The sequence below is a fragment of the Populus alba genome, chromosome 19 (assembly GCF_005239225.2).
Source record: "Populus alba chromosome 19, ASM523922v2, whole genome shotgun sequence".
In the NCBI taxonomy this organism is placed as follows: domain Eukaryota; kingdom Viridiplantae; phylum Streptophyta; class Magnoliopsida; order Malpighiales; family Salicaceae; genus Populus; species Populus alba.
Genome location: NC_133302.1, coordinates 18408146 through 18549983, shown reverse-complemented (window position 1 = coordinate 18549983; position 141838 = coordinate 18408146). Strand labels below are relative to the sequence as shown.

At 33.4% G+C, this 141838-nt stretch overlaps 15 protein-coding genes and 1 long non-coding RNA gene across 19 annotated transcripts in view; 9 read left to right on the top strand and 7 right to left on the bottom strand.

Moving 5' to 3' along the window:
* LOC118056513 (probable magnesium transporter NIPA3) overlaps positions 1-6275 on the top strand; it is a 6490-nt gene extending 215 nt beyond the window's left edge. Inside the window, exons 1-9 of the mRNA XM_035068739.2 lie at positions 1-855; positions 3163-3219; positions 3680-3770; positions 3843-4003; positions 4157-4284; positions 4428-4565; positions 4813-4905; positions 5653-5758; positions 5841-6275. The exon at positions 1-855 is cut by the window's left edge and continues 215 nt beyond it. Coding sequence (XP_034924630.1) covers positions 714-855; positions 3163-3219; positions 3680-3770; positions 3843-4003; positions 4157-4284; positions 4428-4565; positions 4813-4905; positions 5653-5758; positions 5841-5950 — 1026 coding nt within the window. The 5' untranslated portion in view covers positions 1-713 and the 3' untranslated portion in view covers positions 5951-6275. The remainder of the gene's footprint in view (positions 856-3162; positions 3220-3679; positions 3771-3842; positions 4004-4156; positions 4285-4427; positions 4566-4812; positions 4906-5652; positions 5759-5840) is intronic.
* A 16503-nt stretch (positions 6276-22778) lies between these two features.
* LOC118056511 (uncharacterized) lies at positions 22779-30663 on the bottom strand. The gene is made up of 7 exons (XM_035068735.2): positions 30130-30663; positions 28749-29618; positions 27461-27810; positions 24874-25085; positions 23870-24126; positions 23602-23780; positions 22779-23418 (listed from the first exon to the last, which is right to left on the bottom strand). Exons 1-7 carry the CDS (start codon positions 30377-30379, stop codon positions 23332-23334), a joined length of 2205 nt encoding a protein of 734 aa, XP_034924626.1. The 5' UTR covers positions 30380-30663; the 3' UTR covers positions 22779-23331.
* A 3534-nt stretch (positions 30664-34197) lies between these two features.
* LOC118056510 (uncharacterized) lies at positions 34198-36256 on the top strand. Its single transcript, XR_004688817.2, has 2 exons — positions 34198-34810; positions 35563-36256. It is a non-coding gene; the product is annotated as an uncharacterized lncRNA (long non-coding RNA).
* Positions 36257-39840: 3584 nt separating this feature from the next.
* On the bottom strand, positions 39841-41602 carry LOC118056508 (gibberellin-regulated protein 9). The gene is made up of 4 exons (XM_035068734.2): positions 40992-41602; positions 40865-40915; positions 40715-40772; positions 39841-40226 (listed from the first exon to the last, which is right to left on the bottom strand). Exons 1-4 carry the CDS (start codon positions 41031-41033, stop codon positions 40045-40047), a joined length of 333 nt encoding a protein of 110 aa, XP_034924625.1. The 5' UTR covers positions 41034-41602; the 3' UTR covers positions 39841-40044.
* Positions 41603-43613: 2011 nt separating this feature from the next.
* On the bottom strand, positions 43614-46441 carry LOC118056507 (ubiquitin-conjugating enzyme E2 30). The gene is made up of 5 exons (XM_035068733.2): positions 46293-46441; positions 45025-45106; positions 44753-44880; positions 44030-44134; positions 43614-43891 (listed from the first exon to the last, which is right to left on the bottom strand). Exons 2-5 carry the CDS (start codon positions 45092-45094, stop codon positions 43748-43750), a joined length of 447 nt encoding a protein of 148 aa, XP_034924624.1. The 5' UTR covers positions 45095-45106; positions 46293-46441; the 3' UTR covers positions 43614-43747.
* Positions 46442-51717: 5276 nt separating this feature from the next.
* Positions 51718-59619, top strand: LOC118056506 (uncharacterized). Its single transcript, XM_035068732.2, has 11 exons — positions 51718-52148; positions 52513-52847; positions 53373-53450; positions 53653-53755; positions 55283-55371; positions 56028-56139; positions 56548-56601; positions 56686-56734; positions 58023-58123; positions 58811-58926; positions 59012-59619. Exons 1-11 carry the CDS (start codon positions 51765-51767, stop codon positions 59349-59351), a joined length of 1761 nt encoding a protein of 586 aa, XP_034924623.1. The 5' UTR covers positions 51718-51764; the 3' UTR covers positions 59352-59619.
* Positions 59620-67724: 8105 nt separating this feature from the next.
* On the top strand, positions 67725-71561 carry LOC118056505 (NAC domain-containing protein 30-like). The gene is made up of 4 exons (XM_035068731.2): positions 67725-68037; positions 69255-69434; positions 70015-70286; positions 70816-71561. Exons 2-4 carry the CDS (start codon positions 69275-69277, stop codon positions 71350-71352), a joined length of 969 nt encoding a protein of 322 aa, XP_034924622.1. The 5' UTR covers positions 67725-68037; positions 69255-69274; the 3' UTR covers positions 71353-71561.
* A 4395-nt stretch (positions 71562-75956) lies between these two features.
* Positions 75957-79275, top strand: LOC118056504 (uncharacterized membrane protein At4g09580). The gene is made up of 4 exons (XM_035068730.2): positions 75957-76599; positions 77536-77806; positions 77914-78084; positions 78738-79275. The coding sequence occupies exons 1-4, from the start codon at positions 76316-76318 to the stop codon at positions 78867-78869; spliced, it is 858 nt and encodes a 285-aa protein (XP_034924621.1). The 5' UTR covers positions 75957-76315; the 3' UTR covers positions 78870-79275.
* Positions 79276-81385: 2110 nt separating this feature from the next.
* LOC118056503 (large ribosomal subunit protein bL21c) lies at positions 81386-84708 on the bottom strand. Its single transcript, XM_035068729.2, has 5 exons — positions 84284-84708; positions 83837-83917; positions 82392-82493; positions 82199-82273; positions 81386-81611 (listed from the first exon to the last, which is right to left on the bottom strand). The coding sequence occupies exons 1-5, from the start codon at positions 84629-84631 to the stop codon at positions 81540-81542; spliced, it is 678 nt and encodes a 225-aa protein (XP_034924620.1). The 5' UTR covers positions 84632-84708; the 3' UTR covers positions 81386-81539.
* A 1644-nt stretch (positions 84709-86352) lies between these two features.
* Positions 86353-87895, top strand: LOC118056502 (subtilisin-like protease SBT3.6). 2 transcript variants are annotated; one of them, XM_035068727.2, is made up of 4 exons: positions 86353-86504; positions 86675-86806; positions 86903-87000; positions 87704-87895. In XM_035068727.2, the coding sequence occupies exons 2-4, from the start codon at positions 86676-86678 to the stop codon at positions 87781-87783; spliced, it is 309 nt and encodes a 102-aa protein (XP_034924618.1). In that variant the 5' UTR covers positions 86353-86504; position 86675; the 3' UTR covers positions 87784-87895. The 2 variants fall into 2 exon arrangements, with proteins under 2 accessions (XP_034924618.1, XP_034924616.1); XM_035068725.2 differs by lacking the exon at positions 86353-86504 and having other exon boundaries at positions 86511-86806.
* Positions 87896-88894: 999 nt separating this feature from the next.
* On the top strand, positions 88895-93266 carry LOC118056500 (calcium-dependent protein kinase 11). Its single transcript, XM_035068724.2, has 7 exons — positions 88895-89501; positions 89853-89996; positions 90083-90235; positions 90375-90490; positions 91607-91774; positions 91936-92160; positions 92811-93266. The coding sequence occupies exons 1-7, from the start codon at positions 88895-88897 to the stop codon at positions 92952-92954; spliced, it is 1557 nt and encodes a 518-aa protein (XP_034924615.1). The 3' UTR covers positions 92955-93266.
* Positions 93267-94737: 1471 nt separating this feature from the next.
* On the bottom strand, positions 94738-101878 carry LOC118056498 (uncharacterized). Of its 2 annotated transcripts, none has more exons than XM_035068722.2 (9): positions 101409-101878; positions 101194-101318; positions 100203-100410; positions 99596-100127; positions 99269-99520; positions 98964-99155; positions 98795-98869; positions 96123-98648; positions 94738-95440 (listed from the first exon to the last, which is right to left on the bottom strand). In XM_035068722.2, the coding sequence occupies exons 1-9, from the start codon at positions 101612-101614 to the stop codon at positions 95135-95137; spliced, it is 4422 nt and encodes a 1473-aa protein (XP_034924613.1). In that variant the 5' UTR covers positions 101615-101878; the 3' UTR covers positions 94738-95134. The 2 variants fall into 2 exon arrangements, with proteins under 2 accessions (XP_034924613.1, XP_034924612.1); XM_035068721.2 differs by having other exon boundaries at positions 101194-101324; positions 101409-101877.
* A 453-nt stretch (positions 101879-102331) lies between these two features.
* Positions 102332-108893, bottom strand: LOC118056497 (ABC transporter G family member 25). Its single transcript, XM_035068720.2, has 3 exons — positions 108563-108893; positions 107613-108438; positions 102332-103443 (listed from the first exon to the last, which is right to left on the bottom strand). Exons 1-3 carry the CDS (start codon positions 108707-108709, stop codon positions 102419-102421), a joined length of 1998 nt encoding a protein of 665 aa, XP_034924611.1. The 5' UTR covers positions 108710-108893; the 3' UTR covers positions 102332-102418.
* Positions 108894-115815: 6922 nt separating this feature from the next.
* On the top strand, positions 115816-116742 carry LOC118056496 (uncharacterized). The gene has a single exon (XM_035068719.2). The coding sequence runs from the start codon at positions 115909-115911 to the stop codon at positions 116536-116538; it is 630 nt and encodes a 209-aa protein (XP_034924610.1). The 5' UTR covers positions 115816-115908; the 3' UTR covers positions 116539-116742.
* Positions 116743-131205: 14463 nt separating this feature from the next.
* Positions 131206-137502, top strand: LOC118056495 (receptor homology region, transmembrane domain- and RING domain-containing protein 2). 2 transcript variants are annotated; one of them, XM_035068717.2, is made up of 4 exons: positions 131206-131718; positions 132129-132356; positions 134694-135098; positions 136555-137502. In XM_035068717.2, the coding sequence occupies exons 1-4, from the start codon at positions 131598-131600 to the stop codon at positions 137112-137114; spliced, it is 1314 nt and encodes a 437-aa protein (XP_034924608.1). In that variant the 5' UTR covers positions 131206-131597; the 3' UTR covers positions 137115-137502. The 2 variants fall into 2 exon arrangements, with proteins under 2 accessions (XP_034924608.1, XP_034924609.1); XM_035068718.2 differs by having other exon boundaries at positions 134682-135098.
* A 929-nt stretch (positions 137503-138431) lies between these two features.
* On the bottom strand, positions 138432-141570 carry LOC118056494 (protein disulfide-isomerase 5-2). Its single transcript, XM_035068716.2, has 5 exons — positions 141221-141570; positions 140823-140926; positions 140320-140690; positions 139147-139454; positions 138432-138976 (listed from the first exon to the last, which is right to left on the bottom strand). Exons 1-5 carry the CDS (start codon positions 141452-141454, stop codon positions 138671-138673), a joined length of 1323 nt encoding a protein of 440 aa, XP_034924607.1. The 5' UTR covers positions 141455-141570; the 3' UTR covers positions 138432-138670.
* Positions 141571-141838: the final 268 nt, after the last annotated feature.

The window sequence follows — 141838 nt, the reverse complement described above, 5'->3', positions numbered from 1 at the left end:
AATATTTTTTTAAAATATTTTTAAATAATATGATATGTTGATGTAAAAAAATAAAAATAAAAGAACTGAAACGGAAACAAAAAAAAAAATCTGAAAGAAATATCGAAGCCACTCTTTAGACGATCACTGAGATTCATTTCGATCGATTCTTCCCTAAAATCTTCCTCTTTTTGAGTTTTTACACGTTCTCTGGTAATATGTGAATTTTGCTTTCCCTCTCCCGTTGAATGAACTAACTACGGGGCTGCACTCGTCTCCCGAGCCAGAGAGCAAGACAAAATTAGAGGCCTGAAAAAAGATCTCCGTAGTCCAGAAGTTGTTCCTGGGCTACTACCCATCTCTCAGTCTCGCTAAAGGAAGCGTGCACTGGTGGTCGATAGAAGCTGAAAAAAAGATTCGAAAGGGAAAAAGAAAACTAAGTTCAGCTTTTGTCTCTTGTCCAACAAGAACAATACCTATCAGATCGATCTAAATCGTACAAAGAAATAAAAAACATCTTAACTACGTTAAACTCACAAATCCCAATACTCTTTGCTGTTCCTTTCTCTCTCTCATTCTTCATGCACATTTGCGTTATACAATCCGATTTGGATAAGATTAATATAAAGAAGACCACTTGATGAATGATGTGGAATGGAAACAGTGAGTTTTGAGGTGAGACATTGTCGTCGTCGTCGTCGTTTTGGTGTTGGTGGTGAAGGGATTGTAAAGTTATGGCAGAAACAGAGATAGGAATGTCAACGGATAACATAAAGGGATTGGTGTTGGCATTGTCTTCGAGTTTATTTATAGGAGCCAGTTTTATTGTTAAGAAAAAAGGGTTGAAGAAAGCTGGTGCTTCTGGTCTTAGGGCAGGTAAAGTTTCCATCTTTTTATTGTTTATTCAACTGGGTTTTTGTTTTTGGCCTTGGAATGGGTTGCATTTTTGTGGGGTTTCATTGTTTATTTGTTGGCTTTGGTGGGTTTTGTTTTAATTGTGATTTTGTGTTGGGATTGGTGCTAATTTGTTGGTTTGGATTGCCCTTTTTTAATTTATGTTTGGGTGTGAAATGGGTTGATTTTTGGTGGTCCGTTATGGATTTATTCGAATGGGATTTTGTCTTGAGTGGAAGTTGTTTTGTGTGCATCATTGCAAGAATTATAAGCATAGTGATAGGAAATGGTTGAATTCACGTGGCTTGAGGATTTCATTTGTGGGTCAAACTTAGGAGTGGGTTAAATTTTTGTTTACTGTTGTATTCCAAGTTCTAGATAGAATTCTTGATGATATTTTAATGGAATTTGTTTCTGTTTGGTTACATATATTGTTAGAATCACTGAATTGAAACGTTGCGCGAGTAAAAATGATGGTTAGTCAGTTTATCATAGTTCACCACCAGGCACCAGGTTGCTGGCATGGGATCTAGTTTCACTATTTGGGGTTTCTTAGCTGATGCCTGGAAAATTGCCTTTTAGATTCTTTTTAGTTGGAAGATTAAGCTCCAGCAAGTGAAGACACCGGGTTAATTGGAGTTTGGTGCTGTTATTCCTTTTGATGTCTATATGGGGAGAGATGGATTTTGGAGGGTTTGTTCCACGCAATTATTCATTACACCTTTGTATGATTTTAGAACTGCAAAGTTTCGGTTTCAAGTTCTTTTCAGCATGTTGTTCAGATTCTATGTTGGCTTGCTACTCTTGTATGCGTCATGTGTACTAAGTTGGCAAAGACATCTTGCTTTGTCCATTTTCTTGAACTTTTTGATCTGACTATTGCTAAAACCAAAGTTTATCCCTTATCCTGGTGATATTTTTTGGGGATTTTGAAAAAGCTTCGATGGATTTATGGTAGTGGATTAATTGGTTGAGGCCCATTGGACTTTACATTCGATGCATTACACTTATCATCTCAGGTGTAGGATAGTATATCTGAAGGGGTAGCTTTTGTAATAGGTGGAAGATATCTGAAGGGGTTGCTTTTGTAATAGGTGGGAAGATAGTGATAGATTTCATAGGACAAAGCTGTGGAATAGCTTTGCAAGAGAAAGACGTATATCCTTTAACTTTGTTGCTTTACATATTGGAAAAGGTAGCTGGATTCTTGTGCGGTGCATGGTGTGTGCAAAAGCATGAGCAACTGTTCTTCTTTTCTGAGAAAAAAGGTGGTAGCAATTGAGGGCTTGAAAGAAGGGGCCAAGGTAACTGTGCTTAGGCCCCAAGTTTTATAAGGGTAGTGAAAGATTGGGATTGGACTTTGCAGCAGTTTTATTGATGTCCTATATTTTTTTTGAGTGTGTTGAGGGGTGACGATATACTAATTATTGGATATTTGTAGGACATTCGGAGTCTGCTCTTTTCTAGAAGGTTGAGGGAATGTGAGAGTATCTGGAAGGTTAAAGTGGCTCTCCGAAGCTATATCTTTCTTTTGATAGATCAACTTTATGGATTGTTTAGATATTTTCAATTTGTATATTTTGTAGGTTTTTAAGTAGTACATTTGAGTGCTCTTTACAGAACTATCTTGATGATAGTAAACCATTGGTCTGGTTCTTTTATGCTATTTACGTCCAAAGAGAGTAATGCTATACGAGCTTACAAATCTTAACTAATACTTCATATAACTTATGCAAGAGTTTCTTTATCATGTTTGATCAATCTTTTAGTGTTTCCAGGACCATACATCACACCACCAATCATTTTCTGCGCCAGTTTGTATGAAGTTTGTGTGAGATTTATTTGTTTCTTTGTAGACCATCTTGGTTCCAGATAATGGTTTGGTGTCATATGGCTTAACAAAATAGCTTCACAATTATTTATTTAGGCTTGCAGAATACCATTCAGCTTCCATTGCCTAGTCCATGGATGATTTGCAGTCATTATGGTGTTCTTTAGGAATATGCTTTCTAATTAAGTGATGGAATGATTTATCATCATAGAAGAAGAATAAATACAATTTAAAATCTAACTTTTTAACAATTTATAATTTATGTGATTGCATTAATGGCTTGATGAGTATAGAAGTTGGAGCAGGACATGTGGAATTATTGAGTTTAATACTCAGCATTTGCTTAATTTGTTAACATTTTTTTTTTTTTTGTGATTGCATTAATGGCTTGATTTATGTATGATAATAGAGTTTTATGGTTTTACTTTATCTTAATTTTACGGACCTTTTGTTTGCAGGTGCTGGGGGTTATACTTACCTGTGTGAACCACTTTGGTGGATTGGCATGATAACAAGTAAGTGCCCTTATTTTCTATGGCTGTTAATTTGTTGAAATTAAAGAAATTACTTTTATACCATTGCCTATACATTGTGTGGTATAAAATAAATAGTCTATATATATTTTGATAATTTAAATAAATAGTCCATATTCTTTTACAGCATAATAAATAGTCTATATAAATGCAATAAGTTATTTTGATTAGCTAAAAACTCTCCATATGTGCCAAAAGTGCAGTCTTTCACAGATCCTTCAAAGAGTTGTGTTAACCTTTCATTTCATATGTCTTGCACTATTTCTTTTGTTGCTTGTCCATTTAGATGGTTTGGATCTCCATGTTTTTGTTTTATGATGTTTACCTTTTCTCTTTATATATGTAAGTTACTCCTGTTGGTTTAACGTTATGAAGTGCATTGGAAGTTTGAGTGCAGATCACATTGTATGCATTCTAAGATGGATAATTGTCATTGTGGCAGTGATTGCCGGGGAAATTGCTAATTTTGCAGCCTATGCATTTGCACCAGCTATTCTAGTCACTCCTCTTGGTGCACTCAGTATCATTATCAGGCAAGAGAAAATTTACTTATGTCTTTCATATATCAGATTATATTATGATGCTAACTTCCATTTGTCTTGCAGTGCTGCTCTTGCACATGCTATTTTACAGGAAAAGTTGCACATTTTTGGGATTCTTGGCTGCGCTCTTTGTGTTGTGGGTTCAACGACAATTGTTTTGCATGCACCTCAAGAACGTGAGATTGAGTCCGTGAAGGAAGTGTGGGACCTTGCAACAGAGCCAGGTATATATTTCTCCTAGGAATAAAAAAAAGTAGCGAAATGGCTTCCAAGTCCTTGATGCTATACGAAAAACATACATGATATTTATTATCATGGTCTTATATTTTTTGCTCAGTGTCTCATAATGCTGTAATTCACTGTGATATCCACTGCAGCTTTTCTCTTGTATGCTGCTATTGTCATAACAGCTGCTGTTGTGATTATCATCCGTGTTATACCCCATTATGGGCAGACTCATGTTATGGTCTATATTTCAATTTGTTCACTCATGGGCTCACTATCGGTATGTCAGTTATCCTCTTCTTGAATCTGAACTTCTTATGAACTTCGCTATATATACCTATTCGTTTATTATTCACTGTGTGCACATCTTTACTAGCGTAAATCCACTATTGTTAAAATTATGTTTCTGAATGCTCATAACAGGTTATGAGTGTCAAAGCACTTGGAATCGCTTTGAAGCTGACTTTCTCGGGAATGAATCAGTTACTATACCCCCAAACATGGGCTTTTACCTTGATTGTACTTGCCTGTGTAATCACTCAAATCAATTACTTAAACAAGGTAATGCATTTCTTAGGAGCTCCCATATAATTTTTTTAAAATAAATGTATGCTACCTTGAAATGCTGATTGCGTGAAAATTAATGTAGAAACTAGATCTTTTATTATGATGATGATGTAAATTTCTCAAGGCAATATTTCAAGTTTTCTGCATAGGACTTGCTTCAGTGGGAGGATAACTGGGCAATGGCTTGTGGTTATGAATGGCTTTTGGAATATAAATTTATTTGTTACTCTTTAAATTGCAGGCTCTTGATACATTCAATGCAGCTGTTGTGTCTCCCATATACTATGTGATGTTTACTTCATTAACAATTTTGGCAAGCGTAATCATGTTTAAGGTAACCTACTTTTTAACCAGTGGCATTTGTTGACTTACAGGCATGCATGAATGTGTCTGTGTGATAGATGGAATTTAGGAGAACTAATCCTTGGATTTCATGTTAGCTTCACTTTAAGTGATGATGACTGTAGAAACTGGAACATTTTTTTAAAATGAAAACGAAGCATTGCTACAAATAGGTTGTGCTGATGTATTCAAAATACAATCAAAACAATTTGTTTTCCATCTATTTTGAGTTGATTTATGGTGAATGGCTGCAGTATAATTATGAAATTTCTTATGCTATCCTTTCCAGCGGAGGACTTTAAAAATTACTGCTCTTACATAAATTATGAGTTTCTTTTTTCTTTTTTTTTGTTCTTTTTCTTTTTGAAACCCTCCTCTCTTTTATGGAAAAGAGATGTAGAGCTGAAAGAAAACTAGATGGTTATTTTCTGAAGATTTTTTGTTATTCTCTCCAGCTAAGGAGTTTAAAAACTGTTGTTACTCAATGATGAGTTCTTTTTTTCATTGTTTTCTTTTAGGAACTCTCCTTCTCTCGATCTCTTAGACAGAAAATAATAATCTATGGAAAAGAGATGTAGTGGTGAAATAAAACTAGATAGATGCTCTCTGAAGATTTTAGTTCTTACATGCAGTCTTCAGTCCCTATAAGTATTGCTATAGTAACTGAAGTATTAAACTTTAAGAATTTTTATGATGTTTGTTGCCCTGTATGCTGATTATATACCTTTTTTAAATTCAGGATTGGGATGGAAAGAACGCATCTCAAATTGTCACTGAAATATGTGGATTTGTAACGATCCTTTCCGGGACTTTTCTTCTTCATGAAACGAAGGACATGGTTGCAGGTGGGTTTCCAGTGTTTCCTCCATTGTTTAATCTTCTCTAGTTCAAGATTGTAGCTTCACATAAACAGTACTTCATTTATAGGGTCATCACAATCTTCATCATTACGCCTTCCTAAGCATGAAGAAGAAGATGAAGGACTTGATCCCGAAGGAATCCCTCTACGACAAGTAGACACTCTGAGATCAAAATAGTTGTATTCTTTGATTCTTTTGGTTACTGTCATTCAAGATCTTGGGTGCTGATTTGGAGCAGAAAGGGAATTCCAGCCACAGACCTGTGTATTATCAACACACTAGGCGGGTTCTTTATTTTCTTTAAGTAAACAATGGGCGAAGATGGCAAGACTTCTTTCTCAGATTAAAAAAGGAGATGGTCTCTTTCAGCTGCCGCCATGTATAGACATTTAACTCCCCCCTTTCCTTCTTCCCCTCCTTGGGGGTTTGTAATTTTGAGCATTTGTTCTTCATATTGAATATTAGCTTCAAGTTATGAAGAAATGCAGTTTACTTCTTCCTCTCCTGATCCTTGCAATGACTGTTCCATTACATTGTTTTGTATGTGATTTATGCTAGATAGTGACCTTCAAGTTGACCTCAAGTGTGGGTAATGAGCATCTCAACAAAGAATTGAAGGTTATGCTTAATATATGCAGGATACAGAGTGTTTGTATTAGATAGTTCCATGTTTCACATAAATTAGTGTCCAAGTTGCTTTATATTAACTCATGATTCAACTTTCAATTGCTATCATGCAACCACTAAAGGAGTGGACTTAGACTTGCTCATTTTAAGACTTCTAGGATTCTTATTTTTGTATAGCTTGCTGTGTCAGGTGAGCTCTTTATATGGCTGGTGAGTTTGTTTGGTAGTATGGTTGTGATTGTTTTTTAAATAATTTTTTTGTGCTAAAATATATATTAATAATATTTTTTTTATTTTTTAAAAATTATTTTTGATATCAGTATATTAAAATATTTTTTAAATACAGAAACAAATAGAAACAAATATAGTAAACAAATTTAAAATGTAAATTTACCAACCAGAGAATGTTGCCATGCAATCTCTTTCATAACTCTCGAGGCAGCACCACAAACGCTGCCAAATGGGCTTTGAAGAAGCCAATTCCTGCTACCAAGCCGGCGGTATCCCAAGATAAAAAAAAGATAAATATAAAAGAAGAAGAAAACATGTTTAATAAAAGAGATAAAGATATAAAAATAAGTTTATTTTTTAGATTTTTGGATTTAATTTTTATATATAAAAAAATATGTCACTATGTAATGATCTTTCTCAAATTTAACAATACTTTAAAAGGCTTGAGAGATTCACTTTATAAAATTACGTTGTGATTTTACAAAATATTATAGACTCACTGTTTATAATTTTTTTTTTTAATTTCATCTTTTTGAACTTAATTGAGGGACAATTTAAGTAAGATTGTTAAGGAAGGACAAAATTAAATATTATAGGACCAAATTAAAAAAGACAGATGGATTCAAAGTTTACAAAAAGAGTTAACGTTGGTTCTCCTACTTTTACAACAATACATTTTTTGGTCCTGTGAATTTTTTAAATTCAAATTTTGTATGAAACTTCATTTTTTATATTTTTCAATTTTTATGTGGATTTTTTTGATATTGTAAAATTAATTTTTTTAATATTTTCAATTATTTTAATGTATTGATCTCAAAAATAATTTTTAAAATATAAAAAATATTATTTAAATATAAAAAAAAACTCTCAAATATCATCTAAGTTGAGTGGGACCTAGACCCTTGATCCACAAAGCAAAGAGACGTTACCTTGTTGAAGCAGTTGAACTAAGATGTCCAGAAAACCCCCACCTATACCAAACTCCCAATCCCCAACTCCCACTCTCCAATACCATTTTCCATTCCACCCAAGTCACCAGCCTAGCTATGGCCACTGAAGACTTCACCTTCCCCATCTCCACAGACCCTGTCTCTTGCAGCATCGATTCCCCACCTCTATGGTGCTTATCTCCCGATCCTTACCATGAAGAAACATCAAAAGAAAGCAGCACGGAAGGAGAAGAGAGAGATCAAGACGAACAAGTCTTTAAACATAGTTTTCCAACGGAACCGATCAAGCACTTGACGCAAGGGAAGAGCTTTTCAAGAAGAGAGGAGCTGGGCTCCGCCGCAATATCTGAGCTGGTGAGAATAAGAAACGGTGGTCTAAATGATAAGGAGGAGAAGATGGACATGTTATGGGAGGATTTCAACACTGAAGAAACATCGACAAGAAGCCATAGTAGCTCGGGATTGGATTCTGAAGCAGTTCACACGGGTTGCGTTAAAGCCTTGAGACTGTCCAAACCAGGCTTGGTGGTGTTCATGAAAGTGTTGAAGAGTCTTTTCTTGATTCACAATTCTCATAGGTCAGTTATGCATCACAGTTCTTACAGACCATCAGTTAGAGGTCACTGGTCACATAAACCTGTGAAAATTGGCTCATGGTACTGATCATGGGAGTCTTTGTTTGGTTTATTCGTTTGATTTATATATACAACTTGTCAATGGCGATGGAGCCCAATCGAAGAACAAGAGATCTTGATTTCAAATCCTGTGTGGCAGTCTAGAAGACGCCCTTGCTTCTGTTCCCTAGCTAATTTGCCTTATAATATCTTGCTGCATAAATCATGAAAATATATTACAGTCCAAATATAGGGATTGAAAAGAAGCTGAAGCTATAGTTAATTTTATCTTCTTTCGTTGTAAAAGAGAGCTTCAAACTAGTTGAGTTACAGCAAATTAACAATGATAAATTTTATTATAACTATCTAAGATTATGAGAAGCGTTCAGCAAAAAAGTTTTATTGAAAGCTTTTGTTTTGTTAGTACTGCGATAATAATATATTAAAAATTTTTAAAATTTTATTTTTAATATTAACATGTGAAAAAAATTTGAAAATAAAAAAATAATTTAAAATAAAAAAATTCAAATCTTTTATATAGAAAAGATCTTGAAAATGAAAACTACACACAAGTAAGTTTGTCATTTTCCTAATTATTTCTCATATTAACTTTGTCTGACCTTGTCATGCTTACAAGTTTATTATCAGAGGATACTTTAACCCTAACCATTTTTTAATGTTGTCATATGGGATGTTTTTGAAACACGACAACCAGTTCAGCATCTTCAGAATTAGCGATGCCAAATCCGTCAATCATTGGGTCGCCATTCTTGAGTCCTTGAAGCTCGACCATTCTGGATTTCATCAGGACAGAACGATATATATATATATATATATATATATATAGACACCTCAGATACAACTGGGCAAAACCACAGTACAGCTTATGAAATACGAACACCCGTGACTTCTTGGCATAATTAAGCAAGGGAATCACTTCTAACATATATTCTGCCTAATTAAGAAGCAGTTAGTACTTTGCCAACTACTAATTAATTAAATTAATCACTCATGCAACAAATGATTGATATGCATAATTTAAAAATAAATCAAATTAATATTTTTTATTTTTTAATAATATTAATACATCAAAATCATTGAAAAACACTTGAAAAATTAATTTAATATTTCTCCAAACAAGAAATAATTTAAAAACAAGTTATAATACAAGAACAAACACTCACGAATTTCTTTCTTTCTATTTGTTTTTTTTTTTCTATGTGATAACATTACATCTATGAACTTGTCGATCGACTCTATAATGGTAAGTAATAAATTGTTTGTAGCAGGTATGGAAAGAGACGCTCAAATTGCAATGTCGGCTAAGGATGTCACAACTCAAATAACTACATGCATGCATAACCTTGCCCTAGTTGGTGTCTTTCTACAATTTCTTTAATTATAGCATAATTTATCGAAGGTGTACAATTATATATATAACAATATGCTTGTCTTTCTTTTAGGAAAAATCAGACTAATTAACCCTTGTATTGACTTAATTTGGTGAATATATATATAAAAGACATTTATACTAATGGAAATCCTAAGAGTTGGAAATCTTATTTTTGAAATTCTTGATAAACCTTGCGGATTGAATTTAATATACCTAGAGTTCCAATTATTGGAATGAAATAATATAATTATTAATGCATAGTTATAAATTTTGTATAACTTAACATGTCAACTCGATGATCTGGTGACCTGAAATTTGATTCAGGTCTCATTTTACTTCAAATTAATTTTTTTTTATTGAAACAATATCTTTTTATGTTTTTCAAAAAATTATAGTTTGGGTTAACTAGCTAATCCATTGATCAACTTGTTCAACTCACATTAAGACATTAATTATATTAATAACCTGTCAACTCCTATTAAAAATGTTGTAGCATACATTAATTTCTTATTAGAAATCTTGCATGTTCCTGCATATGACATGGGAGCGGCCCCTCATTGAAACCCTAGTTATAAAATTTGGGTTAGATTGACAGCTTAACTTAGGTTTTAGATCGGTCCAAATTTAAGAAAATAAAATGAATGATCCTGTCAGACTTAGTAAAAAACACATGTCAATCTGTGACTTAGGGTATAACTTTATCAAAACCCAGCCCTTAGCTTGTTGACTTTCTTTGAAAAAAAAAAAATATTTTTGGATAAAACAACATCGTTTAAATCCTTTAAAAAAACAAATTTTAAATCAACATGGGTTGGCTCTCCTAACTAGTGATCTAAGTCTTATGTCACGACTTGAATCTTTAGTTCACAATCGGCAATGCAAGAGCAGTGCTGTGAGGACATCACACCTACGCTAAACCTCAAAACATATATATATTATAAAACAAATTACATAAAAATTTCACAGCATTTCATAATCTTTCAAAATATTATATTCTTCAAAACCAATAAAATCAAATAACACTTCAAAAATTATCATCATCAAATAAAGCAAAACAAATAATCTATAATACTTATTACATTTGTCAAAATCCGAATTTAATTAAAATAATATAATGGTGGAGTGTCTAAGACATTAAATAAAAAACTAAAAGGAAAGCTTTGCAGAACAAGCAAGACATACTGACCAAAATTAAAAAACTAGGAACACTTAACAAAATTCATTTGCGTGCTATCAAAAACTAAAAACCTGAAATAATATTAAAAAGAAGGGATAAGTTCAACTAACCCAGTGAGAGAATAACATTTATCATACATCTTAGATATTAATAATTTGCAAGTTGATATGCCTTGATACAAACACATTTAATTCATTTTATTGTCTATGCAATATCTCTAATATAATTGAATTCAATTATAATGTTCAATTTAAATTTAATTGATAAATAAAATAAATTCACATGTGAAAGAGATATTCTATTACCAAATTTAATTCATTTTATTGTCTATATCACCAAATTCACATGTGCCCCATGTTGGTCTTCATGCATATATGATACCAATGGCAATCCCTCCATTTTCTTTTCTATATATAGCCTGTTGGCACCAAAATGGGTGGAGCGATCCATGCGTACCGTATTATTCCGTATCATACAACATGAACAGATGTCGAAACCTATCAATAATGAGTTATAAATTCCGTTTCACTCACAGTATATTTCAATTATACGATTTCAAGGAATAATTTACTCATCAGATCACGTCCGTGGATCATTGAATGCTAACTGATTTACATGAACAGAGGTAGCATTCACATTGTTGGTGTATGAATTATTAAATTGCTTCAAGGGGTTCTACGATCGTGTAGCAATATCATCATCCTTTCCCTTGAATATTGTCATAGATCCTCCGCCTGCATATTGTTTTCTGATGATTCATATGAATGCCTTTCTTTTCTTCCTTTGATGCTTGAAATTTGTAGTGTAAAAAACACTCTTCACATAATTCAAAAGAACTTTCAGTAGTTCTAATCACCTCAACAACTAGGTCAAGTTGGCTTCCAATCCTTGTTCTTGCTTGCTGCTGCAGGTACGCAAAATGGTCTGGATTTTAGAACTGTGTCCATATCATTCCAAATTGTTGGTCAACTGTCCTATAATGGTATGTATCTACATGAGCACCATATGCCTAAGACGCCATTTTTCTTTTAATGAATATGTCAATGAGAACATTATGTTTCCCATCTCACAAATTAAGTCCTAATCTCGTCTTCTGATATAATAAGATTCGAAGTCAAAATTTCCATGTTGGAAATGACTCATTGGTGATTAATATAGTGTCATTTTTAGATTGTATAATTGTTTTTCTTCTGTGACTGTTTGGTTTCTAAGCGGGAACATTGAGTCCTCGATAACTTTGAAGGCATTGTCTTTGACCATGGCCCTCGACAAATTCTGTAAAAAAAAAAAAAAAAAAAACATTTTAGAAACCTTAGACATGGTAGCAAGAAACAAATGGAGTCCAAAGAACAATTCGTAAGGCCTTTTCAAACCACTTGGGTTGATTAAGTGCCCATTTGGCGCTGTGGTTCAACCTGTTTTTTAAAAAATTTCAATTTTCTTTTTTGTTAAAATTGAGTACGGTTTGTACTTTCTGGATTGTTTTGATGTGCTGATATCAAAAATGATTTTTAAAAAATAAAAAAAAACATTATTGGCATGCTTTTCGGCATGAAAAACTATTTAAAAAGCAACCGCTACCACATTCACAAATACCCTCTAAAGCTGCAAGTTAGAATCATGTTTACCTTTTGGGGTGTGTTTGGCCAAAATGTTTGTTTAAAATTTTTTTAAAAAAATTAAAATTATTTTTTTAGTGTTTTTGAATCGTTTTAATATGCTAATATTAAATATAAATAAAAATAATAAAATAAAATTATCTTGATATAAAAACATCTTAAAACACAATCTTTATCACACTCTCATATTTCAATTTATATTTATTTTATTTAGGGCAAGCAAGGAGCTGTTAGTTCAAAGGATAAGTTGGTGTGTTCTTTATGTTACCTATCATCTTAGGTTAAAATCAAAAAAAGAATATTTTCATGAATTTACAAGTACGGATGTGTGATGGCAGTGCATAAAACTTGTTCAAGGAAGGACATGTCACTTTAACTTGTATAAAAAAATTCGAGATCTATTGTATGGAAAGTGTGAAATCGGGAAATATATATAGATTGCTTTCTCGTGAAGAACTTCAGCTAGGCACTCGTATTCTTTTCCACTTGAGAGAAAGGTTGCTTATTGTTTATATGGCCAAGCTAAAAATTTGCACTGAAGGGCTTGGTTATAATCTACTTTCCAACTCAAGGTGATGATGCAGCAATGGAGAATCAGTAAAAAAAACATTAGAAAATCTAAGGCAGATATTAGGAAATTTAATTTCAATATTTTTCTTCTGTAGCTAAATGTAGATGCCGTATGAGTAAAATAATTTCTTCTTTTTTTTTTTAAAGAAATAATAATGATTAAAAGTCTGTGCTATTTGATTAATGAGTAAAATAGATTTTTATGAAGATATTCATTCTGTTTTAATCCTACATAGCCTTTGTATTAAGTCAGCTTCTTGAAAAATACAGCTCTGAACTGTTATATCCTTCTCTCCATTTATTTCTTTGATTCTTTGGTCTCTGAAATCTTCCTTCAGAAGTGATTAGAACTTGTATAACGATTTTTTTTTTTTAATATAAAACTCTCTTCAAATAACGAGAAGGGTTCTGTTTCTTACATGTTTTCCTCCATTTTTTCTCAGATAAAAGTCGTCTTCTATCCACATTGATGAAGCAATGAATACCTTTTCCTCTCTTCTTATAGATATCAAGAACCTTGAATCTTCACTAGCCAAAAACTCCTTGTCTCTTCAATGGTGTTTAGAAGCCACAAATCTCCTCAAGAAGATGCACTTTCAGTTTCTTGAAATATTTCAGAAGTCTGAGGTACCCATGTTCGGGGATGGGGGAAACTATTTGGATGAGTACATGGAAGAGTCTTTGAACATCCTGGATTTTTGTAACGCGCTGAGATCAGCCATTTCTACAATGGATAGGTACCGTTTAATAGTTGATGTTGTAGTTAGAAGATTTTCTGATGAAGGGTATTCAGGTTCTGCCATGAATATGACTGAAATTGAGAAATTAGAAAGAGAATTGCAGAAGCTTTACGGCTTCGAGAACTGGAAAATTGTGAATCTATACAAGACCGGCAGACCGAAAACAAAGACCAAGGATGATGAGTTTTGTGCATCATATGCTGTAAGAAGAACGATGAATATTGTCTCTTCGCTCCTGTTTTCTGCAATATTCTATCCAGCTCCATTAGAAAAGGATGAGGAGGTTTATAGAGATTTCTCTCAACTGAAGTTATTCTCATCATCACTGAGGAATCTTGTTTGTTGCTTTTCTGAGGAGCGAAGAGGTTTGAATGATAACTCAAGGCCAGTTTTAGCTGAGACTAAAATGGTAGGGAGTGCAGTTGAGGATTTTAAAGTTCAGATTCTGAAGGGTGTGGCTCTAAATAAAGAGGAGTTGGGGAAAAGCATTGATTCACTGCAGAACAGTTCCCTGGCTTTGAAGGAAGGTCTAGAAATGTTTGATTCTGTAGTTGATGAGCTGTTTCAAGAGGTGGTGAAAGGAAGGAATGAGATCCTAGGTATGGTTGCATCAAGCTAGAAAAATCGTGGAAAGAATTTTTTTTTATCATAGTTTTATATAATATAGATGCAAATTACACTAATACAGGAAAAAAGCTACCTTGTACTTGCAGGCTTTTAATTTCGTGGAGAAATATTATGTAGCAGAACATAAAGCAAATCTTGAATTGAATCCCTGTCTAAAATGCTGAAGTATGGGCACGATGCAGATTACCTCTGATAGATTACTCCAGTGCATCATTTGTATTTGTAGTGGGTTAATAACAATTTTTTTTTAATTATAAAAAAAAATATGAAAGTATAGAAAATATATTAAGTGTTTTGGGTATAGAATATAGCTTAATGTTATTGGATCCTACTAGAGACAGGACCTAACATTGTTGGCTCATGCTGGGCAGTACAACCTAGAGCCAGACCCGATCTTCTTAGATCTAGCTGGGCAGCCTAACTCAATATTTTTTAATCTAGCGGTCAAGGCAAACCTAATATTATTGGGTGGGTTTATCTATTCAATTAGACTTAATAGTATTGAATTTGGTTGCGAGCAGCAATTTTTAACTATAATACAAAAAAAAAACAACGCTTTTGATGGTGCTATATCTATAATACAAACACTCTATATCTACAATATAATAATATGGTAAACAATATAGTGAGTTTATATCTATAGTACATGCTCGGTATTTTTCCAATGTCAAATTATAGTATAATTTGTAGAATTCAATGACTTCCCAAATATCATAAGGTGAGAAGCCACTTCAAACTTGGAAAACCCAAATCCTCTACGCAACGCTTCCAGTTCTTTCAATGTTCCCTGAAACTTGCATTAGGATGATGTGGTCAACACCAGCAACATACCTAGATAACTTTTCCATTGTCAGGGAGCACTTCATGGCAGTTTTTTCATAGCTTTAGGCACAGTTTATAGCTCCTGCAATAAATTAACAAGTGCAATGCTCATCAATTAGTACAGGCTTTACTCTTCAAATCCAGAACTCCCCTTTCGGAACACTTGAAAACATATCCCCTCCAACATGCTGAATACTCTCATTCGTTTCTTGGAAAGGAAAACAATGTGTAGCAGGATAAGAAGGTGCACTTTGTACCACATGAGGCAAGTCATAGTTAATTCCCTCAATGGAAGAATAACTGGAGATGATTCTATTAAGACTTTTCATATGGCCACACTTATGACATCTTGCATCTGGCCTTCACCAGCACTTTTTCTGCAGATGATTGGTTTTCTTACAGTGGGGACAAGGTGGAAAGACCTGGCTATTTTCAGAGTCATGATTCTGGTAAAAATGGTGGAGGATAAGACAGTTGCAAACAAGCTTGCTCTTGCCTTTGATTATCTTTGCTTTCTCTCCTTATGATTTTTTTTTTTTTTTTAAGATTAACGTGGGTGTTTGGGCCAGCTTGCGCGCACCTCGACTAATCCCACGGGCCCTACAGTTAACGACCATATAAGCCTCCAGTGACCATCATATAAGCAACCTAAAGTTTGAACCTGAGACCATAAAAAGAACAAACCTCTTGGTCCCAAGCTTTTATTACTGGGTTACCACCTAGATGGTTCCTTATGATTTTTTATTTGTGCGGGTGTTGGAGTGTTTGGTAGAGATGGAACTTTATACTCATGTTCTATAGCTTCCCACGTATCATTAGCATCAAGGCAGGCTCCCATCTTGACAACTAATACTTTTATTCTATAAAACACTGAGGTGAAATCGCATTGAATGAAACTTTTGAATTGTTGTAGGTTTTTTGTTTTTGTGCAGTGATAGGTGATAAATATTTAAACGTGTTTTTAACTCTCTTAATCTCATATATCCTTCAAGAAAATCACTTTGATACCAATATATCGATGTTTTATTTAAATATTGAAGACAACTAAAGACTATTTCAATTGTTTCCTTAAACCATAGAAAACGTGATAAGTAGTGTTATTCTATTAAATTTATTGGGACATGCATTGAAAAAAGAGAGATATGGAGGGGAAAGAAAATAAAACTTATAGCTATAAAAAATTAATATGAATATTTCCATCTAGAATTTTTCTCTTATTCTTTTATATATTATTTTTTAGATGGGTACATCGAATAACTAATAGGACATTTTCATCTAAAGAGTGACAAAAAGTATACAAAAAAAAAATATTAGTTGATAAAAATATATAAACGTGAAAAATTCTTAAAAGAATATGTCCGGCAAGATATACCTACCAAAACTAAAAAACCAGGAACACTTAACAAAATTCATTTGCGCACTATCAAAAACTAAAAACCTGAAATAATATTAAAAAGGAGGGATGAGTTCAACTAACCCAGTTAGAGAATAACATTTAACATACATCTTAGATATTAATAATTTGCAAGTTGATATGTCTTGATACACACACATTTAATTCATTTTATTGTCTATGCAATATCTCTAATGTAATTGAATTCAATTATAATTTTTAATTTAAATTTAATTGATAAATAAACTAAATTCACATGTGAAAGAGATATTCTATTACCAAATTTAATTCATTTTATTGTCTATATCACCAAATTCACATGTGCCCCATGTTGGTCTTCATGCATAAGTTATCAATGGTAATCCCTCCATTTTCTTTTCTATATATAGCCTGTTGGTACCAAAATGGGTGGAGCGATCCATGCGTACCGTATTATTTCGTATCATACAACATGAACAGATGTCGAAACCTATCAATAATGAGTTATAAATTCCGTTGCACTCACAGTATATATATTTCAATTATACGATTTCAAGGAATAATTTACTCATCAGATCACGTCCGTGGATCATTGAATGCTAAATGATTTACATGAACAGAGGTAGCATTCACATTGTTGGTGTATAAATTAGTAAATTGCTTCAGGGGGTTCTATGATCGTTTAGCAATATGATCATCCTTTCCCTTGAATATTGTCATAGATCCTCCGCCTGCATATTGTTTTCTGATGATTCATATGAATGCCTTTCTTTTCTTCCTTTGATGCTTGAAATTTGTAGTGTAAAAAACACTCTTCACATAATTCAAAACAACTTTCAGTAGTTCTATTCACCTCAACAACTAGGTCAAGTTGGCTTCCAATCCTTGTTCTTGCTTGCTGCTGCAGGTACGCAAAATGGTCTGGATTTTAGAACTGTGTCCATATCATACCAAATTGTTGGTCAACTGTCCTATAAATGGTATGTATCTACATGAGCACCATATGCCTAAGACGCCATTTTTCTTTTAATGAATATGTCAATGAGAACATTATGTTTCCCATCTTACAAATTGAGTCCTAATCTCGTCTTCTGATATAATAAGATTTGAAGTCAAAATTTCCATGTTGGAAATGACTCATTGGTGATTAATATAGTGTCATTTTTAGATTGTATAATTGTTTTTCTTCTGTGACTGTTTGGTTTCTAAGCGGGTACAATGAGTCCTAGATAACTTTGAAGTCATTGTCTTTGACCTTTGCCCTCCACAAATTCTGGTTTATGTTGGTCGATTCTGGGAAACAAAACATTTTAGAAACCTTAGTCATGGTAGCAAGAAACAAATGGAGTCCAAAGAACAATTGGTAAGGCCTTTTCAAACCACTTGGGTTGATTAAAGCTGCAAGTTAGGATCACGATTACCTTTTCAGGTGTGTTTGGCCAAAACGCTGTTTATTAAAAAAAATTACTTAAAATTAATTTTTTTAGTGTTTTTAAATCATTTTAACACGCTGATATCAAATATAAATTTTTTTAAAATAAAATAAAATTACCTCAATAAAAAAAACATTTTAAAACACAACTTCTATTAATTACACTATCGTATTTCAAGTCATATTTATTTAGGACAAGCAAGTAACTGTTAGTTCAAAGGATAAGTTGGTGGTGTGTTCTTTATGTTACCTATCATCTTAGGTTAAAATCCAAAAAATAATATTTTCATGAATTTACAATTAAGTACGAATGTGTGATAGCAGTGCATAAAACTTGTTCAAGGAAGGACATGTCACTTTAACTTGTATAAAAAAATTCGAGATCTATTGTATGGAAAATGTGAAGAACTTCAGCTAGGCTCTCTTATTCTTTTCCACTTGAGAGAAAGATTGCTTATTGTTTATATGGCCAAGCTAAAAATTTGCACTGAAAGGGCTTGGTTATAATCTACTTTCCAACTCAAGGTGATGATGCAGCAATGGAGAATCAGTAAAAAAAACATTAGAAAATCTAAGGCAGATATTAGGAAATTTAATTCCTTTTCCTTCTGTAGCTAAATGTAGATGCCGTATGAGTAAAATAATTTCTTCTTCTTCTTTTTTTAAGAAAAAATAAGGATTAAAAGTCTGTTATTTGATTAATGAGTAAAATAGATTTTTATGAAGATATTCATTCTGTTTTAATCCTACATGGCCTTTGTATTAAGTCAGCTTCTTGAAAAATACAGTTGTGAACTGTTTTATCCTTCTCTCCATTTATTTCTTTGATTCTTTCGTCTCTGAAATCTTCCTTCAGAAGTGATTAGAACTTGTATAACGATTTTTTTTTTATAAAACTCTCTTCAAATAACGAGAAGGGTTCTGTTTCTTACATGTTTTCCTCCATTTTTTCTCAGACAAAAGTTGTCTTCTATCCACATTGATGAAGCAATGAATACCTTTTCCTCTCTTCTTATAGATATCAAGAACCTTGAATCTTCACTAGCCAAAAACTCCTTGTCTCTTCAATGGTGTTTAGAAGCCACAAATCTCCTCAAGAAGATGCACTTTCAGTTTCTTGAAATATTTCAGAAGTCTGAGGTACCCATGTTCGGGGATGGGGGAAACTATTTGGATGAGTACATGGAAGAGTCTTTGAACATCCTGGATTTTTGTAACGCGCTGAGATCAGCCATTTCTACAATGGATAGGTACCGTTTAATAGTTGATGTTGTAGTTAGAAGATTTTCTGATGAAGGGTATTCAGGTTCTGCCATGAATATGACTGAAACTGAGAAATTAGAAAGAGAATGGCAGAATCTTTACGGCTTCGAGAACTGGAAAATTGTGAATCTATACAAGACCGGCAGACCGAAAACAAAGACCAAGGATGATGAGTTTTGTGCATCATATGCTGTAAGAAGAACGATGAATATTGTCTGTTCGCTCCTGTTTTCTGCAATATTCTATCCAGCTCCATTAGAAAAGGATGAGGAGGTTTATAGAGATTTCTCTCAACTGAAGTTATTCTCATCATCACTGAGGAAGCTTGTTTGTTGCTTTTCTGAGGAGCGAAGAGGTTTGAATGATAACTCAAGGCCAGTTTTAGCTGAGACTAAAATGGTAGGGAGTGCAGTTGAGGATTTTAAAGTTCAGATTCTGAAGGGTGTGGCTCTGAATAAAGAGGAGTTGGGGAAAAGCATTGATTCACTGCAGAACAGTTCCCTGGCTTTGAAGGAAGGTCTAGAAATGTTTGATTCTGTAGTTGATGAGCTGTTTCAAGAGGTGGTGAAAGGAAGGAATGAGATCCTATGTATGGTTGCATCAAGCTAGAAAAATCGTGGAAAGAATTTTTTTTTATCATAGTTTTATATAATATAGATGCAAATTACACTAATACAGAAAAAACCTACCTTGTACTTGCAGGCTTTTAATTTCGTGGAGAAATATTATGTAGCAGAACATAAAGCAAATCTTGAATTGAATCCCTGTCTAAAATGCTGAAGTATGGGCACGATGCAGATTACCTCTGATAGATTACTCCAGTGCATCATTTGTATTTGTAGTGGGTTAATAACAATTTTTTTTTAATTATAAAAAAAAATATGAAAGTATAGAAAATATATTAAGTGTTTTGGGTTATAGAGAATATAGCTTAATGTTATTGGATCCTACTAGAGACAGGACCTAACATTGTTGGCTCATGCTGGGGCAGTACAACCTAGAGCCAGACCCGATCTTCTTAGATCTAGCTGGGCAGCCTAACTCAATATTTTTTAATCTAGCGGTCAAGGCAAACCTAATATTATTGGGTGGGGTTTATTCTATTCAATTAGACTTAATAGTATTGAATTTGGTTGCGAGCAGCAATTTTAACTATAATACAAAAAAAAAACAACGCTTTTGATGTGCTATATCTATAATACAAACACTCTATATCTACAATATGATAATATGGTAAACAATATAGTGAGTTTATATCTATAGTACATGCTCGGTATTTTTCCAATGTCAAATTATAGTATAATTTGTAGAATTCAATGACTTCCCAAATATCATAAGGTGAAGAAGCCACTTCAAACTTGGAAAACCCAAATCCTCTACGCAACGCTTCCAGTTCTTTCAATGTTCCCTGAAACTTGCATTAGGATGATGTGGTCAACACCAGCAACATACCTAGATAACTTTTCCATTGTCAGGGAGCACTTCATGGCAGTTTTTTCATAGCTTTAGGCACAGTTTATAGCTTCCTGCAATAAATTAAACAAGTGCAATGCTCATCAATTAGTACAGGCTTTACTCTTCAAATCCAGAACTCCCCTTTCGGAACACTTGAAAACATATCCCCTCCAACATGCTGAAATACTCTCATTTCGTTTCTTGGAAAGGAAAAACAATGTGTAGCAGGATAAGAAGGTGCACTTTGTACCACATGAGGCAGTCATAGTTAATTCCCTCAATGGAAGAATAACTGGAGATGATTCTATTAAGACTTTTCATATGGCCACACTTATGACATCTTGCATCTGGCCTTCACCAGCACTTTTTCTGCAGATGATTGGTTTTCTTACAGTGGGGACAAGGTGGAAAGACCTGGCTATTTTCAGAGTCATGATTCTGGTAAAAATGGTGGAGGATAAGACAGTTGCAAACAAGCTTGCTCTTGCCTTTGATTATCTTTGCTTTCTCTCCTTATGATTTTTTTTTTTTTTTAAGATTAACGTGGGTGTTTGGGCCAGCTTGCGCGCACCTCGACTAATCCCACGGGCCCTACAGTTAACGACCATATAAGCCTCCAGTGACCATCATATAAGCAACCTAGGGTTTGAACCTGAGACCATAAAAGGAGCAAACCTCTTGGTCCCAAGCTTTTATTATTGGGTTACCACCTAGATGGTTCCTTATGATTTTTTATTTGTGCGGGTGTTGGAGTGTTTGGTAGAGATGGAACTTTATACTCATGTTCTATAGCTTCCCACGTATCATTAGCGTCAAGGCAGGCTCCCATCTTGACAACTAATACTTTTATTCTATAAAACACTGAGGTGAAATCGCATTGAATGAAACTTTTGAATTGTTGTAGGTTTTTTGTTTTTGTGTAGTGATAGGTGATAAATATTTAAACGTGTTTTTAGCTCTCTTAATCTCATAGATCCTTCAAGAAAATCACTTTGATACCAATATATCGATGTTTTATTTAAATATTGAAGACAACTAAAGACTATTTCAATTGTTTCCTTAAACCATAGAAAACGTGATAAGTAGTGTTATTCTATTAAATTTATTGGGACATGCATTGAAAAAAGAGAGATATGGAGGGGAAAGAAAATAAAACTTATAGCTATAAAAAATTAATATGAATATTTCCATCTAGAATTTTTCTCTTATTCTTTTATATATTATTTTTTAGATGGGTACATCGAATAACTAATAGGACATTTTCATCTAAAGAGTGACAAAAAAGTATACAAAAAAAAAAAATATTAGTTGATAAAAATATATAGACGTGAAAAATTCTTAAAAGAATATGTCCGGTAGATGAATCAATTATCCCCCATCATATTTTATTTGGAATGGGAGAATGGGTTTTTGACTTTAACAAATTCACCTGTCCAGATATGGAAATTGCTTTTCAAAGAACACTCTATACCCAACAAAAAAATCAAATACATATTCAACAATTACTGAGGTATTGGTGTTGTAGAAGTAGTTTTTAAAGTATTTTTGTCTATAAATACATTAAAAATATATTTTTTTATTTTTTTTAAAATTTATTTTTGATATTAATATATCGAGATTTAAAAATATTTAAAAAATTAATTTAAAATAATAAAAAAAAATTGAACAAAAAAAAAAACAAATTGAACCTTAATACCAAATGATCATGAGCTATTAAGAAGGCAATGTTAACCAAAGTCTAGGGAATAATAATGCATGAATAATTCAATCATAGTTCGCTTAGCAAAATTCAATCTAACTTGTACATCAAAAATTCAAGACATTCATAAATCATAACTCTCCCAACCAGATAGACTATTTCCTCATAACTTGATCAGCACTAACAATTAATAGCATGGGGCATTCTTCTTGGACAAAAGTTTTGTTGGAAGTAATGCAATATATGCATGTTTTCTACAATAATTACGGATTCAATCCTTCCCTACAAGAACTTCTAGTCTCTTCGTAATAAAAAAAAAAAAAAAGGAAAACAAAAACAGTAATAACAGTGGAGAATCGAAGCAGTAATTCAAGCATGATTCACATTTTGGGCAAGGAATGCAGAATAAGTAAATGAGTTCTCAAACTGCAATTTCTATAAAAGAACATTATATCGTACAAACCTCATTATACATAAAAAATTGTTACAAACAACAGCCAATTTTGATACCCAATAATGTAGGGAAAATCAAATAGTTTATCAAATAGTTTTTCTAAAACAATAAAAGATAAAGTGTAGTTCTAGTGGAAGCAATAGTGCACAAGGCACTGTGACATTACTGGCCTAGAGATGAAGCAATAAATGGTGAATTGAATCGGTACAATAAGACATAGTAGATCACAAATTTCTTTTCCACAGGTATTTAATTCATGTCAGAGAGAGACAGCAGCAATATTACCTCATCCCAACAAATTTCGCCAATAAGACTTCTCTTCTTCTATGGACTTTCCTCACATCTTAATTGCAGATCCAGAACAAAATGGTCCACAACCATCACTTTTACTGTAATATTGGGGCATTAGAAGGACGCATACCACTGTCAGGCTCTCAAACTTGGTGGACTGGGTGTAGCAAAAAATAATGTACAGACACGGTCATCCAATGAAAAAGATAACTTGAATGTGTTTCATTCTACTGCTTCTTGACGAGGAGTACTTCGCTTCTCCTCCGACTTGTGACGAAATAACTTCGCTATGGCCCTTCTCTCACAATCCTGCAACATAGAAAAAATCATGATAAAAACTGTAGGTTATAGATTTCTTTACAACTGTTAATAGGTTGGGGATGGGGAGAAAATTAACTTCTGACAACTAGTTTTCTTTAGAACATTTGCTGCTATTAAGGACTTCATTCACTTTAGTTGAGATAAATCTGAAAAAAAGTTAAGCTTCTTCACCTTGAACATATTAAGATAAAATGGTTTGCCAGGGTTCATCCTTCTCAATTTCTGGTATGTAAAAGCAAAACTCAGCTGATCACGAGGAGTAAAGCGATCGACCTCATTGAACCAGAGACAGGAAAATAGGTTTGACATTGGAGTGTGCGCTCTCACAATTAAAGACCCTTCAGGCACATCTGTAAGCAGTACAAAACGTCTTGTCAAACTAAAAACAGCAAAAGTGCAGCAGAGAATGTATAACCTGAAAACCGTGAGAGAATATTACTGCTGGGAAGGAGCTTGTTTGGATCAGAGACATTGAATCTTTTCAGCCCATCAGCCTGGTAAGAAGCAAATTGCTGGTCTATGACAGTGTGATTATACTTGTTCAGTCTCTTATTTTGAGCAACCTCTTCCCATACACAACGGCGATCATAGTGCTTAGAAATGGCAAATTCATAACCTTTTCTCCACAAAAAGTACTCAAGAACCAGAAGAGGATCAACTTGAAAACGTAATTTGCTATCCAACCAAATTGAATACCTGGAAAATATTTATATGCAGAATGTTAGACACAATTGTCAGATCTTGTTTTGAAATAATTCCCACCAAGTAAGAAAATTATTAGTTCATATGATGTTCCTTCCACTGTCACAACTATTTAAGCAGAGGTCACCTAAATGATGAACCAAAATCTATGAGCATCCTGGACAGTTTTGTGGTGTGAACCATTTAAATAACAAGTTAGATCATTTGAACGTGATGATTTAAATATATCAAAATAAGAGTTCCTTGAAGACAATATTGCTTCTGCTGGTACCAGTGCTGGAACCCTGGTTGCTAGAGTTTCCTCGAAGACAATACTGGATACATTTCTAAAGCAAGAAATGAATGGCCTTGTGTATCTTCTAGTTCGCTGCTTGTTTTGTCAGCTTGGGTTTCTCAATACAATTTATATGATTTATAAATAAGTAAATGGTCTGATACAAAACTCAAGACCATTTAACTATAAACCCCTCCATCATATCTACTAAGGTTAATCCCCATGAGAAGGGATCCAGCATAACTTTAGTTTGTGATCAAATGAGCAATCAGTTTCTCACAAATTGTAGCTCGTTTTTTAAAGGAACCAGTACAGTACTACTCCAAGTTCTATGTTCTTCTTCTTCTTTCCCTTAATGATCAGACATCATATTCACTCCACACAGACTCCACAGCACAAAACAGCAATCACAGGGCATTTAAAAATTAATTGCAGTACAAAACCAACAGTTCAATTTTGATTCTCACCTTGCAGAAGGGAAAAGCCTGTGTGGCAACAATTTTGGCACTTTACCCACTCTTCGCATATCATTATATGGTAGATTCTTCACCACCACAATCTTCCACAAACCTATAAAACCAGCTGTATCTGGAATGTGGCCTTCTGAAGAAAGCGTTTGGAAAGTAATCTCATCCATGAACATTACAAAGCAGACATTTTTCCTTGATAAATGAGTGACCTGAAAGAGGGATGAGAATTTATGATCAGAATAGGATTCCACAACACATATTACAAGTTAGTGATGAAATTGGTGTCCAGCTGATAGAAAGTATCAGCCATGATGATTCAACTTTGCAAGCTCGTCGGAGCAGAGGAAAAGGTGCATAGAAGGTGATGTGTGACCTAAGAGGCTCATCAAGAGCAAGATTGAATATTCAAGAATTTCCAAATTCAGCTCTAAACTCAACATTTGGGGACTCTTCCAGCACTGATTACAATTTTAGTAAATTTCTAATTTCATCCGCAAGAGACCCCTAAGAGGTACAAGATTATTATAATCTGAACCACTCATGTTTTTATTCATATTCTGTGATCCCAAGTGGTTACCTGGTCCTAAGGGTCTTAAATTCACATTACAAGCCAAGTTCACATAGGATAAGGGTATAAGAAGTCCATAAATGTATAAGCTTCTAATGCTCTATTTTGAGAATAAATGTTATTTTACAGAATTTCAATCTCTGAAGCTGTCAATCAGGTTGTGAATTTGAGATATCTAAAAATTCAATTTCATAAAGCTGAAATTTGGCTGACTTGAGATTATAGAGTTGTGTATTGAGCAATAAAGAAGCAGGTCCACCAAGTGAGGAAGTTAAAATGGATGGGTGAAAATAAGCAGATAAAATAAATAAATACATAATAATAATAATAATTGGGTAAGACATGAGTGCATCTGTGGGAAGGCTAAGCTGTCAATGCAGGGGGTAAATTAAGCAAGAATTACGTGAAAAGGTCTGATTGCATCCAATGCCAAAGCTACTAGGGTATTTTCAAGGAAGAACCAGAAGTACTGAGAAAGAGAGTGGAGAGATAGACCAAGAATGACATTGCTAAAGTAGTCAAAAGTAATTACCATCACAACAGGTTGCAGAAACTTTAGACCAAAGCAAAATTGAATGGATGAGATCAATAATCTTAACCACCTGAACAAGCTTGGATTGAGACATTTGGGAGTTGAGATGATTTTAGTTGACGAGATCTTTAAGATTGCAGGATGCAAGTCTAACCTCAGGTTTTGTATCAATGGCACCTTTTGGGAAGTTCTAGGAACTCTTGGTTTGAAGATCTTCTACCATCAGTTTCGAGGAGATTCATTATATATATATATATTTCCTCCATACCTCAAGGATCCTAATTTCAACACCCTGAATAAAGTTTGCACCAATTAATCCTAACATATAACAAAATCCTAGCAGATATAGTTAGTAATTACTATTAGCAGGTACTACATCTGCGCTAGACCACACCTCAAATCATTTATACCTTGCTTGACATCACGCCATCCCAAATCACCAAGTATTGTGATCCACTTGCCCTTTTTAATCACATAACTTTCTACCCTTCTTACATCACATAAAATAGCACTATAAGAAATAATTCCTTCGTGGAAACAAACAAGAAGTCCTAAATCAGCACAGCACATAGGATAGGATGTTGCTTAGAAATCCAAAGAATATAACGTCCTAACAGATTCCCATCATCCATATCATTTGCAATAAATATAGAAATTATATAAAGGTTCACATGTATAAAATGCTTGATGGGAGATAAGAAAATATCCAGGAAACAACAAACAAAAAGCTGCACAGAATTTTAGGTGCTGCAGTGTACAAAGAAACACCAAGGAAACTTGACACAAACTTGCAGGCAGAAATATACCATATACATCATAACAAAGCTTCAATATATCAGGAAACTCCAAGTGAGAAACAGAATGAAATGAGGAAAAAGTTCGGTTTTACCTTCAGTAAATTGGGAAGATTATTCTATAAACACATTAGTTAGAATCAAATGCTCCAACCAGATAATCCAAAAAATGGCAGAAACAAACTGCTATCTAACCCTGACCTACTTTCCCTTCAACAACAGCACGTCATGAAGCCAGCAAGTTATTTACAAAAGCATAGAAAAAAACATATCTCATGAGCTGTAGGGTAACTAATCATATGCATGATCCACCGGAGCTATGTCTTTCACATTTAAAACATAAACTAAAGCCTGCCTCTGATAAATTTCAACCACAATAGCTTTCCTCCAAGCCACAGTTCATCAGAACAGGAAGGGGGGGTCTTAGTTGAATATTCATCCACATTCATTCCATGGTAAACAAGGAGACTGAAAGAGTGAAGTTTAAAAGGTAGAAAACAGTTGAGCTCCGATACACATCAATTATCAATGTCAATATATTCCCCAATAGCAAGCTTAACAGATGATAACGCAGAAACTGATTTGGGATCAGAGATGCACCAAAAACAGATGATAATGCAGAAACTGATTTGGAATTAGAGATGCACCAAAATATTTCCATATAACTTAACTTTTATAAAAGCCCCATACCATTTTATGTACTGGTGATCTTAAACGATCTGAATTCCCAAAGATGCAGGAGATCACAGCAATATGGCATCTACTTATATAACTCGCATCATCTTCTGCCAAATCAAATCCTGTACTTGAAGATCCTTCAGGACCTTTGACAAAACCACAGTTTATTTTTTGATCATGAGCCAAAAAAGATTCTTCCCGTTCATGCAAGCTCTGATGCCCAGCAAATCTGGGCTCCCATTGCTCTTGTCCCTCAGGCTTCTCCTCAATTTCAGTATACTGCAAGGAAAATCTTGCAAACTTCCTACTTTCAAAAGGCTCCACAAGCCTTGTAGTGGAATTTAGAAATTTCATCCCACAACCTGAATAATTCAAGCAAGACATGTCAAGTATGAAAAGGAAATATTCGCTAGTCCTCTACGCAGAACCAGATGTTTAAAATGTTCAAACCATAAACCAGTCACTGCAACCTTAAATTTTATATCCTTTACCATTTGCTTCAAAATTGTTCCAATCAAAACTAGTCCAAATTGTCATTCAAGCAAAGACAAATGAAAAAAATCCATCAGACAGTCCAATCAACAAAGGGCTTAGACAGCACGGGTTCATTAAACCACCTGGCTTTAGTCAATCAAAGAGCATAGTTAAGGTTTTTGTAACAGAGAAAAAGAAAAGAAAAGAAATTTCCTATACTAGAATCTGATCTCAAGATACCACTTTTTTGCGGTTCTTGACATTCTAATTGGATTTCGATCTTGATATTGGTCCAATCAATCATCAGTGGGCTTCATATGCAAAACACATAAATAAACAGTAGGAAAAACACACACATAGAAGAACATATATTGTGCACATATATTCAAGCTAACATGTCAAAAGTCTGTTTTGATGAATAATTTATGAACACTTTCAAAAATTGTGCTGATTCTGTATTACCTATTGCCTGGCCCATGGAGCACCAGAAGAAGGGCACAGACATGCCTGAACAGGTCATGCACATAGACAAAGAACTGGACTTGTTATCAATCACAAACCATGTCTCCAAAAACAATTATAACATTATACAGACAGTAGGGGAGGTTAACATGTAAAATGAGGGTAAACATTCTGGAAAACATATGTAAAGAATGCATTTATATATCAATCTTTCCCTTTTTAAGATTTGAATCACAATCCAGATACAAGGTACATGAAGCAAAATGTACAAGGCAATATTAAAACTTCCCTTGAAATTAAGGTTTCAATGCATGACACTTACAACTTTGCATGCAAACATTAAAAAATAAAATTTTAAAATTACCAGAATATTTGTGACGCTTTGATTTTTTCTTTGAATCTGACCGGGATTTACTTGTAGAACGACCACCAATGTTATCGGCATGTCGAGAATCAGTGCTACCATCATCCGAGTTTTGAGAATTCAAAGAACCCTTCTCTAACAAACTCGAGGAATCTTCCTGATTGTCCTTTGCACTATTTTGATCCTTGGTTTTAGCATCAAGAAAACTACTATTTTGATCCTTGGTTTTACCATCAAGAAAACTACTATTTTGATCCTTGGTTTTAGCATCAAGAAATCTAGATGGCTCTCTATTATCTTTGACATGTACTGTTGTTTCACTGGAGTTTTCCTCTTTGTCATGTTCAGAATCACCACCATATTCCTCCGTACGAGGATCATGAAAATCTATACCATCATCATAGTCATTCTCACTATCAGCAGCTCCATTCTGTTCCCCGTTTTCCTCATCATCAAGCAACAAATTTTTTATATCACTTTTGTTTCCCAAATTTACCGTGCTCTTCAAAGAAGCCTCATACTCTTTTTCATACATCTTCAACTCTTTGCGTCCATCTTCATTATACAACCCAACCCCCTTTCTATCTTCAACTCTCTTCACCTTCTCCTTGTAATTCTTCACTTTCACCAAATTATGAACCTTCTCACTAGATTCACCATCCCTATGAACCTTGCTATCATGCTCAACATCATCCTCATTGTAATCTTCATCCCTTCTCCTATCATCCCTATCCCAATACCTAGAATCCCGTCCATGTCCCACCGAACCTTGCCCAAACCCAAGAACTTTAATAGTATCAGTACGTGTAACATTTGTAAGAAAATCATCATTTTTCATCTCATCATCCTCAACATGATTATCATTTACACCTGCACCAAAGACATTTACTAAAATTACATCTTTAAAAAAATGCAATTGTTAAGGATCCAAATAACAATTAAAAACGAAAAATAGTTTTCAACCTTTCTTTCTTTTTTCTTCAATCTTTATGACTAATTACAGATCAAATACTAATTAAACAACACTAATAGATATTAAAAAAATAAATTGAGCTCCACTAAACGCTTTTAACTACAATGTACCTACAGTAAATAAAAACCAGCTCTCGGTTTACTGCATAATTACTCACTGTGCTTCCCAATTTTCACTTTCAATCATTTTTTCACACTTTCTCAGCAACCAAACAAACAAATCTAATAACAAAAATAAAATGAAAATGATTAACCACACTAAATCTCTCTCTTCTGACTAGCATCTGGCTAACTAAATAACAACAATGTAACTGAATTAAAACAAAACGGAAGCTCTGATTTCACTTTCTCTCATTTTCTCACACTTTCTCAGCAACCAAACAAAAACAAATAAAAAAACAAAACAAACCTTTGTCATTAGTGGTATTCTCGGTAGAGAGGAAATAGTAAGCTAAAACGGTAACAACAAGGGCAAGGCACAAGAACACAATGACCGCACCGATCAATGACAACCCGCCTCGACTGCTCTTATCGGATCGGTAACCTAATCTTCTAACCCGACCCGACTTCTGCTGTTGCGAGCTAGACGACGACGACGCACGAATCCCGATGGAAACGTGATCCGACGTGCCGTTCGTGTAATGCCTGTGCTGCGCCATTTTTCAAAACATTTGGAAATTACTAACACAAAATAACAACAATTCGAGAGAAAGGGATTTCAGGGGGTATGGTTGGGTAAATCCGAGAGAGAGTGAAGGAGATTTTGGGAATTTAAATGTATCTATGAGAGTGAGATAGTGTAGTGTTGCAGATTTGTGTTTGATATTTGATGGTTTTGATTATTACTTTTATTATTAAAAAAATATATTATGAAGGAGGGAGGAGAGGTGGAGCGTCACCGGCGAGGGAGTGCCAGTTGATGGAGATTAAGACAAGAGAGGCCAAAGTAGAATATTTCTTAATTTATAGGACTAGAAGAAGTTTACAGTAATGGCCTTAAACCCGATTAGGAAACTTTAAGACGAGAGAGATTTTGGGGGCAGTGTATGTAATTAGTGTTTTGATTAAATTATTAATGGTTGCAGTTATTTTTTAAAATAATTTTTATTTATAATTATATTAAAATAATATTTATTTTATTTTTAAAAAAATATTTTTAATACTAATAAAATAATATTTTTAAAACACAAAAATAAATAAAAACTTGATGATGCTTTAGTTTTCATTAATTGGATCGTAAGTAGTAATCTAATCAAATAAATAAAGCATAAACCCCTAATTTAATGACATTTTTTATTTATTTTCTAGCAACTTGTTTATTGTCTCTTGTCTTTGGTAACATTTCTTGTCACTGAATTAATTTGTTGGCCAATAAGATTTGATACACAAGTTAAAATCATGACGGTGGGCTCCGTCGTCGACGCTAACGCTCATGAATCAACGAAGTAATTATAATTTAGTCCCTGTATCTTTTATGTTTTTGTATGCTAGTCCTTTTAGTCTTGAAGATTTTATGTGAGTCCTTTTACCAAAGCTCACAATCATTTCGTTTTGAAATTACTAATTATCCCTTTTAAACTCATTTTTAATTGATTGTAGTTGTTGAAACAGGAAACACATGATTATAAACGAAAACTGTATTAGGAAAGCAATGATTAAATTGTAATAAAAAAATAATTAACAAAAAAATACTAAAAAATTTTATTGTACAGCTCAGAGCTTTTTATTTAAAATAAAATATTTTTCTTTTTTTATCTTTTTCTTTTTCTTTTTTTTTAGTTCAGCTATCAAGTTTTTTTGTTTTTTTATTTTTGTTATTTAACAGGATTGATTAATAATTTGTTTTATATTGTTTCTATTGATTATTACAACCTTAAAAAAATACCATAATTTCAGATTGGTTATCAATTTTGTAAAATATAATTTAATTTTGTTGTTAAATGACAACCCTATCTATTTTTTATAAAAATGATCTTAGCACCTTTAAGGTTTAATATTTTATTCAAAATCATTCTCGATCCCTTTCATTTATGAATTATACACTTTAGTTTAAGATTTTATTTTATTTATATTTATAATTTTTTTAAAATATCATATGATTCAATTTTTGAAAAAGAAATCAACCCGAGGCAACTATTCCAAGTGTTTTATTCTAATTTTATTTCTATCATGCAAAAGCAAGGAGGGGATGACCTATGATTAAACTCTTCTTTCAGGGATTTGAAAAACAAAAAAAGAAAAAAAATAAAACAAAATTGAGTCATCAATCATTGGATATTACATTTTAACAAATAAATCCCATAATGGATGCATGACTACTAAGCATTGATTTCATGATTTAAAGACCAAACTTGTTTTTCACTAGCTTTCTTTTCCCCGATCGACTAGAACCACCATCTGCAGAGAGCTTGCTTAGGATTACACTCATTTCGAGCAGTGTCCTCCGTGGTTCTCCAACAGCTTCACTTCTCTATTCAGGCTGGGCATCTTCTTTTTTCTTTTTTCATTTTTTAAATTAAAGTGGATATTTAGATTAATTTGTGTATACCTCAACTAATTTTATGGGTTTTTAAATTAATAACCATATAAATCTCCAGCGATTCTGAGATTTATAAAACTTGAATTGATGATCTCTACTAAATAAATTTAAAACCTAATTAATTAAGCTATATATATTCTTTAACGTTGAGGTATTTTTTTTCAAATTATTGGACGTATTGCATGACGATTCATCTTCTTCTTTTTTTTAATTAATGTAAGTGTTTGTATTAGTTTATGCATATTTCGATTAATTTCACAGGTCTTAAAATTAACGACCATGTAAATCTCTAATGACTCTGAAATTTGTAGTACTCAAACCGATAATTTCTATCAATTAAATTTAAAATTTAACCAATTAAATTAATCTTTTAAAATTTATGCATCTTTTTCAAATTATTGGAGGTATTCCATGACGGTTGGTCTCTCTTTTTTTTTTTTTTTCTTTTTTCAAGTGCAACAGTTTTTGGTGTCTTTTCCTTCTTTTATATGGGGAACAGATGACAGTACTTGTTAGGATTATGTGCATGTCTATCACCCTTTATAAGAGGTGGGTATTGCACAAATTATTTCCTCTTGATCACGACAAAAACTTCAATCCTAGTGATGTTTAGAGAGCTGTTCATGAGTTTAGAAAAGATTGAACTTTTTCATGTTCATTTTGAGCACTTGAGGGCTAGCAGGAGACCGACTATAAATGTTTGAAGACTTCTTCGTCTTGCTTTTGCTTTTTGAAATTGAGGATGATCATGTTTAACCATACTCGTCTCTTCCACTTGAATGTGGTTTTTCTAATAATTTTGATGAGATCATAGAGTTGCTTTTATAGACTTGGGTAATGAACCCTTTCACTTAGAATATTTCTTCTAAGTATGCTATGTTATTTTCAATCTTTTTATTATGTGATAATAAATAGCTAGATGAATTTTTTCTTTTTTTTTTGTTAATCGTGAGTATTCAGACCAGTTTACGTGCATCTCAACTCAATTTCTTAAAATTCTGAAGTTAATGATCATGTACGTCTCTAGTTGTTCTGATATTTGTGGAACTCAAACTACTAATCTTTAAATAATAAATTTAGTATCTAATATCAATTAAGTTATATCTTTTTTTTATAAGCGCAATTAAGTTATATCTCTAGAGGTTAATAAATATTTTTTCTTGCTAGAGTGTTTTTTCATGAATATCATAAAAGTTTAGGATGGAGCCAAGCTCCAAGTTTCGATAACATGCTTTGGTGGACCCTAAAACATGTAAAGTTGAATATTGCATTATTGTTTTGTATGGCATGCTCCAAGTTGCTGTTTTTATTTTATATGTTTTATGCAGAATTTATAACCTGTCATTGTTGTTTATGTTATCTTTGTGACAATAAAAGTATTTTTTCACTACACCTATTTAGAAAACAAATATTTATTAATAAAATATGATCTAGCGGTTAAGATATTATTATATTTCTGCAAAAATAAGATTATAAATTTAATTTTTAAAAAGCATATTTGTTAAGAGGAACAATCACGAATTCCGAATAAAACTAGTTTCGTCCTTTAAAAAAAGTGTGAGAATACTTGTATTAGAAAAAAAAAAAAAAAAACAAATATCCTTCACTTATAGGATAAAGTAGATGGATAACACTAAAAAAATAACTTAAACAAAATTATTTAGGTGACTAATTACAGGTATAATCAGTTTGTTTTCTGTAGAGAGTACATGTTTTTTCTTTTTTAGAAAAAACTCTAATGCAGTGGATTAAGAGAGTTATTTGCATATAAAGTTTAATAATTACATATAATTAAAAGGCAATTAAAATAAACTAAGAAAATGTTGTATTTTATATTATAACAACTCCATAATAAATTTTAAATTTTTATAAAAATATTCTAACAGGTTTTGTACTCCTGATTTTGTTTTAACACAAATTTTGTCTGACCAAATATATTTCCAGCAAGGGGCAAGGGCATATCGCCGACAAAGAGGGTGCTACTTGCAAGAATGTCTTCTCATAAAAATCAGGGCAGATTAGTGAGCATGCTAGCGCGCGATACTGGAAGTTGAAGGGAGTCACAGGAGGAAGATGATGTTGTGGCTTTAGTGGTGGAGGAAATCACGAGAATCAGTTGAAGATCAAATCCCTTAAACAATGCCCATGATCATGAGGTGGATTCCGTGGCTTTCATAAGTAAATTCTGAGTAATTGTTGTCTCGTGATGGTCTGGCTCAACTTGAAGAGCCCCTTTCGGCTGTAATGGCGCCTCATAGCTCAACTTGTCTGGCTCAGAAGACATAGACACCAAGGGCCATTAGTTCTTAAAAGGTGGAGTATTCCTCTCTTTCTCTACAAGAGGTTGAGGAATGTGAGGGTGGCTGTAAAGTAAAGATAACAGTGGGGATGGAAAGGGACCAGAGGGAGGATTCAGTTTTTCCGGGAAAGGGACCGGAGGGAGGATTCGGTTTTTCCGGGAAAGGGACCGGAGGGAGGATTCAGAAGGGATGGAAAAGAGATGCTCGGAATAAATCATCAAGAAATTGAATTCTCTACTGCATTACAACCAGTACTCTACAAGTTTTCAGTCTTGATCTTTTTTCTTTTTTTCTGCTCACTTTAGCATAGCTTGGCTCTCTCTCTAATTTTTCGGCTCCGGACATTGTTGGTTATAACTTTGTATAATTGGATTGACGTAAAACAGCTAGCCTAGGATTTATGTACTTAATTGTATGAAAGATTGGAGCTTCATGTCAAACAATGGTTGCTTTTAATGTTTTGTTAAGGAAATTGAGTGTTTAATTACCGGAGAAATTTTAAGGATAATGAGAGTATATTGATGTAATAATCGTAATATAACAGCCACGGTAGCTTTAATAGTAATATAGCAGCCATAATATTCATTATTATTAATTTATCACTCTTGCTTTCCTCTTCTTTTCATAAAATTATGTAGATTACTTCAATTGGTTTCCTTTTCCATTTGTCTAACCAAGCCATCCTTCTTCTTCTTCTTCTTCTTCTAACAGTACAAGGATGCCATGCAGCCGGTTCTGATTAGTTAGCTTTCTTCTTCTTCTTCTTCCTCCTCCTCTTCTTCTTTTAACCGTACAAGGATGCCATGCAGCTGGTTCTGATTAGTTAGCTGTAGATCTATCCTAATTGAATAATCGTGGGTAGTCTTGTAAAAATGTTTATGAACCAATGGGATAGAGCTATATAAATCCAAAACGAGACTTCCTGATGAAGGGAGTTTGATTGTCTTTTTTTAATTTAACAAGTTCTATGCTTGTCGGCCAATCAACTAACTTCTGATTGCAGCCTGATCTTGTTACAGCTGCACCTGATGTTGATCTTGTCTGCCCATGGCTCTTCCATCAAATGTAACCCGAGGATACTGCACCTCCCATTCTTCACCTAAGAAGTGAGCAATACAATCTACTGCACAGATTGAGTGCACAACTTCGAGTAACGAGGACAGGAAGACATGGGAAGCATGCAGAGAAGCTCTGTATTTGATTTCAGTGCTGAGGGGAGAGACGAGATACCTGGAAAGCATTTGACCACTCCTATTCTCCTTGCTAGCTAGGGCGAACAACGAAAACAAGAAGTCCCCAGCTATGAAATTGTTTGTGAGACATTGGATTATCTGAGGAGTCTTGGTCTCAAAGATGATGATGATGATCTCTATGAGTTTCTTAAAAAGTTTCCCGGAGTCCTAATTGGCATGTGGCCTCGAACATGAATTGAGAAATGATGTGAAGATCCTGGAGAAGGATCGGGGAATAAAAGGAAAATTAATCTCTACAAAAACTTCTTCTTCGAAATGTCGATTGAAAAGGAGATTGTTTCAAGCATAGATAAAAGCTCAAACACAAAGCCACTCACACGCCTTGATCCAGTTTTGTACACTATAAAAAGCTCATATTTTATGTGAAGTTGTCGTCATCACAATTCCATGCTGTTATGAGTAAAGATCTGTCAGATTTTGTATGCATATCGTCGTGTTGGATCACATTCTTGATATGTTACCATCTAATATTGTACATCAAGTCACATGCACCTGGAATAGCAGTACTCTTCCATTGTCATGTAGCTTGTGAACTTGCTGTGGACATGTAGATGAAAAAAGAAACCCTTCATGGCAGTTCCTTCAAGGTTTTTAACCGCAGACAGATACAGCACGCCATGCCTGTGCATTCATTCAAAGTCAGGAAACTCCAGCACCTGGGCGCCTGGAACAAAATAACCACAGCACTTGGGAGTATGTTCTGCAATTTCTTGTTTCTTTAATAAGCTGAATACAAGCTTCAAACCCAGCCCCATGGTTGTAAATGTGTTGCAGAGAGAAAAATTGATCAAGTTTTTGAACAAATAGAAGGAAAATAGTAGTTGCATGTCCTCATCCTCATCAATCACCCCCTTCTGTGCCCATTAATATCCCAGAACTATCCAGCAAAATCAAAGCTGTTCCTCCCTTAATTGTTAAAAAGCAACACGGGCCATCCAGCCATGAGTGGCAAATTGCAACCTAAAAGAACCCTAAAAAGACTATAGCCCTTGCTAGTTAAAACAATAAAGTTTAGCATGCCCATATGATAAAGGTGGTTTCCACTACTCAAAAGCTTTGGACCTGCTCAGCAACCTTTGTCAAAATTGACAGAAAACATAATTTGTTCACACACACACACACACACACACTCATGCTTCTCGTTAGTAATTGATATGGGATTTCTTCACTCACTCGCGTAGGAAAGTTAACAGCCTCTCCTCATCACCATACATGAGTCCTTCAATATCCACGTCAAATCCAACTCTCTTCGATAAAAGCCCTCTCTCTCTCTTACTCGACCATGGCTGGTGGAGAAATCATGAGAAGTGCACAACATGCTCAGTAATTTAAAGGAAATAATGCGAGCTCAACCGACCACATCACCACTTGTTTCAACAGAACATCTCACTCCGCTCAAATATATATTGGATACGTTTATTTTTTAAAATTGTTATTATTTTGAGTTTTATAAATTTTAGAATTAAAAAAATTTAATGGTTATTAATTAATTTCAGAATATATATAATTAATCAAGTTATATATAAATTAGTCTAAATATTCATTTTTAAAAATAAAAAACACTGAATAATCTAATTACATCTTTATTAAGTTGTATGTGCAAAGATTTAGAGTTTATGGTTACAATAATGTTTTGTTAGGATTATAATTTAAAAAATATTTAATTAGTTAATTAATTAATTAATATATCATAATTTTGCACAAATTCCACTGATATATAATTCTTTCTTGGAATTTTAATTTAAAAAAAAAAACACAATAAATAGCTTTTCTTGAATTTTTTTTTTAAATTAAACTAACACAATATTATACACACATTTATTGTACACCATTTTCAACTCAAAAATCTAATTAAGTTTGAGGTTTATTTTCATCTAAAAGCATATAACAATTTTGGCATTCTTAATCTTATAACTAATCTCTTTCTTTTGAACTTTTTTTTATTTATTTACAAAAAAAAAGGTTCAAAGTTAGACTAGTTGATCACATAAATATAATAGCTTCATCTTCTGACCATAAGACTTATGAAGTGTGAACCATTGAATTTTAACACCTGGGATATTACCTTTTTTTTTTTTTTAACCCTCGGTGTCCGGGCCAACTTGCGCGCACCACAACTAATCCCCGGGCTCATTGAACATCCTGCAAGCCCAGTGAGCATATAAGGCATCGCGGGGGTAACAGGCGTATACAAATGGGGCTTGAACCCTGGTGTGGAGGAAGGGAACAAATCCCTTCAACCACTAGGCCATAACTTCATGTGTCATCTGGGATATTACTTAATCATTACATTAGTGGCTAAGATCTTGCATTAGTACAACAGAGCTGGGAAATCTGTTGGAGATCACACTAATCATCATTCAATTGTACGTAAAAGGCAACTTCACCATTATAAACACTACCACAATTCAGTTCCTAGTACTGTAACCTTAAACTGCCTTTCCAGTATCTCTCTCTCTATTTTCCTATCCTAAGAATGATCAGTACCAAGACAACATTTATCATGGCAATACTTTGTCTGGCCCTAATATACGGGGTACATGTTCATAGAGTCTGTTAGATTGTGAACATCAGCAGTACAAATGATTTTTCTCTGATCGTTTCTGTTTGTGCATCATTTTCCTTTGTTCTGATAGTTCTCCATGTATAGACCTCACACACCATATTAATGGCCACCCCAGCCCCTTTTCTTGAGCTAGTCCTTGCTTTGCTCTACGCAAATATTCTTCCAAAAATGAACTGAAGGACCTTTAATTTATTCTGCTATAATTTCATTGATACACTGAGAGGAAAATATTAAAGTTTAAAGTTATATGTCACCTCAACTGACTGTTTTTGTAGGGAAATATTAGTGGTTTCAGGACTGATCAGTACCTGCTGCTGCACTCTTGTTATTTTAAAACTGGACTGGGGTCACTGGATCCTTTTTGCATACTTCTGTGTCAAGGTTTCTTAAATTTCTTCTTCTTTGAGATTGCACGTTAAGGTTTCTTGAAACATTAACATGGTGACCATGGCTTGTATACAATCACAAAAGTTATATGTGCCCTAATGTATATAATGTACTGGTGCTATGAAAATACCATGCATACATGTGCTATGACACACATCTGTTCAACCTTGAACTCATAAAAAATGCTATGGCTAATCATTACAAAATGTCTTTTGTAACCATCCAGATTGCAAGTCCAAATGTGCATACAGGTGCAGCAAGGCATCAAGGTAGAAAATGTGCGTAAGGGCTTGCAACACATGCTGCAAGAAGTGCGATTGCGTTCCACCTGGAATCTCTGGTAACAAAGATACCCGCCCCATGCTATGCCAACATGACCACCCATGGGGATAGACACAAGTTCCCTTGAATCAATTTATTTTCATATACAGGTCTGGCTAATCAATATCTATTATAAGCACAGGTTACGTATTTATTATGGATAGAAGAAGAATAAAGCTTGGAGAACGCATAAAGGATTTCCAGTTCAGTTCTTTATTGATACATACCTTTATCAGTTTTCCAAGAAGGGACAAGTCTTAGACAAAGATCCTTGGTGTTACTGTAAAACTTGGTTTGTGGTGTCTTCTTTTACCAATTTCTAAGTCAAGTAATCTGTACTCAGTTTTATCATCTAATATAAAATATATGATCCTCTTTCTTAGAATTTTATTTATGTTCATGGCGTGCTTTGAAAAATATGATATAGTAGTTATGCAATACTGCTAACTGTTCTTTTCTTTGATTTTCTCAAATGATGAGATGGTTTATGCCATTGCAGATTCTTTCTTCTGCAATTTCCTCATTTACTTGTGACTGTGACTTGCTCTCATTATAAAGAAAGGAACAAACTCAATTAGATTAGGGCTATTATGCATTCATAATAGCCACCGAAATTGAGGTAACCACCTTACCAGTGCTTTTTAATGTTCTTCCTTTTTCCCCAAGGAAGTGCAGAATCTTTGCCTTTTTCCTATTTCACTAATCACAAAGAAAAAGAGCAGAGAGGAATTCGAACAGATTTTGACAAAATACATACCGAGTATAAAGATGGAGACAAAATAATTACTTATAACCAGAACAAATTCCTCTCGATGAGGCCTTAAGAATCCTCAAGCATAGCTTGATTTTATCCCCTTATTAGGTAACACATAGATTAACCAGCTAGGAAATAGTAGAATCAACATTCAAAAGACATTTGGATGTCCTGCACTCCAGAAACTACATAGTTGCATGAAATTTAAGGGCACTTGGGCTTGTTTCCATGGGTCCTAAGGCTTGCATAACATGGACATGCACTCTTGTTGCCATAGGTACCTGGTGGAACACACCGGCATCTGTTGCAGCAAGTTTTGCATGCTCTGTGGCATACCTTCTTTCTTGACGATGCCCTGCATCTCCTTGCGCATAAATAACCACAATCTGAAACACAGAAATGGAAAAGCTGGTGTCAGATTTTAGCTATGTCAATTAATAGTTGTCATAATGAGAAAGGATTTGATTGCATTTTCTTTTCCTCTATTTTTCCCCTTAAAGACCATTAACAACATTTGCACAGGAAAACCAGGAACCTAAATTGCTTTGAACCAAAGCATCATATCAGCTCAGGAATCCAATGCATAACTTGATGAATTTTTTTAGGTTTATAACATCTCAATGTAAATGCTTAAATAAAATTCAGACTATGTTATAAGTTGTGTCACGTTCTCTGCTGTGTGCCAAAGGTGTTCTAGCCGCCATCAACATGGAAGATTAGAAGGTGCAATTTCGGTTCTTCTTTCCTTTGTAGTTGAGTGGCTTTGGATGACACATGATGGCAGAGTGAGGATTACATTGTTCAAAATAGCCGCAGTAAATATTTTATGTGAGAAATATACACAACATCTTGAGGTAACAGACACCAAACTTACTGATTCTTTTAGGATAATGTTTCTTATCAATAGCTACCACATCGCTTTCTTCATCCATCTGCATCCAAAATGTGATTTGCATACTGGGAAACGAATGATGTAAAAGAAGGAAAAAATGGGCTTGAGTTGGAAACTAAAGGAGAGACTCACAGTAACTGAAGAACTTGCAGCATTGCTAAGGATTGAATTCCCTACAAAAGCCTGCAATATATATCAAAGTACAAGTTACAATATTTAACCTTGAAATTAAGTCTTTCAACATTTCTGCACAATTTACCTGAATGAGCAGGATGGAGATAAAAATCAAGAGTAGCTTCATCTTATGGCTAGCTCCGGTGAAGTGATAAGGTTGGTGAAGAGTAATACGAGAGATAGTTTGCCTGAGACTTGCAGATACGTAGAGGAGAGTACTGGTTTATATAGACATAGCTAGAGTAGGCTTTATCTACCTTTGTCTTTAACGACTCACGTGAGATGATTGTGGTAAATCACAGATTTTGTGTTGAGTGCAAGTGGGGAAATGCTAGCTTTGAGCAAAATAGACAAGTATCTCTCTTTTTGGATGCTTCTTCCACTTTGGTTTCATTGCTTTTTCTGTGTCGCTCATCTGAGCACAGCTGTTGATTCTTTGGATGGTGGTGTATGGACATGAAGGAAAGAAAAGAGATTGAGAGGTGGAGGAGACGCACGGGACCATCACCAGTTAGGCGAAATCTGTCATGACATTGGTTCAGCTTTTGAGTGAAGGAGCCACAAGCGGAGCACCAAGCCCATGAAGCATTCCAAATCTAGCAAAAGAGTCCTGCCAGCTTATTTTAGCAGAAACAGAAGGCTGCAAATATATATATTAACATAAAAACCTAAGAGGCATTGGTGATTCACTATGAAGCAAGATTTATTGTTCAATGGATTACTATATTTTAGTGACATTTTCATCATTTACAAGGTTTATGACAAAATTACTTTTAAAAAGCAAAAATACAATTGCCTGACATCAACAACCGAGGGATGCTTGTTCTTTTAGTTTTTTAATAGTAAAATGAGTAAATTGTTTCTAATAGCAAAAAAATCTTAAACTTATTGTTGAGGATTTTTATCTTTTCATTATAGTTTTTTATTATTATTATTATCACTTGAGTTAAGAGATTATTTGGTAATTTAACAAATTTAAATATTATTAAAAAATGATTGATGTATACATTGCACGCGTTAGCGCATGGATATCTCCACGAGTTTTGGGCGGTGTGTACAACATTGTTCATCGGTCAAACACCAGATTTCAGGACGGCATTGAAAAGTGCTCGGCATCCCTTCCATGCCTAAGTAGCACATATGAACAACAAGCTGCTGATTTGTTGTTAATGATATGTTTTTTTTTGTTTTTTTTTCTCTCTCTCCTTTGATTCTTGCACCAAACCCTTCAACTTGGTTTTTCTTTGAATTTAGTCTCTATTTTTATTATTATATGTTTTATTTGAGATAATTTATAGATTTGAAATATTTTTTTTAATTTCATCCTTATTTAATTTTTTTTCATCTATCAAACTTGGTCCATATTATTTTAATTGCTATTTTTTATTTTTTTTTTCTTGATTTATTTATTTATTAATTTAATCCCTCATTCTTTTATTTTATTTAATATTAATAATATATTTGATCCATATTCTTTTGATTGCTACTTTTTTTATTTTTTTATTTTTTACTTGATTTTTTTTTTTTTTCAATTTAATCCCTTATTTTTTTTATTTCATTTAATATTAATAATAGGTTTAATCCTCATTTTTTTATTGCTAATTTTTTATTTTTTTTATCTTTTTCTTGATTTGTTTTATTTTTTAATTTCATTTCTCACTATTTTATTTAATTTATTTTTTATATTATATTTGGTCCTCATTATTTTGATTGTTATTTATTTTATTTTTTTTATTATTATTATTTTAGATTATTAAAAAATCTGCTTCGTGATTTTTTTATTTATCTTCTATGAGATAAGTCAATCTAATGACTAGGGACATGAGTATCAAAGATTACTTGGTTTGTTTGCCTTTAATTGTTTTGTTTGCCTATAAGTTGACCTCCGTTGTTAATAAAATTATCTCACTTTCATAAGGTTAACTATATATTTTGATATATAGCCGTGAGCTAGTTTTTTTTTTGTTTTTTTTTTATTTTTATTTTCAATTCATGCTTTGTGAGTAATAATTTTTTTTTATAAAGTTATCCCATTTCCATTTTTAATTTATTATCAAATGAGATTATTAAAACTTTTTACAAGTATTGTTAGGATGCGTACTTATAATATTAGTTTTATTGGCCATTATCTTTCTTTTTTTTTATCATTGGCTTTTATATTTTACAATTATAGTATTAAACTAATTAATCAAGCTTATTAAACCTATTTAAATTAATAATCCAAGTTTCAAATTTCTTTTACTCTCCTTTGAAAAAACGTTATCTTCATCTAAACTTTTTTTTCACATTAAAAAACCTGGAGTCAGGCCAAGGCATAACACAGAACTCCTATCTAATATATCCCTATTTCCAATTAAGGTCAACTATAATTTGCATTAGGGACAAATATGATAGCCATTCATATTAAAGCAATATTTGGGGATCCACAGTGATATTGTAGCCTCTAACAGATCCCAATTCTGCTTCGAATTTCTTCTTCCGAGCAATCTGTGTTATTCGTCTGCATTGTGACACTTCCAAATTTTAATTGTTCGGACCAACCTAACCTATGTGCTTATTCAATGCTGTATACCATGCTTCATAAGTTTGCTTCCAGCAAATAATGCCTGATCTTAATTGGAAGAAGAAATTCAAAGCAGCATTCGACTATCACCCCCACCCCCACATGACAAATTTAAAAGCCATTGAAGAAAAAAAAACAAAAACCTGGAAAACCTAATAATCTCACTTCTGAAAGATTATCAAGGTGCATATCCAAAAAGAGACACAATAATGAAATCACACCATTGGTAACCAATATCGTCCAACAAGAAAGGAAAGCGAATCAAGAACTTCTAGCTTCTAGCTCATAGCATATTTCTGAGTCCAGGCTCGAGCAGTAGCATCATACTTGACTCTATCAGTCGTGTAGATATGAGCAATCTCAGGCACCAGGGGATCATTGGGATTTGGATCTGTCAACAGCGAGCATATCGACAACAACACCTGCAAAGAAACATAAAAGATTTGCAAAACTGAAACAATCATAAAGCCCAAGACTAATTCAAATTGAAACTATGGCAAATACACAGGACTTATTTTAAATTTTAGAGTTTGAAGAGAAGTGAAGATAGTGATGGAGACCTTTGAAATTGTCAAGGCTGGGCTCCATTGCTCCTTGAGAATGTCAAGACAGATACTGCCATTGCTGTTAATGTTTGGATGATAAACTTTTGTCTTAAAGGAAACCTGCACAAAGTATTTCATTCAATAGTAAATATCTATTTTGCATACATCAGTACATTTTGTTGTTCAAAATATAACTAAGTAAACAAAATTCTAACAAAAACAACTCTTTTAAGTGAACTTAAGTAACATTGAAGTGACTGGATTAATAATAAACAGGGACATTCATGGGTTTTCATTTTGGTAGAATGGAAGGACAATTCTGCTGTCATGTGAGGTGACTAGATCACTAATAAAACAGAGGCTGTAAAAATCCCAAGGTCAATAACATTAGTACATAGGAAACAGAAAAGCAAGGAAGATTTGCGACCTCAGATTACGAGGAGCATATACTATAGATTTGCTCACATCAGAATTTGTCCATTGTGAGAAAGAAAGGAAACATACATCTGTGCAGATGAATCGATACATGAATTGTCATGAACATGTCCTTTCAGGGACATTCTGGTATGATGAAAGGACTTCTTGTAAATGGATGGAATCCCATGCTTAAGTTAATATCTCTTCTAAACAACAAAGAGAATCTCAAAATCGAGCTTAGAACAAACAGCTAAATAAACCAAATCCATGGTGCACCTTAACATATCAAATACAAAAGATAGTGACTACTCTTGTTAGTACCTTAGGTGGCTTGAATGGGTAATCAGGAGGGAAGTGTATGTTAACAGAGAACACACCCCCAGCGTATGGGCTGTCTGCTGGACCCATAATTGTTGCTTGCCAATGGAACATGTCACTACCAGCAGGGCCTAACAGTATAACATCATTATTATATTCAAGTCAGGAGAAGAAAAACCAACATGACAAATAAATCTCTTTTTTCATCAAAGAAACTGGAAGCACATTAGTTTCTACTTAGAAAAAACTTTTTTAGAACAAGTTTAGTGACAAACCTGCACTGCAAGCAGTAGGAGGATCCTTCTGCAAGTCCCTCAATTCCTTGTTGATCCGTTTTGAAGCCATTGTTACTCACTCCTGAGAAAAGGACACGTGAGTGGTTAGAATTAGAAAAATGAAATGCTAATAAAATCACAAGTCACAATTTGTGCTTTTAGCACAGAAAATAATATCTAACAACAAGGGGTTAAGAGAACCTTGCACTGCAAAATAGAAAATGCAAGATGAAAGTGAAAATTTACTGGATAAAATTTCTTATTTGACAAAAAGAGGCTGCAAAGGCAGGCAGATATGAATAAGAAACAAACACAATAATATCTGCTAACACGTAGAGAAAGTCTTTTAAGAGGTATATGAGGCATTAAATCAAGAGTATTTTGAACCAAAGCTAATGTAAACAAACCGTAACTACATAAATAAAACAAGAAGACTGAACAAGCAAAAGAACCATAACATATGAAATTCTGTCTATCAATTGTAAATCCCCTATCTTTCACATCCATGGGAAATCTAACTATAACAATTTGGATATGAACTCATAAGAGACAGCCGCACTAAACATACTAGCCTCTGTTATTTTTTTGCTAAACCAGTTTCAAAATCCGAATGCACCCACGTTCTTTTACGAAATCCAATTCACCCCCATTAAATCTTAACACCACTTTAATAGAAAAAGCTCCATTCTTCCCTCTTTCAGATATGATAAAGCCGAAACTTCAGAAGTGATTATCAAAAACATTAATGTTTCGACATTAAAATAATGGGAACATTTTCTATATACAAGATGTTGAATTGTTTGGAAAACATTTAATAAAATTCAATTCTTGAATTGTGTGACTTATGTCACCCTTTTCGGTTCGATTCCTAACACATAGAAAAAATTCCATGTTTGCAGCGCCCGCCTGGACTACCCATCCGAAGTTTGATCCTCTAACCAGGTTATCATGGGTCTGGGTTTACCCATCCGTAGTTGGATTCCTCGTGTTATAATAATTAAAAAGAAAAATACAAATTATATCCCAGATAAATTGGAAATGGCAATAAAAATATTCTTCCCCAATTAAAAATTCAACAATTTTTCACGATCACCCTTGCCTATCAAACCCCAAATTCAACGAACTCAAAGATTATCAATAAACACAACAAATCTCGATTAACAAAAAACCCGAAACCCTAATCAGTCACCTAATCAACGGCCCCACAACCCTCATTTCACTAAAAGAAAAAAAAGATCCTAGGAAAATAATAATAATAATAATCTAACCTCAAGTTGTTGTCGGTGTGAGGTTTTCTTTGAGGCTAATATGAGAGAGAGAGATGATCTTTCCGAAATTATAATTAATTATATAGGGGTTAACAAATCTTGTTAACCCCCTTTTGAATTCATTGCCGTGCACGGTTTTATTTTTTCTCTTAGAATGTTCTAGAGGAATCAACTGCAGTAGGTCCCACTGCAGTGTTGGATTGATGGTTCGCCATATGCCACGTCACTCGTCAGCCTAAAAACGATCGTTATGGAGTGATTGTTTTTTTTTTATTATTATTTTATTTAAGTGAAATGTCTGAACCAGTTTTCCTCTCAAGATTATAGCTTGTTTTTTCTGTATTTTAAAATATTTTTGAAAAAGTTTAAAAAAAATTTATTTTTTTATTAATTTTAAATTAATATATTTTTAAGGTTTTTAAATTATTTTGATATAATGATATTAAAAATAATTTTTAAAAAATAATAAAATATTATTAGTAAATATTTTGACACAAAAAATTATTTGAAAAGCAACTACAACCACATTATCAAACAAGCTCTTAATATTGATAATAATTTCCAACATAGTTTTTAGACTTGTTCTTATGACCGGTTTGGTTCAAAATTCAGGTTTTGGGTTTTGATCAAGTCATCAAGTTTTAATCGGATCATCCGGGTTATTTTTTTAAATCAAAATGATGTCATTTTAGTAGAACAAAAAAGTCAACGGGTTGAAACCGGGTTTTGCCGGGTTAACCGGGTCACACCAAATTTTTTCTTCTCTTATTTTTTCTTTAACTCGATCCAGTTCTAGTCCCGGATCGACAGGATCCTGAGTCAACTCGTCAACCCAAACTGGGTTTTAACACTATGATTCCAAGTAATATAAGAAATGTAAATTCCACCAATAATTAGGCTTAGCATAGGCCATATTTCCTCACACTTTCAGTTTTAAATACCTTTGAATTGGTTCAGATCTTGGATGGAAAATGACATTAGAGAATTTATACGTCTTGAATAATTGCAATAAAATTTTGATTTTTGTTAATTAAAAACTAAAAATCGTCTTTGCCTTAAGGAATATTTTTATTTATTTCCAAAATCTTGTGTATCATTTCACTAATTCCTTGATGTCATGACATATGGATTTTATTTATGAAAGTATCTTTCTTTTTTTTTTATCATGAAATTAGCATGATAAGAAAAATTATATTGTTTAATTGCTTATTTATACACATTTATTACATGTAAGAAAATAAATTGAAATCCCATAACCCTTGTTTTCATACTTGTTTAATTCAAATTAAACGGACAAGATTTTAGAATACATAAAAAGGAGTAAACCTATGATTACCTTATAATTTATTCTCGTTAAATCAAGATCAATAAATTTGAGATGAGACCGCTTATATTTCTTTTTTAACTAGTCTACGAGTTGACACTACTTTTATCGGGGATAAAAAAGGTAATAAAAAATATTTAGGTGGTAGAAAATTAGAGTTTTATTAAATTTTATTTTTTAATATTTGTTTGATTGTAAATCAATTTTCTTATTTTTTATTATATAATAAAAAAATTAATTTAATTAAATAAAGTTCATAACCCGAGTTGTGGATTTAACTGGTTGACTAAAGATAACATTGTATGTTTCTTTTTTTTTTGAATTTTTTTTTAGACCTACCTAATCGACAAGATTACGTCGAAAAGACTCTTAAATAATTGAATTTAAAACTCGGATTAAATAAAGAATAAGTTGGGATTTTTCAAATTTAAATTAGATTATTGTGTTGAGTTTAATGACAAAACCAAAAAAAAATTCTATAATTTAAATACTAATTTTTGTGTTCAAAATTCACAGGGAGAGCGCAGGAAATAACTTAATTAAAACTGCATGAATTGTGATTCCATACTACTAAAAATTGGTTCTATTGTCGTCCCTACCATGAAACCCTCCTAAGATATGTATAGTTATACTTTTGCAATAGGTTAGTTAACTTCACCGAGACCTATACAATATATTTGGAATACTCTAATTGAATTTGATTTAGATTTCAATGAAATCTCATGTGTTAGAATCATTTTGGGTGTCAAAGTTTTAATTTTAAATAGAATTTAATCTTTGAATGTGGCACAAAAATAAACTAGAAATCAACCTTAATTTACTGTAGTAAAAAGGAGAAACTAATATTAAAAATTAGCTTCTTCAAAATATCTCGATTTATCCATTTTTTAAAAAAGATTTTTTAAGGAATAAGATGATGGTAATGTGTGTAATATAAGAAATATAATTAATTAAATTCTACATTTTTAAATATATAAATTCAACTTATATATAGATTTAATTTGATTTAAATATTATAATTAAAATTAAATACAAAAAAACCCAAAAACAATATTGGGAGGCATCATGCCATTAGCATATACACGTAAGCATTGGGAATAATAAAAGCTTGTTTAGAGCGGTTATTTTTCAAAGTGTTTTTCATTTAGAAATATATTAAAATAATATTTTTTATTTTTTTAAAATTATTTTTGATATTAGCACATCAAAATAATTTTAAAACACAAAAAAAAAAATTAATTTAAAGTAAAGAAAACAAAAATTAAAAATAAATTATTTAAAAGCACTTTTAAACTCAAAAACAATCGGGGAAAGTCCTAGCTCAAGTACATCACTTCCAAACTAAAAAAATATATGGAGCTTCACTATTCATAAGCTTATCTTATTTCTCTTTTTCAATCTAACCCCTTTTTTTTCCATTCAAAACTTTTTTTTTTCAATTTGGTATATATTTTTTATTTCATTCGCAAACCTGTTTTAGCAGTTGTTCAATTTGTTTTTGGATCGGTCAAGTTGACTAAATCATATTAGGGTAACTCCCGTACAATTTAATTTAAAACCTAAGGTAAGTAAAAAGTTGAGTCGAGAGTTTTTTTTCTTCAATTTCATCATCATACCCTTTTCATTGGTCGACCACGGTTTAATTTTAAACCCAGGCTAAATAAAAAGTTATTCATGAAAGTTTTTTTAATGTCAATTTCATCTTTTTTTTCTTCTTAATTTTATCCTTATACTTTTTTTACCGGTAAACTTGATGCCTTTAGACTAGGTAAGTCAACTGCGTCATGTCCGGGAAACTCATATATAATTTAATTTTAAACTTAAGTTAGGCAATAAGTCAAATCAAGAGGTTTTAAGATTAATCTGCTGGCTCGGGTTTAATAAAAATATCAAATAATTCTAAATAACTTGAATATTTTTCGCTAATGTTTTTTTTTAAAAAAATTGATCTGAAATGTAGTGCAGACTTGTAAACTAGTAACATTGCTAATCAAATTAATTCGTTTCAACATCAATTTATGATATAATTCCTATAATCTTTACTTTGATTTAAATTAGATTAAATTCATTAATATAAACTAAAATAGAAGGTGCTCTCTATTGTAGAAAATATTGTGCACAAACACATAAAAAATTGTGGACAACTAGAGTGTTTATTTTTTTGCATGAATTTCAAGACAAGAACAAAAAAGGAGGGAGTGAAAGAAAAAGTCGTTAGAGCCACGTTGGGTGCCCAATGTCGACACTCATTATGGTGGGAGAAATATCTTGATGAGATGATTATTTAGATTCCGAAAAAGACCACCATCAAGTCGCAGAGGAGGCTGCGAGGGTTGCCTCAACCTTGATGGCCCCTTGGCATGTTAGAGCGTGCAAAGTAAACGCCAAACAATTCTTTTTAATTATTTTTTTCCCCCAATTGTTTTATGTCATTTTAACCTCCGTAGGCTCCTCAAAGGCTAGGATTTTTTTTTTTTTTGATTTGGTCTTTATTTTTTTTATTAACTCTTCAATTTAATCCCAAACTTTATCCAACCCATGGCTAGTTTTTTCCCCCAGTTCTTTTATGCCATTTCAATTTAATCACATATTTAAGATTTTTTTTCTTTTGATTTGGTCCCTAATTTTTTCATAACTTTGCAATTTGATCTCAATTCCACTCCACTTGTGGCTAATTAAGGCCCAATTAAGACATGACCAGGAAGAAAAATAAAGGTTGAGAAAAGAAAGGGACATGTTGCCTAAACAAGTTACCTAATTGGTTACTTTTTAACTTTGTTTCCAATTCTTTTATAACTTTTTAATTTAGTTTCAGATTTAATCTAACTCGAGATCAATTAAGACTCGATCAAGGTCTAGCTAGGGAGAGAATAAGGGAAAGAAAAATAGAAAGACAAATTATCTAACTACATTAACTTATTGTGGTCGTGTCCATTACTCGAGTTGTAAGTTTTACAGGTTAATCTTGATCATATAATATGCCATTTTTTTTTTTGTTCATTTCAATTCATATTTTTTTATGATTTAATTCTTGAACAATTCGCTATTTTGCATTTAAGTTTGATAGGGTTAGATAGAGATTAAAATAATAATAGCATGGATTTTTTTTTAAACTAGATCGTTATTTGTGATCAATTTACTCTTGCATTGCTAGGTTGAGCACGTTATACCGAGTTTTTTTCCTATTAAATAACATGTATGATAATTGATTAATTTGATTTAATACATTGATCAAGTATTTAATCCGCATTTCAAAAGTTTCAATATATTTAAAATAAATAAATAAATAAATAAATAACAATGAACAACTTTTTATTTACACATGCACGAAAAGAGCAAAGTCTTAAGTCCTCATATTCTTCAATTAATTCATGCCCTTTTGAACCATTGGATAATGTCTCCATGCTATTTATTAAAAGCGTCTTTGTTTTTGCATGTTTTTCAAAAAATTTAAATATTTTATATTTAAAATTATATTTTTATGATTTTCAGTATTGATGTAATAAATAAATTTAAAAAAAATATTATTTTAATATATTTTAAAATAAAAAAATATTTTAAAAAACAACAATTCTGACTATTCTTCCCCTTCCTCAATTCTCTTAGATCACTCTTCACTTTCTTATAGTGAAAATGAATAGAGCCATTTTATGATAATAATATCATTTCTTATTACTATAATCCAATGTTACTTTCAAACTTTATCTTAACTTTATTAACATTATTTCTTAATAATACATTCCCACCACCATGATAAAAGTTCATTACATGAATTCTGTCATCAAATCATCATATGACTTTGACAATAATAAATAATTAAATATAGAAAATTATTTATAAAGAAAATCATTCAAGATTCAATTAATAATTCAGTAATGATCAACGAGGGTGCAAGTTTCTTTCGGGCCATAATAACAATGGAGGAGATGCACTGACGCGGCAAATATAGAATTAATATATTGATTATAAAATGGTTTAGGATTAGGGGAAAAAGGATTGAAAAGAGAATTGGGCTCCAAAGCCCAAGTGAAAAGGAGACCTCCGCGAATCTGTTCTTCTAATGGATGGGCTTCAACTCTCGTTCAAGTTTTAACTAATTTTGATTTTGAAGATCAAAAAATTAAATTTATTTCAGAAAAAAAAAAAAAATGGGACGCAGAACGAAGAGGAAGCACAGAGAAGACACCCCGACATCCCAATCAAGCTCCGACGGCGACGGCGACGGTGAAGAAGACGCCGACTCTTCCATTGAGAGGCGGCGGAGCCGCCACCGCAACCGGGGGAGAAGTGATGGGAGTTCGAGGAGAGATAAGGACAGGAAAAGAGAGAAAGAAGAGAAGAGAAGAAGAAAAGACAGAGATAGAGAGAGGAATAGAAGGAAATCGAAGAAGAGAAGAGATTATGAGTCCGAATCATCAGCATCCGGGTCTGGTTCGGAGGACAGGGAGATTGATAGAGTTCGGGTTAACCCTGGAGATGTAGTTAAAGAGATGTTGAGTGAGTTCCCTAACGTTGGTGGTGACTTGAAACAGGTAATTCTGATTGTTTTTTTTTAGTAAAATCTCTGTTTTTTTAGTTATCCCTTGTGGGTTAATCGTGGGATTAACTTTTATGGTTTAAAAATTTGGGCTTTTGGTTGTTTAAGTTTGAAGAAATTACAAAAATGAAGCTTTAATCACTGAATTATGTTCTTATGTAACATTATGTGTAGAGGAATACTAGTATGATTGTATTGATTAGTAGTGAAGAATGGTTTTTGATTTTCACAAGAAAATGGTTTTTTCTTCCCTGAATATATGAGTTAGGGAACTTTTTATGATTTTTTTTTGTAGATATGAAACTCGTGTATGGATTAATGTTGCGTTTTGTTTTTTTGGATCTTTGTTTTTATTATAGCTTCTGCAAATGATTGATGATGGACAAGCTGTTGACATAAAAGGGATATCTGAAAGGTCATTGATTAAGCATTTGAAGAGACTTTTTATTTCATTAAATCTCAAGGAAAATGGGGATAGGGTTTTTTTGCTGCGTCCAAAAGCTGGTCCTACTTTGGAGGTTGTTGGACCCCTGATCCAAGCTTGTGCAGAGCCCAAAGAGCAACAGGTAGATCATTCTATTCCATCAGACGATGTGGATTCTATGCCACCAGATGCAGAACATAAACAAGAAACAGATGACAATAATGTGGCAGTGCCATCTTCTAGAGATGATGCTTCTGCTCCTAGAAGAAGGTACAAACTCTATCTCTCTCTCTTGTTCTCAGGTTCAAAATTATGGCATGTCTATTTCTTTATTATACTAAAAGAAAGGTCAATGATCTTGACCAACAGGTTTGCTTATTTTTTAATTTCCTTTTTTAGTTGGAACAGATTCTGTGTTGTCTTGTTTTGCAGAGAGTGGCCCTAAGAGGACTAGGTATCACAAGCTAGTATTATGATTTATGAGAACCCTCTTTGATGCAAATCTTGATGCTATTGATCTTTAATTATGGAAAAGGAAGAATGTTTATGTTGTTTTTAGCTAGTTATAGTTACTCTTCTTGCCTTTCTAAGATGGCATGTTGGTTCCATATATTTCTGTTTTCTACGTAGTTGTACTACTTGTTTTCATTTCCTTTCTTAACATCCTTGTATGATGAATTGGTTAAATTATGCTGAAGCAATAGTCATGAACTCTTTATTTTTTAAGAAAAATATATTTTATAGAAAAAGACATGAACAGTTGTATTATGCTGTTTTGCTTTCATTTTGCTGCAGGGTGATTGGCCCTGAAATGCCATCAGCCGAGTTACTTGCTGCAGCAGCAAAACTAACAGAAGCACAAGCTGAGCTTAGGTATTTCACGAAATATTTGCTTCAGTAGATTCTTTTGTAAGAAGTTTTGATGTGTTTGCAGTTTGCACATAAAATTTTGGTCTCTAACTTCTTATAATCTCTGGTGACATATAATTGCAAGATTTTGTTCTGTTTGTGTTGCTTTCTGTCAAAATGTAAATTGAAGTGGTGCCTACATGGTGTTTCTGATGTAAAATTCCAGAGAAGCGGAGTTGGAGGAAGATACTGAGCTATTTATTGGACCTGCCCCCCCAGCTGTGGTTGCTGAAGCTGCATCAGCAAATGAAGCAGAGCGATTTGAAGAGGTGCTCGCTGTTATGCATGATGCAATCTGTGTCATATTTAACTTGTTTTTCTCTTATGTTTGACAACTTACTTTTATTTTTCAGTGTTATTTTTTACGAGTTCTAAAACATTTTAACCTGGTAGTGTTTAGGTTGTATTTGAGCCATATAAAACACAATTTATGGATTAGAGCTTTGTTCTAGGATTTATTTTAGGTCTCAGAAGTCTCTGGTCATTCTGTCCTCATCCATTAGCCATAAGTTTTGAAGTAGAAGGGAGTTTTATGTACCAAGGGAGATGATTTTTACCTCGCTCCTTTTTATGTGTGCTTCATCTATTATAGTGGATTAAAAGATTTGTTTATTTCTCTTTTAAAAACTCATTTTAAGCCGTCTTTTTGATGGAACAAGCACTGGACAGGTAATTCAGAGAATTGTCGGTTTGTAGTTTAGATGTATAGTCTGCTTTTTCTTCCTTACACTTCCTTGTGCCAGTTGGCTTTCTTTTGGTTCGAATCCATGCTAGTGTTTGCATCATTAGTAATGTGTCAAGAAGCTGACAGTGGCATTTAAGCAACTCTTTTGGCTACATTCCTGTTTACTATCATTGCTAAGTTTCTATTTATTTTGTGAGTTTGATGAAGTTTTTAATGATGAAACCAAGGGCTTCTATTCTCTCTTTTACTTTTTATCAGATGGGCAGGTTTCATGTACATAAGCACACGAGTGATGTGTTCAATGGATCTGATCGTTGATTTGGTTTCACTAAATGACTGCAACTTATTTTCATGGAGGACAAATGTGTCTCACCTTATTACTGACAAACTTTATTTGTTACATACCATTTTGTGGAGAAAGGATTTGGGACACAGAATATCCTTTAATAGTTTAAAAGCATAACATTAATGCTACATCGAGTATGTTTTTGGACTAGCCTTGTTGTTTAGAACTAAGTCAACAGAGGAGGTGGAATATTTGTGTATATTTCCTTGGCTATTACTTCTAGCAAAAAAGAACTTTTGTTTCTTAGTTTCAGATTTAATGTCTATGATTAAGCAATAGTTTTTTTTGGGAGGGCAGAGCGGAACAAGCATGTATTGAGATAAAAATAAAAATAAAAAATCTTGTACACACTCAGAAGGATGGATCAAAAAGTTGGATGTTTGGGGCTAAAGCATGACCTTTTCTTTTGATTGGCTCATTATTTAAGAAAGTGAAACTTTTTTGAAATATTTTTTAAATTCGAGGAAATGTTTTGATCTTTGAGGGGTCCCTGCCCCCTGCTGTGGGTAAAATGATTTATTGTTGATAATGCTTTTTTTTTTTCCCTTTCTTGTTCTTCGATTTAACAATATATTTGCATGCCTGTTATCTGGAATAAACCTATCTAAAAAGTTGATATTAGGTCCTAGGTTATAGTGCTGGTAATGAAAAATTTAGAAATGGAGTTTGTCTTCTTTTTTACTTTATTTTTTATGTTATCATTCTTGAGTTTATGAATTCTTAGTAACTGTTTTAACTCATTAACTTTCACATCTACTCAATTAGGTCACAAGAATTATGGATGCTGTGGGTGACTCTCTATATGATGTTGTAGGAGTAAATCGAAACATGTCTGCTGATAACATAAAGAAAAGGTACGTTATTCATTATAATTTGCATGGATTTCAAAATGAGATCTCCATAAATTATTATGTTAACATAGTGTCCAGATTTGCAGTAAATTTGTGAATAGTCTATATTTATGTATGTACCTATATACTTTCACTCTTTTCCTAGGCAACTGACTTGTGATTTTATGTCACAAAACTCCCCAGCTTAAATAAACTAGGATGTGTGAGTTACATGAATCATGACTTCAGCAGCATAGCTTTTGGTATGGTTTGTCCTTCAGCAGCATTTAGCAGAGAGATAGCAGGAAATGCTGGAGAGAAGTTTTCCTGTATCCAGTATTTTAGTTGATGATGTTATTTATCATGAAAACAAGCCAATTTTATCTGCTATTTTTATTTATTCCCCTTCAATTTCGTGCCAGTGTTAGAGATCTATAGGTTTGAATAGCAACTAAAACTTTTATATGTTGGCTAAGCTGTTCAGATAGGTATGGTTTCATTTGAATGACCTTTCTACTTTCATTGGAAAATCTGCAAAAAATTGCTAACTGCTAACTTTTCACAATTGACATGATATATTCCTACTATAGCTCTGTATTTGAAATAATATATTGTTTTCTTAATTTAGCTTTGAGCCCGACTCAATACCTCATCAATGAACCACATAAGCTTCTCCTTAGGTACTGGAAGCTGTCTCTTTTGGTGCATCCAGACAAGTGCTCTCATCCTCAAGCCCACCAAGCATTTGTCAAATTGAACAAAGCTTTCAAAGACTTGCAAGATCCTGAAAAGGTGAGTTTCTTAAATACACATGGTATCTATGCTAAGTTTTTATCAATTTACTTGTCTTATGCACATGTCTGTGTTTCTCTTTTCTTTTTTGATAAGAAGCAAAAGCTAGGATCTGTGCACACTCCATCAACCTGTCTATTGCTTGAGCTAAAAGCTTAAGTGGCAGTATGTGTGTGAAGTCCAAGATCCTTGTGTATGCTTTTGGTCACTGTTTATTACCTGGACTACTATGCATTTTGTCGAGTTGAATTCCTGTGATGTGATGCGATGTGTTTCCTTTGTGCATTATGCAAAGTTTGTGGATTTGTTTATTGGTGCCTCAATATCTGAATATGTTTTTTTGAATGCATGTGTACCTTGTTTTTCATATTCACTTGCTTTTTTTCCATCTTTGTCTGCTATTTGTAGAGGAAACTGCTGGATGATGAAATTAAACGCAAGGAAGAACAGGAAGCATTCAAGGTTAATTTGTTGGTTAAGCAAAAGCCAGTATCCTGCTGTAGTCTCTCAAAGTCATTTGACAACTAATGCTTTCTACTTCTGTAGGCTGAGTTGCGAGCCATGCGTGAAGCTGCACAATGGAGAAGATTGCAAGGTTGTTTCATTAGTCTAAAAATAAGCTGCTCTTTTATCTCGTTGTGACCAGAATGGATTTGCTGCTGGAAATATAATTTACCCAGTTTTTCCCCCCTAAACAGGATTTCCAGTGTGTAGATCAGTTGATAATTGTCCACTTGGTTCATATCTTTGGGGGCAATATTGGTAGTTTGTGCTAGTTTCAATTGAAATATATATATAAAGCATAGTGTCCAGAAGACCTTGAACATGCCATTTACTTGCCAAATTGCTTTTCTCAAACTATCACAATCGTGTAGGAATTAATTAATTGAGAAGAAGGAAAATTTCTGTGCTTTCTTGGCAATGTCGACTACTGAAATTGCTTTATGTGATTTAAATATTTTCACTGAACAAGTTTGATTGTTCTCCTTGCTTATCTTCCCTTCACCTGCCCATCCTCTTCTCAACATGTTTTTTTTTTTTTTTTATTATTATTATCATAACTGTATCACTTCATGTAGTGTTGTCAGCTACTTAATTGCTTGTCTCAGTGATTAATTGTTTTTAGCAGGTTCCAGTTGAATCTGGGGCCTGACTGAGTTGAGGACCATATAAACTTTGAGTCTACTATCAGTCAATTTCCAGGCACATTAATGGACTTGGATACACAATACTTACCTGCGGTAGAACCAAGGCAATTATAAGACTCAGAATAACATCGTGTTGGCCTAAATGTCATGGACTAGGTGTTGAGAGCAGGCAATCATGGAACCCATAGCACCATGATTTAACTAAACATGTCCTGCTGAAATTGAATTTTGAGTACACCATGTTGAGTTTTAGTTGTTGTAGCTGGGAGATCACACATCCTTGATTTCTTGTTGCTGCATGAAAGAATTTTGGTTGCACAAAAACTTTGAGGAATCAGTTGACTTTGATAGCTTGCTCCATGTCGTTGATAACATAAATTTTTACTTCTGTAATAGGTGTCAATGCTTGATGATATGTTCTGGCACTTCATTGGAAAATTTTATGGTGTTCAGGAATTACCTGGTGACATTTTATTAGTTACCTTTTAGGTTCACTTTGAAGAAAGAGACGAACACAAAAGGAAGAGAGAATATAAAACCCATGACACACAAAAAATGATAAGAATATATCTAGCTATGATTTCTCTCTTCTAGTTGTATTTCTCTATTTCTATAAAGTGGCTCCAGGAACTATCTAATATGATGCCACTAGTTACGCACTAAGCACCATAAAATTACTCTGCACTTCATCATCTGAATTCTGAAAGAAAGTTAATGATATTCGTGCCATTGCAGGTATATCTATGGAGGGAGATGATGAACTCCTGGCAGAAACAGAAGTTAAAGTAGCCCCATCCAGGGATGAATGGATGACAACGCTGCCTCCTGAAAGGAAAGTAAGGCCCTCAAGTCATGTTATATTTCCCCAATTGCAAGTGTCTTGCTTCTGCTCAGGAACCATGATTTTGCTCTTTATACCACCTTGCCACAAAGTGTAAATTATTTGAGCACACAGGATGACAAAAACACACGTTGTTGCATTACTTTCTGATTGTGCAAGCTTGTGCGTTTAGAGACTTGATTATCCCCATTCTCCTGGTTAACATTTTGAAGATTATGACTCAATACTGGATCCATATCACAGGCCATAATATCCATAATATCCTTAGATTATGACTCAATACTGGATCCATATCACAGGCCATAATATCCTTAGTCTTTCCTCTCTTATTCTACACGATGTTATTTTGTCTACCAGTAGTTATCACATATTCACTGTGAAAATATACAATTGGTCAAGTTGTATGCTGTTCCTGCAATTACCATGAGCAAAGATTTTGGAATCATGAATTGGAGTTTATTGTGAAAATATAAATCAGATCATCTTACTTGTGCTGTCATGCATTTATTCGGATTTCTTTCTTGGAAATAGTTGTATTTCACAGCCTTCTAATCTAGTCATAACATTTTACCCTCGCATTTAGGCCAGAATCTGTTCTAGAATGATGCTGTGGATTTTAATCTCCAGTCACCAGAGCTCCAATTTAAATTACCATATGATAACTTCTAATTTGTTTTCCCAGCCTGGTGGTATGCCCACGCAATCTAGAAGTTTCAGCAAGAACTCTAAAGAAGGACGTGGTGATACTAGTGCTTGGACAGATAACCCTTTAGACAGAGCCCAGAAAGCAAAGATGAAGTATGATCATTGTTTATTTAGTTATAGTTAACATTCATTTATTATAGTTAAAATAGTGTCCTAATACATTTTTGTGACACGACAGTTACCTGGAAGCATACAATGAGGCCGCAGCACTTGCTTCAAATGAAGAGGAAAAGCAACGGGCAAGTGCAGATGCAGATTTGGTGGATAAATACAATAAAGCAAAACGATCTAAATCTTTGGTACAGAAGCACCATGAAGAGGCTTCAAGCCGTTCGAAGAAAAAATCCAAGCAGAAAAAAGAGAAGGAAGAGTGGGTGGGGCAACACCCATGGAAGCCTTGGGATCGCGAGAAGGACCTGGAAGCTGGAAGGAAAAGTATAAAATTAGATTCAGACAACATGGCTCAGGGTTTGTCTTCCAGGTTTTCATCAGGAAACTTCCAGAGGAGCTTCCTTTAATCCACGGATGCTGGGGGTTTATCTTTTTGCTGGATCTTGACTCAAGGGTTGGATTTCGGGGGCATATTTGTTTCCTCGAAGTCGGTTCAACTCAAGCCATGCTGAGATCACTTACAAGTCAGGCATTTGTATGTTCGTTCTCAGGATAAAAAACATAAAAAAAAAAAAGTAATCTTCTTCTTGTCCGCATGTTCTTTAATATAGTGAGTAATTGAATTTTGTTTTTCATAAAATGAAAAAAATCACATCACAGAGTATTTCCCCTTAACTTTCTACTTGCTGGGTTCTTCTCCAGGATATGCTAGTATTTCTCTTTAATTCAAAACTAGTTTGGAGATATGCTATCAAACAAGCTTGAAGATTATTTAATTGTTTAAAAAAGGAGAGAAGAGTTCATCCATAGACCAATTGGCAGTAGAATTTGAACATATCAAGTGCTGGTAACTTCTGATATAAATTCTTGAAGCATGTTTCCTTCCTCGCTACACTACGACTTTCTATGAGGCGAAAAACCTCTTGTTCCAATACCTGTTTACTACTTGATTTCTTTTTTTCATTCGTTTTTCCGAGTTGTAAATCCTAATGGATAGTCTTAAATTGAGCTATATGCATCGAATCAGCAATTTCTTTCTTTTCTAATCATCAAATTACCACAATCCTCCACATATAGAATCTTCACGTGTAATTTGAAGTAGAGGATTTGAAGGTGGTTTGAACTGGATCAGTTCCGTGTGTTAATTTCTATAAAAGCTCTCTGGTAGGGATGAACTTTGATGATGATTTTATGGCTGGAACATACAATATATTGTCAACGGGACACATCATCGATCAAATACTCATTCCATTAATAGATGGGGTCAGATTGAGTTCGAGTAGAGTTGATTTAAAACAATGGGAGCCACATACACAAGGAGACTACACGGATAAATCTTGCAGCACCATTATTGACAACATCGACTTCCCATGCACTTTCTCTTTCACTAGCTTTAAATAAAAAATGCAGTAAGATAGCTTTAACTCTGCTATCCTATGGAATCCTGTGGGGGTATATATTTCAGAATTTCGTTTACTTGATGGTTTTCTGAATCCATCAATAAAATTTCAATGTACAGTTGATTTAAGAACTCTTCCATGGCATCTTTCCTTCATTTTTATTACACAGGAGCAAGATGTTCTCTAGCTTTTAAACAAAGAAAACAGTTGGGAAATTCACAAGGCAAAAAAAGAAATTGCTCAGCACCGTAAAGGAGGAACAAAAGATTAGTATATAGATATATTATCTGTTAAAAAAGTTAATAACAATAGCAGAACTTCAATCAGAAACCTGAACTGCATGGATTTTTTTTTATTTTTTAGTTTAACGTGGGTGTCCGGGCCAGCTTGCACGTATCTCGATTAATCCTATGGGCCTTGAAGTTAACGACCATGTAAGCTTTCAGTGACCATCATATGAGCAACCTAGGACTCGAACCTGAGACCACAAAGAAAACAAACCTTTTAGTCCCAAGCTCTTACCAGAGTGCCATCACCTATATGGTTGCATGAATCTTCTTTTTAATTAGCCGTTAACTGATCCCTCCTTCAAATAAACTTAAAATATGTATCGAGCAAAGAACAAAAGATTAGTAGTGTACATAGAGACAAAGAATTAAACAAATATATAATTGATAAGAACACAGAAACAAGAAAGGGACAAAAGGAATAAACTGAACAAGCAATCATCTATGTCTGCTATATTTATTTATACAGGGAAAAAGTTTAAAGAGAAACAACTTTGGTTGTGATAGAAGACAAGTCATTATCATATCAATCCTCTCTAGAAGCTCTGTTTAGGTCATCATCAAGCTTAGTTAACCCTTCCATGTCCCCGTCGTCTCCATCTAGAAGGTTATATATATATATATATATATATATATAGGATATGATAATGAGGGTTTGAAAATCTTGTATGGTGTGGGGGGGACGCAAGCACAGCACAACCTCCGCTGCTAGTCCCACGCACCGCCCCAAAAATACCCACTTTCTTAGTTTACACTATTTTGTGTTGCCTCAAGCAACACCAACCCTTGTTAATAGCATGATGATCCTTTCTTTTTAGCACTAAGATTCGCAGTCGGTTTCCAGAATTCTTTTAGCCTACAAAGTATTAGTGTTATATTTTCGTCTTATTTTTGGAAGTTTTTATATAATTAATGCATTGTGGAGCTAATTCCCTCAATTAATATTTTATTTATTTTTAAATTAAGATGTCTTTAATTTTAACATAACATCAGTTATAAATTCAAATCCTAACATTCCTTTAATTTAATTTAATTATTTCAGTATACTTGTTTAAATTATTGTATTATAATTGTTTTTTTAACCAATAATTTAATCAAATAGGTCATGTAAGATAAAAAAAAAAGTTTGTTATTAAGAGAATTAGAATCATTAACCTTGCAGCTCAATATTGATATACATAGAAAAACAAATATATAAATAGTTTCTAAATCTAAATCCCATGCAATTTAAGTCACAATACATCCATCATCTTGATTTATTTATTCTATTTTTAAAAAACAAGTGACTTATTTATTTTTTGCAGAAAATATAATCAACTCAAATCACTATTCATAATCTTTTTTTAATATTATTAGATTTGTCTTGTTGAATTTTTTTTTTTGTAATACTAGTGGCGTTGTAATCGGAAAATTTAATATGCTTTTAATATCTTTTTTTTTTATTTTCTCTCTCCTCTCTTTTCTTTTCTAGTATGCAACCAATTTTATTTTTTTAAAATATTACCGTATTAGATAGTGACAAGCTATGAATGTCGTGTATTTTAATTATGACATGTACAAACTGTATTATTTTAAAAATATTTATAAAAAAACATGTTAATATGGAAAATTATTCTCTTTTTCCCACAAAATTGTCTCAACAAATTCTCAGAAGAGCTTCCATTGAGGTCACATTACTAGTGGTACCGTCCGGCCGGCCATGATAGAAGCCTATCAATATAACCAATTCCACGAGAAAGACACAGACAAGTGGCTTGATCAAGTTGCCATGTTAGCATGATTGCTATCAATATATATTTATAACAATGATAATGATAATTAATGAATTTATATGTGAATGCCATTACTGTCCGTACTTACCACCTTCAACTATGAATTCTCTACCACTTCAACTAGGTTTAAATAAACTAGTAGAGTAGTCTTGCCTTGTGATAATCAACTTGCCTAGGTATTGCTACCACCCCAAGAGTTCCTCCTAGCTAGCCAACACTCTCTGTCTCCCTGAACCAAAATAAAATAAATAAATAATAATAATAATAAAAAATTACACACCCCTTCCTTACCTCCTACTCTTTTGCCAAAAAAAAAAAAAAAAAAAACTCACCTACGCTTTTTTTCTCCTTACAAAAAGATGTACAAATACATTTATTATAATCCTATGAGAAATTGTATCTTTCACAACCACGATAACTAGAGAATCCCATCACATGCATCTATATATATTGGTACCAAAACATGGAGAAATTAACATCACAAGATTTTTTTTTTTTTTTTTACTACCACTTGAATCATCCTCTTGGTAGGTATAATGACTCTAACGTTGCTTCTATGGTAATTATGAAAATTATTTAAATTCAATTACAATAAAAAAAAATGATTTCAAACAACGTGTAATTATTTAGGACAGATCATGGTATTAATCAATCACAAGGAAGCACTTTACACGCACAAGACACATGATAAAAGAAGACAAGAAGTTCTAATCTTTAATCATGAAGGATTCGTGGTATCAAAGACACTGCCTGCTACCCGAGTTTGGTTTAGATTTTATTTTTTATATATTTTAAAAATATTTTATTATTTTAATATATTTTAAAATAAAAAATACTATAAAAAATAATCTATAGGTCGATTCAGTTCAATTGTTCAACATGATTTCTGGTTTTGCCCGCGTGGTTTTCATTTAGACCTATGATGAGAATTCAGTCCTTCCACATACACACACAAAGAAAAAAAAAACAAAGAAAAAAAAAAAGGTTTTACAGTTAAATATTTTCGCAGCTTCGTTCATCACAAGAATGGTAGTTTTTGTCTTCACCTCATAGATGTCAATATTTTTCAGAGTCAATTCTATATAGCTTATTAATCCATGTTGAAACCAATTAAAATAATTCTTATTGTTTTATAATTAATTAAATAGTACTATGGATTGGTAAATATTGACCATCCTTAATTTATATTTCCTTTTTTCCCCCTCCAAATATTGAACATACTAAGTTATAAGCATATATGTATATATGTGTGTATGTGTTATATATATATATATATATATATATATATATATATATATATATATATATATATATATATATATATAGCTCAAATATATTGACACATGAGCATAAACAACCCACGCAAAGGAGGGAATTTATCAAAATGAATCATTATGTTTCTCAACAACTTCTGATCACCATTATCATTGCGATCTTGCAATCTGAAGCTATACAAATCAATCATCTATTATTATTATTATTATTATTATTATTATGATTATGGCTGCCCAATATTCTCAAGCTTGTTCACACTTGCCATGCTAGCTAGCTAACCATTTTTACTCACTCATTTCAAGGCATGCTACGTGCTCTTAATATTTTTTTTGTGGGCATCATGAACAGTCTCAATCGTTACTTCACACACTTTATGCAAAAAAAAAAAAAAAAGTTTGTAAATTTAGATTTTGAGTTCCATTGCCCATTTCTTCGTGCCTCAAATGGATATCAACTCAACAAACAAATTCACCCAAGCATGCAATTAATTAGACTTAAAATTATCTCTTGTCCTTTTGAATATGCATTTGATTGAATTTACTTTTATAATGAATATGTAAAATGTCATGACGCATTATGTTCTTGTTCACATAAAGTTTACATGACAGATGAAGACCGAGAAGAAATGATTATGTTTATTAGGTTTCAAAATAAAAGAGGTGAGTACAAAGGAGATAGAGGTGACATATTTTCTTTATAAAAGTTTACTTTAAAATTATCTTTCAAATGTATTTATTTTATATATATTTTTAAATAAATATTTCTATATCTATTTTTTTTCATCCAGATACACCATTAATCAAACATGACCTTGATTTAAGCTATAAATCCCACCGAAATATTTAACTATGGTTGCATTAAGGATCCATACACTCCCGAGCCACAAAGCAAGTGAGTTAAAAAAAAAAAAAATACATCACATGTCAAAGTAGAATCTAGCATGAAATATCTGTTACAAAATAATAAAAATTATATCCTATGATCTTATCTAGCAATCTAAGCCATTGGGTTGAGATGGTTCTTTGATATAATATCAGAGCCTTGATGATCTAATGGTCACGAGTTCGAATCTCACCATCTCTATTTATTTGATAAAAATTAAGCATAAGGTAATGTAGGCATGTGCAAGTTTCAAGCTCAAAGGACTTTCACTTGAAGGGGTATGTTAGAAAATAATATAAATCATATCGTAAGACCTCACCTAACAGCTTAAGTTATTGGGTTGAGATGATTCTTTGACAATAATCTATACAATTAAACCTATACAATTAAATAACCTAAGAGGCATTTATTTCTCAAACGAAAAAAATGACAACATGGTTTTGTTTCTTTCTCTTTTCTCTTAATGGAAACAATTGACCCTTTGTCTGTTAGTTTCTATAATAACATTTAATTAATTTGTTTAAGACCTTTCAAGAAATGAAATGATGAGTAAATCCTTATAATGGGTCATGTAAACATCTGACTATCGCTAATCAACGTCTGAAAGAGAGATGTAGCCAATGAGAAATATTGGCCATTATCTAGCTAGGAGTACCATGTTTGATAAATGCTACATATGTAATAGAAATAGAAAACCTTATCCTATAAATTACTGTAAAGAAGGAAAGTCGGTAGATCGCATCACATTGTGATGATTTTATCAGATTGGGTTCGTGATATGTATAGTTGATGATGACATTGGCCCCATATCCAATGGAATGTTGCTTAGTCTGCAAAAAATATACACAATTTTTATTAAACAAAAAGCCCTTTTCTTTTCTTTTTTGCAAAAATCATTTTGGGAATAGTTTTTTGCCCTTGGTAAGGCTAGGAGATCAGGCATCTTTTCGATAACTTCTGTAGAGTTCATAAGAGAGTACTTAGAGTATTGGTTTTTTATGAACATGTTCATAAGAGAGTACTTAAATTATGTTCCTCCATTTCTAACCCCAAATTGAGTACTCGTGACAAGGAATTGATCAAGAGTTTAATCACACTTTAATTTGTTGTATTAGTGGCTAGGATATAGAATGGTTTTACATGGAGTTATTGACCAGCACTTAATTTGGTTTGTCAACATGGGTGTGAGGTGAAAACTTCATAGGCCCATGGATATATTGTCAACGCATGCAAGATTAGCTTTTTATTTAATTTAATAGATACAATTTCCGGTACAAAAACACATACTTTAATATAAAATTAGATCTTTTTTTTTTCTTCTAAAAGAAATTTCATGCACGTACGATCTACCACAAGTTCTACTGAAATTCCAATAGAATTTTTTCTATAATAAAACATCTCAAATTATTAATTTAAACATGCTTTTCTTCTATTTACAATCTCAATCTCTTGATCAAATCATCTTGGATCATAATTTACATCATTCCACTTTCTATAATTACAAATAATTCAAGATGATTTACAAATAACTATATAGCACATTGATTATAAAGCGTTGAGAGTTTATATATAAAATTATAGCATACATAATCAAAAAATAGATAAATATAAATAATCATATAAATTCATACATCTACAACCAGAGTTAAACATTAATATTTTTGGTGGGATGGGGTCATGGCCCTAGGAGTTCTCAAACAATCAAGCGTAGGGAGTCCGAAGTGGAGGAAACTTGAGGACATACGAGGTATAAATCCGTACTTTTTTTGACACTAAAGCACACCTAATTTTGTTTTACAAGTTAATTAATGCAAAAGGGACTCTGTGAGGTCCATAAATTATTGACTTGCCTGCCCACCACAACAGGGACAGAGAGTAAAGAACCTCCCTGTCATCTTGTCAATTAGAAACAAAGCCCCTTTGCTTAATCCCCTTGAAGAAAGATCTAATCACAATGATAATCAATCTTCTTACGATCCTTACATTCTTATAGGCTTGAGGAATTCAAGCATATTTGTGGGTGATGCGGTGGATAAGGCTCGCCACTCCACTTTAAGAATTAATGACCAAAGGCCAAAACAACCTCTCCATCAAGATACTGCTGCGAATGGACCTCTCCATGATCTTTCACCCTTTTGTTTTTTGTTCAAGGCATCTACAGGGACTTGGAAAAGATTCAATTTTTCTTAAATATGCGTAATTTCAGACCATCTAGTCATCTTTTTGTGTCTCTGTTTGAATAGACTTTTGGATTTTTTTTGCCGTCCCATCATTGCGTGAGCACATAGTGCATGCTTGTTCGTCCTTGTTTTAGTTGAGAGGCTAAATTCCCACTACAAAGTCGCACCATTTCTAGATATTTGAGCTAAATATTGCAACCGTGTAATGTAAAACTCTCCAACGGTAAAAGACTAATTCAATGAGGTTTTCCCCTCTTCTCCTCCGGTGGTGACAACGGTGTATTGCTCTTCCAGGTTATAGTAAGATTAGCTAGGATCAATCTGTGATGGCTGCAAGGAAACCAACCCTATAAAAAACATACAATTCTACAGAATAAGAAGCAGTGATGGCCTCGATCGCATTGTCTGTGAGCGGTTTTGAAGTCTCTGAATTTAGCTCATAAAGAACAAACCTCTTAGAGTACTTGCATCTAAGATAGAGTTAATCATCCTTGCTAATTAGCTAACCTCCTAATACGTTGTCTTTAAGGGACAAAGAAAAATATGATAAACAAGGGAAAGGCAAAGCCTGAGAAGGGCACATTGTTTTCAGTGGGTGCTAATCTGGACTTGAACAAAAAACCTATTTTTGAGAACACAAATGATTAGCTATTCGATATTGACAGATAGAGAGTCTGACATGGAGCACAGGTGGCCGGAAAGGATCGGTGCCAAGTGGAAAAGGGCGGCGCACTAAACAGACAGTGGGAGCTGGATTGTGGGAGTTAGCTAGAGAGATGAATGGCGTTATCATATACATGTAAGAATATGGATGAAAATTAATATGAGGGCATAATTATCAATAAATAGTAAATGGTTAATAAAGTTAGCAGGAAATTAAATCTTAGGGTACAAAATAGCGGTGGGGATGACAGGGAAGGGGGGGTGGCGTGAACATATGGTGTCACGCCGTCCAAACAAACCTTTCTTTCATTCTTTCTGCCACCCCACGCGCAATCAATAACTTCTTCTACAACATTTCTACTATAGCATATAGTGTATATATATTAATGTTCATCTCTCTCTCTTGAACAGAAAAAAATAAATAGTATTCAGTACTATAAAGAACATCTAGATTCATCTCTTTTGCATATTAAAAGCTCTCCTCTCTTTATGTTTCTTTACAACAACATTCACCTATTGCCAAGACATCCTCTCTTTGTCTCTTTCTCTCCCTCTTTGTCTCTTCTCTTATTTTCCTTCTCGTACTTTCATCTGGTGGGCAGTGCAAGAACAAGGCAAACTCTCAATTTTCTCTGTGAGTATATCAATATTGGTGTAATGCATGACATTGGTTGTCCGTAGTGATATTGTTTTTTCATTTTGGATAATAGGCCAAATCATTTAATGTTTGTCACCAACTTTAAGGAAGCAGAATTTAAGCGCTGGCTAGAAGTTGTATGTATTGTTATATATATATACTTGTTAATTTTCCCTGAAGAATTTAGGGTTTGTGATCGATGTAGAAGCCCAAAATCATTTGAGAATCCATTCTTGACATCGAATCTCCTTGAAAAGTACTATATGTTTTGTTTTCACATACATTAGGTCACATGATGTGGTTATTAACCTAAGTCAGGGAAAATGAGTTTGAATAAGCAGATGCCATATGTATAAGCTGATGGAAGCTAGTCCCAGCTTGAAGCTTAATTATAGAGTTAGATCATTATTAGGAAAGGAGATAAAATTAAGTAAGAACACATCTAGAGAGGAACAATATGTGTGTTTGATCAGGGAGAGGTAGACGGAGAGGGATCAGATCTAAGCATGTTTAGCACAGATAGAAGAGAGTATGTGGCTGTCATTGAAGAGTACTTGTTCATGCTATTGAGTGAGATAGTGCTGAAGCACACAGGCGGTGGGTGTGAAAATGTATTTCCACCACCAGTAACAGGGAGTGCACTGCACTCAAAGAAACATAACATGCTTGTGCCAGCAAAGTCAAGCTTTCGGCCAGCTTTTGTGCTCAATATACTTTGCCAAAGTTCATGCAGCTAATTAAAGACAAGAAATGGTACTTGGAAGGAATAAAATCTGTGTTTCGTTTGGTGGGTTCCACGAATGGTCTGCCATTTCATGGGTCCACGAAGTTGCATCATCATTGCTAGCCGTAAGTTGAGAGTTTAAGAATGGGTATTTTGGATGTGAAATGATGACAAGAACATTAATTCAAGGGCAGAAACATGTTTGCAACTTCCCATCACCTTTTACAAACTCTTACCATTTCATCGTATTGAAGAGTCATACATGTCTCTCAAAGTTTCCTTTGATTTTAGGCCTACGCTAAAAGAGCCTTTAAGCATGTGTTTTGTGTCAGTGACTCAAATTTTCTCCTTTCTAGTTGTGATAAGATGTAATAAAGAACATAATCAGTATGGATAAATCCTTAAAAGGATGCTAATAATGAACAATACGTTCTCGATCTGATCTCTCTCTCCCCCTATCTCATTATCTTCATGTTACTTGCCCGATCAGGAGATTGAAGAATATTGTCAATGGAGATGGAATCCTGTGTCCCCCCAGGCTTTAGATTTCACCCAACAGAAGAAGAACTTGTAGGTTACTACCTCAAGAGGAAGATTGACTCACAGAAAATCGATCTAGATGTCATCGCTAACATTGATCTCTACAAAATGGAGCCGTGGGACATCCAAGGTGAGGAGAAATTAACTTATTTGTTAAGTGGTATATTAAGATCAATTAGGAAGCACTATTTGTAAGACTGAACATACAAAGTTATAATTACACACACACACACACACACACACACACACACCACATGTCCAATTGAAATTCCACACAGCACAGTTGCAAAGTTGCAAACCCTACTGGCTAGCTAGGCTTTGGACTAGTGATTGTGAAGAAATTAACCAAATAAAAAGATGGTGCACTAAATGTCTCCCAATTAAGTCAATGCATGCTTTCTCTTGTTCAAGCAATCATTCCCTCTTTGAACTTAAGAAGCGATATTCAAAAGCAGCACTCCTTTTTCTCAAAAATTTACACATGCTTTGTGCAAAGGAAAAGTGAGTTATGACCTGATAATGAAGATACGCTAATGGGGATAGACCTAAGAAAATTGACTGCTATATTAATTTGTTATAGAATGAGAGTAATGGAAATGTACCTAAAAGGGAAATGACTAATTAACTAATCGAAACGAGTCCTACTTGATTTCATTAAATGTGTGCTTTTGTGCTAACCCAAGTGTTCATCCTTGATTTCGATTTTACAGCCAGATGCAAGCTAGGGTATGATGAACAGAAGGAGTGGTATTTCTTCAGTCACAAGGACAGGAAGTATCCGACCGGAACACGGACTAATAGAGCCACTGCTGCTGGATTTTGGAAGGCAACCGGACGGGACAAGGCCGTGCTCTCCAAGAACAGGCTTATAGGGATGAGGAAGACCTTGGTGTTCTACAAGGGACGTGCACCAAATGGAAGGAAAACTGACTGGATCATGCATGAATATCGTCTCCAAACATCTGAACATGGACCCCCTCAGGCAAGCTCATTCTTCATTAATTTTAATAATAACAAAAAAATAAAAATAAAAAAATCATCTGTCTTTCTCAACATTGCACGTATAAAAGCATTCCTTAAACGCTCCTTCTTGGAGTGCAGATATAGCTGTATAACCAAGCAAGCATTCACACCTTGAAATAATTATGGCTAGCAAAAAAAGTACTTTTGGTGATCATGCTAATGTCCCTCTCTGAAGATTTTCTTCCCCTTAAGATCCATGAAATTAACGAGGGGGAAATAAAATCAAACATTGCTTCAGTACTATAACAAAAACTTACTAAAAATCAACTTTTATATATCTTCACAAAACAGCTTATAATTTTTGGTTTGAGAGACCCTTTAGTAGATATTTAACATTCTCACAAAAAGAAGAAGTAATTCACTACAATTATTTTATCATCTTAAAAGAATAGCATTATTTTATCATCTTAAAAGAATAGCATTATTTTATCCTCATACTGAGCAACTCAACTAATTAGCTAATTAATTATTCTGGGTTTCAAATGCAGGAAGAGGGATGGGTGGTTTGCAGGGCATTCAAGAAACCAAGCCCTAATCAAAGACAAGGTTTTGAAGCTTGGAGTCATGCTTATTATGTCAATGATATCAACCCTGCTAGACCTCCTTCATTCTCAGATACCGTAACGACTGCACCCAATACGGTTCGACCGAATCAAGGTGCGAGTTTTCAACAGCCCTCCGGCTCGAACACTGACCTCGTCTCGAACCAAACATTTTTGGATAACAGTAACCAGCTTGTTGACCTCCCAGAGCTAGATAGCCCCAGTACACTCTCAACAAGTTTTGCAGCAAAAGAAGGCAATTTCCACCAGACCAATGAAGATTACGACGAAGAAAGGAGTAATAACAGCAGCCAATACATCGACTGGAAAAACTTCGACACCTTGCTAGCGTCACAAGTGACTGATTCAAGTGCTTCATATCCCCTTCAAGACTTGCCATCTATACCTCAAAACTATGACCTAGCAGCTGGCCAGCAAGACCAATATGTTAGCCATTTCCTTGACTGCTTTCCTGACTTATAATAACAAAAAGCTCTCGATCTTATACTGTTCCAATCTATTTAAGGTTATGTATTCATGGTAATAATAGTGCTATAGTAGGAGCTAAAGGTTGAAGTCTTGATTTAGAAATACTTGCATGCTGATATTGATGATCATTTATTTAGGTGAAAGTTTTTATTCACCTTTTTTAATTTCCCTTTGTTATGTTGTTCCATAATTGTAAATTATGCATCATTGCATGCATATAAATACTTATATATATGATCTTGATTGTGTTTTCATAACTTTCTCTGGCTCTTCGTGTTCTTCACTCTTGCTTGCTGTCATAGCTTTGTCTTCGGTACTTTATGAATGTTTCTCTAGCCGTCATTCATTCACGTCTAGGGCATAATACAATCATAAAACTTTGGGATTGCTTCTCATGAGTCCACTTTCCAGAATCACATTCTTATTATAACCTCCATTTCAATTCTTTAAAGTATATAAAGTAATTCAAGAGGGACGTAGAGCACCAACTTATACTCCAGAACCATGTAGCCACTTTGCCCTCAGCTAGCAGTGTCCCTGTTGAATCCTTCTAACTGAGCCATTGATCCCTATTTGCCCTCGCAACTACCATTGTAATTCTTAAGAAGTTTGAACCTGGGCCCTGTTAACCTAATATTCTCCTTGAATATATTCAACTGTTAGGTTAATCTAACCTTTGCTTCCGTTGATCAGGCAATTGGGAGTTTATAGGACTTGAAATTACAATATATATATATATTGCATGCGTTGTTGAATTTGACTTGCACGTTTTTTGTTTTCATGTAGCATAAAAAAAATGATGATGACGGCAAGATAGACAATTCAATTGTCGAGAAATAATAATTTGCTGAATTAAAAATAAACTAATACGCGCGAATTTGTTTATACATTTAATTCCTAATTAATTTCTTTCATTTTTTTTGCATGACTTATTCCTCATTGCTTTTATTTTTTATTTTTTTTATTTTTTTATAATTGAAAATTTAATTTGTTATTTTTTTTGTGTTTGTCTCTTACAATCATATTGACCTAATCCATCAATTTAATGATTAGCCCAGTTTAAATTTTTATTAATTTTTTAAAAAAATTGATTTTTTTTTTATTTTCATCATTTAACATTGATTTATTAGACCTTGAACTTTATGATTTGTTCTAATTTTTTTTTTGTGAGGTTATTCATATATTTGATATCTGATGGTATTTTAGGTTTTGACCCTTAAAATTTTTGTTTTAAATGTTTATTCCTATTATCTTTATCAAATTTTAATTTATTTTAGATTTCATCATTGGATCCATAATCTTGGTTTTTTTCAATTATATTACTCGAGTTTGCTAATATTTTGTTTTACTTTTTTTTGGTTCATTAATTTTTTTCATCGTTTGAAGTCTTATGGATTGGCGATTGGTATTTGTTTTTCTCTTTCTATGATTTGGAGCTCTTAATTTTTTTTAAAAAAAAAAAATATACACTTGCAACACTTTCTCATTGTTTTTTTTACACTTTAAAAAAATCAGGTCGACCCACAACAAAGCGCAAACAATCTATCTAGTACAATATAATAAAAGAAATCAACTTTTTTGTTTACCATTCACTCTCTCACAAAACATTATGAAAAAAAAACACTTGCAACGTTTTTTTAGTGTTTAAAGTTTGTTATGAAAATTTATTTTTACCTTCTATTTTTTTTGAGATTATAGGTTATCAGATCCTTAATTCTCAAAAACCCCATTTTGATATTTAAATTTATTTTCATTATGTTTTAGGTTTTTTCATTGGAAGAAGGAGAACCAATTACTAGATTTCAATATAAAAAAAGTTTTTATTGATAACGATCCTAACCATTCAAATAATTATTATTTATGCTCCATGGTTTGATATAATATATCGGGTTATGTGTTTTTGCAACTTGAAAGCACCTAAGTCTGGTGCCTAGCCATAAAAGGTCACTGGAACTACTAGGCTGATCAATGCATGAGGCTAGAAAATAGAACCTAGGCTAGACCGAGTCCCCCTGATTTAGGCATCTATGAAACAAAGCATAGAAAAGGTCCATATATGATATGCCCAACGTGAAGAGAGTGCAAGGTACCATGATTATGCTTTCTTTTCATGTGTTGACTTGTGAATGTTTGTGATACAAGCATGGGCGTCGATGAGTACTGATGCAAAAACTAAAGCAAAACAGGATTCAAAAGGTTTCTCCCATGGAAACTGAAGCTGTACTTGCAAAAGATGATTGTGGAATATGCCTTGTCTTCGAGGGCCTGAATTCGACAAGATGATGCCTGCCTGCCTGCCTACTCAACCTTTTAAATTTGGAATAAATCAAAATATTCTTTCCATTCTCTTTATATCCTTTTTTCTCTTCCTTTTCCGATAAAATGGAATGGCAGTGAACGTAAAATTGCTAGTTATATATAAAACTCTCCTTGCTTTAATAGCATAGACAAAAAAAAAAAAAAAAAATAGCATAGACTGCTATATATGCAATGGAGATTTGATTTGGATCACAACATCAACAATAAAGAGTTCAAGAGATGTAACACAACTAGTTAAGTTTTAAGTTTATTTTTAGAAGTTACCAGTTCAAGTATTACAAATCTCAGAACTGCTAGAAACTTACATAATCATTAACTTTAAGGTTTGTAGGATTAATCAAAATATTTAAAAGTTGATCTGAACACCCATGTTAATTTAAAAAAAAAAAAACAAAAACAAAAGGAGTTCAAGAGAGGTGGGGGAAACACTTTTATGTGATAATAATCAATTGGATGTTTAGCTTAGTTTTCATGTTTATTGTTTAATTGTATATTACTTAACTATAAATATAATGTATAAAGTTTTATAATTTATATTTAAATTAATTATTTTTATATTTGAATTTTATAAGATAAATTTTTATTTTACTAAAATGAAATTATTAATATAAAATTGAGTTGTCATTCTATAGTTAATAGACAGTATTTAGATATTCAAAGTCTATATACACACACACTGCTGCTGGCTGTTGTGACAACAAAGCTCAGAAGGGATGGGGCATCTTGTGATATCTATATTCCATATTCATGAATATGAGAAATTTGAAACCTATGTACAACAAATAATTTTTTACCTGTGATTTTTTCTATAAAATTATCTCAATTATATATCCATGCATGGTTGCAAAGTTTGCAAATTAATCTGATTTAATTGAAGTTTTTTGGTTTTTTTTTTTTAATTCTTTCTTTCATCATTAAGTTGTTTTATAATTTAAGTTGGCTTTGGGTTCATTTAATCTTTTTTTTTTTTTTATCTTTTTTATATGTTTATTTATTATTGTTGTATTTTTTAAATAATAATATTTAAATTGTCAATTTAACTAGTGACTCAGGTCTCAAATTTTTTTTTTTTTTTAGCATTCTTGATTTACATAGAAAAGAATTTTATTCTGCCTGCGTGGTGACTTCGGCTACAAATCTAAGACTGTGTTTGGAAATACAGGTAAACATGTGTTTTTAATAAATTCAATTTGTTTTTTTTTTATAAAAAATTAATTTTTTTTATATGTTTTAGATTGTTCTAATGCGCTAATCTCAAAAATAATTTTTTTAAAATAAAAAAAATTATTTTAATACATTTAACATGAAAAATATTTTGAAAAATAATCACACTACACTTTCAAACAAACAGATATTGCCAACTTTAAATCAATTGCTAAAAAGTTTTCTAAATTTTATTAAAGTTTTTTAAATGAAACATACTATTTACTTTTAACATCATCTCATCAACTCTGAAGAAATTGATTGAGATGACAATGAAAACACCTAATTTAGCCTAAAGTTTCGAATTTATATATATTCTTTTTAAATTGGTTTAACATCTTTAACATGAAAAATTGGGTTTACAGCTTTATTTATTTTTACGTTTTAAAAATTATTTTTTTAAAAAAATATATTTTTTATTTTTAGGTTATTTTAATGTATTAATATTAAAAATAAAATTTAAAAAATAATAATATTATTATTATTTTAATATATTTTTAAATAAAAAATAATTATTATAATAACACCAAATAAGCTCGAAGTCAACGCGGAAAGACTCTCGTGACGCCATTTATTTGTAGCAAAGAGATAGCTTACCTAACAAAAAAATCTTTGGAAATCAACTTCATTTCAATTCCCTATTTTCTAATCATTAAATTAGATTAAAAGAAAAAAAAAAAAAAAAGTAGCGAAAGTGACATATCATAAGATTTGTAATTCCAAAAACTAACCTCCACACCATTCACCTTTTAGGCATGTTTTTTTTTAAATTAATATTTTTAAATATATTTTAATATTAAAAATATTTTTTTAAAAATAAAAATAAATTTATTCTAATAAATTTTCAAGTAAAAAGTAAGTATTACAAACAACCCCTTATTATATAAATAATCATAATTTTTAATGGTTTTTTAAAATAAAAAATAAATTATTTTTATTTAAAAATATATTAAAATAATTTTTTATTTTTAAAATCATCATATACAAAAATTAAAAATATAATTAAAAATTAAAAAAAAAAACTCAAATTTTTTTATACCAAACTCTACTGCTCATGAAAATTACTCAAAAATCAAATTTATATTCCTGTCCAATAGAATCCTTCTGTTTCTTTCCCTTCCCTTCAAAAACACACGCCCATGGAAAAATAAAAACATTGCCATTGCCGTTTCAATTTTAGTCTCGCCCCCCCTGTTCCTGCCGTTTATCTCTCTAGGGTTTTGTTTTGAAAAAGGAAGAAAAAAAAAACAACAGAATTCAAAATCCAAAATTTTTCAGAAGCTCACCATCAAGATCAAATCTCTGTTCAAAACCCATTATTTATTTGCCCCATATCAAAATGGGTTCAATTCAAAACAATGAAATGATTCGCTATTAAACCCCAAAATCATTCCCCTAAAAAGCCAGAAATTTTTTATTTTTCTTATATGAATTTATGGCATCGACAAGGAATATAGTAGGTGGTGAAACAACAACAGGAAACGAGAGGGGGAGGGTGTTAGCGATGAGAGATGAAGAGAAAGCTAAAGAGGACGATTCACCCTCTGCTAAAAGAGCTAAATTTGAGAGATTTCCGTTGACAAGATGGGAATTAGCTGCTGCTCTCGGAGTCTTTTTTGTCTTTTCATCGGGATTGTTTTGTATCTACTTGACAATGCCTGCTGCTGAATACGGCAAGCTCAAGTTGCCTCGTACTATTTCAGATCTTCGCTTGCTCAAGTATGCCCTCCTTTTCTATTTTCTTTTAATTTCAATTTTCTTCGTTCTTTTCTTTATTGCTCAAATTTGGATGGGTTTTAATTTTTTTTAGTTTTTTAGGGTTATTTGGTTATATATGTGAATTGATTGTTTGAAATTGCATGGATAGATGTGGGATTTTTTCCTCAGATTGTTTGTTTGTTTTTTTTTTTTTTTTTTTTTTTTTTTTTTTTTGTGAATCATAAGGATTTGATGGTAAAAAGTCAGCTAAATATTGATGGAACTGGTTTTCCTAATGAAAATACTTTGGTTTTGTTAGTTAATTTATTGATTGGGATACAGGGGTTGTTGAATTCTAATTCTGGAAGTTATTTTTGAGTGTAGGGAGATGTTGCATTGGAGTTAAATTTTTCATCTTGAAGGTTGATTTGATAGATTTAATTTGCTTTTCATGTGCAATTGTTAGTAGTTGGAAAATTTAGAAGTGAAAGGATTTATGTTGTTCGTGGTGAAATTCAGGAATGGGATTTAAGTTAGTCCTTTCATTCGAGACTATGGTGGAGGTCATGGAAATGAAATGAACTAATTGCTTTGTTCAAGATGTTGACCATAATTTTATGGCAGATTAAGTCATTAGGTGAAGTGGGAGAGTTTTTATAGATTATTTTTACAATGCCGCAGATTTGGAGAGGTGAATCAGATCCTCAATTTTAGCCTGACTAGTCTATATAAATTGTGTAGATTAGTAATGTACAATCTCTGTGTGTTGGTTTTGATCTTCTAAATGTTTGCCCTGCATGCTTGGCTGTCAGAGCCTCAAAAGTTGTACTAACGTTGTTGTGTTAATTTTTTTTTTTACTATTTAGTGGCTAAATGTTCTTGTCTATTACCTTCTTTATATTCTTGTTCTAACTGTATCGTACTTTTGCTGAACTACATTGCTCTATTTTGCTTCAGAGACAGTCTCGCAACATATGCAAATGAATATCCAGCACAATTCATTCTGGGCTACTGCTCTACTTATATCTTCATGCAGACTTTTATGATTCCTGGAACAATTTTCATGTCATTGCTAGCTGGAGCTCTTTTTGGCGTTGTTAGGGGGATTTTTTTGGTTGTTTTCAATGCCACAGCTGGAGCGTCTTCCTGCTTTTTCTTGTCCAAGTTGATTGGCAGGCCTCTAGTTAATTGGTTGTGGCCTGAAAAATTGAGATTTTTTCAGGCTGAGGTACTATTCTTTTAATTTACTTGGAATTAACAATTTTACTACAATTTTCATATATTTGCTCTACATTTGAGCAATACCACCCTAATTTGAATCTTTTTGGAATTCAGATTGCTAAGAGAAGGGAAAAACTACTGAATTACATGCTCTTCTTGAGAGTAACTCCAACGTTGCCCAATCTTTTTATCAATTTGGCATCTCCAATCGTGGACATACCTTTTCATATTTTCTTTTTGGCTACTTTATTGGGTCTTATTCCTGCTTCCTATATCACTGTCAGGGTGAGTTTTTCTACTTAGTTCCTGGCTTCTTTTGTGATTTTCTTTTGAAAGTTAGACTTATTCATGTTCTTGCTATAGTGATTGCTTTCCCTTTCAAAAATTTGTGTTGCTTGTTTTCATATCATCTCTGGATTATCATCAAAACTCTCACATATATTCATCAAATATTGCACCACATGGTAGTTCGCGAGGAACCTTTTGCTGCATATCATTAGTAGTTCATTTCATTAGTTCATCAGTATTAGTTCAGATTGGATAAATAATGATCACCTGGTGGTGGCAAGAGAAGTTTATTTGTGCATCTTTGTTAGGTGTTGGATATGTACAGATTAGTAACTTCCTGGATTTGTTGCTTGATGGAAATGTATCAATTTTATGCATGATAGTTGTGATAGATCTTCTGCTACGTTTGGAACTAGAAATAGCTTGGTAGTGGCAGTAAAGTTGTCTGGAGTGTTTTTCTTAATGTGAATTTCTTTAGTACTTTGAGTGGAGCGTCCTATAAATTGTAGTTGCTAATAACAATATTTATCAGCATTGTCATCAAGAACGTTGCTACCAGGTCCTAGAGATGTTTGAAATGAATAACTGATGTTCCAACATTTCTATGCATCATCTTGCTAATTGTGTTGCTGCCTCTTTCCCAACATCAGGCCGGCCTTGCTCTTGGGGATCTCAAGTCAGTAAAGGATCTATACGATTTCAAAACTTTGTCTGTGCTCTTCATTATTGGGTCCATTTCCATATTCCCTACCCTTCTAAAGAGAAAGCGAATATATGAGTGAAGGTTGTATTGGCCAGTCTCCCCGCCAAAGCCAGCTTAAGAGACATCTCTTGCTGCTTGCTTAAAGGATCTGAAAAATGCTGCAGAGTGGCATCCTTCTTTTTGCCACAAATTACATGACACCTGCTTCGTTTGTGATACAGATGGGTTGATTATTCTCCCCTGTGATGACGATAAAGTATAAAGTTCATGCATAATCTCTTATAGTATATATTTTTTATTTTCCCATGAAATGGTAATTCAATGATCTCCCAATATGGATTATTTGTACAGTTGGGAGCCAGCAATGCTCTAGGAAGGTGTTGTAATCCCTTATAATCCTTGAAAGAATCTTGAAAGATTAAGGCTGGGTTGTATTGCTGTTGATACATTTATTTAAGAACTATACTGAGATAATATTGCCAATAGGATCATTTGGCCTTCTGGTTTTGCCTATTCATTAATCAATAGAAGACTAGAGTAGAGACATGAGCAGTTGCCATGAATTGCATTCAAGCAATGTGGGATGACAAATGTTGTGAATGCAACAACTTATGCAAGAACTGGACATAATTAAGAACATATTTGTTTGCTGGAAAATAGTTTTTTTTTTTTTTAAAATGAATTCTAAGAAAATGAATTATTTTTTGATGTTTGGTAGTGTAATTGAAATTAAATAAATAAATAATTTTCAGTGTTTAGTTATGTCATAAAAAATGAGTTGGAAAATAACTTATTAATGTTTTATTTTTTTCAAGTTTATTAAAATAATGAGTAATAAATTTTATAAATTAAAAAGTTGAATGAAAATGAAATTGAAAAAAATATAATTTCATAAATTATCTCAAATAAAATAAATAATAATCAAAATAATAGAAATCAAATCTAAAATAAAAAAATAAAAGATGAAGAAATTAAAATAATAATAATTAACATTTCATAAATTATTTCAAATAATATAAATAACAATAAAAAAAATAAGAATCAAATTTGATAGATAAAAAATTTTTAATAAAAAAATGATAAGGGAAAAGCAAATAACAATTATAAAAATGAGGATCAAAGTTAATATAAAAATTACATTTTAAGAGATAAAATTAAAAAATAAATATTCAAAACAAAATATATATAGCAATCAAAAGTTTGAGAATTAAATTTGATATAATTAGCAAATAATATGATATTTTTAAATTTTTCACAACTTTCAAAAAATGTTTTTCGCTCAAATTTTTCAGAAAAATACTTTTTCGGAAACTAAGTTAAATATTTTTTTAATTGAAAAGTGTTTCCGTTAACTAACTTTTCTAATAACAAACAAACATAAAATAAATTAAAAAAATTATTTTTCAGAAAAAAAATATATCCTAAGTCAGTTTTATGTTCAGGATGCAGCATCAAGGAACAGATTGAAAGACTGTATAGTCCTTGTTCCTGGGCACCTGGCCTATGAGATTTCTGAAAACTGACAAGCAATCCAGACCTCCCCTTGTAATTCTCAGGACGTAAATGCGATGAATAGCCTTGTCAAGTTAAGAGACGCATATCGGTTCCTCGTAAGGTATTGAAAACCTAAGGAAATCTGTCAATCGATTTGGCCAGCAAACAGGTGTCTCTGAAAGCGTTTCTACCTGGAAATTATGGAAAAACGTCCCATGTTTGGTAATGCTCCTGCTGTCTATATATTGGCAAATGAACAAGATCTCGATTTCAATTAACCACACCGACATTGAGCAGTAGTTTCATCTTATCCAGATCATGGGTTAATTATATAAAAAAAGGTCAAAACAATAACGTTCACCAGGTCACAAGTCCACCTGAATTTTTAACCGATCCCACCAGATTAGCTCCCGACCAGGCCAGATTCCATGTCAACCCACTAGGGTGGTCTGTGTTTCATAATAGTGAATCAAAACAGGCGCAAGAATATAGTAAGTGTTCCTTCATTTAAATCTTAATCATCAAGGCTCGCGATAACTCATGTAATGTTAAGCTGGGACAGCCGAATGCAAGCAGACTTGAGATCAACCACAAAGCACAAAAATTCATGAGAGCTGGACTTTTACGACGTCCAAAGAAGTTGCAATGGAAATACCAAAATGAAAGGGTTTGTATTTCTTCCCTTTACTTTGGAATGGTGGCTTATATTGGGTACAGGAGACTGTATTAAAGAACAAAAAAAAAAACAAGAGTTAATGAGTTAAACCTCCACGTAATGGTGTGCTGAAGAACAAAGAAGGAATATTATGACAACCTGGCACGAATTTGCTAAAGCGAGTCATTATATGGCGAGATGACAACAATGGAGTTTCACATCACTACTGCAGAGAAAATACCAAAAAAATGAAGAATCATCAAGAAACAAGCTGCGGAGAGATATCAAGATGAGAAAGAACAGAAAGGGATATAGTGTTCCATCCAAAGATTTGGTTAATTCATGGAGACCACGAAAGTCTTTACCCATGAGACCACATGAAAATCATCGACAATCCACCAGTGTGCTCTCACGGATGTATAAGAATGCCACACTACATTCTTGCATACTGCAAACAATTCATTTATGCAAAATCGATTCTCATAATTCAACATCATTGCCCTTTAAGGGGAATTACAACAACAACAAAAGTAAAAGAGCAACTTCACAAAGTATCAAGAGCTGAACTTCAAGCATTCATCCAAAACTCCGCGGGAAATCTTATGAATCAAGAGTAGATACTGGGTAGTCTTGATAGCCAGTGATGCCTGTTATCCTTATCCGAGTATTTGGCTGCATGATTGAGTCGGAGAATTTTTAAAAATATCAGGCAGTAGAAGGTCATTTCTATCAATCAAAGTAGACAAAAGAACAAAGGGAGTCATCTTTCATTTAAATTTAAATTTCAATTATCAAGGTTAGTGAAAATGATTGCGGCCCTGTCTCATTTAGTGGTAACCCATGGTCTAAGTGGAAGGGATAATTAAAAACAAGTAAAAAATAAAAAGAACAACAAAAGAGTAAAGTTTTAACAAGGAGAGGTAGGAGAAAACTTGAGGTAAAAGGCAAATTTTCTATTGGCTACTGGAACTTGAGCGAATTTAACTGGAATTTTGGAAACTGGACTTTATTTATGTATTGGTATGACTGAGATTTGAAACCACAAAACCCCAACTGCCACCCAAGTAAGACCAAGAGCATTATTTTATTTCCTCGTTCTTATACAAAAAATAAAATAAAGTAAAATATGAACATAAGAGATTAAAGATGAAATATCATGCATTATTTTTATAGAGAATAAGAATAATGAAGCAATAATAAAATCTTTTTTGTGGTTACTATGCATGTGTATGCTTGAAGTGAGAAGTTATTAGATATACCTGTCGATGACCAATATTTCTCCTATAGTTCTTCTTCCTCTTATATTTGAAGACAATCTTTTTAGCATCTAATCCCTGCAATTGTTATACAAGTGAAAAATTAGGGAGCCTAAAGAAAGGCGCAGGAAAAAAATAATGAAAGTAAAGGTCACCTGAAAGAAAAGATACATATAACCACAGTCATGAAACCTACCTGCTCTTCAACTACGGCATGAACAGAAGCATTAGTCACCACTGGTTTTCCAATATAGGCACTTGTTCTTGTTCCCACAAGTAACACCTTATTCAAAACTATCTGCAGAAGAATCAAAGGTTGAACTTTTAAATCAATGCAAAATGCAAACTTTGAAAGAAACTAGAGCCAAATCCAGTTACATAATGTTTCTCTAATAGGAAAAGGGAATAATCAATTAGATCCTTTCTATCATCACAAAAGTGTTGCAATCTTGCATATTGATGAATAGATTCCATGGTTGAGTATCACCTTTTTATATTAACAACAAAGAAAATCCTAAGAAATAGGAGCAGCACCAATATTTCTTTTTTATGGAGGGAGAGAAGAAATAGGATGAAGTAAGATTCTAAAAGGAAGAAAAATTACATAGAAATGAAAGCTGGATGAAACACCAGAGGTCATGTTAAGCAAAACCACGTGACATTCAACTTGCTAAAGAAAATCTCCCAAGTTCTGTCCTTGAGTAAGAATTGGACATAATTTAGCTGTGATGGTTTTAGTTTTAGGATGCTGCATGTACCGAACATGTTGAACTATGGACAGTCCTCCAACATGGGCACCTGGCTTCAGGCTTTTCTGAAAGCCATCTAGACCTCTCCTTGGACAAATCTTCAGGATGTAGTAGTAATAAATAGTTCTTGCATCTTACGGAAGCATATCATTTCCTTCCCATGAAGGATTAGAAACATAAGCGAACCAGCTAATTGATCTGACCTTCCAGCAGATGGTTTCTCTAAGGGTTTTTTTTTTTTTTTCTAATGAAAAACATATCTTTTTTCGGTATCTTTGATTACCAAAGACATTGCCTTTGGTTTATCAAAAGCATTGCCTTTTGGTTCTTGACATGACCAGATATCCATGAAATCTAGTCATGGCTAAGTCCTAGATAACTCAATCAATTTTGCAACATCTGGTTCAGCAGTGATCCAAAAAAAGTTATCCTAGGAAATGCAGCATGTGGGGTTATCGAAAACATGATAAAAATTTGGAAAGAACGCTTTTACAATCAAAGCTTTTGGAATTCATCCAAATGCACTGTTGAAATTGCCTCATAAAAGAGGAGAAATTTCTGTGTAAGAGAATATGATCACTGTATAAAATATTGGCAAATGTACAGAATTTCATGTAATTAGAATCACTGGCAGTAAGCAGTATTCTCATCTTGTTTGATCAGAAATCAAGCGTGCATTTGAAGATGCTACTATGAGATTGGAGCTTCACATTCACCATTACAGAGAGAGAAAAAAATTCCTTTGGCAACCCCAAATCAAAGTTTGAGTATACACGAGAACAATTCATACCACAAAAGCAAACAACACATACTAGCTACGTGGGGGTTGCAACAAACTTGGAAACCATTTTAACTACTTAAGATCTACAAAGAAAATGATAGCAAACTATACCTTGTCATTGACATTTGCACCTTTTAGCCTCTGAACATAGAGCCATCGCCCTGGTATAACAATATACTGGCGAGATCCTACCTGTAAAAAGAATTGAAACCCTATCCCCGGATCATTAAGCTGGCCAAATTATGCAAAAGGTGACTAGCAGGGAAACCATAATAGAACAACAATAAATCTTCTTGAAAACCTCAAAAACATTGCATTCATCGTTGGATAAAAAACACACATCAGTCGTTGATGAGTAAAATATTAGTCTTCTAAGGCACAAATGGCAGCAAGATTATAACTTCAAACCAGAAAACCATCAAGCTAACCATAAATTACACAAACAAAAACAAAAAACCCATCTGGGCACACAAAATCAATCCAAAAACATCAATATCAATCAAAAACAAAAATTTTAAATGCCAAAAACAAGAATTTCAACTCCCATTCAATACTCACCATAACAACAGCAAAAATCTCCTCACGCTTAGGTGGTTCTTCCTTAGCAACCTCAACAATCTGCGTGGCAGCAGGCTCAGGGTTAGCCTCTGACACAGGTACTTCAGTCTCTGCTTCAACAACAGGAGCTTCAGATTCAGAGACTTTGGGCCTGGGAAAAAATGTAGGTCTTTTAGAGAAAATAAGAGGCGAGGAGAGCTTCTTAGGGGTGTTTGAGAAAGACCCAAAATTGGGTTTAGAGAGACAAAGGGTTTTGGAGAGAGGAAGGTTTTGGCTTTTGGAGATTTTGCATTGAGTGGTTAACGAAGAACAGAGAGCCACTAGCGCTGTAGAAGAAGAAGCAGCCATTTTGGAGAAGTGAGAGCAGAAAAAAGCTCTCACCCTTTTGAGCTATTCTCTAGTTTTGGCTTTGAAGCTGGGTAGCTTGGGTCATTCATGGACTGACTTATCCTATCCGTTTACAACTCAATTACTGATATACCCTTGAAAACTCTTAAAGATTTTTTTATTTTAAGTTTGTGAATTTGTAAATTTCCTCAAATTAATGCAAGTATATATTAAGAACTCTTTTTTTAATTACTCTTGAAAATATTTTCTTATTTTTTAATTTGCATAAAAGTATTTCAAATAAGTTTTTATACATAGAGATTAAAAGAGTGTTTAAAAATACAGCCAACCCGTATTTTAAAAAAATTCAAATTGTTTTTATTAAAAATTAATTTTTTTATATTTTGGATCGTTTTGATGCACTGATCTTAAAAAATAAAAAAAAATTATTTTGATATATTTTAGCATGAAAAATATTTTGAAAAGCAATCACAACCACACTCCCAAACATACCATTAAATCTATCTTTATTATTTAGTTTATTTTTATTTCACATTGTATGCTCTATTTTTGGACTTTAATGGCAAATAAGAAGCATATTTTATTAATTGTAATACCAAGGCTATGTTTGTTTTCTGGAAAGTGGTTTCCGGAAAATCACTTTTCAAATTTTCTTATATTTATTTGTCATTAAGAAAATTGATTAACGGAAAACACTTTCCAGTCCAAGAAAAATTTGGTTTAGTTTCCAGAAAAATATTTTCTTGAAACATTTGGGTAAAAAACACTTTTCAGAAGTTGTAAAAAAATTAGAAATATCATATTAGTTGCTGATTATATCAAATTTGGTCCTTAAACTTTTGATTGCTATATATATATTTTGTTTTAAATATTTATTTTTCAATTTCATCTTTTAAAATTTAATTTTTATATTAACTTTGATTCTTATTTTTATAATTGTTATTTGTTTTTTCCTTATCATTTTTTTATTGAAATTTTTTATTTATCAAATTTGATCCTTATTTTTTTTATTGTTACTTATTTTATTTGAAATAATTTATGAAATTTTAATTATTATTATTTTAATTTCTTCATCTTTCATTTTTTTTATTTTTTAGATTTGATTTCTATTATTTTGATTATTATTTATTTTATTTGAGATAATTTATGAAATTATATTTTTTTCAATTTCATTCTTATTCAACTTTTTAATTGTTAAGATTTGTTCCTTATTATTTTAATAAAATTGAGAAAAATAAAACATTAATAAGTAATTTTTCAACTCATTTTACATGACATAAAAAAATAATGAAAAGTATTTTTCAATTTATTTTTTATTACAATACCAAACATCAGAAAATAATTCACTTTATCGGAATTCATTTAAAAAAAAAAAAACTTTCCAATAAATAAACGAACCCAAACTTCAAGTTTTTTTTTTTTCATTATGAACATTAAGTAATTAATAATGGTTGTGAATTTTTAGACGTGAAAACAAAGGCTAATTATGTCTCATGATTTAAATTTCTTTTATGTCCCACAAAAATTAAAATGTAACTAATTATAAATTTCATATAAACTTAATAATAAACTATTTTCTTAGAAATGTTTTTGTTATTTATTTTTTTTAAAATATAAATAAAACTTAATAATTTTTTTTCACATCATATCAAAAGAATTAAAAATTAATTTGGGGACCTAATTGAGGTGTCCTTGGAAAATAACAGTCAATGAATAATTTAGTGAATAACGAAAATTGTAAATGAAACAAAATGAAAGAGAAAAAACAAAAGCCACGTAACGCATAAGAAGCCGACGGTTGTCTACCTCACACGGCGGGGATCCCGAAGATTAAACTACAAAAGAAACTCCGTTGCTAAGCATCAAGCGAAGTGTAATCCTTTTGAATTATTTAGTATTCAGCCGTAACTTTCTTTCTGTTCATAAATAAGATAAGATGAAGCAGAGCTCAAAAACCAATATGCACAGAAGAACCAGATTTCCCTTCTCTTTCTCATCATCATCACCGTTGATTTTGTTGTTGGCTTTGATCTTTGTAATCAGAATGGCCGAGTCTGTTCCTTCAACGGCTGATTCATCATCAACAGCATCGGTTCAGATTGTCTATACCGAGAGACCTCAGGAAGAGGAGCCTGAGGCTTACCATATCCGAACCCTCGCCTCTGTTCTTGGCAGGTACTGTACTGTATGGTGTTGTAATTCAGATCTGTATAGATATTTATTTATTTATGCTTTGGATTTTAAGGGGTTTTGTGTTGTGTGTGTCTACAGCGAGGATGCTGCAAAGGAGGCTTTGCTTTATAGTTATAAGACAGCAGCGAGTGGATTCTCTGCCAAGCTGACACCACAACAAGTTGAACAAATCTCAAGTATGCTTCTCTGTTCTAGTTTTTTTTAATTGAAATGATTTCATAAGTTAATGGGATCTTTTTTCATGAAAAAAACTTGAGATTGTTGATCTTACAATGTGAATTTGAGGTTTTCTTTGATAATAGTAAAGGTTCCCTGATTTTATTTTATTTTTTATATTCAAGCTCCCAGGTTTATTATTTAGGCCATTTAAATAAGAATTTTGCAAGAATTTCTTCATGGATTATGGATGTCGTGAATTCTGATTTCCATTAGCTGTTATAATACCCTATATGCTTGAATTATGCATGAAAGCTTGTTCTTTTCGTGTTCTTACCATTTAATTTCAATCTAAACACTTGAGTAAAATCAACTAAAACCTGTTTAATTGTCTTTCATTATTTTGTTCACTACACAACTGATTTCAAATGCATATGATGCATATGATGCCTCTCTTGCTGAACGGATGTGAAGCTGATATGGGGTGTATGATTGTTGGCATCATATGGAGAGCATCTTCTTTCTTGAACGAAATATATTGCATTTAGTGGTTTGAGTGCATGTAAACAACTCTGTTCTATTGCGTGTGTTGAATGTTTTTGACGTTGTTTAATTTTTATGTAGCATTTTGCATTTGATATATTCACAAGTGACCTTTGCTGCCATTAACAATTTACTTGACAAATCTTTCTTTATATTCATGATCATATGCTTTCGTTGCAGAACTTCCAGGTGTTCTTCAGGTTGTCCCCAGCAAGAAACTTCAGCTGCATACAGGACCTGGGATTGGGAGGCTGCATTAAATAGCTGTTAAAGCCTTCCCCAACTCTTCCTTCGTGTATGAACAAGTTTATCCCGTGTCCTGTGTTTGTACTGCAACGTTTGACATATTAATAAAGTTCTGGATCTAAATCTCGTATAGTTTCTTACATTGCTTTAATATGTTATGAATATGATGTACATCAGAAGTTCAGTATCTGACGTTTTTCGTTTATTCTTAAGTTTGAGATTCGCTTAATTTTAGCATCAAGAGGAAGTTGGGGAGACATAGCTCTTTGTCTCGACGTTCTGTCGCCAGTTCATGTCTGCCAAAGCAAATCTCTACATGTGTGGATGTTAAAAATTAATAAGGCACTTCGAAAAAAAAAGAGGGTGTTATTCCAATCAGCATACTTTGTGAGGATGGTAAAAATGATTCAATCAGCGCCACAAATCAAGAATAATCTTCTGGATACCATATTAATCTAAAAAAAACAAGAATAACCTTGTTTCAAACATTCTTACCCTATTTTTCGCAAGAAAATGGGCAGGGATAAAAAAAAAAAAAAAAAAAAAAAAAACCCTTTTTCTTAATGAATTTTCTCTATTTTGCTTACCATTTGTTTCACCATTGTAACTCCATAATAAATAAGCATAGTTATCAAATGGGTCTTAAGAATTCAAACCTAATTTAAAGCTTGGATTGTGAATTTATTTGATCAATCTCAAATACGTTTTATTTTTTTAATAAAACAACTTGATTGTAGACAATTTTTTTTAAAAAAACTAAAATTATTTTGTTAAATTTTACCCTGAGTTCAACTTGATCAATAACTACATAAATAAAAGTTAAAATTAATTAAAACTTAAATAAAAAATAATAATAATTGTAGAGCAAGGTCCTACATAATCTACTTTCTATGAACGGTGATATGATGACCTGTTAGCAAAACTATTTGTTTAATTGTTTCCACCAATAAAATTGAGCCCCAAAAATCTTGCAATAAAAAAAAAATCATCCTGAATTGGAATGCCACTTCAGCTCCCATAATGTCGAACTCAAACAAGAACAACCAGTCCCTTCCCTTCCTTCCTTTCCTCAAGTATTGAGAGAAACCAAAAAAAACCGAAAAAGGTTCAAACTTTTCCAAAAAAATGAATGAAGAAACCAGCAGAGCACCACCATCACAACAACGACCATCTTCAGCAGCACCACCAGCATCAAGAGCACGACCAACAACAAGAAAGCCCGCAACTTCAGTTTTGCCACATCAAACCCCAAGACTTAGAGACCATTATTTGTTTGGCAAGAAACTAGGACAAGGTCAATTTGGAATCACGTATCTATGTACCCATAAAGCAAGCAGCGCTCTTTATGCCTGCAAATCAATTTCAAAGAGGAAACTTTTATGTAGAGAAGACTATGAGGATGTTTATAGAGAGATTCAGATCATGCACCATTTATCAGGGCAACCAAATGTGGTGCAAATAAAGGATACTTATGAAGATTCCATGTTTGTACATTTGGTTATGGAATTATGTGCAGGTGGTGAGCTTTTTGATAGGATCGTGGCAAAGGGTCATTATAGCGAGAAAGAGGCTGCTAAATTGACCAAAAACATAATTGGGGTGGTTGAGTATTGTCATTGTTTGGGGGTTATGCATAGAGATCTTAAGCCTGAGAATTTCTTGTTTGATAAACCTGGTGATGATGCCAAGCTCAAGACTACAGATTTTGGCCTTTCTGTCTTTTACAAGCCAGGTTGTTTTTTCTTTACTTCTTGTGGCGTTGTTTCTTAAGAAGAGATTGTGGTTTTGATCTCTCTTATCTTGTATAGAGAGGTTTCTTTTTTCTTTTTTGTTTTGATCTTGAACCTTAGTGTGTGATTGGTAATCTTGCATTCTTTGTTGTCTTGGAATAAATATTTATAAATTTTAAAGAAATTTCTGCCCATTGTATTCCTCTGCTCTTTCTAACCATTGATGACCTTCTTTGGATAAACTTAAGTTGCTAGGAATGACGTGTATGCATAAATGTTTCCTTGGTTTCTGAATGGTGCTTCGTCAAAGATGTATGGTTTGCTAATTTCTCTCCTATTCCTTTTGCCTACAGGACAATATTTTTATGATGTAGTTGGGAGTCCGTATTATGTTGCACCAGAGGTTTTGCTTAAGCACTATGGTCCTCAAGCAGATGTCTGGAGTGCGGGTGTTATCCTTTACATCTTATTAAGTGGAGTTCCGCCTTTTTGGGCAGGTAGCGATCCTAATTCGTATTTTCTCTCATTCTCAGCAGTTCTAGTCTTGCAACGAAGTGTATTTAACTTTTCCTACAACTTGCAGAAACCGATTCAGGAATCTTCAGACAGATTTTACAAGGAAAACTAGATTTAGAATCTGATCCGTGGCCAAATATCTCAGAAAGTGCCAAAGATTTGATCAGAAAGATGCTTGACAGGGACCCGAAGCAAAGGATTACTGCTCATGAAGTCTTGTGTAAGTGGTTTCATTCTTTTGCATCGGGATATTATTAGTTTTGGACTTTATGTAGCTAGTAAGAACGCAGATATTTACTAACCTTGCTTAAGTTTTTTTATCTTGTTCAAGACATGAAAGCGATTGTTTGTATTATCAGGTAACCCATGGATTGTAGATGACAGAGTTGCTCCAGACAAACCTCTTGATTCTGCAGTATTGTCACGTCTGAAGCATTTCTCAGCGATGAATAAACTTAAAAAGATGGCTTTGCGTGTATGTCTTATTCTTGCTTTTCCTGTTACCATTTTCCAAATAGACTTCTGTAAGCATAGGAAATTCAATGACAGGAATTTGATAATCAACTTAACGATTCAGTTAATTTTTAGAAAGTGAAAAGCATCTGCTTCAAGTAATATTCATGGGAAAAAGAGGCAAACAACTAAATTAAGTTTTAATAGTAGGATAACCTGAATGAATTTTTATGTATAGTGGCTTGCTAGTGTTGAAGAATTTTCATTTAAACTTCAAAATCATGAAAATCTTTAATATCCAGATAATAAGCAACTGAGATGCTGAGATCAGGAGAAAGTTATAATCATTGATAGAGTTGTGATGTGATAAATCTTCCAAAGAAGATGCTGTGATGTAATGCATCTTTTATAGACAATTGATATCTCAGGCATCCTGTGCATTGTTTGAGAAACTTGACAGATAAAGCAAGCACTACTGAGGACATACCTTTCATTATGCTAGGCACTGTTTATCTGGTTTCCCAATGTCTTCATGCCCGTGTGGCACCTTCGATTGGAGGATTGGATGCACAGAGCTGAAGGCACCATTTGTGGTTTTTTCTTAGTATCGCATTCTTTAAGCGATTAGCATGTTAAAAAACACACATACTCATTTGATTTGATTGCATTAATATTGAATAATGGTGAAGCCTGATCGTTTCAGATATAATAAGTAGAAGGCAGCTAAAGCAGTTGAGTGATGGTCTCTCTAGTGGGCATCTCTGTCAGCACTCAACAGCATTGGTTTGGAGTACAACTTAGGATCCTGAAACGATTGTCCTCTAAGCCCATTTCTTTTAAGCTTATTATTTATAATTTCTTCAAGGGATCTTCTCAAGGCTACTTATACTTTCTATTATTAGAACAATTCAACCATTAATAGCTTTCTGTGATGTGCAAGGAATGGAACTGCATGCTATGATAAAATATTGGGTCTACTGTTCTCTTTTATCTCTAGTTGTGTTCTGTAGAAGCTGTTGTGAAACTTGGTGGTCAAAACCATTTCTCTTTGTTGGCTTTCTACGATAAGACAGCTATTTTCTGATAATTATATAAATGGTGCTTTCATTCTTGGTATTGGGAATTTCTTTTTTTCTAGGTCATAGCAGAAAGGCTTTCCGAAGAAGAAATTGGTGGTTTGAAAGAGTTGTTTAAGATGATTGACACAGACAATAGTGGGACAATAACATTCGAAGAACTTAAACACGGTTTGAAGAGAGTTGGTTCTCAGATGACAGAAACTGAAATCAAGGATTTGATGGATGCGGTAAACACCTACAAGAAACTGGATAAAAATTAAAAAAATCTTTTTATTATCTCTTTGCTTTTGTGCCTAACAGTCTGAACATGATTTTTTTTATATTGCTAACGAGATTTTCTGGATAGCTGCTGATATGTTTTGCTAACCATGCACGAAAACTTCAACAGGCTGATATAGACAACAGTGGAACCATAGACTATGGTGAATTTCTTGCTGCTACTTTGCACTTAAATAAGATGGAGAGAGAGGACAATTTGGTCGCAGCTTTCTCCTATTTTGACAAGGATGGTAGTGGCTACATCACGATTGATGAACTTCAACAGGCCTGCAAAGATTTTGGTCTTGGTGATGTACATCTGGATGAGATAATCAAAGAAATTGATCAAGACAATGTAAGTCTGTATGTTTATATTTGGTCCACGTCTAATAATCCCACTTTCCTATTTAATCCTAGTACTTAGCATATATCACCTTCATCATCACTGCCATTATTGTCACTCCAAAACCTCTTCTTTATGGGTTCCATATAAACATATATGGTGAAGAAATATCAAAGTTTAGGGTCCATTTGGGTTAAAATTGCAAGAAATTAAATTTCAGGGACCAAAGTGAATAGGCACTGATACTATAAGGGGTGCCTTAATAATGGCTTAAAATATTTCACCTATCTGATCTCTTACATTCAGATAAAAGTATAATGACGGTAATTTTAGCCACAAAGTATAATTAAGGTCTTGCTTGCGGGCTTGAGGTTTGGTCGAAGCAGCCCTTTGTCTGCACAATGAGATTTAAGCAGCTATTAATTAGCAAGGAGGAAATTGATTTTCTGGATCATGATGATTCTTCCAGACGAACGCACAGATAATAAATGGAAAACAAGATCTAGATAAGTGGTAGGAAAATCTTGCATTTTCTCTCCAAAGGTTTATTCTGTGTTTCATATTGAATAATATAACGGCTACGGGCACTACTTTTGCTAAGCATTATATCTTTTAAGTTCCAAGTCCTAAACTCGATGTTGTTAATATGTCACTTTTTACAGGATGGGAGGATAGATTATGGGGAGTTTGCTGCAATGATGAGAAAGGGTGATGGAGGAGTTGGGAGGACCAGAACCATGAGAAGCAACCTCAACTTTAATTTGGCTGATGATTTGGGGGTTGAAAATGCAACCTCAGATTGCTAAATGAAGGCAATAGTTTGTGCAGCTACGAACTTGAAACAGCAGAGATTGGAGAAGCTAAATTCTGAAAGCTAGCCCTTTTCTGCGTTGGGAGGATCATGTTGTTCTTAAGTTACCCAATTGAAGCTTCATAATAGCATCTCGTTTAATCACAGAAACAGATGCCAACACCATTGACTTTCTGGCCACAAGACTCTGACATTGTTGTAGATGTAATACTTTGAGACATGGTGGCATTTGTCACATTCTGTGCGAACTGCAGAAAATGTACAAAAATGCTTGCTACTGTGATAATAAATCCTGTTACTTTCATTATATGGAGTACCTAATTGATGAACATGCTTGCGTGTTATTTGTCAGATAGATGAACACTGGACTTGTCAGTCGATAGATAAAAAGTTGTGAGGCCTTCGAGTTCAGCTAAGAAGTGAGTGGGGGCATTAGATAGTCTCAACACTACCTGAACTCATGAACCGTTCAATTGCAAGATAAGATCAAGAAGATAATATGATTATTTTTGTAATATTTTGAAAATGAAATTCACAGTTAGTTTTAATATTGTTATTATTAGTTATCAATTATGATTGTTGATTTGTTGCTGTTATTAATCTCAGATGAAAAACCGTGAGGATTGCAATGGAGCAATCATTACCTCCGTTCAAGCAAACAATGAAGATCTTACAATGGCTATAGCAAGTTTAGATACTTTACTAGTTCCATGTCCTACCACTGATCCTAATGGTAAAAACCTCCATCCTCTGGATCTAAGAAAAGAAATGCGGCTGGTATATAGAAAAAAATCACAAATTTCGGATCTTGAAAGTGATTTTGAAGCTCTTAGAGCTGCATGCAAGTATTGTGAAAAGTACTCGGATGTTTGAACTTAAGCGGACAAAACGTTATAATTATAATGAGTACACAAGCACTAAAAAAATGAGTTACCTTTAACATTATTTTGTCAGAATTTGATGTTACTTTTCATTTTACTACTGAAAAAGATTGTTTGAAAATTTATGGAGAAAAGAAGAAATTAAAGAAACTATTAGGGTTACGTGTATGCTTAACAACTAATAATTGGACATTAAATCAAATTATTAACTATATGTTTTTGATAGGTCATTGTCTCATTGGATTGATAATGATTATGATTGTAATTTGCATAAAATAATTTTAAACTTTTATAAGGGTGAGCTAATTGGCCAAGTAATTAAGAAATGTTTGTTAGAATGAGAAACTGATAAGATTTTTATTGTTGTGATAGACAATGGAGGCTCCAATAATATAGCTATTACATATTTGAGGAGACTGACAAGATTGGGCAATTAATATTTTGTCTGAATGAAAGGGTTTAAAGTTTAATGAAACAGAATCAATGAAAATTATATTTCTTAGTCGAGGGTTCAGCAAATGGCATTTGAACATTCAAAGGGTTTAAAGTTTAATTTCTTTTTATTTTTCGATTGGAACTAATGTTGGCCCAGATTTGAGTGATAAAATTACTCCTGTAACTTACTTCTGTTTGAAACCTTTTGTTTTCGTTGTAGTCCTTCAGTTCGGAGATTGAAGACTAAATTAAAAGCCATAGGATTTGTTCTATTGATATTTTTTAAGCATCTAGACTAGCTATATTCAATTACGTCATATAGCGTGTAACATCTTAGCACTACTAAATTAGAATTTAATGGATGCATATGGAGTTAATTTAGCTAAATACAAAAAATTAATGCATCATGTAATAACACTGATTCTTAATTCCGAAAATAAATAAATACAATAGGATAGGATAGGATAGGATAGGATACTCTATTTTCTTTTAAAAAAAAAAAATTACATGTTGCATTTCGTTCATACATTCACATTAGTCTAAAGAGGACTTCAGTTTTCTCTATGCACATTCTTAAAACAACTACTACATGTGCAGGTCTAGGGTTTAGGGTCTTAAGAGTATAAGGTTTAGGTGCATGAAAACTAAGAAAACAAAAGGAAAAGGAGATCCTATCAATATCTAATTCTTCAATTCAGTTCTTCTGGAATCCTATTGAAGACACTATATTTCAAATCCTTTAAAGTGTTTATCGGCTGCTAAGGTAAAACACACTACCAGAAACTTGTTATATACAGGCACTCTGCCACTTTGCAATTTGAGGAGCAAATAATTAAGACTAGAATGCAGATGCTTCAAACTACGATGTCCATAGGGTGTGCATAGCATGTAATTGACTTAACTTAGAAGACTTCAAGGACATTTTGTAGAGCTCCCTGAGTTTTCCAGCATCTCCGCACTTGCTTGACGATGGAATTGGCTGTGCAAAAGCAGCAGGCTTGTTTGCATTTGCAGAGAGTGCCAAGGACAGCATTTTCTTTAAGAGCATCTGTAGTTGACCCCAGAATTTGGAATTTATCTCAGGATAATCAGTCCTGAAAGAATCTGATATTGCATCAGATATATGACGTCCTTCAAGCATGCGAGCTAGAGCTGATTCTAGCATCTGGAACAAAAGCAATTAATCAGTGCCTCTCCAGTAACCGTGATAAGAATGCAGTCATAAAGATTAAAATAAAAATAAAGGATCTGAAAAAGGCTCAAACAACATGGTTGCAGGGCGTGGGCGCAATGAAATGGTTCCTAAATTACCATTACATACAGCAGCTCTTCATCACAAGATGGCTATACATGGCTTCTGATGAAAATGATAGTGGAAATAGGAATAAAAGTCACAAAAAGTCCCCATTACACTGGTATAGATGAGCTACCTTTCATCTTTAAGAAAGTTGCTGAGATTAAAACTGATAACCAGTCATGGCTCAGGAGGGCAAGAGAGACCAAAAGGAAACAGCAGTAAGATAGTGAGTAGGAATCGTTTAGATTTTTTGCTGAGACAATCATCTTTGTCCTCTCCACCTCTATATTCCTATCCCAACATTCAGTCTACTTGATCAATAAATACTAGATTACACCATGTCAACAGATCCCTCTTTATCACCAAAATCTGTCTTCTCTATTAGCTGTTAATGGAACTTCTTTAAAAACTCAAACCTATGTCATCCTAAAGAAAAAGGCCACGAAATATTTGCTGTTTCTTGAGAAATTCAGACTTGGATGCATCACGTCAGAAAGTAGGGATGGGAATATTAGGATCTCATATAGCAAAAAATGGTCAAAGAACGTACCACATTTGAGTGTAAGGTGCTCGAGAGGCTCAATGAAAGAGCTGATCTCTCAATAAGAATAGTCAAATGCATGGCAGGATGTGTCTTAGGACTGTAGAAGTCCATTGCTTTTTGCCAGTTCCTCTCAGCCAGGCATGCATATTGCTTCACCCGCTGAAGATTGTTGTTTCCATTTTTATTTAAAGTGGTATTCTTTAGATCCAAATTCAGGAATTTCAAACAGCAATCCCTCTGGTAGCTAGCAAGTTGAGAGCATGCATATGCAGCTTCTTGTTTCCGTAATTGACCCAGAGATTCATACACAGTCAATGCCTCCCTAATGGCATCATTAGCTGAAATCTCATGCTTCCTCACTTCTTTCCTGTCTCTTTTTTCATTTGGACTATTAGTAACAACAGGCATATCTTCCAATGCTCCATTTTCATAAACTCTTGTGGTAACATCTTCTTTAGCCAAAAGCATGCCAAGCCTCAAATATGTATGAGCAAACTGAGTCTGAACTTCATTTCTCAAGACAGTTGGCACCGAATCATCCTCTTCCACAGTAGCATTTAGTTCTGCTCTTGCTGCCCCATAATATCTCAGGGATTCACTGTATTCTAGTTTTGCAGTTTGCAGAGCTTCCTTGTATGCATTCTGGAAGATTGGATGTGATTTGAGATTTTCCATCTTGGACACCATCTCTTCAGCCAAAGCTCGTCTACCATGGCCCAAATTACAATTAATTAATATGATGTTGGCATGGTCAGAAACTTCTCTGAACGCATCTATGGCATCTGCAAATGCAAGTTCAGCTTTGTTCAACTCTTTTCCTTCTAGCCTATTCCGACCCATTTCGTTACAAACCCACCCTATCTTTTTAATTACAGATTGAAGTTCTGCTGAGCCAGTAGGAAGTCCACTCAATGCCTTTCTAGCTTCTTGGTAACAACTTAAAGCAGCAGAAAGATTGTATTCTGCATCTCTGACAGCAGGATTGCTAATATATTTAAATATCCCTCCTTTATTTGGTTTAGGTTTTTCTTTTGAAGTAGTTTCACTTTGAGAAGGCAAAATGGAACCTGCATCATGTGTTTCCAAACCACCCTCTAATACATCAGAATTAGTATCTGCCAAGGAATTAATCTCATGCTTATCAACTGCAATACCAGAAGCTTCTATTGCAGTATCATTATCACCTCTGCCAAGCTGAGGATATTCTCCAGAATTCTTCCTACTTTTCTCTTTGTGATGTGCCTGGCCATCATCAGAATCTCCCATGAGTGAGTAGGTGGCACCCTTAGCATGGGATCTTTTACCGTGCTTTCTGCCATAAGCTACAGAGTGTTTATCTCCACTGCTACTGCTTGCACTGCTACCGCTACTTGCCCTATCACTCTGGCAGCTGCAATTCACCAAGGAGCATGAACTACAGTTCTGATTATGCTTCCCCAGCTTCTTCTTCAGCCTCTGGACTTCTTTCACGACCTCTGTTGATATTCTCAACTCTCTAGCAGAAGATTTTGTCTCTGATTGATTTGAGAGCACTTTACCCTTCATGAAATGGAACTCAACATAAACATCACCAACCAGTGTCCATGCCTTGGCCCAAAAGAGGTACGTAGAAGAAAACTGCTCATAAGCAAGAAACCTGTCATTGGAGCTGGATTTCACTTCTTTTCTGTTGCTAACACATGATATCATCTTCTCATCTCCATCATTGCATTTTATTGAGGATGAATAAGTAACCATTGAGGAAATAAACCTACTGTCTTCCAAGAACTGTGGCATTGATCCGTATACAGCACATGCTAATTCTACTACCTTCAAAGCTTGATGCAGCTGTTTATCCTCCTTATAAGCTTGTCCTAGTGCCAAATAAGATTCTCCAAGAAGAAGAACTAGTTTCCACAATTTTTCATCCACTTTTGATGTTGGTAACCACTGTCGGATGTCGCAAACTTCGATACAATCAGCATCACCACATGCACAAACAGAAAAGTTCATCGAGGAAGGTGGCCCATCAAAATAACTGCCTTCATCAAGCAACTCTGAATCAGAACTTTGCAGCTGGTGCATCCATCTGAGCGACTTGATAGCTTGAGAAACATGATGTACTGCAGCTAACTTAGAAGAGACTGGCTCAGCCACAGTTTGCACTGCATGGGGAGGTGTTGGAGAAACTTTGCACACAGCAACCATTTCATCACTACTGGAACTAGGCAAAACTCCCGAATCTTTTGATTCAGTATCATCCAATGCTATCAAATTTCCTGGAGTCGAAATATTTGACTCCAAAGTCATTTTCACCGAGGCTTCTGATATTACTTCATGAAAAGCTTTTCCCTCTTCACTCCATCTGTCTTCTGCAACTGAAGAGACATTTTCATAAGCAACTGATTCAGAGAATCTACTCAAGGGGTCTGAGGAGTCAACTGGAACTGTAACTTCACATTCTCCTGGGAGTGATTCAAACGTCAATTCCAGCTCCTCATCATGATTCAAAAGGAGCCTTGCAAATTGTTCATGAGCAGATGCGCGCACCACCTGTTTATATCATATTGTTTTAATCATCGTGTCCTCAATCATAAGTTTTTTTTTTTTAAAAAAAAAAAAAAAAAACAACAACAACAAGAAAAAGGACCGCAGCCCTCAAACTAAATGTTAATCGATATTCAAGAACACATAAATACCAGATGGTCTGGATCATCTAGAAATTCCAAACATTGTTGGAAGAATCTGGCACACTTGGCCCTATTATTAGGAGCCTGCATGAGAAAAACTAGGGATTAGAAACACCGAAACAGCTTGTTGTAGTTTCTGAAGTGTTGTAGCATTACATAAGTTCTACTTATTTTATACCATTGAAAGGGAAAGCCTGTGAGCTATACGATAAAGGAGAGTTCCTAAAGAAAATAATGAATCGCTTCTCCCTCTATGCAATAAAGAAGGCAGGGAGCTTGTGCCATCATCACAATCGTTGGAGGAATGAGTTTTGGGAATAACACAAAGATCAAAAAGTTGAATCATATCTTCACCAGCACTTTTATAAAGCTGCAAAAATTTCAATCCAGATTAAAAGGGTCGCATCAACTGGAAGTCTTAATTAAAATATAAAAAACTTCAAAAAGATAAAGTCAAAATGTATTTTAAAATCACTTTTGTACCCAGTAAGCACCGGGATCTTGCTTGCAGTTTTCTTCAAGGAACCTCAAAACAGAAAGGCCATTTTGTTGGACGACATGAGGATGGAAAGCAGGAGTGCCATCTTCAGAGATGCCTTTTAACAGAAATATATCATCTGTTTTAAGTAGCTCATAACCCTGAACAACACCATCTTGATGATAACATATGGCCAGCTCAGGAACACTAGCCATGACATTATCAAGCCAGGCTTCAAGCCAAGTTAACGGGGTGACCTGTTAAAAAGGGAGAGAAAAAATTAGAAGACAGCAAATTTTAAAACAGTGACAGGGTTACTATTTTTTCATTACCTGTCGAGTTACGTCCCATAAATGCAAGCTGACAGCAACGTATTTTTCATTACTGAACAGAAGCAAGTCACTTCCTAAAAGCATGCGGAAATTGTGAAATTGCCAAAATAAAACCCTTAGAAATCCATCATTACTGACTCTTTTATGTTTTTCAGTTTCTTGCATTGAGCTTCTGGGCTTCTCACCAAGGTGCGAAGACTTCTTTACAGGATGATGGCCCTTATTTCTTTTATTTTTTTTACTCTCCCAAAAAAAGTTATCCTGTTTAACATGTGGATATTCTGTGCAATGGTTGAATCCTTCATTTCTAGTAACATCATCACTCTGCCCCACAAACTGGGATGCATCTCCCCCTGGAAGAACAGATGAATTTGATTGCCCCTTTGATGAAGCAGGATGGGTGGGCGGACAATCACAAGCCTCCATTCTAACTGAGTGCATAGCAAAATTCAAAAATAAAGATTGATCTGTGCATTTTTTTGATTGATTTTTATGTCTTCTGACCAACCTTTCTCCCTCTTCTGCATCGGGTCTGCATTTAACAATATTCAAGATGTTGAAATATTTGCAAGAAAATTAACAAAAGTGTGAATATAAAGATACAAACCCTTTGTTGAGAACAAGAGTCTGTCCAATACGGCGTACTGCAATTGATAATCGAGCCTTGGAATATGGTATTTTAAAGATCTGCTTAAGAATGTCAGCTGAAGCAATCACGTCTATTTCATCTCCATACTCCACCAAACCAGATACAGCAAGGGCTTCACATTTCCTTGTAAGATTTGATGAGATGGCATCAGCATCCCAGGGAAATTCTGCTAAGTTTAAAATCCAAACTTATAAGTTCAAAAGTTACAGCTTAAAAAAAAAAGATGAGGAAATAATTGAAAACATATACTTGCACTTCTATTAGCATGAAAAAAGTCGAAGAATCAGATAAAATAACTAAAATTTTTCATTAAAGTCCTAAAACAATTCAACGCACTAAAGGAAGTTTGAAGCAGACAGCTAATTCCAGTCCACAATGGATAACTGAAACTTCCTATTATAGGACATACCCTACTAACTAAGATAATAATAGAAACTCCATTATATTCCTAGGGCTTATGGCTAGCTGATCCTCCATATTCAAAACATAACATAAAGCATCCGATTACAGCACTGACCATGCACTATTCAAAGACACATCCATACTAGAAAATAACAATTTCAATTGCCCTCTTAACCGCGACAAGTAAAATCACTAAACAAAAGTGCTCAACCAGAACAAGTGCCTCAAAGATCCTAAAACATGGCAATCCAACATACTCTTCAACCAACTCAACGCATAAACTTACTACAATCATCACATTGCCACCCGCAATAACAGCTTCGTTAGATCACCAGTAAAAGATATTCTTTTTCGTCTTTCTAACCAAACATATGCAAATTCTAGCATCTTTCTCGAAACAACAAAATCCTTAATCATAAGCCACACCATTCATTAATTTCATCAATGTCACAACGCAAGGTCGAAAACACTCAATCAGTAAACAAATTCAAAACAAACACGTCTCCACCATCATCAATATAACAAAACGCAATAAATAAAAATTTACCTCCTTTGAACTTAGACTGTACAGCAGCACTAATCGGAAGAGCTTTCTCCGGCAAGTTAGAAACCACAGGGAGAGTATTCAAATCAGTCTCCGTCGGCAACATCCGGTACCTCGGTGCACTAACACTACATCTTTTTTTTAAAAAAAAAAATCATAAGTAATTATTCATTTTATATACATAATACATAAAAAAATAGAGAAAAAAGAATTATTACGTTTGGCGAGAAGAAGGAACGAGAGCGGAATTGAAGGCGTGGAAAGATTTGTCAGTAGGAACAGGGATAGAACCGCAGAGAAAACCGACAGGTGGTTTAGGTCTAGCGATTTCCAGTGTACCTACGCGTTGTAGTTCTCTTAACGAGCTCGATTCTGATTGCAGAGACGGCGGCGACGGTGACGGTGATTGTTTCTCCATCTCCATCTATTAAATTGGTCTAGTAGTATTTATCTCACTATGCTTCAATAACTGAATCAAAATGCTGCTGTGGTCTTGTTTTCAGGTTGATGGTGATTTTTAGTTGTTTCCGTTTCTTCTTTCTCTTCTAGAACTCGCTGGAAAATGTACCAAGGACAGCAGCTGTTCAAAAGGCAAATCAAGCCTTCCTTCGCCTCCTCAAGTCCCTTCCACCTGTAAGGAAAAAAAAACCAAAAACGTCAAGTCGTCTATTGTCTTACAATTTTAGACGACGACAAGGTTCCGATTATACATCGCCTAATGGACGAGAAGAGTTCAGCAAAACACTGTTGATGCATCCTGCTAATCAACGCTCAAATCACTGTTCTTTACTTAATTTACCTAATCAGCTAAAATATACCATTAATTTACTTATAAATTAAAATTAAAAGATATTAAGAAAACACTATCAACGTGCTAGTTATCCTTAGCAATAACTTGATTTTTTTTTTTTTTATTTCTTTCAAAGTGTTAATTAAAAGGGATTCGGGTGCTAATTTGATTTCTCTCAAAGCCTTTATTAGTTTAGAGAATGTTCGATATAAATCATATTTTTTAAAAAAATTTATTTTTTATTTTATATATTTTAAATTATTTTGATATGTTGATTTTAAAAATAATTTTTAAAAAATAAAAATATATATTATTTTAATACATTATAATAATTCATGAAGACAACAAAAAGAAATCAAAATGATCGATATATATAAATGGGAGAATTACAGTTGGAGCCATTGAGGTAATAAGAACCTATGGGAAAACTACAACTTATTAAGCTTTTAGACGCCTTAATGCGAGGTAAGCCAATAACCTATACCCCACGAACATGAATATCAGGGCAATAACACTAATCGCTGGGCTAATTTGCCCTGCGACATCTTGTTCGACGAATTTACAGCTTGCTCTATCGCTTCCATGAGGGAGCGAGCAACCCAGCAAAGAAGAAAGATTCTTGCCTCCGCCATATTGAGCATTAATAAGAAGCTTGTAGGCGTAAAATGTTGTAGAAATGTACTTGATCCAGGCCATGCACGGTGGCAGTTTATGCACGTAAAATCCTCCGGTTAGCACAAATGCTAGCATTGTGATTGTAACTATAGTTGAAGCTTGCTTGGCATCCATTATCGCTGCACCTAAAGCAAGGCCAAGGCCCTGAGAGACGAGCACGTAGCCGAGTAGAACCAGCAGAGTCAAAAGGAAAGCACCCAGTTCGGGTTTCAATCCGGCCATCCAATACGCCACAGAAAGAAAAACTGTGGGGAGGATGAGCTCCATCGGCAAGTCTCCGACTATTCGAGACATGAAATATGAAGAGAGAGTGTACATACCGGAGGCCCTTTCCTTCACAAAGATTGCTCTTTCTTGAGGAAAAACAAACACCGAGTTAGAAGACGGGAAGACCCCCCAAAAAATTGACATGAAGAAGAGGAGACCCAGACGATCTTGAATATCTCGAAAATCCGAGTGCCACCACATTAGACCGGCTAAAACTGCAGCCATGATTACTTGGGAGATTCTCAGAGTGTTGAAAGACTCATGCTTTCGCTCTTTGAGGCTTCTTTGAAGAAGAATGCTGAATTGGCTGAACCAGGACGAAATGCTAGTTCTGTCGCTGCTTCTATGTTCTTTGGAAGAATGGCTTCCAATGAACCCGTTCTCTTTTGCTGAAACACTACCATCCTCCATGCACGCAGCTTTCACCTTCGGAGCCAAGAAAGTGTTATAAGATGCAATGAGAGATTGCTTTACATTTGGCTGATCTCTCAATTCACTTGCACCATCAAGTTGGGACACACCTGCATAAGTTAATCAAGAGGTTCAAACTTGTTCAGGTATAGATTATATCCAACAAGCTGACATTAAACCAGCAAATGTTCAATATATTTTTAGTAACAATCAAGCCATGATCATAGATACATAGCATAAAATTTTGCAATTATTAAGCTATTCACTATTCATTCACGAGGCCACTACAGAACCTCAAAGCTGAAATCTGTTTATAAATAATTCCCCCAAAAATGTATACAATTAATTAAACTTCCTAGCTGGGATTAACAGAGATTGAGATTTCTTGGATTAAAAACCTAATTTTGAGATATATAGAGCTGTAGCCTGTTCATAAAAAGAACAGGGTTGTTTTTCCCTTGGATCTCAAAGTTAGATGCAATGTTGCAGTTTAATCTATGCTGCTTTGGACATGCAGAGATCTTTTCAGAGTGCCAACGGACCAAAACAATTCTATGTGTGGGAATTTAACCTGAATAGACTACCTCATCTCTTTTGGTTGGGACATTTGGAATATAACTTCAATATGCTAGCTATTATTAGGAACAAGTGACGCACCGATTTTTTAAAAGAGGGTATTGTTTTATCAAGCTTAGATAGAATTTCAGAATAAGACACAGAATCATTGGGATACATGTCACTGAAAATTAAGGGATAAGTATCCAAGGAAAATGCTTAATAGAGTGGAAGCTGCTTTTCTTGGAAGCAGAAAGTGAGAGGGGAGGAGGGAAATTCCTGCTGATGATAGCATAGGATCAACCATATATATATATCTTAAGACATGACCAGGCAGCACCACTAAGCTACAGCAGCCAGCCAAATTCATAGTAATGATACCAGTAACAGGTGCCTTGTACCTCATTTATACGAACCAAAATCTACCAAATAAAGAATGAAAACGAAACAAGCAGACAGCTAGAAAGGAAATGCACTAGAGATTAAAAAATAATGGTGATTAATTTAATGCTGAAATTAATGTTATATGCACAAAACTATAGAGCGAGTAATGAGCAAAGCTTAGCTAACAAAAGCTGACCAATCTTTGTGGTAAGGTGGGTGTCCACTAGTGTTTGTGGTGCTATAGAATTCAATTAGTGTATGATTTCAATTATTTTAACATCAATCAAAGCAGATAAAGTTGTTTTATGAAACTTTTGTGAGAGAATGCCCTAGGAAAATGCAAGACAACCCAACACGTGCCCCCCCGCTTTAAGAAATCCTAACCTAAAGAGTTGCGAAAAGGCTTGCAAAAGAGAGAAAGAAAACATCTTCAAGACTTCTGTGGTGTGGCCGGCCGTGCAATCTTCAAAGTGTTCGAGTCAATTTGAAAAACAATCATGCGTAGCAAGCGCAGCATCTGCCACTAAAATCTTGACACTTGACCAAATTAAAGACAGGAGAGAAGAAAGAATCCATTGACATGGCAAGGAACTGAATAGGAAAATCACTGTTACAGCCACTGCTAGACAAGGATCACAAGAAGTTGGTCAGTGGCCACTATCTTTTCAAGACAGTCACCCCCCACCATAAGATCACACACATCAAAGCGTCACATAGGGCGGCAAGTTCTCCTAAAATGTCGATACTGTGAATAGCAGATTTTTCCAAGGAGAGGGAAAATGCATGAAAGGGAAGATCAGGATTTAGGAGACAAAGCATCAGATTTAGCTAGGACCCCAATATTCCACCTAGTTATCATAATCCATGGACCAAAACATTTCAATAACTTAAACATCAAATAATATCGTCACATGTTACTGGCTCTTGGACCCCAACTATGTTTTTGCCCAAACTTCCACGTTGCCAAAATCTTTAAACCTCTCCCTATATATCCACTACTAGCAAGCTAGGTGGATATAGATTGATTAGTAAGTAGAGAAGGCTAAAGACACCAATGATCAAGAGACAACGATGCCATATTTCCCACCTTCAAAGTTCTCTTGAGACTAAAAGATGCTTTCTCACGCTATGAATGGCGTCAGCAGTATTTTCTCCACCTTATCATCATGATGTCCAAGAATAGATTACAATTATTTATTTGCGGACTTAAAAAAGAAAGCTTTCAAAAAAGAAAGAAAGAAAAACAATAAACAAACCTCTCCAACGTTTTCAATGTAATAAACCTAGCCTTAAACAAGATTACCCAAGGATTAATAAAACTTCAGGTCAAAAGTACACTTAACCCTAGGCTGTAAACCTGTACTACTACAATTATTTATTTGCGGACTTTTGTCTTAGTGGCTTGCCCCCACCCATCTATTCTCAGCAAAATAATGGAAGCAATAATATTTAAACGTGCATTCCAAACCTAGGTTTTCAAATATTATATATAATTTGATCGAATGTGGTAGTGCCAAGCAAAAAGATTGGCATGCAATGAATATATTTCCTTCAAACTTTGAGTGTGCTCCACAGAGATAATCACAACGCTCCACAGAGAGATAATCCTTTATTAAAGTATAGCATGCTACAGTATCAGCTTAATTACTCCATAACCTAATTCATCTCCTAACATGAAAATAGTACTTCGTGGGTCTATTTCGTTTTTCAATTAAGAAACTTAATTTTGGCAAAAAATATACGACGATCCCCTTGAACAGTAACGACACCCGGCACTCAATATTGACAATTTCTCTACAAGATGGCTTGTGATAGTTCAAGGAACCACTCCTCGAAAAGTTATACAAGTCGGTCAACTCAAGTGTTCGCCATCATGTGATTCGATGTTGTATTGTACTCCATCCACTCCGAACGAAAGCAAATGATGTGATTCTTCGGATAAAAACCTAGACATGTACAGCTAGCCAAAAACCATAGCTAAGGATATATATGGCAGCAGGGTCCCTTCCTAATTAACACCATCTTCTTTCCTCTAGCTAGGGGTGTGTATATGGAGTACTTTTGGGTCCTATTTTGTCCTTTGCCCGGATCCCACATTGGGAAACTATTTCCGAGTAACATTGTCTTCTCAACAAAAATTAAGAAAGGAGCCTCTATTTCCAACACACAAACATGAGAAAACGCAACCCTTGAACGGCAAGTTGCTCATTTTAGAGATTGTTTAGCAACTATAGTTTAATGTTTTCCGAAATGAAGAGGCAAATCGCAGTTTTCGATGAGATATGGTGGGGTATATAGCACGCGCTTGATCAGATCACACGTGGAAGAATTAGGGCGGAAAGGTAGAAAAGAAGGGAGCAAAAATAAAACAGAGTATAAGAAGTCAAATCGAGTTGGCTAAAAGAGGGAAATAAAGGTAGGAAAGGAGACCATCGGAAAGAAGACGAGGACACGTTGAGAGCAACAGAAGAAACATTGTTCGCCATTATTACAGAACAATCCATACATCCATCACGATCCCAAAAATCAAAACACGCATCACACTGGAATAATTATTGATTCATCAAACCATTATGATCACCACCACCACTACGTACCATCCAACCACCACCACTAGGTAAGGCAGCTAGCTCGCTAGCTGATCACTTTGTCAGGTGTTTTTTTTCTTAGGTCTTGGAAAGGTGCTGGTAAAGGCGTATATAATAACTCCAACTCAAAATCAAGATTAAAAAATGAATGCCGAGTCATAATCTACAAGATATCCACACACTCACGGCCTCTACAGCTAATGTGGTGTGGCAGAAAATAGTTCTTGCAGCTTCAGTGGGTCACCATAACCTAGTGTGGGTCTGCCCCCCCAGAACTTAGAGTTATACCAGAAGGGACCGGGATTGTGTGTACAACTCTACTATAGCTTAGCTCTGATCACCGATACTGATGATATGAGAGAAAAAACAAAAAGTATGGAGAAGTAGTGCATCTACATGCCACATGATGTTGCCTTCATAATTAATGGACCACCTCGACCTGACTCTTTTGCCGTCTTCATCAAGTCCTACAGTTATCACATCCTTTTTTAGGCTTCCAAAACCTACTTCTGCTATCTTAAGCCTTAACTACCCCCACCAAGCTAATGCTCATGGACACATTGCTTCAAGGATCTATCTTCTAGCTAGTGCTACACAAGTGAAGGTTTTCAATATGGCAAAAACACGTGCAATTGTTGTTAACTAGATACGAAGGATTCTGGTCATGCGCACAACCGACTAGGAAAAGAGAGAGAGAGATAAGATAGCACAAACAAAATTACAAATTAAACAGAAGATTGAAGCATACGTACCATTAGCGAGATCAAGGAGGAAATCAGCAGGATTCATGGGGAAAGACGGCGAGTATCCAACCGACTCGAAATAGGCCATAGCTTCACTTCCCTTGCCGAAATACAAACACCTTCCTTCACTTAACACAAGAACTGAGTCAAACATCTGGTAAACTCTACTTGAAGGTTGATGCATGGATGTAACAATAGTCTTTCCCTTTTGTGCAAGTGTCCCTAATGTCAAAAGCAGCCTGTAAGCCGCAGTTGCGTCCAAACCTGACGTGGGTTCGTCAAGAATGAGCAAACTAGGGTTTATTAACATCTCGTGTGCTATACTCACTCTCTTTCTTTCACCACCAGAAATCCCACGTATAAAACTGTTTCCGATTATTGTATTCCCACATTTTGTTAACCCCAACTCGGATATAACTGACTCAGCTACCAAAGTTTTGTCTTGCTTTGATAGTGATTTTGGCAAGCGAAGTAAAGAGCAAAAGACTAGGGTTTCACGGACTGTAAGGTGGGGATAGAGGATATCATCTTGAGTAACAAAACCAATTCTTTTCATTATTTGTTTCGCTGGTTTTCTGTTGTTTGTGAGCACTGTTCCTGTGAAACCGTTTGCTTGGATTCTTCCGGCAAGTGCATTAAGAAGCGTTGATTTTCCACTTCCTGATGGACCAAGAATGGCCAGGATTTCTCCTGGGGATGCCATGCCAGTGATCCCATTCAAGATTGTACGTTCTTGAAATTGATCAGAAACCGTGGGGCCATGGCCGAAAATCCTCTTGATATTACTTCCTTTGTTCTTGTTCTCAAATTTCACTCTATACCCCACGTCCATAAACTGCATGAAAAACACAAAAACAAAAAAACAAAAAGGCGTAAAGGTCAAACTTATCGTCAAAATTAATGAGTCGAGAACGAAAGAAGAAGAAGGAAAACCCTCTTGCTAGAACCCTTCGCAGTACCTTGAGCGTAATAGGATAACAAGACGACAACAATAAAGATGGTAGGTCACAGGAATCTCGAGGAGGCGGAGGACAAACTCTGGATTGCTCCGGGCCGTCCGGTGAGTGTCTCCTGGGAGTTTCCACACCATTACTAAACAGAGGCATGGTCTTCTTCTCTTTAGTGAAAAGGGCAAAGGAAAAAATAAAAGAAGAGAGGAAAAAGGAGGGGGACAAAGAGAGAGAGAATTGATGGGAAATGAGGGTATTGTTTTTATATTTTGGTTTCAGAGAGAGAGAGAGAGAGGGGAGAGTGTAGGGAAGTGAGTGAACGAGCGGATCGATGATGAAATCAAGAATGGAGAGAGACCATAGGGCGTCGCAGAGAGGGGTATATATTTAGGAGAAAAGGTGGCGAATGGTTGCCACGTCAAAGTAAAACGCCAACAGGAGATGGGCTACGTGTCAATCAGATGATCATCTGACAGCTCTTCAAAAGTTGTTCCAACCAAAGTGATCAACCCAGCACCGTTCACTTTCAGACTCCCCTTTCTTTCTTAGATTCTCATCTCTTTTTTTTCTTTTTTTTTTAATTCTCTTTTATGTTTAATAATAATTATTATTATTATTATTATTATTATTATTATTATAAATCTTAAAAGAGAGAGAAAGAGCTTTGAGATGTGGGAGTGGAGACCGGCGAGGTGGAAAAGCAATTACTGCTATATACGTAGAGCTGGATTCTAAAAAATATTCTGTTTGTGTACTAAAAAGTAAAAACATTAAGATAATTGTGTGTGTCATTTTTAGAGTATACTTTTATAACTTTTTAATTTTTAAATTAAATTAGATAAGAGTGGACGTGATAAAAAATTCAATTTGTATTTAATTTTTTTAAAATAAAAATTTTAAATTTTTTAAAAAAAATCTTAAAACAATGCTTGTTTAAATAGATCTAAGTTAATTTAACCAATTTATAAGTCAACTTCATTATTATTATATCTGGAATATAGATCGATGTTCCTTCTTTACACATGATGTAATAATGTATCTCTATCGGTGTGTGATCGATATATATAGTCATAACTCTCTCTTTTTTTTTTTTGTTAATATAGCTTTATAGATTTACTAAGCTTTACCTTTATTCTTATCATTTTCAATTTCTAATGTTACTCTTATGGATTACTAAAAGTTTCAATATCATTATTAAACTTTTAAATAACTAGAAAATAAAGCTCATTGTGATTTTTTGTTCTGTCATCTTTTTCTTTTCTTTTCCTTTTCTCTTATCATATCCTTTCAAATTTTTGCTCATGAAATTTCAAAGAAAATACTTTAAAAAAATCCAAAAAATGGCTCATATAAAGATAACATTGAAAATTTTACACTGAACTAATAGAACTAATATATATATATACACGCACACTACTAAAAAAATCATCGTATTAGCAACTAACTAGTCTGTTACAGATAATATTAAAATGTGTTGCTGATAAAATTCAGCAACGAAATTAGTAACAGATAATTTCAAATACAAATAATAAATGCTAATTTTTTAACAATGGATTATCAATCGCAGATTTGTTTAGCAACCAATTATTCGTTTCTGAAATTCGGTTGCTGAATGAGTAACTCAGCAACGAATATTCGGTTGCTAATCTGTTGCTGATTAAAAATTCTTATCCAGTTCAATTTCAATTTCAAAAATTTAAAATTGATTCAGCCAAAATTAAATCTAATATAAAAAAAGTTAAAATATTAATATTTTTATTAACCCAAAATCAAACCCCCATTCCCACAATATGCCCTCTTTTGCATTTCTACTACTTGCGTTTTTTCTTCGTGCCCGTTCATATAACAAAGTGAGGCGACGCTAGGTTGGTTGAAAAGAGTGGGGCCAACCAAGACCCCCAGAGAAAGCTTTGCTCAATACCCAAGAAAACTTTGTCCTTATCTCTCATTGATCTCTATTATAATCCCAAATCAAAGCCAAAAAATCCCCAATCTCTCTCTCTCTCTCTCTCTCTCTCTCTCTCTCTCTCTCTCTCTCTCTCTCTCTCTCTCTCTCTCTCAACTACTTGTACAGAAGAAGTATGGAAACATAAATTAACTAGAGAAGAAGTTAAGAAAATAACAAATTATGTTTGTGGAAAATAATGCATGACAAAGAAAGGTAGAATTGAAAGGGACATTTGAGTTTGGTTTTCAGAGAAGGAATAGAAAAGGAGATCCTTGTTAATTAGGTTTTTGTGGAGAAATATAGAAATGGACAATATTAGGTTCTTCTGGAGAATGAAGAAATTTTGCAACTGTGGGGTTCCTTTTGTTTTCGGAAAGTATAGAAAGGGTCATTATTATTTATTATTTTTTTTATATATAAAAAAGTTAAAATTTAATCTTTTTTTTTAACAACAACTATATTAGCAATGGCAAATCCGTTACTAATTTTTAATATATTAATTTATTTTTTAATATCTGATTTTTCATTGCTAATACTAAATAATTTTATCTTTTTTTTTTTTTTTTCTTAGATTTTTTTTTTTTTACAATTATCTAGGTTGATTTTGGACTGATTTATATCGGGTAAAATCACACACGATTTAATTTTAAATTCATACTAGACAAAAAGTCATGTCATGAAGTATTTTCTGTCAATTTTATTATTTTTATTTTTCAATTTCATCCTTAAACTCTTTTACTAGTATATCAGGTTGCTTTTAAATTAATCAAGTCGACTAGGTTAACAATTTCCACACAATTTAATTTTAAAGTCGGGCTAAACAAAGATTTGGGTCAAGATTTTTTTTATATCAATTTAATCATTTTTTTCTCAATTTTATCCTCATACTTTTTTTTACTAGTCGGTTATGTTATTTTTGGACCGGACAATTCGACTAAATCATATTAAAACAACTTTTACATAATTTAATTTTAAATTCATGTTAGATAAAGAATCAGGTCGAAAGATTTTAAGTTTAACCTACTAAATCGAGTTTAATAAAATACTAAATAATTCTCCATAATCTAAATATTTTTTTTATTATATTTAGAAAAAATATTAATATAAACCCAACGTCACCCTTTTGTCAGGCTCAAACTTAAAAACTTTTTTTTTATTTGATGGAGATGCATTTTCACATATCCATAGTTATATTTTATTAATGCAATGAATTATTTAATTTACCTAATAGTTATATAGAAGATGTGGACAGAGAACCTAGACCCCCTTTTTTTAAAAAAATAATAAAAAAAAAACCCTTTTCTGTGAGAATGAGAACCTGGAATTTTTTTTTATGCAGAGTATCTTGAGTGTATAGAGAGAGAGAAAAAAAACATATCACTTGACTCAGCTCTTCACCATCTCAGCCAACTACGAATAGTTAAGAGAACCTAAATTTTATTGTCAAATGACATGTCCCATCGTGTATTGTTCTTGTGTCCCTTCTATGCATGACACATTATTATTATAATATAACTTAATGAGATAGTGCTTTTTATATATTGTGTACCACTTTGCTTAATACTATTAATTTTAATAGTGTTTTTGTTTGGTTTTATTTTTTTTCTTTTTATTTCTATATTTATATATATTTTTTAAATTTATAGTTTAATATTTAGTTTATTGGAGATTAAACTTCATAATTTATTGTGTTTTTTTTTTATATGTGGTTAGCTTGATATTACAACCCATATTATTGGAGACTTTTTTTTTTTGTTTTTTTTAATTGATATTTATTTTTCAATTTTATCTTTCAACATTGAGTTGATTGAAAATTATGTTTCATGATTTATTTTAATTGCTTTTATAAGATTATCTTGGTCTCATGACTCGAGTTGTAGATTTGATAGGCTAACTCGATTGATTCAAGTTTTTTTTTATATATATTTTTTATATAATTTTTTTTAATTTAATCCTTTAGTATAAAGTTAATTATAAATCAAACTTTATAATTTATTTTTATTTATAACATATAAAATTATTCTAATTTTATAATTCAGATCTTTTACGGATGAAATCATTTCATTAAAGTTGGGTGCAGAAAAGCTTGACCAACATGCATCAAAAAAAGTATTTTAGAAGCTTATCATGACGACTTGATCTTGACAGTCCTCATAAATGAACAAAATTCCATTCCACCATTACTTTGCTATGCCAACGTGATGTTGAGAAAAATAGTTGTGTAGGGAGATTTTTTTTTTCTTATCCTTTTTCCATCATAATATATAGATGCCGCATTTATAAATCATATTAATTTTTGTTTTTGTGCACATGACGGGTCATTCACTCGTAAATTAAAGATCTATAAAAAATAAAATATTCTCTAGTTTTGACATGAAAATTGGAACGTGATTTAACAAAGTGAGATAAGCATTCACTCACCAACTCAACTAATTTTATATATGACAGATTTTATTTTTATTTTTATTTTTTTAATATATTTATAATTACTTCTCAAACTTTTAATTTCATATAATTTTACACTTATCAAAAAATAAAAGTTATGGACATGTCACAAAACAGTCTAGGTGTGTGACCCTAAGAAAGTTATGAGCCACCTGTATTTTTTAAAAATTTATTTTTTTATATTTTTGATTGTTTTGATGTTTTAATTTTAAAAATTAAAAAAAATATATTATTTTGATTTGTTTTAAAAAATAAAAAATATTCTCTAGTTTTGACATGAAAATTGGAACGTGATTTAACAAAGTGAGACAAGCATTCACTCACCAACTCAAATAATTTTATATATGACAGATTTTATTTTTATTTTTATTTTTTTAATTATTTTTTAATATATTTATAATTATTTCTCAAACTCTTAATTTCATATAATTTTCTACTTATCAAAAATAAAAGTTATGGGCATGTCACAAAACAGTCTAGGTGTGCGACCCTAAGAAAGTTATGAGCCACCTGTATTTTTTAAAAATTTATTTTTTTATTAAAAATTATTTTTTATATATATTTTGGATTGTTTTGATGTCTTAATTTTAAAAATTAAAAAAATATATTATTTTGATTTGTTTTAATATGAAAAATACTTTAAAAAATATCCATAACTAAATTTTTAAACAGATCCAAATATAATTGGATTCTTTTTCTTCAATTTACTATGTATCACATTATTCTAAGTATAGACCCCTGATAATTTTTAATCTCATGATACTTTTCATTTCCTTGAAAAAGTCAATTTTCATAAAACTCTTTATGCATGAAATTCATTATTAAAATTATATTTGATTTAATGTCTGATTTATATCATATTCAAAGCAAAAAAATAACGTCACTTTTGCTGTCACATGGCCTTGTATTAATATATTGGAACTCTATAACTTCATGATCACTTTCAATCGACGAACCTTCGTTTACAAAATTAATTACACAGAAAATTAAATTACATCTGTATTTTCTGGACCACAATATCTATTAATTAATTAATTAATATTCTTAGACATAACGTCCATCACGGGTGATGGACAAAATGTGGAGCTTAAGGGCCTTGTTGGTTCACAAAAGATAAGAAGAAGAAGAGAGGCTTGTAAATGAGTGGCTGTGGTAACTGATGTGATCTAATTATTGGGAAAGTTAATGGCGACATTTTTATTCCATTTCTTACAATATATTTACTTAATTTATATCGAATTCCTTGATCCTGTTGTTTTTCCAAAAATAATTATAAATATTACAAATATATAAATGATATAACTTTATGAAGTATCAATATTTACCGATTAAAGAAATATTTCTATGAATAATTTGGTGTTGTGGAGGTAATGACAACAGCATTTGAGGTAAATGGACAAATACTGGTGATCTGCATTAACTTGCTCATAAATTTAAAGTTATTTCCTTAATCATCGTGCACGCACACGCAGCCATGTATTTTTACATACTTAAATGCATGTTTGGCATTGCAACTATGATTACAAATGTAACTAGAAATAAATATAGGATTAAAATGTTTGGTTAAGTTGAATCACACTTTGATTTCATGTAGGTTCCACTCAAAAATTGAGGTCCAACCTCAATTTTTGAAAAGCAATTTACAATTATTTTTATGTTCGTGTTCTCCTTTCTCTTACCGATACTGCTAGTTATTTAACACAACTTTTCCAACCCGAGTTAATGTTTTTTGTTTTCTATATATAAATTGATTGATTCTATTTTTTTTATCACTCATCTATTATCACTATTATTTTCTTTATTTTTATTTGGTTGATCACCAATATAAACTCTCTTATCACTATCACTATTACAAGTTAAAAAATCAAAATCCATGCCATAATCAATACGGCAACATCTCACAAATGAAAGCTTTCCTATTATTTGTTTAATATATATATCGTTTAAGACATATTTTATATTTAGAAATTATATGTATGATAATTAATTATGTATTCATTAATTTTTAAATAATCTTATATCATGTATTTTTTAAAAAAATTATATATTTACTACGGATGTAACTTAAACAATATTGTAAGGTACTATGTAACAATTCAATTTTCAAAGCCGAGTTCTTTAGTTCTTTATTCATCGGCGTGATTAATAGATTAGGTGCCCGTTTAACTAGAGGTTATATATATATAATGTTTTTTTAGTCATTTTACAATTAAATCTCATACAAAAATCATATTAACCAAATACAACAAATTACTTTTTTTCAACCATAATTTTAATTGTAGTTTTAACCAAACAAATCAAAATTAAAAACAAACCTTACACAAAGTATTTTTTATTAAACTATATTTTTAAAATCACAACCACAATAGCAATCACATTACCAAACAGACTCTAAAGTTTAAATATTTGTTTTTTGGTGTACAAATACTTTTTTTAAAAAATAATTTTTTATTTTAATATTTTTTTTATATTTGTTTATTATTTTGATGTAGTGATATCAAAAATAAATTTTAAAAAATAAAAAAAATAGTATTTAATATATTTTTAAATGAAAAATATTAAGTAAATAAATGAAAAAATAAATTAATAACTCAAATACAAATTACTTTGAAGCCCTTTTGCCCAAAAAAAAAGAGGGGGGGGGGGGGGGGTGGGGGAATGTAAGTTACACTAGCTAATGTGATTGAGATATCACCATCCATTTATTAGTTTCCCATTTTGTACCTTGTCGTTTCCTTTCCCCTACTACTTGACATCAATGCCGTCGGGTCGTTTTTGTTTATCAATTATATTTTCTCCAAAAAATTTATGTTCCAAAAATAGTGGCATTAAACAACAAATTGCAAGACTTCTCCGCTCTGTGGATTTATAAAATGCATGTAGCAAAGTAGTTCAAGAGGAAAAAAAAAAAAAAAAAAATAGAGTTGAAGAGTCTCGTGCCTCTCTCTCTCTCTCTAAAGTTATGGGCTCCTCAGCAACTCTCAGTGATCGTGCCCAAAATGATCTAAAAGAATGGGACACCACATTTCCGGCTACCAAAACTGCTTCTTCCCTCCGAACCGCGTCTTTTTCCTCCTCCTCCTCTTCCTCATCATCATCACTCTCATCGTGCTCATCTTTGTATATTCTTGATGATTCACCCCTTAGCACGGCCACCCCACTTCGACTTTCCGGCGTTCCGTTTTCTTGGGAACATTTGCCTGGAATTCCTAAGAAACAAAGCTACAAGAAAAAGGACTCTTCATTAAAGGACCTCCCATTGCCTCCTCCTGCTGCTTCCACATCAATCTCCAGAAGATTCAATTCCGGGGAGATTGGGATTCGAAAGAAAAACAGCGATGATAGTTTTCGAAGGGATCCATTTTTCGCTGCATTGGTTCAATGCTCAAAGGATGACGATGATGATGAGCAAGACTTGTCCAGTAATAACATTTGGGGTGGTCCTAAGGTATCAAGGCGCACTAGTGACAGGTTTGGTTTTATAAATCTCTACACTTCTTGTAAGAAAACTTGTGCTGTTTCTGAGTCAATAGTATATCTTCCAAGATCAAGCAGGACATCATATGATCTAATCAGTCGCCGTTCTCGCTGAATTTGCACGATCATCATCTCCTGGAATTTGTGTTCGTGTTCTCATAAAATCAAGTACTTAATTTATATTTGTTTAGTTTTGCTTTCTTGGCTGTGCATGTGAGGGCAAGCATTAATTGTCCCAGAAACCAAAAGTCATTATATTATATGTTAATAATATAACCTCGAAGAATGAAGGGGCCAGCAGCTTAATTGCTTTGTTTAATGAATGAATTGCAATGTCTTAACTTATGTTCTGTATGCTATCTTACCAAGATGTGTATTACACATAGCATCTCTGCTGTCTTTCATGTGATAGTAAGAGAACATGAGTGAAGCTTACACCACAACATGTGAGAGCAAACAAAGGACCACAGAGCACGAGGTCTTAGCCCAATGGTTAAAGGGATTTGTTTTTTTTCTCTGCATCCTGGGTTCAAACCTTACCGTGCACGTCTGTCACCCCCGTGGTGCCTTACATGTTCACTGGGTTTGCAGTATATTCAGTGAGCCGTGGGATTAGTCGTGTTGTGCGCAAGTTGGCTCAAACACCCACATAAATTAAAAAAAAAAAAAAAACACAAAGGACCACAGAGGAGAGGGACAACTTCCTTATTAATTTGACTTTGTGTAATGTCATTTCAATATATTATTTTCAAGTTTTGACACATAATTATTGGTGTGTGTGTGTGTGTGTACATGGTGTGTATTGGGAGGGGCCAAATTGGAGGTTGTTAAGCTACCCTCGATTGGCTGTCTCGGGGTACGTGTGTGTGTGTGTATTGTACTGTAAAATATGGATCCCTATCAACTTATTTTTTATAGGATTTATTGGTGATTGTAAAATACTAAAATATGGACTGATGAGGAGGGAACGATAACCGCAGAAAGTTAAAATTTGTCTCATTTTACCTAGCTTGAAGCACTTAATTTGGGGGTCAAAAGTTTGAACACGGTACCTGGCTAGGTCTCCAAATTAATTATTCTCCAAACCCATCAATAAATTATCATAATCAGGAATCTAATAACGGAGATTATATCACAAATTAAGAGGTTTCTAATTGATTAATTTGCTTCATGCACATCTAATTTGTGGTCTCTAAGTGGTCGGTAGTTACAATTTAAAAAGATACACAAAATCTAATGACTTAATATCCCCAGATACCATCATATCTAGCATCATAATTACAAAAAATTGTTGTTCATTGTTCACAAGGAAGAAATATTGCTCAAATGTTAAGAGGGTTCATGCTTTTTATTTTTTATTTACATGGGAAGTGACGAGAGGTTGTATGTTCTTAGTGACAGCCGGGCTTTTATATTTTAGATGAGGTGACTGAGATTTCTTTTTATTGAAGATTGATTGTTGGGATGAAAACTTGCAAAATAAGTGTCCTTGTAGATCGAGAGATTATATAAAAATTTAGCAAGGAAATGAGGTTTAGGAGCCAATATGAGCTCTGTATGTGTTTTGTAGAGAGTATAAAAGACTGCGGATGTTTTGCAACTATTTTTTGTGTTTGCTATACAAAAAATATAGTAAGGTATTTAATAATTGTATAAAATGTATTTTATAATATGGGATCCACTAAGAAATTGAGTTTGAAATATAATTTTTGTGAAATAGTTTTTACATTTTTTTTTAACCGAGTTTCGTAAAATATTGTTTGTTTTTGCGTTTCAAATAGAACTTTTTAAAAAATTGAATTTCTTCAAATTAATATTTTTTAGTGTTTTTAGATTATTTTGATGCGATGATACCAAAAATAATTTTTTAAGAATAAAAATATATTATTTTAATGTATTTTCAAGTAAAAACACTTTGAAAAGTAACCGTTATCACACAACTACTAAACATTTTATACATGTTTTTTGTTATACATAAATTAACTTCAACTATAATTTTTATCAAATACGTATCTAAATCTAACTAACTTCAGCTAACCATATTTTTTTAAAACTTATTTTTTAAAAAACTTAACCACATAAACTACCTTAAAAACAAATACAAAAAGATGAGAACTGGAGTTTTAAGAAGAAAGGTCTCGCTAAAGTATTTTTTATTTTAAAATATATTAAAATAATATATTTTTTTATTTTTAATATTAATACATAAAAATAATTTATAAATATTAAATTTAAAATATAATAAGATTATAATGCAAACAAAGCCAAAAAAAAAATATTATAAAAAACAAATTAGAAACCCTTTACAAGTAGTATCATAATTATTTTTGTAGTCGCGGAACCTTGCTAACCTGCGTGGGAACGAAGGTGGAAGCGTCGGAGCCCATAATTGGTGGATTACTGTTGAGGTTAAGGGATGACATCAGTTTCACAGGCTATTTGCCAATATCACCCTTTAACGTCGTCTCATGAGTTCCGTTATAGCAGGATTAACATTCATGCATTCAATGCATTTAATTGGTTAGAATTATACTTGAAGTTGTTTGTCACTGTTTTTCTATGTGTGCTTGGGTGTTTTTTAAAAGTGTATTTGATATAAAAATATTAAATTGATATTATTTTTATTATTTTAATATGTTAATATTAAAAATAAAATAAATTAAAAAATATTTTAAACAAAAAATTAATTTTAAAAAATATATTATACCAAAATACCAAATATGCATTTGCGGTAGCTCAGGCTCTATCTAGAAGGAGCACTCATTCAAGCATGAGTTGCTTGGTTTGGTGTTCCGATCCATTTTGTTTTTTTTATTTGTATATAATTAATTATTTAACAATTATATCATTATAATCTCTTATTTTTGTGTTGTTGTAGTTATTACTAGTTATTTTACTCGTGCTTTACCACTGGTTAAATAATATTTTTTGAAAAAACAAATATGCAAACTTTTCTAAATGTGTCTTTTTCCAATAAAAAAATATAAATAAAAAAGCTTATGCATGCATTTAATTAAATAAATTAAGAATCATATATTCCAATAAATACAACAAAAAAAAAAAGCATTTATTGAGAAAGTGTATTGTGAGTCTATAAATCTCACAATTTTTATTTATTTAATAAAAATTAAGTATAAGATATTGTGAGAGGTTTTTATTTGAGAAAGCATTTAAAAAATAATATAAATTATATTTTAAAATTTCATGTAAGAATTTAAATATTTAGATTAAATTAATTATTTGAAATTTACACTATTCATTTTTAAAATCATTAAAAAAAATTCATCATAAGATAACGACTAAGAAAAAGAAAGATCTGTCTCTATTTCTCGCTTGGAGTTATGTTTGAGTAGGCTCCATTATTTATAATCCTTTTCTCTGAGCTATCGAAATTACTTCGAATGTTTCCAAGTCGTCCCCTTATCGGTGTTCGGGGCTCTCCGTCTCAGCAACCAAGTTCAGTGGAAGTGTGCCCTGAGAGTGATGATTGTAGGGACGATATGATTAATTATTGGTCCACAATGTAGGCTATGCATGACCCATATGCTTATTTTTTACATTATTAAACTAAATGGCTAAACTAGATATCATAAGCCATAATTAAAGGGAAAAAAAGTGGGTAAAGGAAAATTAAGTCAAAAGTAGACCTCCACGCACGAGAAAGCTTAGGCAATTAAGGAGTGTTGCTGGTAATCATAGTACGGACAAAAAAGTAACGTTACAATACTATTTGAAAATATAATTATTTTGTAAAATATTTTTTTATATCAAAATTTATCAAAATAATATATATTTTTTATTTTTTAAAAATTATTTTTGAGATTAACATATTAAAACGATTCAAAATATATAAAAAAATTAATTTTTAATAAAAAAATAATTTTATTAAAAGTACTGGTAGAACCGCTCTTATAATAATATTATAATGAAAAACGAATCCAATAAGTATTTTTATTAAATAATACAATATCTTTTGACACCATTATATTTTATTAAAGGAACAATCTAATATTTTTTATCAAAGATTCCACACATCATACCAAAAAGAGAAAAAAAGAATAATCTTATTGATAATTGTTGCAACCTACTACAAATTAATAGTGGAATATTAAAAGTGTGATCAGCCATGCATATGCCCGGTATCTTCCATTACTATATTGAGACACAACCTTACCAAATTTCTAACTCTTTGTTCCCTTCTACCATACTATTATTCAAGAATATGAAATATGATCGTAACCTACAAAAGAAAACCATAAAACATACATAATATTGCTTCTCGTGCCCCCGTTTAATAAACAAGATGTAAATTAACAATTAATAGGTGGATTTTAAATATTAATAGACGTGATACATTAGAAACAAGATATAATACGGAAGTGCTGCACTTACTTTATGTTTCTTTTTTGTCCCCTCTCCTGCTTATTTCATTATTTTAAATTTTTTAAGAACATAAATTTGGTTCTAAACAATAATAATTTTGACCAACAAACCTATAATTACTCCCGTGACGTTGATATGGACCACACCAATTGCATTATAAGGACTTACTCATGGTATTCACCGATAAAGTTGTGAAAAAACTTAACACAAAAATGGATTTTTTTCTGGCTGACAAGTTTGACCAGTGTTGATCTGCAAAACAAGTTCTTTGTGGAAAGAGAAACATTCTAATACTTAAAATGAAAATAGTGTTTTTTGGTGTGCAAAGAAAGATTTGTGTGTTCTCTCTTGTTAAATATGTTATTTGTGTACTAGAGTTACGTAAAGAAGAGAGTGTTTCAAGTGTCAATCCTGAGTTCTCCTGTGTGGAATCAAGTGTTCCAAAATCCTCCCTCGCCTTGGTTGGATTGAATTTCTTTTTGAGAAAGTGGAAAGAAAGATGTTTGCCAATTACACGTGATGGGTAGTATAACTTACTTTGTAGGTGACACTTTGTTAGGTAATAATAGAGGCAGCACTAGCACATTAGTGTATGTGATGTTGGTAGGTGATGGTGACATGAAGCACGAAGGTAGTATGAAAAAATATTCTTGTAGGTAGAGTCGACCTGGATTAACTCGTTAAATTTATGATATGAATTATGAGATAAAAATAATCTCATTAAAAATAAACTAAAAAATTTATAAACAAATAATAGGATGGAGAAAAAAATATTCTATATAGGTCGAGTCGATCTAGATGGAATGCTCGGGTCAGCCCAAGTCCAAAGGCGACCTTGCCCATGCAAGGGTGAGCTCCATCTTGCTAGGCTGGCCCAGGCGAGGTAAAGAGAACACCTAGAGATAATTTGCCGGTGACTTGGAGACAATTGATCATGGGGTCTAGAAATTAATGAAGACTTTGCAATGAGACTTTTCCATGGAAATTTTATGGAGACATTTTGTTTTGGAGACATGGAAATACACTATACATATCTATATTATTACTATTACTATTATATTATTTTTATTGAAAAAAAATTCAAAATACAATGGAGATATAATTTTGAAATTTATCTTATCTCACGTAGTCAATCACAAGGATTGTTTCTCATGTGTTCATGTTGTATCTCATCCTTTATAAATTTTTAAATGTATCCATGAAGATCAATTTTTTTATTTCTTATTTGAGTTCATGGCTCTTATATGCCATGACCATAATCATGATGAAAGCAATAGAACTTGTTGGGATTTCTTGTGTTTGAACCACCTTTAATTAATATGATGATAATGTTTCTATATAAGGTGAGATTTCTAGTTGAGATATTGAAAGTCATAGTAAAAGAAGTATGGACTTTACAACATACTAAGAAAGATCAATGAGTGCCTATACTGTCAATTTATCAGATATTATTGGTATTTATAAGAACTTTAATAATTTAAATATTTATTCTTATTTTGATAATGAGCCACTATATTTAAATTTAAGTGTTGACTAAAGATCAAGTCTTTTACAAATAGAGGGGATCATCATCAACATCTAACATATATGTTTATAGATTGACGGATTCAAATCTAAAAAGTTCAAATAAGTTAAATGATTAATTTCTTAAAGATAAAAAAAAGAATTAATTTTAATTTGATAATTTACTTGGACTAAAATTTTATGAGTGCTTTCTATAAGCCCAATCCCCTATGGAATTGGCTCAGAAGTGCTAACCAAACTCGTTTTCATACTCAAATTAGATTTGAAAGTTGTTATTTCAATTTATTTTTTTCTTGTTATTTTTGGATTTCTTTCCATTTCAATTAAGGTTGGTTAATTAGTTTACTATTTAAATAGTTTTGTATGTTATTTGCATTAGACTATTTGGCATTTAAAACTTATCAAATCAAAGTTTTCTTTACAATTTGAAGATTCATGAAACCTGGTTTCTTTTTTTCACTATACATTATGTCACATTCCCTCCATTATTAGATCTATCCATGATCAAGATCGTGGTTCTTACTTGACATCTCGTTTGTTAGCTAGGTGATCACTAGATAATGCCTATAATTGAATATTAATGCAGTAGAACAAGAATCTCATTATATATCTTGAATAAGAAATTAGTGTCTTTTGAGTAACCAAATAATGCCTATAATTAAATAATATATCTTGAACAAGCATCCGAGTACTTAGAAGCGTGATCATGTACATTAACTGTTTGTTATTATGAGCTCTCTCTTCCATCATTAAGTATCTAAATGAGATGCAGTGAACACATATATATGTAGACTAGCAGCAAGCAACCAAGCCGCCGTCCATACCATCACCGACAGTTCGCAAAGCATAAATGTGGACCGAAGCTGTGAGATATGGTCGATGATAGCATAGGGGACCCAATGGCATAATGAAAACCTTGGACATGCTTGCTTGAGAAGAAAGGTTTGTGTTTGTGTGTTGGGATTTGAAGCATTCACTCTTCATCAGGAGGCGTGTCCTAGCTAGCTAAAGGTGAATTAATTAAATGTGATTGGAAGTGTGGTTATGGTTGTTTTTTTAAAATATTTTTCATTTCAAAAAAATATATGAATAATACTTTTTTTATTTTTTAAAAATTATTTTTAAGATTAGCACATCAAAATGATTTGAAAACATCCAAAAACATATTAATTTGAAAAAAAAAATTCAATTTTTTTCCAGAAGCACTTTCCAAACACACTACTAAATACCCTAAGATCGCATTCACATGTGCTAGGTTTTACTAGCAAAAGGAGTGATTAACTCAAACACAAATACATTAGCTAGAGTCTAGACTGCATAACCTAATGATTTAGAATGTCTTATTTAACTCTAAAGAGTGTATGTAGCTCAATTAGTTAGATTCTAAGTTTGCTTTCTAGAAATCACCAGTTCGAGTTCCTTAAATTTCAGGGTCACTAGAGGTTTACAAGATCGTTAACTTCAAGGATCCATGAAGATTAATCGAGGTACACGCAAGTTGAACCGAACAACCACGTTAATCTTAAAAAATATATATCTTATTTAGTGGATAAAGTCATGTATGCAATGAATCATATTGACATTTCAGCCTTGACTAAGGTACGGGTTAGCAAATTTGGTCTTCAAGTTAATTATCGTCTTGAATCAAAATATAATGAAAAGTCGGCAAGAAAAAAGCTTCCCATGAAGGTGCAAATAAAGTCATGTAGATAATGAGTTGTCTAAGCCAAGTGACAGACTATAACAAAATGATTTCGGGATCAAATGTGAGTAAATTAAGCTTTTTTATTGAAAAAAAAAAAAACATTAATGACTTTCTTAGAATGATTTTGTGAACTCATTAAGTAAAATTAAGTGCAAATAAATTTGTATTAGAGTGAAGTGGGTGTGAGCCTGGAAATATGATCGCATATCTTAAGCAGTCGACGATTTAGAATTGTTGCTTTCCTTTTCTTATCCTTGGATTTCCGGCTTGGGTTGTCATTTATGTCCCCATTTTCTCTTTTTTTTTTTTTTTTTTCACTAGGTTTGTGTTTGGCTGGTTTCTGGTGTCTCAATGATATTTCAAAGAAAAGTAGAGCGCTAAAACAAAACTAATTTTTCATTTATTGACACATTTAGAGGGTGTTTGACATTGAGGTTGAACCTGCTTTTCGTAAAATTTTTTAATTTTTTTTTTTGCTATTGAGTGCGGTTTGTATTTTTTGGATCGTTTTGATGTGCTGATATTAAAAATGATTTTTAAAAAATGAAAAAAATATTATTTGCATGTTTTTCAACACGAAAAGCTATTTGAAAAGCAACCGCTACACACAAATACCCTCTAGTACAATTAAAACATGAAACGCATTTCAAAGAAAAGAAAAGTAGAACGCTAAAAAAAAAAACTAAACTTGCATATCTCAATTTGATCAAAGTTAAAATGATGCAGCCTTAATTAAGGTTGCAAAGTGATAAAACTATAGTTTCATGTTCTCAACTTTTTAATTCAATTCAAATTAAACTATATATAAAAAAAAATGAAAGGCATTGTGAATAGACTGGACACGTTACTATTCACTGCAACAGAATTCAATCTTTTTTCGTTTTAAAATTACAGTGTAGAGATTATGCCACCCTTAAAGAAAAATATTAGGGGCTTTTTTTGTATTTTCAAATTGGTCTCTAAGTAATTATCAAGTTGACTTGGGAGCAATTTTTTTTTTGATAAATATAAATATTATTTAAAAATAAAAAGTTGCACTAGTGGGTGGTATGTCAGGCATCATCCCGCCTCCTAACATTGCTTTCCATGGCAATGTAGAAAGTGTCCAGCTATGATTTTTTTGGTGGTGTGGTGAATGTACACAGTAGCATGGTGGTTGGGCTCTAGTAAATTTTTTTTTTCTCCTACCTCTTTTTTCTCTTTTATTCTTTCTAAAATATGAAGGTCTCATTTTATTTGGTTTTTGTATTTGATTTGGTCTTTATCTTTTTTTTATTAATTTTTTTTTTCAATTTTATCCATTATTATTTAGTTTCATTTATTTTTTTATATAGAATTTGATCCTTATTTTTTTATTTAATTTTTTTTTTTTATTTTTTTAATTATATTTTACTTTTAATTTCATCCCTTATTATTGAATAAAAATATCAAACAGGCAGTTAAGCCAAAAGAAATCATTCGAGCCAACCAGAATGTTCAACAAAACCATGCAAGCATCACAAGTATTAACACTAGTATATCAACACTTTCATCAAAACTTTATATATTTCTTTATTTTAATTTGGTGGAAATCGTGATTAACTCAAGAATTGACCTCTGCAATAGTGGATACCGCTACCTTGACATTATCTTGAAACAAAGAATTCAGGGACATACAATAATACTGAATTACTATTGATTTCCCAGTCCATAAGACTTCATATCTTGTATACATGTGTTCTTCAAGTAATCTGCAGACTAGCTGTCAAGTAATTCTGTGTTTTTTGTGCACAGAATATGAGTGAGGCAGTAGAGGTTGAATCTTCAAAGGAATAGGTTTGGCTGTAGCAATCAAACATGAAAAATGTAGGTGGTGATTGATGATGATGATGGTGGTGGATACTGTAACCATGATTAATGGCCATGGGCAAGCATTCTGGAATTGCATTAAAATCTTCTGCCACATGGAATGAACTGATTTTACTCAGATTAAATATAGCCCCATGTATGTATAAAAAAACGCAGAATTAAAACAGAAAGCGAAGGTATTTGACCCTGCACCTTCCAGCAATAACACCTCAGACTAAACGGGGTAGTTGGAATGCTTCTGGCATGTTATTAATTAGCTAGAAATATATATATATATATATATATATATATATATATATATATATATATAGTTTTTTTTTTTTTATTAACGTTAATGTTCGGGCCAGTTTTACGCACACTTCGACTAATTACACAACCCTGAAGTTAACAACCATATAAGCCTCTCAAGTGGTCCTGAAGATTTGTGGGATTCGAACTAATGATAGCGAATTTTAGAGGACAAATTCTAGAATCTTTTGGCCGATTTTTTTAAAAAATTTTTATAAGAGTAGATAGAGTTCATTTGTTGCAAGGCCAATTACGAAATTGGATTTTACAATATTTGAATTTATTGAAAACCACAATTCACGGGGTGTTTAATTTTTGAAGTAATTAATAGATAAGTGATGAGTCTTGATGTATGATCCAGATTCTTCTTGGACAACCTAAATCATAGCAGAACTAGGTTCAATGTAAAGCTTCTTGAGAGGAAAGCATGTTGGGACTTTGGTCCAACATACCCTGATATCATCAAATGTTCATCATGGTGAACTCTTCACTACAGTTTGTCTTATGATCTTCATCTACATTATATAGCCCACAAAATCCAGAAGACGTGGTCACTTTAGAAATAATCCAAATACATGTTACTTCATATATGCAAATTGAAGCTTCTTACTGAATTGTGAATAAAAAATACTTTGAAAAACAACCGTTTCCTTTCCCTTGTAAGTTGGTTTGATCTTTATATTTTTGGAATAATCATAGGTTTTATAAATATACATGTTTTTCACTATTTGGAAAATTAAAAAGAGCATTCAAAATGAATTGTTAAGCAATATCAAAATGTGTAGAGTTCCTACTCATTTTGTAAAGAAATCTTATCCATTAGAATTATTCATAGAACAAAGACCGTGGAAGGAAATGTTGCATGAATGCTACTTGAACAACCGAACCGAAAGATAAACTCGGGACTCTAATTCATTGGTTTCCAAGAGCAATTAATTGACAGTTTATTGATAAAAAAAAAACTTGTTACATTTAAATTTTAATATATTTTTAAATAAAAAACACTTTAAAAAATAATTAACAACTACACTGGCCCAAACAATTCAATAACTATGTTACATTAAAATTTTTATTTCTATAGTTGGAATCCATGATAAATGTTGGAATCCATCAATCCAATATTGCTATCTAGAAATGAAGACGTGGAAGCTATATCATGTTCTTTATTGCAAATTGAAGCTTCTTCTATGCACAAACGTTTCCTTGTCTTGTAAGTTTTCTTGGGGATGAACATATTTGGGTTTTGATCTTACCAGTTTAACTGGTTGAAGCCACTGGTTGAAGCTAGATTATGAACTTTATTAGATTAAATTAATTTTTATATTTTATTATATAATTAAAAAAATTATTTATAATCAATTTAATATTAAAAAATAAGATTCAGTAATATTTTTTTTAAAATAATATAATTAAAAATAAAATAAAATAAAAGATCAAAAAAATCTAAATAGCTAGTATAAAACAACTTAGTCGTGTGGGCTTGAGTGACCCAGCACAACTAGTCATGTTAGAAAAAAGTCTAGAAATGTGGGGAGGTAGACCGGTGCACTTAGACTAGTAATTTTTTTTTCTTTTCACAAAAGATGAGCAACTTGTCATATATATATATATATATATATATATATATATAAATAAATAAATGACGATTTATTTGCTACTATAGAAAACTTATCATCTTCTTTTCATAATCTGACCACCACAAGGTGACTAGAAAATAAAGAGAGATGATTTTTTGACCTAAGATTTCATTTTTCAATCTTGTTTACATGAAAAAAAAAACTTTAAAGATCTAAATAAATCTATTTATGGCATTAAATAACTCAAAAATGAGCTAACAAAGAAAAATCAACTTGAATTGATAAAACTTTCCAACTTCAAATCTACCATTTAAAGCAAGGTGAAAGCATAATATAACTCTTCTTATAAAATGAAATCATTTGACATCAAGATTGATTTTTTTTTGTGGTTAAAATTGGTGTCAATCAATCATTTTTTTTCTTTGTTATTTTCAAGCGAGTTTCTCTCTTTTCTTTTTAACTTGACTTAAAAACATAAAAAAATAAATCTTCAAATCAAAATAAAAATAGTTGGTAGTGTATAGTTCACTGAATGTTTTCTCAATGTTTTACATGGTGGTCCTCTAGCTTTAAAATTTGTATTTTTTCCATAATTTCGAACGTGGTCCTCTAGCTTTAAAATTTGTATTTTTTCCATAATTTCGAACCTGATTTTTTTTAATTAGACTACAGGGGGGTATGATTGAAAGAAAACAAAAGGTATAAGAATGAAAAAACAGTGAAATCGACCGTCTTTTAATTGTACAGGAACCAATGATCATAAAATTACAGGAACCAACAGTATAGACACAAGTAGCGGGATGAAAGAAGCTGACAAATGATTAAATAAAGAGACTAGAGCAACCAACGCAAGATCTTCAAATGATCTTCAAGCATGTACGTATAAAATATCTAGCTATCAAACATGTTCCAAAGCAATGGTAATAGTCCAAGTTCTTTCTCTTATGGAGATGAACATGCTCCAACACTTAATTTCCAGGTGGTGGGGATATGAATGGGATAGAAGGAATTGTGGTTGGGATAGTTGGGAGCTTAGGCATGCTTGGCAATGGAGGCAGAGTAACCCTAGGGATACTAGGCACGGTGGGCAAGCTAGGAAGTGGAGGCAGCGTGGGCTTGGGTAGAGATGGTTGGGTTACTGAAGGCAGAGGTGGTATTTGTAGAAGATGGCGGGCAGCTAGAACACCATGGACGTTTGAAAATGACAGAGCAATGAAGAAAGTGAGAATGAAGCACTTGAAAGAGGCCATCTTTAACAGAGCGTTCGTGCACACACCTTCGTTGAAAAACTCTGTAGTGATCTGCGTCGCAAATAAGATTGGTATTGGGCTTACATAGTTTGTGATTTTCATAGATTTGGCAACTCGGCCACATATATTAGGTGACGAGTGAACTCGGTTTGGTTAGGAAAAAGGGTGAACCCATTTCCCTCAAAGTTATTTGGTAGTTCATCTTCCCAGCGTGTTGTCTTCAAAGTCAACAAATGTAGCTGTGCATGAACTATATATTAAAAACTATATCATAGAAACAGCCAGGTCAAAAGGATGGTAATCTGCATCGATGGGCTATCTAACATTTGAGCTTTAGAGCACAGCACCTAGCAAAGGCAGGCATGGACATTCCTCGTTGTCTCGTATCAGAGGGCCACAATCTTTCTTGAGATAATATGAGGGCTTGTGATCTATACGTATAATAATAGTATTTGGCGTGTATTCAAACTTCAATCTCACCAACTGGAACTACATTTGACACGTTGATGTGGAAGATGGATGTGAAGGTGAGCTAACCAAGAAACAGAAGTTTTTCTCTACTATATAAGTCCAAGGCAGATCTTGTTTTTCTCATTCAAAACATTACGAAGCCATTACATAAATTTTGAGGAGCAAGAACATCTACTGGTGATGGCTTACTTCAAGTGCTTCATCTTTGCTTTGTCCCTTGCTTTGGCCGCCTCAGGCATCGATGTAGCCTTGGCTGCTCGCCATCTCCTCCAATTACCACCTCTCCCACCGGTGCCAAATATGCCCAAGCCCACATTGCCACCTTTGCCTGCCATCCCAACCCTGCCCACAACCCAACCATCTCTACCTAAACCTACAGCTTTGCCTCCCCTTCCTAGCTTACCCACCATGCCAAGTGTCCCGAAGGTTAATTTGCCTCCATTGCCAAGCATGCCTTCACTCCCCACTATCCCAACCACAATTCCCTCTTTCCCATTCCTCTCCCCACCACCTGGAAACTAATTCATTATCCTTGATTATGATTACATACCTTATGAGCAGTGGTCTGTTGCCATTACATTGATGTTTTTATATAGGGAGTTGTGGGAGTTATTCAGTTGTTTGTTTCTGATTTTGTTTCATCTATTTGAACATTCTCAATTCCTGTCTTGTATTTGTAAGTTTGTGCCACTGGATTACTTGGATGTAGTTTGAGATTCTGCTATTTATATATACATATATGGATTTCTTTTCACTTTTGCTGCTACTGCGTTATCTACCCAAATCTTAATGAGTCCTTGTTTGTGATGCTACATGACCTTCACCGCCATGTACATAAGTATCAAGAGCAAGCCACGTATGCCCAGCTTGCCAAGTTTCTTTACAAGTTGAGCTGTCTAATTTTACACCATGCATCTTCGCAATATCTCGTATGTCCCATAGCAGTTTGTAATAAAACTAACTGTGCGAAGCAAAATAAACCAAAGAAAATGGAGAAAAACTATTGCGTGATATATCTTTGAACATTTAATTGAAATGAGGAAGATTATAAAACAGAAATGGAAAAATGGTTTACTAGTGGAGGATTTATAGTGCTGATCATTCGACTATATATATATGGCAGCAAACAAATTCCAAACTGATAATGGTGCTTAGACTTTGGCCAAAAATAACAAATAGGAAGATAGCAAGTAGAAGGCCCGTACTGAGCTAATATACTAATTAATTATAGGGCGACCATAATATATATGTAATTAAAGGACAATATCCTAGATTATATTGATACACATATTTTTCAGCTATGAAAACTTGTTATTTTTAATGTTAATGAGTTTGTTGTTTCAGGAGGGTTCTGTCTTGGTCTTTTTTTTCTATTTATCTTTTCTAAAAGCACAGACAAGTTTCGAGATTTTAGTTTGTTTTTCATGTTTTTTACACATTAAATGAAAACTTGTTATTCTTGATGTTAAAGCTCATCCATCGTTTCCACCACATATTGAACATTATTGCCCTAATATTATAATTGTACCACTCTGAAGTTATGATTATCATGCATGAGCTCACCCATGTGTTTGTCTTTCTCTAGAAGAAATAAACTAAACAAAGACAGCGACCAAACGCCCACAAACTAAATAAAAATAATCAATCAACCGAGTGCATGGGGGCGACCTTCTGACTGTGCAAGTGGCCCACTTGTTCAATACAAAATTCATTGCTGCCTTGCTCCTCATCCACAGCACACATCATCTTTGGACTGATCTAGAGACACCTTCTAGGATGCCTTAAGGATCATAGCAAGATCAATTATAAAAAATCATGAATCTCCAAACTAATTAAATAATAAAAACCAAGAAATTACATTAGTTTATTATGGCCATCCAGCAACACACAATGAGATAAAATTTAGGGGACCTGAAAATAGACACTTCTACAGAGCTTTCAATTTCTTACTTGAAGCATTTTCTCTCTCTACCCTGGTGAAAAACAGCCTTTATATGATTTATAAAAAGTATCAAAGCCCAAAATCAGGATCGAAAGATGGAAGCTGATGTATCCATTCTCATCAAAATCAAAACCCTAACATAAACCATAGCGAGAAATAAAGGGACCATTTTTGTCTTCTTTATCAATGGAAGGTGTTGTAGTTTTATTGTTGTCTTTGTTGAGTTGCTGTTGGGTGGCATCAGGTAATGTTCTTTTGATTGGCAATAATGTTACCATGGCTTTCGATGATATTGAAGCTAATTTCGGTGAGTTTTCTCTCTCTCTCTCTCTCTCTCTCTCTAATGTTTGTTTTGTTTTTTGGTTGCTAAGGAAGTGAAGGAAGATGAAAGAAAGTGAGGGACTTTTATTTCTAAAGCTGAAAAGATTGAAACTTTTCATTGAATTAGACTTTAATATGCTAATTGGGTATCTCAAAGAGTTGAGGCTTTTTTTATGCTCTTATTAATTAAATATCGAAAACACAAATCGAGTTTAAAATATTATTGATTTTAATCTGCTAAAAAAAGGGCTAGTTAGATTATGTTAGAATATTGGGTTTATGTGCACACTTGAGGATCTTGAATCTAAGAATTGTTGATGCCAGAATGCTGTAAGCTCATATTTTCTTACATATCTATGTATCCATGCTGATTATTGGTTTTGTTGTTAAATTCAGCTCCGGCAATAAAGGGCTCAGGTGAATGCGGGGTGTTGTATTTGGCAGAGCCTATTGATGCGTGCTCGGATTTGACCAATCAATTTGAAAAGGGTTCCAATTGTAGCTCTCCATTTGTGTTGATTATAAGAGGAGGATGCAGCTTTGAGGATAAAGTTAGAAGAGCACAAAAGGCAGGTTACAAAGCTGCTATTATCTATGACAATGAAGAAGGAATCTTAGTCGCAAGTAAGACCATTTCCTATATGAAAAATGATTTTTATCCAGTGCTTAGTTATTTGTTATTACTAACATGAATCTTTATTGCCATGAGAACTTGTTGAATCTTACGGATTGATTCTTAAAATTGTCCCCAACATATGAATGCTTATTTACTTCGTGTTTGTAGAAGGGTCTGCTCCAAATATAATTCTTCTTTGTTACTGCACCATTGTCTCACATTCCTTGGATTTCGTGAACAAACTTGTTAGGGTTGGTGCAATAGCTACTTGTATGCTGGACTTACTTTAGCAATGTGATTCCTTGTCCTAGCTCAAAACTTTTGCTGGTAATTTTACATCCATCTTAAATGGAAAAAGAATGTCAAAATTTGTACAAGTTCATTGTTATGAATTTCTGGTTCTTCTAAGGTGTTTAATTGAACATTAGACTCATATACGGCTGTTCACTAGAATCTGTTTTTCTTTTACCCTCTGAGTTGGGTAGCAGATCTGTTACCAGGAGGGAGTATTGCTGCTTTCCAACTAACCTGCAAAAGAAAACAATGAATAATTCGTCGACCATTATGAGATTTGGTATATCCTTCCTTCTTTTCGAGTCTCAACCTTGTTTTGACTGCCATAGCAACAAGGGCCTTTAGGTATTTTAGCATGTTGTTGAAGAAGTCGTGGTTTCAAATTTTTAGCAGTGGTTGCCTTGCTGAACTTGTGAATTATTAAAGAATTGTTGCATGCACTAATTTAAAGCTGTTAACTGCAATCCTCTGATGTATTCAACTGAAACTTAGTGGGTGGATCCTAGTTTTGAAAGAACTAACATGAATTAATAAAAATTGCTGCTTATGCACTAATCTAATGATATAAAGCTATTAACTGCAATCCTCTGATGTATTCAACTGAAACCAAGTGGGTGGAGAATTGTTTTGAAAGAACTAACTTTTTTTACTGTATTAGGCGTTGTGTGACAGGTGGTGCAGAGTGCTACATAGCATTTCACCCTGTTGTAAAATAGGTGTGATGTCATGGACCCATAATCCATTACATAACTGATGTCCCATTATGTATAGATATATAAAATTTCAGTATCTATAGTTGCTAATCGCTAATAAAAGGGCTCATAAGAGGGACATTAGCCTTATAGCATGGAGTATGGCACTGGTGTGTGGTGGGCTCTATCATAGATGGTAATTAGCATCCATTTTTCTCTGCTGTTTTGAGGCTGCTTTCATAGTTTTGAAACCCTTAAATTATTGATGATGATCTGTTGCAAATCCTAGATCCACCAACTTCTGTGAGAATTTTCCTTCATATTATAGTCCTGTGCTTTTAGCTTATTTTGTAAAAAGACACTTTGAACAAATGAGAAACAATCTGGTAGTTGGTCTTGATGTTTGTTTAGAGCATCCCTTCACGTTGGCAGTTACTTTCTTGCTGGCAACAATCTCTAAGTTCGAGTGTTGATATTGTGCCTATTGATTCATGCTCTGCCCTTTGAATTTAGCTTCTGTGGATATTCATAGTAGTTGTGCACCAGTTTTTCCCAACAATCAACAAGGATATGTTTGATATGGGTTAAAGTGGTGAAAAGTTATCCATTTCACCTCCTTGTGTTTAGTATGATTTTTCAGGGAGGGGAGAATTCCAAGGAGGATAACATTTAACTGCCAAAAGGGGTTAAATGTTAACTTTGCCTCTCTTTTTTTAACTTTCTACTAATTTGTTCTTTGTTTTCTTCCACTTCCCTTTTGCACCACAAATATATATTATTTAATAATTATATTTAATTTAGAATTTGATTTGATTTGTACAGGGATCCTCTATTACCCATAATTCATTCAAGTCCTACCGAACACCATTAATACCTCACCTCTTTGACACATTTTACACCCTTAACACATCACCCTTAATTCTTACCCCCATAACATTCTCCCCCATATTTTTCAGCTAATACTAAAGGCAAACTAAGTGGCTTAATAAATTCGTGATGTTGCTGCCAGCCATATGAGAAAAGTGAAAACTTATATGTGTGATTTGTTCCCCTGGTGAAACCACAGCTTTGGCATACTCGTATTTTTTTCACTCTTGTTACTAATCAGCAGAGCAGGTTGAATTGTTGCTTATAAGTTTGTTGTGTGAATTGTTGGACCTTTCTAATCAAAACTTGGAGTAAGTAAATCCTTAGTAAAGTACCTAGAAATTTGTTTGAATAGCCCCTTTTCTATTGTTCTCTAATTTGCTAATGTTCTTTGGGCAGCAAATCTCTCTCTTTCTCACTCTCATTTATAAATGACAACAAATTATTTAGTTATCATGCAAATCCTAATCCAGAATGCAGGAAAATTTTCAGTGGCAGGAAACTCAGCTGGTGTAACAATACCTGCCGTCTTTGTTTCTAAAACATCAGGCGAAACGCTTAAGAAATATGCTGGGTTGACTGACTTGGAGCTGTGGATAATCCCAAGCTTTGAAAATTCAGCATGGTCTATTATGGCAATCTCTTTCATATCTCTTCTCGCAATGTCTGCAGTATTGGCAACCTGTTTCTTTGTCCGCAGGCATCGCGTAAGAAGAGAGCGTCCTCGCTCTTCCCGTGTACGGGAATTCAATGGGATGAGCAGCCGCTTAGTGAAGGCAATGCCAAGCCTCACATTTACTTCTGTTCTAGAGGATAATTGTACTTCAACTACATGCGCCATATGCCTTGAAGATTATACTGTTGGAGAAAAACTCAGGATTCTGCCATGTCGACACAGTAAGCCTTTTTTTTTCCCTTGGTTTCCTAACAACAATGATATACTTGCTTATTTAATACATTTACTTTGTTTGTGGCATATGTTTCATGCTGTTTAAAGGTTGTGGGTTTAGTGTGTAGCCACTCTAATTTCAAATATGTTTTCAAGATAGTTTGGAGGGGTAATAGAATTTTGAGAAGTGGCGACTGCAAAAATTGCTAGGTGTTTCAAGTCAGGTTGACATCTTCTTTGACTTAGTTGCGCTGGTTGCCCATGTTATTATGGCTGATGCTGGTATACCAGACAAGTTTATTTTTTTGGACCCCGAACCCACTCAAGCATGGAAGGGGCTAAGCAAGGGAAGTTTTTGAAATAAAAAATATTTGCCATTAACAGTGATTCAGTGGTTAGGGCTTTCTATAATGTCGTAGTGAGCAATTGAAAATATTGAGATGTATTTTGCAATTGTTTCTTGGAGCACGGTATACTTTGTACCTGAAAGGAACAATTTTGGAAAAAGTAATAAGAAAATACTTTTCCATCTTATTTGTCAGTCTTCTTTATTTATGGTTATCTACGGAATGTGCTGATTGTAAATCATGCTAGCCTTTCTGGCATTAACACCTAGTGAAATGGATGTACCATAGAGACATTCTTCTAGGTAATTTTTCAATAGCATCAAAGATGCAGCCAGGTAATTGGTGCAGAAAAGTTGGATATGTGAGGAATATATTAGAGCTGAATTAAGTAGGATTTGAACTTGATCTAGTGATTGCAAATTTAGTAAAACTTGGAACAGAGATAGGAAGTGAACTGAAAATTGAATGGTAGATTTATATGACTAGTATGATGACAACCTTGTTTTATGCTATATTTTCTGTAAATGCAAACTAACATTCTGGTAAAGTTCTTATGATAAAAATCGAACATTAAACGACTTTGGAAATGGAAATCCAAAATGATGGAATCAGAAATGCGAGGTTCTAGGGCCCCCCTTTTCTTTTTTGTCGATTCGTATTATCAAAAAGTTGAAAGTAGCTCCTTTTGAAGAATTGTTCATCTAATATAGTCTGATATGAAAATTCTGATGTGTCAATGTATAAGGTTGATTTTCACTCTTATCGAGCAAAAATAACAAAGAGAGTGCAAGATAGGTAAAGAAAATTTAGGTTTGTAGTATTCTCTAGAAGATGTCCTCTTAGATAGCATGGTGTAAGAACATATATTTAGGATTTGAGTTGCGCATGTACACTTCAATGCCATAATTAAATAATGCAACCAAACAAACCAGTTGTGGCTGACGTTTTTATGGCAGCATGTATTTCTATCTAATAGTTAATAATAGGAATATTTTCATAACCCCTTTCACTCTGCAATTAGAAATAATGCTAGCATCTTCTTGAAGCTTTTGACAGGTTTTGTATTATTTGCTCATATCTCCATTAACTGAATCATATATTCTCAAACCTCGTGCAGAATTCCATGCTTTCTGTGTGGATTCTTGGCTTACGACATGGAGGACCTTTTGTCCAGTATGCAAGCGCGATGCAAGAACTAGCACAGGTGAACCACCAGCAACAGAATCCACACCATTGCTTTCATCCAACCCGTCCTCTTTGGCTTCATCATCCATGCTGTCATCTTTTAGATCTGGAACATCAACTGCCATACAAATTACCCCATCAAGGACCCCTTCAGTTTCTTATATTCCCTCTCTTTCTAGCACTCCTTATGCCCGGCAGTCTCTCAGATCCTATCGGCACTCACCTTCCGGAACTCTAAGCCAGAGCTCAGCTGATCTGAGGAACATGTCTTCCCAAAGATCCCGTGCTTCCTTCTTGGTTTCAGCCCATTCTTTAGGCTACCCATCAATTTCACCATTGAACACCAGATACATGTCTGCATATATACCTAGCCCAAGTAATGCCTCACCAAGTTTGGTTAGCTCTAGTCATCAGCCACGCCCATTGCATTGCAGTGAGTCTGCTGCAAGTTTCTCTCCATTTGCCTCTGCCCATTCTCTTCCGGATTGCTAGATGAAAATATAACATGCGAGTGGGGAGTCTTGAGTAACTGCACAGTGCACACAACTGCGGGATGTGAACCACCATGTCAGATTCTATGCACCTCTGATTCACACCTTATGGCATCGCAGCTCGGGTTCCTCTGAATATAAACCGGTCGTCTTCCCATGCCATATCAGTATGGCATTCATTCTCTGCTTGATTTGTACATTGTAGCATACAGATGTCTTTTTTATCAATATTCAAGTGAGAGTTCTGGTCCTGACAGATGAGGTCTGGCGGATTCTTACTCATCACCATGTTTGAGTGTGTTCCTGCTGTATTGGGTTGTTAATTTTAATCTTTTGAATAGTCGTATTGATCAATATAGTTAGCCCCAGAGGCCCTAACCGTTGTACCATGTAGAGTTTGCAGTTGGAGATTTGCGTGACGATAAGGAACTTGAAGATTTAAATATAAAAGCAAAATAATAAAGTACGATTGTGGACTGCAATTTCCAGTAACCTCTGGTTTGTTGTTCCTATTTGAATCTTCACTCGAAAAATATATATTAAAATTTTTGACTGACAAATACTTTAAAAAAATAACCGGAATTATACTCTCAAATATTCTCAAACAATTCCTTGATGAATCATCCATGTTTAACACCTTTTTGGCACCGACTCAAATCTGGATTCTCGTTGATCTCTCCCTGGCCAAATCAATCACCTTCTCCTCACTTTTATCCTATTTGAAGCTTTTTTGGACCCGTGTTTGCTAGTGGAGCCGAGGGTTTCTTGCACTCTTTCATGTCTTCTTGAGGAATCCCCATTAGAGAAAGTCTGTTATCTTCCGAAGACTCAAACTCTAAAATTCACTATCACAACCGCAAGCCACCTCCACCTTTCATTCTCAACCTCCTCCACAGCTCAGCCACAACCCACCCTCAAGATTTGCATCCTTTTGTAAAAACATGAATTCATATTGTTCCAATTGTACAAGTGATAATAGCTCTAGGCTGAAACCAGACCGGATTAAAAAAAAAAAAAAAATTCAATGTGAACCAGCTGACATAGCAAATTAACCCAACAACCCGGCAAAACTCTGTTACAAACCCGTTAACTTTTAATTTTTTTTTTAATTAAAACAATATTGTTTTGATTTTAAAAAAAAAATTAACCCGGTCAAAATCCAAAACCTGAACCTAAACCTGAACCTTGAACCGAACCAAGTCTTAAAATTATGCTCAAGACACTACCGACCCAAATACCACCCTCAACCAGATATGTACCAGGATATTGTCATTCCTATTTTGTGTTGGAGAAAGTGTGTCAGTTGGAAAAATTATCATGGAAAAAAAATAGGTTTATACCCAAAACACAATCATCGACTTTGCAAACGTGTGCAAAAGCTGATGAACATGAGTACTCAAAAGAGGTCTTATTTAAGCACATCAGAATTCAAGGAAGAGATCATTCTCTATCAAATCTAGGAAATTCAGAATAACTTAGAAGTCTGTGGTTGCTTTCCTACTGTATAACCGCTGTCTTTTGATTCATCCTACGGTATCCCCGAGTACATTACCGAATCTAGTCCTGCTTATCTTCAGGTCTGTACCCTGTCCTTTCAGCTTCGGTGCTTGTCACTGGTTCAGCTTGGTCCCGAGTACCAACCCTTAGAGGTTCCTCTTTGCTAATATGCTGGATGAACATCACCATTGCCACCAAAAACACAACTATGTACACAGTTCTAATTCCAATCAGCGAACTAATATAGCCCAACAGCGATGGACCACTAACTATATTCCGCTCCGTTCTTCCTTCCCTATATCCTGCAAGGAATTGTGAGATTTGAGACCCCTGGTCCTCCTCTTCAATGCTTTCTGAACCAGTAACCTACACCATTAAAAAAAAAAAAAAAATTAGGGCGTGTATTATTTCTCTTCATGATATACTATATAGGTAAAAAGACGCCAGTAAAATACGAAACTAATTAATGGAGATTAGAAGTTCCAAGAGATTTGAAATATGGTATTTGACTATGGTATTACAGCAGCTGTACTTACTGAAAGATACTCCTCATCTCCATCCCAAACAATCATTTTTGGTAGTTTTGTCTCCTTATTGGCACCAAATGTCTCAGTAAATTCTTCCCATTGTTTAACCCCCACATAACCAAATACCAGATCACGATTTGCTGATGCAGCAGCCTTCAATATTTTGATCAAGTTTTGAGATTTCTCTTCAGAATCATCCTCCAAGATGGTTAGGACAATTTTCCTCTGATCATCTTTCAGTACCTTCAATGTTTCAGAGTTTATGGGCACAGCCAAAGGAAGAGAATTTTGCGTTATGAATTCCTCCATAAATTCCTCTGCAGGTTTAATAGAAAGGTAAGAACAGCTTATAATTATGTAAAGCAGCAAAGAAAAAGTGATCAATCAAGAAAGAAATAAACAAGGAAAATTGCAAGATGATAATTGAGCAAGAATCTGAACATGCAAGCACCTGCTTGTCTAGGTTCCATCAATCCTTCTTTGTGGTACCCTATGGGCTTTTAAAATATACCACACTAAGCTCAATTGAGAGTGATAAATGAGCTACTCAATTGAACAGGGTAATATTTGACCTAAACTCAGAATTAGTACTCCAACACAATTTTCTAAGCAAAAAATTCAGTATTCTACGTTGAGTTCTCAGTGAAGACATGTTCCCTGTTTGCGATATATATACCATGCAATGACAATTTTCTAATATTGCAAATTATCAGTCAGGTAGCCTTTCTTGCTCAAACGCCTTTTCTGCACACACATGATGCATCTACCAATATTTGAAACTATTAAATGGTATACCAATCTTTATACATAATACAGAAACAAATATGTAACCCTATGATTATCCCAATTTAATCCAGCTTATAGTATGCAAATTCCACCATGGAAATGGTGCACAATGCAAAGACAGTACAAACACAAAAGAAGCACACAGAAATAACAAGGTATTCTTCCTTTTATTATGATTGCCAGCAGTATTTTTTATTATTAAGTTCCATTCTTTGAAGCTGATGGTATCTAGACACAAGTACCGGATAGTCAAGAACATGAGATATCTATCAGGCCATCATCAAATAAGCAAACACTAACAGTTGAAATTCTTAGAGAAAACTGCAAATAACACATTGGTAAGGACAGAATACATAAACTTAACACTAATTCATAGGTAATAGGATGAAAACAAACCTTCAAAAGGCCCATAAAAGACGGTATGATCATTGTAACTTGGATGAATACATACCAAAGTTGGAATCTTGTCAAAATCATATTGTACCATGACATCATCTGAGAAATCACTTGCTACAGAAAACCAAGCCTTCTTCTTATACTTTATGGCTAGATTCGACATCACAGTCTCATTTAAACCAAAACCTATAAATATAGGAAAATGTGTCCCGGCTTCTTCAACAAAATCCCTTATAGCAGAGTCTGAATTAAGGATAGTAACATCAGGAGCAACAAATTTCCTCAGAAAACGAACAAGTAACTCTGCTTTCCTGGGTCCATAATATTCTGTTGGAACGCCATGCATGTAAATCTTGAGGGTCGGAAACCCACTGCATCAATCAAAGTAAAGACAAGTAGTAGTTAAACATCATGATACAGAAATTGGCAACACAAACTCATTATCTAAACCCCCGCAGTATCATAGAAATACAAAATACAAAAAAGTAGAAGATGATACGTACTCGACTTTATGTTTCCTAGCAAGCCGGGTATACTTATCAGCATTCACTTTGGCTATGACTATAGGTTTCTTCAATTCGGCAAGAATGGGAGCAGCCACATCTAACTGTAAGAAAAACAATTGAACTAATTAAATAATATATTGTAACACCAAAGTTTAATACAAGTTGAAAATAACAAAATACACAAGCAACGTCGCCAATTAAAAGAAAAATGAAACCCTAAATTTCTTCAATTCGATCAAAATCCATAAATTAAAACTGCTCGACCTAAATTACCGAATCAGTAAAAAATCAGATTGAGCAAAATTCAACACATAAAAAAAGTGAGATCAATTCAAAATATTATCTAGCAAAGCTTCGTTGATGAAGAAGAAGAACACAGAGGAAGAGATAGATACCTCGGGAGCGAGACGCTTGCAGTGGCCGCACCAAGGGGCGTAGAAGTCGACGAAGACATAATCGTAGGTGGAAATAGTTGAATCGAAATTTGATTCATCTAGCTCTAGCACAGTATTTATTTTCTCAGGTGGTGTTGTTGATTCTGCTGGAGAGATTATGGATGATGATAATAATACTAGTAATAGAAGAGGTGTAGTGTTGAGAAGGATCAAAGGTGATCGCCTCGTCGTCATGTCCTTCGACGGATGGATGATGACGCTGTTCAAACTTCAAACTCACACTGCTTTTGTTTTTTTGTTTTTTTTCTGGAATTTGTCAATTTTCAAAATAAAGTTGATTTTGGTAAAATTAAGAAAGAGATTGGTTTGGATTTTTTTTTTTTTTCTTTTTAGATATTTACATTCATCGTAGCCGCTATATTATTTTAATAATTAATAATTTTAAAATGTTTTGGAAAAAAGTTTACTATGTTATTTATTGTGTATTTGAATAGTTGTGTATTTGATTTTTAAAAATATTTTATTTAAAAATATATTAAAATAATTTTTTATTTTTAATATCAATATATTAAAAATATAAAAAAAACACTAAAAAAATAAATTAATTAAATATTATTT

Coding starts and splice junctions, on each gene's coding strand:
- LOC118056511 (XM_035068735.2), bottom strand. CDS start 30,379: ATGGCGCAGCACAGGCATTACACGAACGGCACGTCGGATCACGTTTCC. Junction 24,127..24,873: donor AGGCTTTTCCCTTCTGCAAG/GTGAGAATCAAA, acceptor AATATTTTCCAG/GTATTCAATTTGGTTGGATA. Junction 23,419..23,601: donor TTTATCTTAATATGTTCAAG/GTGAAGAAGCTT, acceptor TCTATGTTGCAG/GATTGTGAGAGAAGGGCCAT.
- LOC118056508 (XM_035068734.2), bottom strand. CDS start 41,033: ATGAAGCTACTCTTGATTTTTATCTCCATCCTGCTCATTCAG. Junction 40,773..40,864: donor CTGCAAGTTCTTCAGTTACT/GTGAGTCTCTCC, acceptor TTTTGGATGCAG/ATGGATGAAGAAAGCGATGT. Junction 40,227..40,714: donor ACATTATCCTAAAAGAATCA/GTAAGTTTGGTG, acceptor TCTGTGTTTCAG/ATTGTGGTTATTTATGCGCA.
- LOC118056507 (XM_035068733.2), bottom strand. CDS start 45,094: ATGGCTTCAAAACGGATCAACAAGGAATTGAGGGACTTGCAGAAGGAT. Junction 44,135..44,752: donor ACCCATTCAAGCCACCTAAG/GTACTAACAAGA, acceptor TACTTTGTGCAG/GTTTCCTTTAAGACAAAAGT. Junction 43,892..44,029: donor CAGCCTTGACAATTTCAAAG/GTCTCCATCACT, acceptor GTTTCTTTGCAG/GTGTTGTTGTCGATATGCTC.
- LOC118056506 (XM_035068732.2), top strand. CDS start 51,765: ATGGGACGCAGAACGAAGAGGAAGCACAGAGAAGACACCCCGACATCC. Junction 52,848..53,372: donor GCTTCTGCTCCTAGAAGAAG/GTACAAACTCTA, acceptor ATTTTGCTGCAG/GGTGATTGGCCCTGAAATGC. Junction 56,602..56,685: donor AAGAACAGGAAGCATTCAAG/GTTAATTTGTTG, acceptor CTACTTCTGTAG/GCTGAGTTGCGAGCCATGCG.
- LOC118056505 (XM_035068731.2), top strand. CDS start 69,275: ATGGAGATGGAATCCTGTGTCCCCCCAGGCTTTAGATTTCACCCAACA. Junction 69,435..70,014: donor GGAGCCGTGGGACATCCAAG/GTGAGGAGAAAT, acceptor TCGATTTTACAG/CCAGATGCAAGCTAGGGTAT. Junction 70,287..70,815: donor CTGAACATGGACCCCCTCAG/GCAAGCTCATTC, acceptor TTTCAAATGCAG/GAAGAGGGATGGGTGGTTTG.
- LOC118056504 (XM_035068730.2), top strand. CDS start 76,316: ATGGCATCGACAAGGAATATAGTAGGTGGTGAAACAACAACAGGAAAC. Junction 76,600..77,535: donor TCAGATCTTCGCTTGCTCAA/GTATGCCCTCCT, acceptor ATTTTGCTTCAG/AGACAGTCTCGCAACATATG. Junction 77,807..77,913: donor TGAGATTTTTTCAGGCTGAG/GTACTATTCTTT, acceptor TTTGGAATTCAG/ATTGCTAAGAGAAGGGAAAA.
- LOC118056503 (XM_035068729.2), bottom strand. CDS start 84,631: ATGGCTGCTTCTTCTTCTACAGCGCTAGTGGCTCTCTGTTCTTCGTTA. Junction 82,494..83,836: donor GTGCAAATGTCAATGACAAG/GTATAGTTTGCT, acceptor ATTCTTCTGCAG/ATAGTTTTGAATAAGGTGTT. Junction 81,612..82,198: donor GAAATATTGGTCATCGACAG/GTATATCTAATA, acceptor TCAATCATGCAG/CCAAATACTCGGATAAGGAT.
- LOC118056502 (XM_035068725.2), top strand. CDS start 86,568: ATGAAGCAGAGCTCAAAAACCAATATGCACAGAAGAACCAGATTTCCC. Junction 86,807..86,902: donor CTCGCCTCTGTTCTTGGCAG/GTACTGTACTGT, acceptor GTGTGTCTACAG/CGAGGATGCTGCAAAGGAGG. Junction 87,001..87,703: donor ACAAGTTGAACAAATCTCAA/GTATGCTTCTCT, acceptor CTTTCGTTGCAG/AACTTCCAGGTGTTCTTCAG.
- LOC118056500 (XM_035068724.2), top strand. CDS start 88,895: ATGAATGAAGAAACCAGCAGAGCACCACCATCACAACAACGACCATCT. Junction 89,502..89,852: donor TTCTGTCTTTTACAAGCCAG/GTTGTTTTTTCT, acceptor TTTTGCCTACAG/GACAATATTTTTATGATGTA. Junction 90,491..91,606: donor TTAAAAAGATGGCTTTGCGT/GTATGTCTTATT, acceptor CTTTTTTTCTAG/GTCATAGCAGAAAGGCTTTC.
- LOC118056498 (XM_035068721.2), bottom strand. CDS start 101,614: ATGGAGATGGAGAAACAATCACCGTCACCGTCGCCGCCGTCTCTGCAA. Junction 99,156..99,268: donor AAGATCCCGGTGCTTACTGG/GTACAAAAGTGA, acceptor AAATTTTTGCAG/CTTTATAAAAGTGCTGGTGA. Junction 98,870..98,963: donor ACAGGCTTTCCCTTTCAATG/GTATAAAATAAG, acceptor TTTCTCATGCAG/GCTCCTAATAATAGGGCCAA.
- LOC118056497 (XM_035068720.2), bottom strand. CDS start 108,709: ATGCCTCTGTTTAGTAATGGTGTGGAAACTCCCAGGAGACACTCACCG. Junction 108,439..108,562: donor GTTATCCTATTACGCTCAAG/GTACTGCGAAGG, acceptor TTTTTCATGCAG/TTTATGGACGTGGGGTATAG. Junction 103,444..107,612: donor CCTCCTTGATCTCGCTAATG/GTACGTATGCTT, acceptor TAACTTATGCAG/GTGTGTCCCAACTTGATGGT.
- LOC118056496 (XM_035068719.2), top strand. CDS start 115,909: ATGGGCTCCTCAGCAACTCTCAGTGATCGTGCCCAAAATGATCTAAAA.
- LOC118056495 (XM_035068718.2), top strand. CDS start 131,598: ATGGAAGGTGTTGTAGTTTTATTGTTGTCTTTGTTGAGTTGCTGTTGG. Junction 131,719..132,128: donor TGATATTGAAGCTAATTTCG/GTGAGTTTTCTC, acceptor TGTTAAATTCAG/CTCCGGCAATAAAGGGCTCA. Junction 135,099..136,554: donor GATTCTGCCATGTCGACACA/GTAAGCCTTTTT, acceptor AACCTCGTGCAG/AATTCCATGCTTTCTGTGTG.
- LOC118056494 (XM_035068716.2), bottom strand. CDS start 141,454: ATGACGACGAGGCGATCACCTTTGATCCTTCTCAACACTACACCTCTT. Junction 140,691..140,822: donor GCTAGGAAACATAAAGTCGA/GTACGTATCATC, acceptor TGATTGATGCAG/TGGGTTTCCGACCCTCAAGA. Junction 138,977..139,146: donor GAGATGAGGAGTATCTTTCA/GTAAGTACAGCT, acceptor TTAATGGTGTAG/GTTACTGGTTCAGAAAGCAT.